We start from the raw sequence: 110,448 nt of genomic DNA on the forward strand, positions 1-110,448 counted from the left end.
TGCTCATATTCTCGTCTATCCTACTAGTGCCTCCACAGTATCACTCTATGATGTGTGTGCCAAGTATTTGTTCAACTGTCTGGTGATCAGACTGGGACCTTGCTAAATTTAGAGTGAATCTGAGACACTTGGCCTCAGGGAGTAAAATGTACAGAGAAACAGCTGAACATTCTCCAGCCTGGCCTCTGCGTTATCTCTTTCTGTGTTCTTAACAGTTCAAAAAATTTATCAGTTATAATGTGTTAAATCAGAAAGGTTAAATCCTCTTTCACTCTGTCACATATGACACTGGTAAAGTGTTTCTTTCATGATATTCTACAACATTATAGCAAATTATAAGCAAAAACATGTTAAAATATAACTGACTGGCACATTTAACATTTGTTCATTGTTAAATGAAATATGTCATCCATCAGAATAAATTTCTTTCTGTACCAAATCTGCAACATAAGTAATGGGGTTATACTTAACTCTTCATAACATTGTGTACCTAACATTTACTGCTTTGTTATTTGTTCTTGATTATACGTTATTTAAAAGTATTAACTTAACCTCAATTCCTGTCACCATTTTCCCATCCAAAAACATGGAAAATTTTATGTGCAAATTTTTTTAGCCACACAGATGCTAGAGTTATCACTATATAGTCAAAGTTAGGAAAAATATATGTGGTCGTATTGGTACTAAAGAAACTAATTTTAAAAAAGTATTGTAAAGTGGCATCTGGTGGCTTGATGTACAGACTCATTCAAATTAACCAGTTAAGAGCATAAGTGATTCAGCTGAAGTGCTAGCAGTCTTCTAAGCTGATTTTCTTTCCAAAAATCATAAGTTTGATTTAAACCACACAAACTAGGTAAGAATCTGAAAGCTTTGCACTTATATTTGCCCTGAGGTTCGTCATTTAATATAGTTACAGTTCATATGTGTGATAGTGTTTTAATGTACCATTAGTCCTGTTCTACATAAGATCAGTTTTATCAGTATTCTGACACTTCTTGAAGAGTCCTCCAAGAGTAACAATGTAAGTACACCTTTCTCCATAGCCATAAGAACTTCAAAATATCTCAGAATTAATTAAGACTGGATGTTATGACATCTCAGTTGCCCAACATTTATTATTGAATGGTTTGTATGGATTAATGTTTCTATCTTGTCAAATGGAATTATACTGTATAAATAAGCAGCTTAGAAAATGGGACATAATGTCGGCATGGTATACCTTTTGGACAAACTGTTCGTCATTGTATATGGGTTCAATTCATTATAAGTTTCAATGGTGCAAAGCATTAGTGGGGACAGTCAACAAATACTGTTCATGTTAATCTTCAGATGCAGTAAGAACATGAAAATTATTCAGATAATCCCTGTCTTATGGAAAATAATTGATGTTTAGAAACATCTCAGCAGTGGAGTAATATCTGTTGTTACTGCTGTATTTGGTTAATATACATTAAATTCTGCATATCATTTTTATTTGCAAATTTAACTTTGTTAAATTAAACTTGTTTGAACATGCCTTCAGCTTTTTTGATTGAATGCTAAAATATAGTTCCTTGGAATTGAGTTGCTAATTTCATTCTGCCACTTGCTACTGCATTCTTGAAATTTTAATTGGCACCATTCTGTTTATGTCTACTGTGTAAATATCCCTTAAAGATGATAAAATTTAAAACATTTACCTTTTTGAGTGCATTGACACATACATTTGCTATTGAAAGTGTATTTGTCAGTGTCTGTGGTTACTTAACCTCAATTAGCAGAAGCTCTACATTTAAATTTGCCTCTCAGAATGTTATTTATGTTATGTACATAACCTGTATCATTTATGGAAAACAAAACAGTGATTTCTAAAACACTGTTTTCTCCATGAACATCACTCCAGCGTTTATTGAGACTTGACCATGTGAGAGATACTCGGCCAATGTAGCAATTTATTAATTGATTTACATTCCTGAAGCTGCTGATAGTTGGATTAGAGGTAGATGGTAAAAGGGCTCTGACCAAGGAGAGGAAAATAATTTGCATTATAATTAAAAAATAAAATAAATGAAACATGGCCAGACAATTTATTTTTTTATTTATATTCACTGAATTTATAGTGCTAATAGTTTCTGTAAAAAGATTGCATATTTAACAAACAATTCTAAATTATAATGTAATAATAAAGAATATGGTGAATGCATTGTAATATACATAATATACAGAATAAACAATCACATTACATTAGCATTAGCATGGCTCCATATAATTGTTCACTTCTGTATGTTACCAAATGTCTTGGACAGTAGTTTTGGGTTATCTGGTATGTGCTCAACTAAATTTTGAATACATGGAAATAAAAATAAAACAGTATGAATATTACATAAACACGCTGCACATTTTATTATCGCACACTGAAGCAGTTACAAAATGGAATAGTTTAGTGATATTTATTTTGGCCAAACACAATCTGGGCTCTCAGAAGTTACCTTCTTCCAAAATATGAATCCCAAGCGATTGCATTTGTCCTCTGTGGTGTTTTAACATGACGTCACTAGTTTTATCCTGTAGAAAGCTAATGTGCACAAAATATTGCATTTCTCTAGAGTAGCATCAACATGAAAATACGCATAGTGCAAGAATTATATGCACACAATTTTCAGGGAAGATTTGACACTGCTGGCTACTGTGTGGTGTGTCCTAGTATTCAATCAGGCACTAGATTCATTTAAACAACATGTACGGCCATGTATCGACATAGTCATAACAGGAATATTGCATTTCAAGCAGGCGTCTTTTTTTTAAAAAAACTAATAGTAATTTTATTATCGAATTCCACAATAACTTAAAATTTTCAGCATTATATATTAATTCTCTGGCCCCTTCACTGTGTGCCAGTTCCATGTTGCAGGTGGTGTGATGTGTTTGAGCCACCAGCACATACCACAAACAAAATGGAAGGAGGCAGGACAGTCGCTAACTTGAGTCGAGTTCACCCCTGACCTCTTTCAGACAAATTCTTTTGAATGTTTTGTGGTCTAATTAAATTCAGTTATTTCAGAGAAGTAACTGTTTGAGTATTTATTAAAAACTCCAAATACAACAAGCGCAGTACTAAGTAGAAATGAAAAATTAGGCCTTTGTTTCTTTCAGAGATGACAGAAGCAGTACGTGACGGTGACTCCAGTGATGCAGCTGTGGTGCAGGATGGAAATCGGAGTTGTTCTCTATTGCTGCGTGATAGGGATGAGCTTCTCTCCCTCAATAGCTGGCAGAGGCGCTTCTACCGTGAGTACGCCATCCTTGCTGAGAGACGATTTGATGCTCTCAGGGTTTGTTCCTTTGGGCAGCATGAATTCTCGGTTGTACTCGCGGTACACGGACTTGCTTTCAGTTTTTTCCTCATGTTTAGCGTGAACCTAAGAGAAATCAAACGGAAGAAACTGTTACATAAATCATCCTTCCTAATTAATTTAATTGGTTTACAGGTTCAAAATTTTGTACACAGTAATTAGATTTAAAATATGAAATATCAAGCAAATTCTGTCTTTGCTGTATTTATATTTTGTACGTGTACAGGCAAGATGTCATTGTTTTAATCATTACTTTAAACTCGGCGCTGCAATAGCTTGCACGTAGGCCACAAACCTTCTTTCATATTCTTCCAACTCAAATTTAGGGAAATTTTTTGTTGGGAGGGGTCCTGATCTCTTGATGTAGGAATTATGAATCCACTATTTACTTTGCTGTCTCTCTGAACTTTGCTGCATGCCTCTACCAAGGCTTGAAGGGTGTTTAAATTTAGCACAGTGTCAGAGAAGAGCAGAGGAATTTCAAGGCAAAGATAGCCTGGCTGCATGCAGTCCAAACAGAATGAGACGCTGCAGTGAAACCGCCGTCCAGAAATTTCTAGACTTTTTCAGCCGCTTCACCTGAACACACTGTGGAAGCACAGACTAAAGAACAGTTTTGTTCTTGCTGAAGCTTCGAACTTTACGAAAATTGACTATTCCTGGCTGATGTATAGCAGAGGCTTTCTAGGAAAATTCTTTTTGGCAGAGAAGACAAGAAAAGTTGGACAAAAGCTGAACTTTTTTCGATTTTAAGTACAGACATTTCAGTGTGGCGAGTAGTGATGTTCACATATTGACACAGCTCCCCTATCAATTCTTACTTTCTCATTTGAATTACGTCCCCTCCCCCTTCCCATGCGTACTGCATGGCCCACCAATCTCATGCTCCTTGTTTTGATTACCCCAATGAGTGCATCATGCAATTTCTTCCCCGTAAGCACGAACTTTGTGCTGGCTACAGAGGCTGTGTCGCCCTTAATATTCACTACTGCGTGTCCTGTTCATTGCGGAAGTGCCACAAGCCAAGCGGGAACAGAGTTGCACTTCCGACGTTACGTTAGTGCTACGCGGTCCACAAACTGATTCCGGTTTCTGCTGCCACCTGTTGAGAAAATAGTGAGGTAGGAGGAACACGGTCGAAGCGACGGGGCCGGTGTGTCACTGGGGAACAGAACACAATATCACGACTGATTCATCCGAGCGCCCTCCTCCTGACTCAGCAACTGGTCATACGAATCTTTTTTGCGAAGTATCTGTTCTGTTTACCCCTTCGAAGAACGAATATCGCCCAAATCAAGTTTAAAAATTCACATCCTACCTCACACGAACCAAATATCAATCGGCAAACGTTGCTTGGTAACGATATGTAAGGATACTGCGCCGTGTTCCCTGGCAGATAACTGACCGACGTTTCAGAGGAGCTTACTGCCTCCATTATAAAGGCAATCTCATCGCCTCTGAAACGTTGGTCAGTCATCTGACAGGGAACACGGCGAAACATCCCAGACCCCAAAGTCTCATCTGAGGAGAGAATTGCTGAAGTTGAATAATGTATCTCAGCTTCTCAAAACGCGCTGTTTTTCAGTTCTGGGGCTCAAAGGGTGTGTTGTATTCACATGGAACTCGAAAGTGCGACCCACGACTCGCCCACTTGCAGCAGGTGACATTAAACAATAGGCATTCGGTCCTTCCTTCGTATGCGATTAGCACGGTCAGGAGCGCGCGAACATGGAGTATGAAGCAGGGCATTTAGGCATAGATGAGCGGATAATATTAAAATCGGTCATAAATAAACAGGATGCAGTAGCTTCAGTTCCGCGGCGAACCTAGTGCCATGAACCCTCGAGTGTCGTTAAGGCTGGCAATGTCTGTCATCCGGGGCCTTGCTTCTAATTTTAACAAGACAGACAGTGCTTAATGATCTGAAGCCCACCGTCAACGCTGCTCTGACAGAAATGTACTTCGTGGCAAGTTAAAAACTCCACTACGATAGGGCAATGAACGCCCCCCCCCCCCGGGGGGGGGGCGTGTGTGAGTTAAGTGACGAGCAGTGGAATTCAACGCGGCATTCGCTTGGAGCTTCTGCGAAAGACCACGGGGAAACTTCGGTGTCTCGGAATCCGATCATGCACACAGCAGGAGTTACAAATATCGGTTGAGAAACAGCTCTTTGGGGAAAACCAGCAACGGATGGGAGGATAAGGACGAAAGGTCTTTAAAAAATGAATTAGGGGCGAGGATGTTGACCGAGAACCTTCGGCACACAAGAGGGAGATCAATGGCGGGGACTTTCTTGACCAGCTGAACGACTATCACCTTCTAAAGTAGGACTCCACTTTTATCAGAGAGTTTCACTTCAAATTGGCAGAACTGTACCTCCAGCCGCACTCGGTGCAAGCGCGGGGGGGGGGGGGAGTGGTTATGAGAATTTTTCACACCTCTCATGGGACCCATCATCACCCTCCAGCTGCAATGTGTTGGTCCATCTGTCGTCTGTCTTCCCCATTGCACTTCAGACAATTCGAATACTTAATTTCGCTTCGCTGTTAATGTACTTTTCCAATTCGGGGCCCAGAAGAAGTCATGAAGCGAACATTTCCAAAGAAACTTTACTTCTTTTGCGTAGTTCATATTGCAATGTACAGCCGAATGGGATGATGTTCGTGTACGTTACAGTGGAAGTGGTCGTGGCATGTTTTAGAGTACCGTTCTAGTCTTTTGTCAGAGGGGGGAGAGAGTGAGGAAAGAACAAGACGTCTCAGGATAACAGGGAATCGAACCCGGAGGTTCCAAGTGCAGTGCCCCAACCGCCTTTTGTGTGTGGAAGAAACCCGGACCTGCACTGGCGACGAACAAAATATCTGTAACGAGCAGTTGTATTGTTTCTTGCAAGCCCCAGATCTGATAATAAAAGCCGGTCGGTCTTTGTGGCGACGCGAGGCTTCATTCCATATTTGGTGGCGATGCTGGTCGAAGGCGGACTCAGAACCGGCTCTCCCTCCAGAGGAACCGAGTCCAGGGTCTTTGTACTCCAGGCACCTGGATGCCGTTCTTCTACAGTTCGACAAACCGCCCTCAGTCGACTAGAATTTAACCAGTTGTGCGTTGTATTGCCATCTCTTGCAGACAGTTTAAAGTTTCGCAGGCCTAGAATGCTACATTACCCTTCAAGTAATAAGCTATGAAACACAATGACGAATGCCCACAGGCTAGAACACAGCGCTGGCAGTGTGGAACCTTATCAGGGTTATCGGCAAAGACGCCCTGAGCAAGTGTCAAAAACTCGGATCCGAAGACACTGGGTCATGTGACCACGGGACCTACCATCTGTCTCAGGGGCAAAGCCGGCCACTACGAATTCATAATCCTGAGTCTGCTACTTTCTTGCATCCACCAATGACAGACGAGTGCATTGTTTTGTCCTTGTTTCTGCCACGATCTGAATATAGAGCGCCCACGCGTGTCGGCCGACAGCCCACAGCAACTGGCAAGTCAGCTTTATAAAATACGTCACTGACGCCTCCACGCAGATACCTGCTCCTGTCCCAATATGGCGTGCTGCGTCCCTACTCGATCGACCGACCGACCGACCGAAGGTAGCAAGTACAATGGCAGTCTGTCTTGACTTATAAGCCAACTTTAAATAGAAATGAACATTTAGAAAATATCACAAGTGGTGTAACTGCCTGCCCTGGGACGACGCAGTCCAACTGAAGTAAGAAGTTAAATTGTAGCAGCGAACAGTACAAAGCTCTGTATTCACACTGCCACTAAAACAAAATTTAAAAAACAATCTCTCGTCGGGAGTGACGTCAGCGGTTACATTGCACTTCCACGGGGGGGGGGGGGGGGCTTATCAGATATTGTACGAATGAGCCCTCATTGAGAACCTAATAATCATTGAACTGGTCATAAGGGCCATCACGTGTCCCTACCCTGAGCCAGGTGAATCCAGTTCTGTAACAGCATCCGACATCTTGCTTCTCTGACTAAAATTTTGTCGGAACTGGTCATCTCCCCGATGCGGTCCGGGTAAGTATAACAAACTGACAGAAGGGTGCATCGACGTGTATATAAATGCCTTGAATGGACCGAAATACTGGACAGTAGTTTCGGCCATCAGAAGCCGCAGTCTTCAGGAATCAGAATGTGTATATTTTTCATGTCCAGTTTTGAAGACAAGAACAGAAGATTCATTGCCTCACGGGAAGTGACGAAACAAATAGATTCTGCCCTTGCTTTGAGCGTTTCAAGAACTGATAACTATTTGCATATGCTTATTGGCTACGTACGGGCATTGCTAACAATCTGGTGCTCGGCAGATTACATAACGCAGCCACGTGATGCAATTAGCATCGCTTCAACCTTGAAACTGCAACGCTGGACCACTCTTTGAAATCTCTAGAACGACGTATCAGTCAATTTTGCTGGCGCGTTACGAGTCTGGTGGCTGTGCTTAACAGGTAGCCTACTATCAGGTGAGAGTGAGGCTCTCGCTGGGAACGACTCCTTCCTGAAAACATGTCACCCGGACAGTCAAGCCTTTTATGAAACCCGAAAGTGCATTATCGTGTTCACAAGAACCCGCCACTGCTCCCAGTCCTGAGCCATTTTAATTCGTGTGCACCTTCACATGATCCATTTTAATATTATCCTCTCCCACATGGTCCTTCCTCTCAGGCTTTATGCATTTCTCATGCCCTCCCCCGCCCATCTCATACACCTTAATTTGGTCGCCCTAATAATATCCGGCGACGAGTAATTAACAAATTGTGAGGTTAGGTTCATCCTCTTGTCACCTCACTTTTTCTGGGGTCCCAGCGGCCTGCCCTCCTCAGCACTTCGTTCTCAAACACTTTTCTTTTGCATTTATTTCTGAGGACTGAAAACACTTGAAAGCCATGGAAAAGAAAACGAGGTGTAAGTAGCCAGGAGGACAGAACCCGGCTTCCCGACTCGATGGACTTGCATTGCCTGAAACTTTGGCTTTAAATTCGTTGGATTTTATAGCCTATTACGTCTGTTCGTGAAGAACACAGTAACAGCTAAGCCCACTAGTGCGAGAACGTGCTGTTTGTTTTTGTGAGTTCTTTTATGAACTTCCGTAGAGTTCCACCTCGTACGTCCCTCCCTTTCCTGGGATATTTCAGCCGAAAATGTGAACCAACACGAACTTGTCCAAGCGGGTGTTGACTTAAGTCTAATTTTACTGTCACGTCTCGGGGAACATTGCACGTAGTTAACGTGCTGTGCGCATCGTGAACATACATAGTGGACGTTGTGACTGCGGATGTAATGAAAGATGTTGAAATAGGGGTGCCCAACAAATCGGAAGAGCCCCCAAAATTTTCTTCAACTTTTTTGTGCACTGAGGGCGATACACTCTGGTGGGATCTGCAGAGCCCAAAATCCGCTGTTTCTTTCTCTGGCGTATGAAACCACATAAACGTGGCAAGATTAGGTTTTATGTAAATCATTACGTTCAGGACCGCAAGTCCTTGAAATTTCATAAACATTCAAGGTTGATTTGACAAGGTAAAAAATACGGGTGGGTACGTCACTGCTGATCGCTATCCTGGGCTGCTACAGGGTGATTCAAAAGTCCTTGCTCACCAGTAAGAACACAAATATATTTCTCATGATGAACAAGAGATTTCAAGTGTTAACCAGGTCATACGGTCACGTGCGTCACTTTCGAATCGCCCTGTAGTTTAACAGAGTCTGCTGAGACGACCCCCCCCCCGGATCAAAGAGACTTACCAGAAGCTTGTTGTCCACAGTTTTAACGACAATCTCCTCGGGCTGGTACTGGCTGACGTCGAATCGCAGCTTCAGGAGTTTGCTGTCGCCTTCATTCTGGATGAGCGGAGAGTTGAATCCATCCAGCCACGTCTTGACCTCGCCCTTCTGCGCACCCCCGTCGGTTGTCGCCGTGGAGGAAGTGCTGTAAGTGATCGGGGGACTGTGTCCTGTTAGTTCACTATAAGTGCTCTAGTGCCTACTTTACAGTGTGTACGCAGTGCTCGAGGGGGGAGCGCATGAAGACGAACAGGGATCATGATTAAACGCTCGCCGTAAGCGTGCGTATTCAGAAGCTGACCGGACGACTCCACCCCCGAGCAATGTTGCGTATTTTGCAATGACACGGTTGGCCCTTGAAATGATTGATTTTAGAGACACGGCCACAACTGTGACAAAGTATTCACAGATTAGACATGGAGTACATTCAGCGATATTTATTATTCTTGCACCAAGAACTCTGATAATTCCACGATCTCCCCCCCCCCCCTTCCAGTGAAGCAGTTAACTTCGTGTTACTGGCCGTGTCCTGTAAATCAAAATGTGTATTTCGCGTGCCGAAGAATCGATTCTGTGTTCACGTCAAAGTTTAAAAACACACGGCGTTTCGGAAGCCGGCTCTGCTTTTGTCATCAGATAAAGCCGCGCCAACTGACCTAACTGCCGAGGTTCCGAAACGACGTCTGTATCCAAGAACACGTGTCTGTTCAATAGCTCAGCTTAGTCAGAAATTTTAGACAGAATGAATTATGTTTTTTTTTACAGTGAACGCTCATAAAGCACGCAAGATACAATGTAAATAATCTGTATATGTTTGGTCGAGTTCTGTCTCGACGTTTCAGCCATTAGTGTTCGTCATGATCACCAGATCCACCGGCGGGCAAACTGCCGTCGGCTGCTGTTAAACTCTCGCGTAAAACGAAATTTTTCGGGGGTTTTAACGCGGAACAGACACCAAATCCTGTAAATGCGTGCACACATTTTCTTTTTCTAAGTTGAATTAAGATTTGTTCAGTAGTGATCGACGTATTCATGCACATTGTCAGTATCACGACTGAAAAAATCTACGGCTTCCAAAGACGACGCGCCAGAGTTCAGAGTCTAGACCGCCGATCACGTTATGTTGTTAGGTTATTCTTATTCACAAGCATGCCACCACACAGAGGAAAGTGTCAAGGAACCAGCACCTTGAGAAGGCTGTGAACCCGTCCTTTGGGGGGATTCCGCCGTCTCCTTTCCACGAGGACTTAGTCTCCTTGGTTTGGGAGTGCCGACTGCAATTGCCACACAAGAGACAGAGTTAGTTGCTTGTTACACTACTAAGACTCAGTGGCGGTGCTGTGCGGGGGGGGGGGGGGGGATGAGGAGTCCCCCATGTCGAGTGCCGTCCTGGCACTGCGAGGCGAAATTTTGTTATCTCTGACATGAACAGTTCACTGGCTGAACGACCAGGACACGATTCCCGGCGAGCGCAGGGAATGTTCTCGTTCCAAGTACCATGTCCGGTGGGGACAGGGGGGATTTCCCCGGAGTAAACCTGCTGCATCGGAATTTGCATCCACGCCAATTATAGTCCACATCGTTTCCAGTCTTCCTCGCGTCATTTGCCATCGAGAGTCCGTGTTTTTCCTCAGCACGAGCAAGAACAACAGAAATCACAGGAAACGAGTGTTGTGCGCCTGCGCCGCCACTGATTCAGAATTATAATCAAGATAGAAGGCAAAGTAGAATCATTAGTAGTGCATTAATGAAGGGGGAAATAACATTCTGAACAAGCAGAGCAAGATCTTTTTAATTTCTTTGAGTCTGAGAATTATTTGTGATTCTTCAGGAAGTGTTCATCTTTGTACGTCTGCTGGACAGCTTCCAAATAACTTTGTCGTTTGTTCCCTTACCAAAAGATCGTCGCAGTTCAGAATTTAATTTTCGTTGGTCAAAACAGTAAAAGCCCAGCGTCAGGGCGATTGATCGATCCTGAGGAACTTTCACGACGCTCTTTGTGCGTGGTGAGCGGATTAGAATTTGGAAGGTGGGCCTGCTGTCCCTCCTTCGCCAGGGTAAGTCAGGCAAGATGGTTTCTGGAAATTAGGCGGCCCGCGCTCCGAAGTGCGGGGTGTTTCGAGACCCCTTACGCTCCCCACTCGACAGTGGACACGGCGGACGGTGTTATTGAACTCGTGGGGGCCGACGCCCCAGTTTCGTGTTCACTTCCTGCCCCAGAACGGTGAGCACGCGCACAACTTAAGACTCCCCCCGGATATCGACAGCGAAGTCTCAAATTACTTTCGACAGACTGGAAGTCGTCATGCAACACGTAACAGCGCAACGCGTGGTTTTAAATGACCCAATTCTCTGCAGTTTCTTTCGGGCTCATAAAAGGAACGCAAAACATTCGATACGTGCGGGGCGCAAAATAAAACTGTCCGTCTGTCCGTCCGCCCTTACGTAACTAAGAATTTAACAACAACTCGAATGTCTTAAAATGCCGATCGCACAGTAACTGTTACGCCATGCGTATATTTCCTGACTTGTTTCATACTTTAAATGTAACTTCTTTGTAGTCTAAACATTATACTCTGTTCTACCGCCAAATTGGTAAAATTAGAGGGTTCGTGGATGAATACCACCTTTTATGAGAGACAAAAGTGTTGTTCAAAACTGCTGAATGTCGTAGGATCTGAGGTTTTCGTGGCGGTGAGTCTGAAGACGGCTGGCTTCTGGGTTCTTTACCGACGTTTCAGAGGTCCTTGCTGCCTCCATTATCGTCCTGATGATGGAGGCAGCCATCTTCTGCTGAATATTGCTCTAGGTCGCGAAGTGGCCTTTTCACACGCCGAGGCGAAACAAAATCAGTGGCGGATGACCGCCCTTCTGCAGCGATGTAATTATTCGCAAGGTCAGAGAGAGGACAGATCCGCTGTTTACTTAATAAATATCGAGTCCCCGTCACTTAAATGTCAACACCACGTTCGCCTTCTAATGTTCTCAGATGAGTTATTCAGCTAATGCAGTATCAGTATAGGGTGTGCAAATGTTGAGAGCGGTCTTCGTTCTGAGTCATAAAACTCAATCCATGCCTGTTTCCTTGAGATTCATTTTAATATTATCCCCTGTTCAAGTAATGATTAAATGTGTTTGAAGTGTTGCCCGTTTTTTACAACGTATTAACGATGGTTTCTGAAGTTAGTTCGAAAAAGGATACTTAATTCCGTTTTAAGTTTGTGGCTCTAAAGAAGATGTACAGAGAATTAATGCCAGTAAACATTTAATCTCTTGAAAGTGGAAATTCTAGGTGTTACATACGACATAAATAATGGAATTCGGAATCTGAAGGCAGTAAAAACTTTCGTAGGTGCAGGTGAAATTATTTTACGAAGTTTGAATACCATTTCGTAAGATTACACAAATAAAAAAATTGAAGAAAATTTATACGATGCATTTTACTCGATTATTCTGGCAAAAGTGGCCATAAAATGTTGGCGTCTTTCTTCATTTCATTATGCCAGACGAGTTACACAAGCGTCACGAAGCTAACTTGTTCTAAAAATAGCCGATTATTTCATCTCACGTCACCCGGGGAGTTTTCCTGATTGTAACTGGCTTCCTAAATACCACGGATTCGATCAGTGTCCTGAGGAACGTGTCGCCTCAATCTTGAGGGTGCTGCTAGTCACGACGGTTTAAAATACTGATCGCCGTCTTTCCTACCCCAGCATCCACAGTCAATTCGGCGTCACTGGCCGGACGACAGGAGTTCGACTCGAGTCCGGGGGCAGGGATTTTTCTCTTCGCCGACAGCAGACGGGCTCTGGGACCCTCGCAGTGCGTGTGGGCGGTTCTTTACCGCAAGGCAACAAAGCTATTTCCATAAGAACCTCAGAACGGTGGCAGGGGATGCTGGAAATACATTTAATCGCCAGCAGATTCAGCGTTCTGCGCAGTGCAGGTGACAAGGAACACCTTGCACAATGTCAAAATGGTCACCGAGTGCCAACTGGCACGAGGCAGTACGTGCCGGCGAAACAACGCAGGAAAGACAAACAGTTGGCTTTCGCGAGTCGTATTATTTCGGGGGTGGGGTTGACTGACTCACTCTGCCTCGATCGAGCGTTCGAGAATCCTCGAACTTTCTCAGCTAACCCTGTGAAGGACAGAACTCACCCAAATAACTCTCAACGAGTTAGGAAATGTTCGCATGGTACAAAAGGCTCCAGTGCGCTCCGTCTGACTGCCTACCTCCAAGCTCCCAGTGACAGACGAACTACGGCCCCGATATAAAATCCGATCAATTTCTCGGCTGTCGAGTTATGAGTTGAGTCTTTAATTACGTCGCAAAGAAGGCGCAAGACTTACGTAGAAAGTGAAATTGACACAAAAAATGTATTTCATCTGCTCCCAGAAACATTTATGGACGCAACGCCAGAGAGGCGCAGATGAAGTGAAGTCAAGTGTCCGTCTGTAACAAAAACTGGCCACTTGTCGGCAGTAGAAAGTGAAACGGCTCGTATTAAGTTTCATAAAAATCGATTCAGCTGTTCTGGAATTATACCCAGGTCGGCGAAGAGCTAAGTCTCGCTTGCACGTTCGTTGCAAGGCGATCGACCGCGAGCACCTCCGAAATGTCGGTCATGCCGCAACATCTCAAAAGACGGCCATCTTGACACCCCCATCACCATCGCAAAAGTGTTTTGGTGACGCTGTTTAACCTTCGAAGCAGAGAAAAACCCAGTGGGCGACCCAGCTGAGGTCTGAACTAACCCCCGGGGCCCATGGCGGCTCCCGTCGAAACGCAGGCCCAGCCCGGATCTTCCTGACTCACTGGCGACTTAAGCTGCTCGTATGTCAGTGGAGGATGTGCTGGACAGCACGACTGGATTGGAGCAGATCGCCGAGGAGAAAGCGAGAGAAATTCCACTCCTTTTACGGAAAGCGAACCCAGCCGGCAAAACGAGAAGATTCTGGATCAAACTTCGCCATGCCCAGTTTTATTGTCCTTGTATATCTGACATTTATTTAATTAAGAGCCGCATTTTAGAATCTGGTCTCGTCTTATTCTGCAAGTATGGATCAATACACCCCAAACCACAATGTAAATTATACCTGATCACGTCTCGCCTGCATCATTACGCCACTTTTAACACATTTGAAACTGGCACAGCCGCGTGTTTGTGTGTCGCGGGTGACGAACCGAAAGACAGCGAAACCCGTCCCGTTGACCAAATACGCGAAGCACTTGCTTCCACGTGACCGAACCCAGTGCAACCGATCAGGAGCTCGGATCGAAGCCATCTTTGGTAGAATCGGTGCCTTTCGACATGTGGCAAGAAATTGAGATCGCGCACAGAAAAAGAATCTGTTACGGGTCGCCACATTCACTATGCAACCGGACACACGGACATGAGAACCAATGGCAGAGAGATTCGGCGATTACAGTTTTCAGCCTGCACTCTGGATGGAGAGAGAACAGAATGCTGGTATGCGGAAGGAAAGTGAACTGCGGAGAAGAAATCTGTGGGTCTACAGAATTTTGAAATCGTAAATTAAGTACAAGAAACCGGACAAACTGGTGTACGCGGTGCCGAAATAACTTGGACGTCAGTCAGTTCGAGATTGTAAACAGGGGTCTATTCGGGTCCTGTGAAAGGCGGGGAATTTGGAGCAGCTGAGCAAGTATCAGCTGCTGCATAGTGCAGTTGCAACGTCGCCCAGAACACGAAGCCACCCACTCACCCTGTCGTGACCACTCTGGCTCCGAACGTCGTCCTCAATACAAACGTAATGAGCATTTTCCCAGCGCACGGACTGTCTGGGGTTTGTTAACCGCCAGATATTATCTCATCCTGTCTTTTGCTTTTGTTTGCAAGAATAATGAATTCAAACAGGGGGAAAAATGTCTTTCCAAGCTGTAGGAGGAATGCGTGGAAGTTGCTTGGTCGTTAAACCCTCAAAGGCACGAAATATTCTGTCGACTGAGTTGTAAGGACAACCCTTTTGCACTTGAGCTACTCAAAGTTGCCTAGCGCGTATTTCTGTCCTCTGGGTCTCCGCCAACGGGGTGGCGGGTGAGGAACACGAAGAGCTCAGCAGGTGCGACGCTTGCATCTCAGCTGATTGACTGTTATGAAGCTCTTGGTGAGATTTCAGGTTCTCGCGACGACGAATATGAAGACGCCCGTCTTCTGGGACGTTGACCACCGAGTAGTCGGCGTCTCTGATTCGATCAATCTCGCCGGGGGGCTTCTTCTTACGTCCACAGAACGCTGAAGTGCAAAACCGAAACACGTACGTCGTTCGGGGGAAGCTAAGTGTGTCACGTGACGTAACAGTCTTTGCGGCTTGCAGCCACGTGGGCACACGCTGACGCTGGAAGGTCGGTTCGCTGTGACGTAGAAAAATTGCGATGATGTCATGCACACATATACGTCGCGAGAAAGAGACTGTAGCTCAGGCGGTACGTCACGGGAGAGGAGCCCCTCTTTGGTCCAGATATTCCCCTCAGGACTTTGTTGTGAACCACCTCCAATGCAGTGTGCATAACATTTTGTTCTAGGCTGTACAAAGTGGCTTGCGATGAGCTTGAAACAGATGAGGTGACGAAAATGTGTCCCCAGGATGTTCAGTTCGATGTCGCCCCCCCTCCCCCGCCCAAAAAAAAAGACCCCCAACCAACGTCATGGAGGGGTTTCAGAAGTGTCAGGGGCGCTGATGAGTTGGGAGCTTCATTATCACACCTCGTGGTCCGTATTTTTAGACTTCTCAATTTGGTCCACGTGTCTGCGTCCTGTCCCTGGGACTGACAGCGAGGAAAGGGACGCCGTATTTGGGCTGCTTTTCTCGTCTCTCCAAGAGAGGAGACGCCGAAGTTACGTAACGCCACGCCCGGACGTGCCCAAACAAGGAATGGTCCGACTACAAATGAATTATGCATTCCAAGAGCTCGTACGTGCACGGCCGATCGCCTCAGAAGACTTCGTTGCATTCAGTCGCCGTTAAAGCTTCACATCTTATATAATTATTGGTATGTTCATTACATACAAGGGATTTTTAATTCTGTGGTTTGCGTTAAAAATAATATTTGCGAACATTTGACTGTGCAACTATTTTTTTTTTGCAACGTCAGTTTCGAAGTTACTTTCTGAACTGCGACTTTCTCGGTCAATTCGAGCTTCGTTGTAGAATTTCATATTTTTGGTTTGGTTACTTGGAAGCCGCTGTCACAGCGAGTTCGTAACTTCTGTGATGCGTTCGTCTGTGCAGGAGATAACGCCAGAAGATATCCAAGGAGTTGTTATTTATGTTAACGAAAAACATTATTGCACAGAACTCAAAAAGAAAAAGTGAGAAGTGTTAATAATATTAAAGCCACACAGTTACGCCCCTGAAAGACGTTCTCTGCAGACACGTCGGGGCTGCAGCTACTAGGAAGGCTTCGGTGCAAAGATGGCATGACCCAGATCAGGTTGTCGGCTGTAAAATTAAAATAGAAGAATCCTGTGCATGAGGCGGGAAAGTCCGTAGGCTTCTTCGAATACACGCGATACTGAATATTTATAGCAGCCTTTTCATCCTTTCCTGAGAAAAATATGAAATGTCGCTTGCTCTCATCTTGCACCGAAGTCTTAAATTTCAGTTTGTAATCAGCTGTGACGAGTGGTAAATAATTTCGGAGATCCTTACCTGGTTGTGCTCTTTGTGAAGAAGTTGGATTCCCGGGTCATCAGTTCGGACCGGAAGCGAGCCATTTCCTCCTCCATCTTCCTCATCTCGGCGTCGAAGCGTTCTCTGATGTTGCTGAACTCCGTGTCTATGACGCTGAAGTCTCCCAGCTTGATGGGAATATTTCTTCTTATCCCACTCTCGGCCATGTCGTCGAAAGAATTGGCTCACTACGCAGTTAAGCTACGTACGTGGGTCGGGTCACTTACTAATATGATCACAAACGTCTTCCTGTTTACCTCTGTCAGCGCACGCTTGTATCACCGGCTCAAACGCGATCTATGAACACCCGGACTACACCTCGACGTCGCGACTTCGCAAACCTCAATGACCTGCTTCGCTAGTCGCAGTGGAGTATTTAAACGACTGCGTGGAGGAGACGAGGGCGGGGGACGCCGTTCTGGTCGCCTCGTTGCTGTTCAGTGGCGGTACACAGACGGGCGGGCGGGCTATGACGTGGCAGTGCCCAGTAATCGATAATGCCAACCCCGCCATCTCCACAAATGGAAGGGTAAAACAACTTGCTACCTGACAAAGTTGTTTTAGGTATGATAATTCAAACAGCGCCCACTTTCAACCATCCCACTGCTAGGCCACCTCAATCCTGCCTCTTGGCGTCCGAATGCTCCTAATTGAGCAGCTGACGGCGCTCAGGTGGTCAGGAAATTCGACAGCCTCTAACCGAACCCGGTTTTAAGCCACTTTCTTTCGGTTACTGTATCTCATAGCCAATCAGAGTACACGTAGGCGCTTGGGGGGGGGGGGCGATATAGCTCGTACTCATTCTGGCCGTTTCGCTGAAGATAAACACGTTTACGTGCTCTGGCGTGGTCTCATGGTTGGGTCACCTGGTCAAAATTGTAGCGCATTTCAGTTCTGTCCCTTCGACTGAGGTAACTGTGCGTTAAGAGGGGCACGGGTGTGTTTGTAGAATAGTCTGTGTGTTGAATTCGGGTAAAACCAGTGTTTCGTCGTCTGTTCTCTGTGTGTGTAAAATTATCGGGTCTTTGATGAGTTTTCTTTTTTCCTATTGGCGACACTGCCCTCCGAATGGGGAGCAGAAGAAGAACGCTCGGTGACATTCACGTGGTTTTGTTTTCGAAAACCCCACACAATATTTTTACGTTTCAGCTGGGTCAGTAACAAATTCCTGTCGTGTTTCGGGTGGGTCGTAAACTCCTCTTTCAGTCTCACTGGACTGGTGGAATCTTTGAATCACTCCGCATCCTTTTTTTCCCCTCTCAAATAACTTTTAATATTGTCTCATCTCCCCCTGGGTCCGCCCCTTGCTGACCTCCTCCTCGCATCGCCTTCCTGGGACTTTTGGACCGGATCTTGTCTTACGTACGAGGACTACTGTTTCCTCGGGGGCGCTGCGGCTTTGACTAAGAGCCGTTCCTGGAAGGAAAGTGACTTGTGTGAGCACAAGCACCGAGGTTTCTTTCAGTTGTCGCCATTCGGTGTTCCGATTTAGCATCGCTGAACCACGTGACGTAGTCGCTGACTCATCGACGAGAATTAGTTTTGCTGGCGGCCATAATGTTACGTCACATCATCGACTGCAGCGGACAGCGAGCAATTCGCGAAATGCTGTTCAGATGGGCAGGGCACGACACGTAGCATGCAGTACCTACATACCTACGCCCAGATGCGAGGGTAATATTAAAACGAATCCTAATACATGTAAATGCAGTAATTAATTTTTGTGTTCCGGGGAGTTTTTGACCAGTTCAACTACTGTCAGCTTATCAAGAAAGGGAAGTTGTGTGGCTGAAAGACAGTTAAGTGTCTTGAAGCTACGCCCATACCAGAGTCAGGGAAACAAATGGCCGACCTGTGCCAGGCCAAACAAGGAGCTTACGAAGTGACCTATAAATACTGTAGGCCAGATATTGAGCGACTGATAATATTTCTGTCGATGTTCGGAGCCTTTTGATGTAGTGTCAAGGAGATTTCTGTTTGAGCTTTTCAAACTGAATGCACTTATTTTTAGGCATTTCATATGTTCGTTCACTTCCAAAGTTTACCTGAGATGAAACAATTTAAACGCGAGCTGTAAACCTCAGCGCCGTGGTCAACGTTTTAGACGCCTAAGGCTGTCCCAGATGCGGTGTTTTAGAAAACGTCTTGACCAGCTGAGCGACTACCAGATTTTCAATAATTTACCACTCCCGCTTCGCCACGAGCAGAGTTTCTTGTTTCGTGTTGGCTGCAGACACTGAACAGCTGTAAATCTGTACAGTAAAATTCGGTCTTCGGTGATTATTTTTAAAGTCCCCCCCCCCCCCCCAATCTGACTGACGTATTTCTTGGGTTTCTGCAGCAAATGTGAGGATAGTGACATGATTAAGCAAATGCCTCTTCCTTCCGTATCCTTTTCTCCAATTCGTTATTCACTTGACAGGTCCTATCAAGTGTGACATCGTAAGAAAACAGAATCTTTGTTGCTACGTTTCGCCTAATTACGGAATCACCAGTAGGTACCCTCTCTTTGCCCTGGAATAAAGACGCGGGGTACCGGGACGAAGAAGGGGGAGGTATAATTTTTTTTAAAAGAAGTAATGACGTGAAATGTAGCAACAACAATTTTGGACATTATCCATCATCTGTTGTTTGTCATGGCAAACAGACGATGGATACTGTCCAGAATTTTAACCAAAATTATTGCAATACGCCATCCTAAATATTCTTTAGAATGGTCTTAAAGAATTAAGTTTTAAAATATGTATTATTTTTTTGTATTTTATTACGTCACACTTGATATCGATTTATCCAGCAACGTGTCTACATTGCTAGGCAGTTCTCAGAAACCTCGACAGATGTCTCATGAAACCTTTCCAATAGTGCCATCTACTCGTGGTTGTGTGTTTTGCCTCCACAACGTGAAACGAACCAGCGGATTTTGAATTTTAAGACATTGAAGTTCGTCTCAAATCGCATAAAATGTACACACATTTGGGAAATTTTGAACTTGGAATGTCAGCAGTCTCTAGGCTTACCAAATTGACGACTAGATATCATGGTATGTTTTCTAAATATCGCGCCAGAATCTAGAAAATTCTGTATGAACTAGCCAATCAGAAACTGAGCTCCAACCATGCGCCTTAAAGAACCGGATCGATACTCCCATTGGTCGGTGAAACAGTGTAAGAAACATCTACGAAGTGTTAGAATGTTCTGGCAGGATCGGCTGATGTAATAGATGTTGTTTAAGAGGAAACGCGTATTTCGACGTATATAAGGCGAACCACGTATAAATACTGGGAGAGACACATGTAGTCAGGTATTACCGGAACACACAAGTGTTGATATTTATATAGAACAGACGTGTTGACATCGGACCTGTATTGTCAAGAAAACGTAACTGGTACAGTTTGTTAATAATCGCAGCAACCATGCTTCGTCACTGCAAGAGGTTAGTCCCAATGGTGCCGTTGCGGCGATTTGTACTTCATCAGCAGAATCCGTGTAATAGGCCTACAGTGCGCAGCTTGTGGAGCCCGCATCGCCGTTCGGATTTCGGATCCGTGTTTCGAGATTTGGACCGTACATTTGAGAGGCTGGAGCGGGATTTTATCGAGCACTTTCCGTTCCGTCGATTTTTTCCTCGATCGATCCCCATCCAAGGCGTCGTGCAGAGTGGTGACCTGTACCGTATCAACATAGATGTCGACGGCTTCAAACCTGAGGAAATCAGTATCTCCTTGAAAGAAAACATAATCACCATTCAGGCAAAAATGGAGAGGAAGGCCGAGGACGGCAACAAGTTGCAGCAGGAGTTCACACGTGAGATGTCCTTGCCGGATAATGTGGACCTCTCCTCCTTGAAAACATTCTTGGGAATTGACGGAGTCCTGAACATCGAGGCATCGTACAAGCCAGACGTCAAACCGAAAGAAATACCAGTGAGTCGGAGCTAGACGAAATTGCGAATTTCAAGGAAAGTGCATGTGCTGGAAATTTAGTGACTGTCGTATCATTTAATAATCCCTTTGTTAGAAAATGTGTGGAATTCTATATAACAGTTTTTCTAGACTTTATTGTGCATTTCTGTAATTACAGTGCGCGTTAATCTGGGGGTTAGTATATACTTCAGAAACAAGTCGTGGAACTCTTTCACAAGTTGCAATAGAAATGTGTAACTGAGCTGTTTGGAATTATTTGATTGATTTTCTAAGCTGCTGTTATTATCTAGATCATATAATCCGGTATACTGAAAAGAATGCGATGTTTTGGAAACAGAGACTGGCAAAGTTCACAGTTGAACAGGTGTAAAGTAGAGTAAATTAAGTGATTGGTACTGGAATAATGCAGCACTTTCTTCGGATGATTATTATGCTGTTACGCAGGGTTTCAGAATAGTAACCTGATGGTCATTCCACTGTGCATGATTTACTGTAACACGTGTTAGATGTAACAAATTACAGTAAAGTGAGTGATTGAGTCTGGGGTCTGCGTATGTTATGAAGTAGCACAGAATTACTTTGTACAAATTTAGTTTTCTTGTTTTGCAGTGGAAGTTCAGACTGAGAGACTGATATTGTTAATTGGTTTGTATTTTGTAATACGTAAAACATGAGTATTAATGGAAAGAGATTGAAGTAAAATAATACTTTTATGTCACATGGATTACTTCTGAGAAGTGTATACCTACCCTACCTTTCGTACAGATATTTTGATGAACTGACATCCACCCATCCATTTACCCCCTCCCCCCCAGAAGATAGTGGACCTCTAAAATGAGTGTTTCATCATGTCTGGTGTAAACTGACTGAAATTTATACCAGATTACAGGACGCGTCTCTGAATTAGGTTATGGCTGGTTGTCTGTTGGAACGTGTCTGTATGTCCATCCATTTTGTTATTGATTCCAATTTTGTATGATTGGAGACTTTCGCGGCTAGTACAATCAATAAAATCTTCTCGGGCAAACAGCCGCGTCAACTGGTTACCGTAGTAAACCAACGCTTCGTCACATCAGAACCTTGATGATGGGGACAGAGTTGGTTTCCGAAACGTTGGTTTACTACGCAGTTGACGCGGCTGATTGCCCGAGAAGATTTTGTTGGTTCCAATTTTTTTTATTTTGCCCTCCCGAAACACTTTGTTTGTGATAGGTCGATTTTCAGCGACATTAGGTTTTCCACGAAATAATCTATTATGTCAACGCGTGGAACGTAACTAGCGGTATCTTGAGGAACGTTTACGAAAATATCGCAGTCGTTCTGTGATGCGGCGGTACCTAGCGGAAAGTACGAGAATTAGGGTGCCTCTAATTTCATACGCGTTGCATTCGTCTGAATGCTGTCCTGACCCCGTTTTATCATGATCCAAGTGAATAATTAGAAATTTGTCTGGCTAGGCGGAAGGTCTGTGAAATATGATTATGTAGGTTACAAAATGAGGTCATTTTAGAACCTAAATTAAATGATGGTTGGACAATAAGTGTTCTAGACTTGTCTTGATTATTGCCTAAATGATGCAAGAAATCGTTCTTCTGATGAAACCTCCATATTTCCTTTATTGTCCCCACTGCAACAGTCGTTGGTTACCTCGGCTGTTCTGGGCGTCATACTGAATAAATTATCCAAACCAAGGATTGTGATATTGTATTTGCGTGTAAGCGTTACGTTTAAATATTTTTTGGTTTCGATGTTGGTCTTCTGGGTTGTAACGCCATGTGAACTTGTACGAAGATACCAACGTGTCAGAGGAGCTTACTGCTTACATCATCTGGTTTTCGACGGAGAAAATAAGCTCCTCTGAAACGTCGGTCGCTATCTACCGTTCAACTTTCAGAAGACAGCCATCTTCATATTCTTCGCCGTGGGAACCTTAAATCTCACCTAAATTACTCGGTGTTAAAATTCGGTGCTGTCTCAATCACGTATTTTTCACGGTGTAATTGTTACACTTGGACTTTGTTAGGAAGAGTTGCTCCTGCATTTAAGCTTCATGCCGTGGTGGGAAAATGCCACGCGCTCTTAACCTCAGCAAAACAGTGAGTGGGTCAGCTTCAAGCTCCAGCCTCTCTTCCCTGGTCAGGATGCTGGGTGAAATCTAGAGCCGGCCTGAAGAAGAATTCTTGGATCTGTCGGGAAGTGAATCGAAGCTCGTGACGTGTCGTAGCGTTAATTAATGAAAACGGAAATTGTAAAATCGTTGTGCTCAGCCGCTGTGCTTTCAAAAGTGAAAACAGAAGAGTAGGGCGCTAAGCTTTCTCTTTGCTGCAGACGTTGTTTTTGCGTTGCTACAGAGTGATCGAAGAATCAGCCTCAAAAGTCTGACTAAACAAACTTTTGTTACGTTGACTCGTGCGTTCTAGGCGTCCACCCACATCAAACAGCATTATACCACTCCAGTAATTAATGTTCTCGTCATATTTTACTGTGTAAATAATCCTAGTCGTGCTTGCATAGGTTTTCAAGGAGTCGCCATAAATTCCCTTCTTTTATCAGCAAGAAACCCCACAATGTCGTTAAGACTGCCGACCTGCCTTTCAAATTAGTCTACAGATGGGACACCCCAGAGCTTATTTATTCCCTCCCTTCAACTGTTATGATTGTAATGGTGTGTTTATAACGTCATAACAAATGCAGTTTAGGACTGGGATATTCATAGGATTCAGCCCTGAAACAGATGTTTTCTATTTGTTTTTTTGAAATTGTAAAAAAAAAAAAAAATGAAATGACGCTGTTGCAACAAACATTTTCTGTCTGGGAACACAGTATTACATCCAGTCTGATAGAGGAATGTCACTGTGGATTTCGTTAGAGGTGTGAATGTTTGCGTAAGCTTTACGGCCATCTGGTGTCATACATTATTTCAGGTAAATCATTTTAGTAACACTAGGTCGGTCCCAACTCTCAAGTTTGAGCTTCCACTATATTGTTATTATTGACTACAGAAAATAAAATGAAGTTGTGATGGTTTCTAATGGCATAACCTTCGTACCAAATTTCATAAAGGTCTGTTATTTACAAAATTTAGACGGGGATGCACAAAGATGCATACACCTACACGTGGTGGGCTCATATTTCTGCTTTAATTTCTCCAAGAAAGGAAACTAAGCTGATATAAATAAATAATACCCTGAATCATTTGTAACTAGAACTGGATCCACCGATTATGGCCGCTGACCTCTAGGGAGAGCCCAGTATGCGGACCACTCAATGAAGGAAGGAGTTTTTGTCGGTCAGTACAGTCTGTGTCAGTGCAGTGGTGTAGAAGCCTGATAATTGTTGTCTTGTGACTGCGATGTGTTGACAACATGCCACCTGTTCGCTGCAATCTCCTTTCTGGTCATTGACAACACCTCGCGTCACAACACTCAGACAGACAAACCACCGAGGTCTTCATCAAAAAGGACGAAATGAAAGCCTGGCTATTGGAAATAAACATCCCATTTTGTGGCAACGTGTTGAAGGCTCAACTGTACGTTTTAATCAAATTAAATAAGTCAAAGCACAAATATTATGTGATTGGGCACGATTGGTCACTGTCACGTTTCGGCACGCTTACGTTATGTTACGTACGGCTCGGTTAATTTTTGCTAATTAGCAATACGTTAGATGGTGTTACGACAGGTTAGGTTGGGATAGGTTGGGTTAGGTTAGGTTAAGTTAGGTTTGGTTGGGTTAGGCTAGGTTAAGATTGTTTATTGGTCTTTGTTAGGTTAGGTAACATTTTGAAAACATTTGTGACGTTTTGACACTTATGGCCACAATTCGTCACGCCGTTACAGTACGTCACGCTTAGACACACTTTTCAAATCTTCGTCATATCTTAATACTTATGGTGACCTCTCGTCACGCTTTTATAGCAAGTCACGCCTAGTCACGCCTGGTCACGCCTTGTAAATCTTCGTTACGTTTCGACATATATGGTGATTACTTGCCACGAGGTTAGGTTCCAATTCACAAATTTCAGCGGCCAAAAACGCTGGATCGCAGTATACTTTGTTATATTAAAACGCGGGAATGTAAATGTTGATATCAGTGTACATTTTCTGATCAGCCTTTTGTGGTATAAATATGGAACTAATAAACACAGCACCTTTTTTATTACGCAAATGTACGGAATACGCATTAAGGATTCATTACACCGTGTTTAATGCATCATCTGTCTAATTCACATTCCTCATACGATTTGTAAATGAAGAATTTATTTTCAGACACTGGTCAAGTTTCATTGCAAGTAAATTTGTTTTATGAAAGAATAGAGCTGTACATTCGGTGGTACTTATCTATAAAATTTAGAAATAATTTTATTTTATCATCTGCTATGTAGGAATGGGTGGAAGATGGCGTTCTAGTTGGAGTATCATGGAGTTTGTCGGAATCGAAATGTTATTAAAAATGTCAAAGTATTATCGTGGTACTCGTACGTAATTTTTGGGTTAAGCGAATTAAATTTTTAGTTCACATGAATCGTTTTAGCTAAATTGTTCTTTTTGTAGAGCCAAGTGTATCGCCAAGTACGTATAATTGAAATCCTGATTTCCGAGTATCCCTTCAACCCACAATATATCCCCTCTGTGGCCGATGTACGTAATAAACCGTATTGTATGTGTGTGAAAAGGCATGAAGTGAAAACGTCGGAAATACTGGGTAAATGTTTCGTTTACCCATACAAAACATATTTCGTGAAAGTGCGGAGTGCATGTATTTGTGTACATGGTTTGTGTGGAGTATATGAGGGTGAAGTTTTAGTGATATTTCCGGAGGACAGTATCACAAAACGCCCGTCACCATTTCAAAATGGCTGATATTTGAAGGACCTCTTTGTCCCGGATGTTGTCACTATGATAGAAGAGTCCTTCGTGGCGGTACAGGAGAGTGAGAGGTAAACACGTTTTTAGTAAATATTTAAGTTATAAGCAGCAAAGAATTGGTGTTCGTAATTGGTTATTTATATATATATATATAAATGTGTTAATTTTTCTTGATCGGACATCTTGAGAAAGTTGTTTTGTGTTTGACAATAATTCCATATTTGTCTTTGATTTTAGTTTCGAAGGTAATTATAATAAGCATTTAAGTAACAGGATTAAAATAATGCACACAAATTTAGCAAAGGGAAAGTGTTCCTTCCTTGACGACGTTGACTGCTGTAGATCAAGTATCCATAGTCTTAATGGTACTGTGCAGTTCGACAGTGGATATGTTGTCAAACGTACAACCTCGATTGCATTGTAAACTTGTGGTGATTCGTTTTCAGTGAATGCATGACATGTTCATCCAATCCCAGCATAGCAACAATAGCAGTAGCGGGGTGGCGTTACAACAAGGTCACAAGAAACGCAAGGTGGAACATCAACAGGTTGAATATTTAGGCGGTGATAACCTCTACTCTCTGAATGCTGGCACCGTGGTTAATAACGTGAATCAGTCGGTGGTGCAGCGCCACACGCATCGCACTCAGAACACTAACAATAATGTGCAACACAAGAGCCCTAGTGGGGGAATGCCACAACAATTCATACGCGCCTCCACCATAAAGCTCTTGGACACGTATCAGCGCTGCGGCCAAAAAGTAAGTTTCATTCGATTGGACCTCGTGTATCAGTAGTGATTGAGCGCTGTGGCTGGCCTGCAGGTTGAAATAGCGTACTGATGTAAGTTTGTTGTAAGAAATTATGCTTTATCCTTATCATAAACTGCAGAACAGATTTCAGGTAATACATGTTTTTCCCAAAATTGCTGTGAAATTTGTTTGTAAATGCCAAACTTTTATAAAGAAATAATTTGTTTCCTCTTGCTTGAATCAACATAAACTAACATGAATATTCATAACGTGACATGTTAAAGGATGTGTGGATGTAAGCGGAAGTATTTGGTTTTACTATTATAGTACAACTACAGATGTAAGATGTGTTTCATTTCACTAATTGAAAATATCTGTTATAGCATAAAACTGAAACTTAGTTGGTACTCCAGTTTAAGTAAATCTTCACTGAACCTTGAATATTATAACTCGTTGAACAATGCTTTGCATGCTTCAGCTGGGACTCCTTGCTCCACGGGATACTACAAAACCTGTGTTATATGTTCCTCATGCAAGAATAGAACATCTGCCTCTGTACTAAAATAATTTGTGTCTTGTTTCTTATTTGAACCTGTATCTGGCCTTATATCACATTTACGTTGCTATGGCTGTGGCTTGGTGGATAATTGATAAGTTTGTTCATTATAAACATATGGAATGATACCAAATAGATAAGACTTACAATCTGTCCCATTCCTCAGTCATCTGTCATTAGACATGGCACAGTACTATTTTATTGAAAAGTTCCATCTGTTTCCATTCTAACATTTTTACCCTAGAGATTGAGCAGACATGTTCCTCGTAAAACATTGGTAATAACGTACAGAACTACACAACCCATTCTACATTTTCACTGCTGTGAGAATGTTTGATATCTGCCCAAGTTTCCATACAACCCACCTCTACTCGTATGATATGAAGCTTTCACGATGACCGAGTATACAAATTATTCTTGGTCTACCAGCCATGTAAGGTATTTTAATGAAGAAAGCTCCAACATTTTGAGAACCGTCTTTGTCCTCGTACTCGGGCTACCGTACGTCAGCTTCAGTGCGTATGAAATATGTACATAATACAAAAAATTTAATACAGAGTTTCCTGTATTGAACATTGTCTGAATATTTGTTCTGTAGTACAGCTGTTTGCAATGTGCTAGTATATTGTGTGTGAGAGTTGTGAATGAATGGTTGTTTGCGTACAGAGGAAATCGTGCGAGCGTGAGGGTAATGGTGATAGTGGAGGTACAGATACTACTACTACAGGAGCACACGCCACAGCAGCCAACACGACGTCTCACAGCAAGGCAGCCGCCGGCCCGGCGCCCCAGGGCTCCTCGAGTGCCGACGGCGACTACCAGCTCGTTCAACACGAAGTTTTGTATTCCATGACCACGCAGTATGAAGTACTGGAGTTTTTGGGCAGGGGAACCTTTGGTCAGGTGAGTGTTGTGGCGTTAAGATGAATGTGAATTACAGTTATAGAAGATTTTCTGATACAACTATTGCTGATAAATATTTGTCAGGAATTACGGTGCATATGTTGTTTTGTGTAACTATAACGCTCTCTATTTACTCTTATTTACATAGATATATGGTGTTGATGTCATTATTTCACTGAAGAGATTGGGAAACATTGTTCCAATCCAAGAGATGGACTTAGTGTTGTTCCTTTATTCAGGCGTGCGTATGATTTTATTTTAGTAAACCATGTCATCTCATTTCTCCCAGTTCTGTTTGCAATACTGGCTTTTTTCTGTGGTTGATATTTGCAATATTAACTAAGTGACACAGTTGAAGTAAAATAACTTCAAATGCAGCAGCTGCTTGTTACGTTAGCTGTCATGATAGTACTGTTTGTTGTCTTAAAATGCAAGACGTGTGTGAAGGCAGTCACATTTGCTGACATTGTTTTCATGATTTACCTCATTTTCTTTAGGCAAAGGCTTGGGTAGTACCCTAGAATGTGCTGTTGCTGTTCTGCTTCCTTGCCATGTATTCTCCCTTTTGATGCCATAGCAGCAGTATCATTGACATCTCTGGAAATGTCAGTTCCTTTTCCTCTGCTTTCCCTTTACCCAGTCATAAAATTTAAGTATCGAATAGTATTTTCTGTTTTCGTAATCTCCTTTTGCCTTCTTTCTCCCTTGTCCTCTTGATTAAAGTGTAATAATTGGTTTAATTTCTGTTTAGGTTGTAAAGTGCTGGAAGAAAGGCACAAATGAGATCGTCGCAATCAAGATCCTCAAGAACCATCCCTCTTATGCTCGACAAGGACAGATTGAAGTGAGTTTTGAAATATAACTTTGTCACAGAGGAGTAGCGTTACAGTGTTGTTCTGGTGCGTGCCACCTTAATTTTCATTGATTCATTGTCAGTACTGTACTTATGTTGCTTGTGTGGATACTGCGAGTGATAACCAGTTTCAACATTTCCCATGTAGATGGCAGAAATTTTGAATACTTTTATTAGGGTTGAGTATATGAATTCATAGTCAGGGAAGCTTGCCTGGTTGCTGATACCCTGAGGTTATCTGAATATAGCTGTCCTAGTCCATTTTGATTACGTCTCCACTGGGGGGGGAGGGGGGTAGGTATATCAGAACCCCTGGCATTGGATAGTCTGAATTGATTTAATGGCAATTGTATGTTTTGGTAATGACGATATGATTCTGGTGTTTGTAAATAGTAGTAAATGTTGCCTCGATATTCCAGTACTCTCTGATGTTTAAATAATTTACTTAAATCTGTTACTTTTGGTATTACACTCTGTTTTGCAGAATGTTTCCTTAACTCCATTTTAACACACCGACTCCTCTGTGTTGGTCTGCTGAGTGGCAGCCTTGACTGTTGACTCGGTAGTGTAACTAGTCATGTAGCCATGTTCACGCGTAATTATGTTGCATTTATTTTTAGGTTAGCATCCTGTCACGTCTTAGCCAGGAAAATGCCGATGAATTCAATTTTGTCCGAGCGTACGAGTGCTTCCAGCATAAGAACCACACCTGTTTGGTGTTTGAGATGCTGGAACAGAACTTGTACGACTTTCTCAAACAGAACAAGTTTAGTCCACTGCCACTCAAATACATTAGGCCAATTCTTCAGCAGGTCTTGACTGCGCTTCTGAAACTTAAGGTAAATCTTGTCTGCACTTCTGAACCTTGAGGTGTGGAGGAAATATTTGTCCTGTGATATGTTGTAGTTGAATTGACTGATAGACGCAGCTGTTTAGAGAAATGTGGCATAATGTGATGTAATTAATATTGTGATTGGGCTTATTATTGCCTCCGCTTAAGAGTATGTTTAGAAAGATTATGGGACGCAGTTAAAAGTATCTGGGTATTCAGTCTTGGATTTCAGTCTGCTGATCCCATCAAATACAAACCGTTGGATCAGCCCGCTTGTTGCAGTCAGATGTTGTCCTTTTCTGTTTTCAGCAACTGGGCTTGATCCATGCTGACCTGAAACCAGAGAACATCATGTTGGTTGATCCAGTGAGGCAACCGTACCGAGTCAAAGTAATTGACTTCGGCAGTGCGTCCCACGTCAGTAAAGCTGTCTGCAACACTTACCTGCAGAGTCGCTACTACAGAGCTCCTGAGATTATTCTTGGTGCGTAAAGCATATGCTTAGTGCCCGTTTCTTTGAATTATTATTCTTCTTCTGTGGCTCTCCGGTCCGTGGCCTCCTCAATTCTCCTCTTCCATTCGGTCCTGGTCCGTCTGTCCGAGGCTTTGATTGAGGATTCAAAACATCTTCCTCTTTACGGTGCAAGGTTGTTAGCCTTGCGACCAACCTCCGACCTGGAGGACCAGGGTACCTGTCTTAGTCTGACCTCTCCCCCTCGACCAATCTGGCTAGGGAGGCCCTACCAGTAGCTCTTGGGGTCACTGAGGTACTCAAGCCCCACCACCACGACAAGGCGCAGGTACCATTTCCATTTCTTTGAATGATAATTGTAATTTGTGTGTTACATGAGATTTCAGGTTCATGCAGCCGTGAGTATGAATTGGCTATTTTTTGGGATGTTGCGCTTCGTAGTGTCATAGTCATTAACTGACGTTTCATTGGGAAACATCAGTCAGTTTCTGTAAGATTACGTGGCACAACATACCTGAAGACGATCATCTTCGGTTGTATTTCGTGTGAAATTTAAAACTAAAAAGAATCCATACACACTGCATACAGGATATACTAAGATATTTTTGTTGCTGAGTGTGAAGAGCTGTCAGCAACTGTGATACAGGCTTATCTCCCAGGCCGGACATTTTTAGCAGTGAACTAATTGTTTGCGTTAAAGAAGACGTGAAGTTTGTGCGTTATGTAACAATTGTAGCACATTCTCCAGTCATCTTCGTGAGGGCGACTTTGCTTTGATTGTTTTTTGTAATTTTTGTGTATTCAACATACTGATGTGGTTAAGTGTGATGTTGATCTTTCGCTAATGTGGATGAATAAAATAAACTTGACTGTTACGCCAGTGGTGACTTGTGTGTTTCAGGTCTCCCCTTTTGTGAAGCTATTGACATGTGGTCCTTGGGTTGTGTAGTGGCAGAACTGTTCCTTGGCTGGCCCCTCTATCCTGGTTCATCGGAGTATGACCAGATTCGTTACATCAGTCAGACGCAGGGTCTCCCCACGGAGCATATGCTTAATAATGCATCAAAAACAACAAAGTTCTTCTACAGAGATATGGACAGCACATACCCCTTCTGGAGATTAAAGGTCTGGTGCACTAGGGCCTGCCATTGCGACGGGCTTCTCGCGGTTTTCCGCCACAGCTCTCAAACAAAAAATTAAAGTACTTCCACGTCCAATGTGATATACTGTTTACAATTATTCTTGCATCTAATTTATGTGACGTGACCTAAATTGTTGATGAAGTGCCATGAAATGACTTAAAACTCACGACATTTTAAACATATGTTCTCGGTTTCCTGTTCCCTAATATCATAAATTTAGAATAGGAGACTTTATTGAGTTATTGCATGTTTCATTGATGAAATACTGAAAATTTGATGGTGAAATACTGTTTCTCAGGATATTTTGTTGGACATTGTCACATAGACATAATGGGATATCAGCATAATACTGCTGATTGGTGGTTTGTCTTTGGTGGGGGAGGAGTTGAATTCATGATGCACAATCCCATAGCAACCAAAAGAAATTATCTCTTTTTTCCACACAGAAGTTTGCCCAGCTTTGATTCAAAAACTGCCTGTACTTTGTACTTTCAGTAAAGTATTTTTTACTAAGTTTGATCACTGATGATGGACCCAGTGAGCTCTTCTGAAACGTCAGTTAATGTCTATCAGACTGCGTGGTGCTTTAACCCAGAAGATGGTCATCTTCATTTTGTTATGAAGTGCAAACACAGCAGAGACGAGACACCATCATCATAGTTGCCTTCTCATTTTGAGGGTTTCCTTCGACTTCATGTTTAAGAATTGTATTGCACATGTTACTTATTTAAAAGCTGCAGAAACGTTATGGGCTTTGTTAGTTAGTTAGTTAGTTAGTTGGTTGGTTAATTAATTCCTTTTATTCCTCTTGAGAACATAGGGCTGATATAATATGGGCTTTGTAGCCTTCCTTTATTTCTCACATAGTGCGGTGTTTATTTCTGACAAAAGTTGCAGGCAGAATCGTTTTAGATAACTTCGATTATGATTTTATTCTGTTTCGACGCTCGTCTTTAAGTCTTAGACTTACCCCATTTCTTTGGATGATCAGACTCCTGAAGAACATGAAGCTGAAACTGGTATCAAGTCCAAGGAGGCTCGGAAGTATATCTTCAACTGCCTGGATGACATTGGGCAGGTGAATGTGCCAACAGATCTCGAGGGAGGAGAACTGCTTGCAGAAAAGGCGGACAGGAGAGAGTTCATTGATCTTCTGAAAAGAATGCTCACCATGGACCAGGTAGCAATATTTATGTCACTGTATAGTTTTTAATCAAAGAAAATTGCATGATTCATTTTATTATATCAAAACTTGATGCTCTGTTATGGCTTTTCTGTATGAACTTCAGTACGTTCCGCAGTAAACACAGCTGCACTCGCGTAATTTTAGTCGGCCGTACTGTTGCGTTACTTTGTGCTGTTTTAGACACAGTTACAGTGAAAATACAAATGCTTATGTGTTTTTCCAGTTGCTAGGTCTTCGTATGCGTATGCATGACGGAGCCTTTATTTTGAATTCAAATCTTAAAATGTGCTGGTAACCCTCTGTTGATACACTCGCAGGCGTAAGTTGTAGCGTATGCGTGTGATGTGACACGTGTTGGTCCATTCCATTTGCAAAATGTTGAAATGATACATAACATTTACCACTGTGTATCTTCATATGCAGTTTCAGCAGAAGCAAGTAATTGTATGATTTGTTTCCATGAGAAATGTCCGAGATGGACAAGAATATTTGGTGGTCTAATTGCAAACACATTAGGTTGAATCTTGTTCGAGGAATTTCAGCACTGTATGATTTTGTGGTCTTAACCCTTTGATGAAGACTGTTCCAGAGTGACTTTCTTGATGTAACCATCAGATGCTTGTATTCTTTAGCATAACAAAAATTTTCTTTCTGTTTGTGGCATGGGGCACAGATACTGGAAAACTTTCAAGTGTTCTCAGACTGCATGTACCACTGTGGTACTGAGTGTACCATTTTGTTTGTACTTGTCAAAGGGTTCGCGATGCTTTTCATGTGAATATCACGTGCTACATGTCGTGTCGCGTCCAAGGACCGACCCATTTTATCGTATTGTTATCCCTTTAGGAAAGACGTATCACACCCGGTGAAGCGTTGAATCATGCCTTTGTGACTTTGGCTCACCTGGTGGATTATGCACACTGCAACAATGTGAAGGCAAGCGTTCAAATGATGGAGGTCTGTCGTCGGAATGGTTACAACAACTCGGGTTCCAGTTCACATCACCAGGCGGCACAGCAAGCGCCACCCCTTGTTGCCAACTTTGTCCCTAGTTCTAATGGAAATGTGACCCTAACATTCAACAATCAGCTCACGAATCAGGTACAACGCCTGGTCAGAGAGAGAGCCACAACCTATGACAACCTGGTTCGTTATTTTCAAGCTTTTTATACACTTTAGTTTGATTTGTTAATTGTAATTTTGTTTATTCATTACTTCAATTTTATTTGCCAGATCTTTTTGTTTGATAAATAACTTTCCATTGTTTCAGCCCCTGTTCTATGTAATGTTCTAATGTTTTTTAAGATGTATGAATTGGTTTAAAGAGCCTTGTAGAATACTTTGATTAATTTATTCCTGATTAATTTCAAGAAAAAATAGTACCGTGCTTTTCTCATAAAGCATTAAAATGTGTGCTAATTGGTACATTAATATTTTAGTATTATGTATGCCTATGAACGAGGTAGTTTATCTGCTCTGCACGTGAAACATTCAGCACTAGGCCTGTCTTGTCCTTCATGATACAGGAAGGTGGCTTCATGCGCCGCATTGTAATCACCATCAGTATTTCTATGTTCTTCTATGGGATAATGTGTTAACACCAATAAGTGGTGGAATATTGGTTATGAGACAAATATTTAATTGGGATGGATATCCTTAGTTTATGCTGTAAATGTAATTAGACTTTCATTAAGTACTTTGTGAAACTTTCCAGTAATTTATATGCTATTTGAAATTGTCCAGTATCAGCTTTACAATGGTCGATCTGTGGCCCGTCAGTATACAGGAGCTGCTCGGGCGGACCCGTTCCACCAGCATCAGCTGGTTTCTTCTATCCTCTGCCCACCAGGCTATCAAGGAATGGGTTCGCCTGCGAAACATGTTACAGTAGTAGCACAACAACCACCACCCCAGCTGCAGATTCAGCCTCCAATCATATCGCAGCAGGTAATGAACAGTCTTGTTTATTGATGGAAACATTTTATAGCCATGTCACAGTGATAATCGTTTGTACCGGCAGTTAACGAGAGCACAGGAACTGATGTCGTGTATTTTTCCCATTCACTGGTGGTATTGTGAATAACCAAGTGGAGTCAATTTTTTTTTCTCCAAAGCAGCAGTTATGGAAATACCTTGAGGAAAAGTTTTTTTTTCATACTGAAGGAATATTTTCTTCTATTCACAGCTTTGTGTGTGAGTAAGAAATTTGAATCATGCTCGTATTTAAGCGTCATGGTGGACATACGCTTTCGAGTTCATACGCAGACATTTTTGTGCACTGCCAATAGCTTTGCAGAAATTTCTAATGCATGTTGATCATTGAAAGCATGAATTTGTCACATGGTCTATCCAGGTCTTGAGTATTTTGATTTGCCTGAGGGTGAACCCGGCTCCTGCTTTTCAGCTTCACTCCCCACTGCGATGTAGGTGTAGTGACATCATGTGAGGACTACTGAACAGCGATTGAATCTACCAAATGGATTTAATTGAAAGATTCTTTGGACACTCTGGTGACAGCTACGTGAAATGCAAAGTTGATTTGTTTAGTTAACAGTATACAACATTTAGGTTCGTGCAGTATTGTTGGCAGATGTGTTTCTGTTTTGCCCAGGTTGCTGCGCAGCAACAGTATGTACCTGTGTCAATGGTCGAGCAGAGTGGTCGGCAGATGTTGCTCACCGTAAGTTTCGATGTTTATTGTACTCTTGTTAATACTGTATAGACCTAAATTTCTTGATCAGTGAGGAGGTAGTTGAAGTTAATTAAAGTGAGGAGTTGAAAATATTGTAGGTTTTTCTTTTAATGGTGGTGATGTGAAGGGTAAATATCTGTGGTTAGGTTTACTGATTTTATAACTCATTGCTAAATGTTTGGTGGAGGTTGGGATAGTAAATTGAGTATGTGCTTACAGATTTTTGTAAGGATTTTCCGTACCACAATACATATCACGGAGGTATTAATACAAACCTGTGCAGGTAGTAAATATCTGATGGATGATGATATGATGTGACTTCAACAGGATCCTAGTTTATTTCATGTACCAGAACAAGAGGAAACAAAACATGCAGTGTTATTCTCGATCACAATTCTGAAAGAACCTTGATAGGTGCTGGAAGTTGAGTTGGAAAATTGTAACAACTTATTTCAGTCTGTAATTGGTAATGCTGTGTTACCACAGAATGCAGTGCAGACGACGTGGCCAGGCAACAGACAGATGGTCGTGCCATCCTGGCAGCAGATCCCACCGCAGCATGCCGCCATCCAGCAGCCTCTGTTGTCAGACGCAGGAGATTGGGGCCGGCCCCTCATCGTTGACTCCGGTACCATACTTCAGGAGCACCGACCCGTTTTTCCTGTAGACGTTGCTGCTGAAGTGTATGACCCTTCACTTGTGGATCACCACTCTAATCACCACCCATCAGCCGCTGTAGTAAATGCGAGTGGGTCCTGGGCTAACAAGCGAGGAGTGTCAAAGAACTCGCACCATCAGCACGGTCTGACAGGTCTTCCTGAGCAGCAGCAAGCCTCTCAAGCAACGCATCACCATCACCACCATCACCATCACCATCTCACCGTCCCCAGTCACCGCTCTCAGCAGGATGCCAAGAAGGAGCCTACACAGCTCAGTCCAGTCAAGAAGAGAGTGAAGGAAGGCACTCCCCCGTCAGGTACGATGGCCACGTAATGAGACATTCTTCGTACATTTTTGGTTAGGCCTGGGAATTTGAGCTGAGGTCTTGTTCTGGGGTTTCCAGTGTTTTCTAGGCGTGAACTCATTGTCTTTACATGTGTACTGTACTTATTTTCAGACATTAATTCAGTCAGAAAGTGCCTTGGAGAAGCTAAGTGTAATGTGTGGGTAGTTTTCAATTATTATGTTTCAGTCGGAGATTATTTTTAAATATGAATTTTGCATACATGATAAATTCTTCTCGGGCTACCAGCTGTGTAACTTGGCTTAATGAAGAAAACACCATTTTGAGAAACATCTTCGTGCACGTCCTCAGGGTACTGTTGTCGTGAGGGATCCCGTCCGTGCTGTCGTACGAACGGGATATTTTAATTTACCGAAATTCCAAACCCAACAGGTCTGTTGGTTTTAATTTATTTTGCCCATAAAATTAGATTATGTTGAACGTGAGCAGGTGTTGAAGGTTGATCTGTCAGAATTAAGAGTTCCAGGAATAAACCCGTTACATGTTTTAGACATTCCCGTTAATGTATGCCATGTGAGCTATTTTTGATGATTTATTTTTATGTATTTTTTTCTAGATAGGTTTCTTTCTTGAAAATGATATACGTGCTTTACTTGTCCTCATTACTGACATTACTTTTGCCCGAGGAAGTAAATACTGTTCATCGTTGCAGATTCAGTCAGTGGCTATAATACAAACAGTAGCAGTAGCAGGCGGCGATATTCACCGGTCTCAAGCAACAACACTCACTGGCAGCAACAGCCACAGCCCCACCACCACCACCATCATCATCATCATCAGGGTCAGAGTTCAGTGGCTCCACAGACAGGCAAACATCATAGCCATGCCATTCAGCAGCAGCTGGAACAGCGTCCACAGACCCCGCAGGTGAGAGGCAGTAGGGAAACTCAGGAGTGGGTTTGAGGTGTCCTATGTTAAGAGGTATCTGTCTTGTTTGAAATTTTGCTCAACATTGCGCTTCGTAATAAACTTATTCTTTTGGCACTTGTTGAAATATTTAGAATGTGTGTTCTGGTTTCATGGCAGCTATCTCAGCAAGTGGTGCCTGGGCGGCAGCAGACCATTACGATACACGACACGCCGTCGCCCGCTGTTTCTGTCATAACTATATCTGATAGTGAAGATGAGACTCCAGGGAAATGGTAAGAAATGTTGCCCTGTCTGCCGACACACGCATAGTTTGTTTCGTGTTTGAGCACTTTGCACCATGGAGCTGGAATTCATTTTAAGGGAAATTAAGTTGACTCACATTATTATCTTTCAGTTCATGATGAACCCCGTCATGAATATAGATACAATCAACTTCTGATGAAAAGACGAGTCGAAAAGAAACAGTTTTTATTCTTCTCTAAGGAATGAGCAATTTGCATGGCCTTGGTTTCATTTTGTTGCAGTTTGTTTATTTTCCTATTCTTTTTCAAAACTTCAGTTACAGGAGTTACTTTCATTTTTGTTTCTTTCATTGTATGTTACATGATTGTGATGTTTACGCTCTCTGATGAACTTGTGATTCATTAACTTTTAGAAAATGTATTATTTATGGTCATTGTTAGAACACATTGTTATAGTAGTGGGGCTGATGCAGTTGTTAGGACATTATTGCAGCGGTCGTAACCAAATGGTCGGCTCAAAAGTGACTGCTCATCACGCCATTGCAACGATGGCCTTGGATACCTTTGTTGCATTGTTATTGGTTTTGAGTAAAAGTGGTCTAAGTCCACGGTTAACGAAGCAACCTGTTGGTGTCTCTGCCCATGTTATGGCGTGAAGAACACTTTGGAAGTTCAGTGAACTTCTAATCTCGTTAGGTACGTTTATGTCCCTGCAGAGTGTGTGGTAAAATATGAAATTTTACTAAAATTGACACATTCCTATTTCAATCAAAATTGGACAATGTCAGGCTGTGAAGTGATGGGGTGTTGATTTCCTGCAAGGGAAATCCCCAGTCTGGGATGTCCCAGCCATTTACAGAGGTCAGAGGTCAAATTCTGGCAGCCACGCTTTAATTGTTGGCTGCGGGTGTTTTCCGACTTGTTCGCTCTCTGCGCGTATTATTTCTGATGTACAAGTGGGATGTTTGTTTATTGAATTTTGATGCCAGGTGTAGAATGTGCAGCTTTTCTTGCGTGCCTTCTGAGGTAAGATACAGCGATAACCTTGACTTCACATATTGGATCTTGTGGTTACCTTGCAAGACATCTGCAGCAAATCTGTATGCAAGTGATACGTGCGTATTCATCTGAGAGTGAAACATTGGAGTCATGTATGTGAAGAAAGTGTGCTGTTCCTGCCATTTGGTCACCTGGACACTGAATGTGCTAGCATCATGCTGAATCAGTTCACATACACTGACGTGCCGGTGGCCTAAAATGTATCTACGTTACATACAAATTGTTTTATGTGAATTTGTTGAGCATCTCTGAATCTTACACTGGCTTGATGTAGTTTGTAAATTTTTGATTATGTGATTCCTTTTGGAACATTTTAGGGCAACTGCAGATGCTAATGCCCTTCGTTGGTCACTGCATCACGCTCGACCCTCGACCATGACGTCTTCTAAGCGGTTTCATATCAGTGACATTGTCTCTATTGCCCAAACAATTTTTTGAGACAGTTCAGCAACAAAATGAGCACAGTAATGTTTCACTTATGTGAACATACACCGTGTGCAAAAATTATTTGTAGGATTGTGAATTGTGTGCTCTTGTTTGGAGAGCAGTGATCATCCAGATTGCCTAAAAGGCTGGGAATTTCTTGATTAGAAAAGCGACTATTGGCGTTTCAAGGACTGAGCTGTTGTGTAGTTATGAATTTGTTACTGTTTATTTGGTATGCTTTGGGGTAATGCATTTTCCTCGCACAGACACGTGCAAATCATCGCTTTTTTCTTAAAATTTCAACTGTACGTTTGTGTCTTCAATTGATTGTTTTACAGAAGATACCTTAACAAGATTTAAGAACTTCTGCAAGCGGCAGACATTTAATTTTTAGAATTTCAGGTCATCAGCCAGTTACATTCCAGTTACAGTTGTGTGTATTCATTAATTGAAAATTACGGCGTCCGGTAACAGGTTTCAGGTCGCGCACGTGGATTGATAGCTGGATGATGCTGGTGCATGCAGTATGTAAACTCCCTTAGTTTTGTTTATTCTGACTCCCTGTTCCCCCCTCGTAGCTGTAAGGATAGGAACTGCAGTGCGTGTTACACCTCAGGCTTGGGTCTTGCCTGCCACATCAGCTCCAACTGCTCCTCCGTGTTGACAGTTGCCTCGCAAGATGAAGCGTATCACAGGTACAGAAATGCGCCCGCACCAACCTTTGTGCTGCTTCCAAATGGGCAACAATGAATTGATTGCTTTTGGGTGCTATATGTTGACTCTTTTAAGTTTTGGTCGGAGTTGGGAGGCGATAAAGCATGGCCTGGGTCAGTCCTTTTTACCGTCATTGTGACAGTTAAAAAATATGTGACTATGTGACTGACATCTCTCCTTGTGAAAGTGTTGTAGGTGTGTTCAGATATTCAGCCATGTTATTCCCGGTTGATGGATCATCATAATAAGTCATGAATTTTCCCAAATTTAAAAACACTGACTTTAAAATGAATTAGCGACAGTCTGAAGAGGATGTTAACGATGAAATTAATTTTAGGTTATGCATGTATTCTGCTGATACATAACTATTATTTGTACCACATACAGTCAGGAATTAATTTTCTTTGCTTTTTGTTAGATATTTATGATTTTAAGACGTGTCAAAGTTGTAGATCTAAATTAGGTCTCTGTACAGTAAAGTTGAGTTTCACATGAAACATGAAAAGGAACAATTTGGACAAAATTTAAATTAATGTAAGACTGACAGAATGTCATGACCTTCCTGTTTGTATTCGCTTTGTGTACATATTGCGCAGTAAATTAGGTCATTGCATGTCAGAGTATATGGTCACATAGCCAGATATTTTTATGATACTCCTTGAGTGAATATACTCGTAAATGCAGTTTACAGGTATTTGGGGACCAGTTATGATTTTGGGTGTGTGTAGCTGGTATTTGAGAATTCTCCGTTTGCACAACTAACAAGCGATAAGAGTTTTTTCATTTTGCAAACAGGTTAACGTTTTTTATGGTGTTTGTTTTGTGGCATGTTTTGAAAGTAACTCTGTCGGTGCATGTTGGAATGATAAGGATTGGATACTTTGGTGGTGAAATTTGTTTTAATTTTGCTTAATCATGTGCTTATATTTTTATTGATCCTGTGTCAACATCATTCAGATTATTATTTATTACAAGTGTTCTCAGTATGCCATTACAGATCTCATTCTTGGTTTGGTTTAGACTTGTCAGATATCAAGGAAAGAGGGCAAATTCCAAACTGCATTTACAGCCAGCTCTCTTCTAACATCCCTGAACATTTCATATTAGTATTATTAATTAGCAGTCCGATGAGATAAATGGTAGCTAACTTGAAATAATACCCATAATCTTTTATTTAAAGTAAGTACACATGCAAGAATATTATAGTTTGTAAGGTATTGAAGGTGAAAGTTGATTAGAACATAAAGACTGAGGTGGAGACACAGATTTTGGTTTATCAGACAAAAAGTACTGCTTCATTCAGATCTCTTATTTCCCACAGCTAGCAGTTAGTCGTGACTTAGCGGACATGACATTTTGCATATTGCAGGATCACAAATAGAGCTTGAATCAGACCAACAACCTTTTCAGAAGTTTTTTTATATATATGCATACTACCAAAACCTTCCAGTTCTATATTTTTCAGTAAGTTACTAATTTATCGACAGAACAAAAGGATTTAACATTTTCGTAATGTGTTACGAAGCACATTTGTTCTTTTAGCATAATTTACCATGCAGTCTGCATAAGATGCAGTTTGTCTGGAATTGACGTGTGTGTTGAGATGGTGATGAGAGAAGCAATATTGCTCTTTTGTTTTCGTTTGTCAGACTGGATAGTATGCCGTGGGTTATGTTGGTCTGTGTTACGAGAAGAATGTTGCAAGAACTAATTACCAGGTCAGAGAAGACTGAATTAAATGGAATAATTCATTTGTGTAATATTAATGTGTAGAAGCCCTGGTGCAAGCGAGCACTGGGGCTGGTTTGCCCCCGAATACAGCCTTCATTCCATTTTTTTTGTTTTGTTTTGCTTCTAGCAACAATATGTGATTCAATTTTTTATTGTTGCTGTTCATATCACTACAGTTGAAACCTTGCGTAGTGATGGTGAATGTTTTAATCCATTTTATTTATGACGTAGGTTCTTGCCGTTGTCGGGAATATGGTTGTTTTTGTATTCTGTGTTGCTGTCACTGATGGAAAATGTTTTATGAGCATGTCGTTATTTAACTGATTTTAACCACAAAATGCAGATTTGTATGTGTGACTGGTTTACAACTTTGTGCTATTTTTTGAAAAATTGTGGCCCCCAAATGTTTCATGAAGGACGCAGTTCTCGGTGTAAGACAGTTTTGCGTGTGCCTCTCTGAGAGCGGGACAAGATGAGCATGGTGCATGTGCACAGCTGTTGTGGGTGGTTCTTTGTTCCATCCTCTCACAGGGTTGCTGAGACATTTTCTGTTTATTGCTTCAGATTTCAAAGTAAAATTCACAATCCTAAATATCCAGAATCTGTATCAGAAGGGAGACACTTGCACATGGATTTTTGGATCTGAAAAATCTTGATGTACTTTAACTCTGGGTTTAGTTCTCTATTTTGAAAATATTTCCCTGCGGAATTGAAATGAAAAATATATGTTAAATATGTGATGTTTCTGAGACGTTATACTTTATTGTATGACTTGAACGTTTCATGTCCAGAGTTGATGGTAACTGCTTTTAATTACTCAGTGGTTTTAACTGCCAGGCACACTGATAGTGCACAGCATCTTCGTTCTTTCTGTTGCCTGTGTTTTGTTTTCTCTTGTTCATTCTCAGAGCAAAGGGAGGGTGCATTGTGTATTTAGGTTTCTGGTTTCTATCAGGCCTGTCCAAACCACCTTCCTTCTTCCTTGGCTCTACAACCCAGTGTGGGTCTTTGCTGCCTCCTTAAGGAGGTTTCCTAGTCTTTGAAGTGTGCATTTGTGAGTAGTGAGTGACCAGCCCACTGCCTCTGCACAATTTCTACTCAATCCTAATTTTTGTCTGCTAGAACCATCTAGCAGAGAATCAGGAGAGACTTGGGTGAGAAATGGCTGTTGAATTTTTGCTTGCGAAATATCTCGTTCATGCTCATAAGGTTCTTTTACATGCTGTGAGTCTATGACATGGCACTGCTGGCTTTATTTTCCCTCCGAAGGAAGTTGTGCTATGATTTTTATCACCTTTAAAAATCCATCGACCTTGGCCGGTTCTGAACCCGTGAACCTTGGATCCAGTGGCGAGCATGCTAACTGTTAGTCCATGGAGGGTGACACCTTTCCAAACTGCCCACAATAATTTATATTATTTTCAGTTGAAAATTTTCACAAGACATATTACTCACAATGCTGTCCTGCTATATGTCATGGGAGGAGAGAAGGTATAGCTCCTACTCCTCCTCCTCAACTTCTGTGCTAGATAGGGATGAGTGGTCAGCGTCACGCCTGGGCCGCACTTTACCCTCAGGAAAGGACCCTGGTACCCATTGGATGGGAGGCCGGGTGGGCCGCAGAGCCAGTCTGGATGCAGAGGCTAGAGGAAAAATCTTCTGCCCCTGCTGGGGATTGAACCCTGGACTTCGAGTCCATAGTCAAGTTACTGTACTGACTGAGCTACCCTGGCTCCTGTGCCATTTTAAATTCATGAATGTGTGAACAAAGATTGAACATCAGATTTTGCTTTAAGCTTGGTTAAAGTTCTGTTGAGTCATGCGGGTGTGTAATGGTACAGTCCTAAAAGAAACATTGTATTACTTAGGCTCTGGTAAAGGAACTTCATGCAAGACAGACTAGCAAAATGAGTTTCTTTCTGAGGCTGTGCTGAAGTTTTGAAAGCTAAATGTGGAACTGGAGATGAAACCTAGTGCATGCAAATAGATGCTCAAACAAAAGTTTGAGAATCGAATCCACACTCTTTCAGAAAAGGCTTTTTCTGAGCCAGAAAGTGAGAGAGACAGTTTTAAGTTTTGATTGTTGTCTTCTGGTTGTGTGCAAGTGTTCTGGAGAAACGTGCACTGCTCACCCTGTGAAGTTTGTTTGCATCGTGGAAATGATGTAGGAGTACAAGTGAACAGCACATATGAAGGAATCTGCATTCTGACGTGTAAAAAGTTGTTGTGTTGTTTATTAAATGTCGTTCATAGTTCCAGTCAGATTAATGTTCTACAAAAGCTAAGTTTTACAAACTAACTGACTAGTAGTTATATTCACTTACACCATTTTGCATTTTGTGTATTACATGGATTCTTATGTTGCTGTTGTTTTTAAATGTAAGAATAAATGTGTGTATGTGTCATTTCTGATTAATAATGTTTTGTTTTGTAAAACATAGTAAGACTACAAAAATCTTAATTTTTTAAAATATATTTCAATCCAGCAAGTTACTTTTGCTGTACTGTAGTGCTCAGTCAACACCGTCCAGGGGGGTGCCTGCAAGACAGAGGAAGAACGTCATATCGTGTGTGACAGTTGCGGACAGCGATGGAGAGGACCATAGGAGTCCGGCTAAACCTCAACAGTTGTATCACCACCAACAGCAGCAGCAGCAGCAGCAGCCACCCCAGCAGCAACAGCTACCACAAGTATCTGCGTCTGTTCATACACCAGCACACATCGTCAGGGAGATAAAGCATGAGCCACAACACAGGTATGTAACAGTAGTCATTTGTTTCCACCGTGTGATCTCATAGTGCACGTCACTAAAGTGACTGGCTACGGAGTCCCAGCAGTGGTACTAGGACTTTTTCTTGTCTTGCCCGGAGTGCATAGTGGATGCTGACACATGTCCTTGTGTGCCTTCATGGCATATTTCTTAAGTATGTGTAACTTTACCTTTACCATGAAGGAGTGTTGTTGTTATTATGATGTGCACTATAATTTGTTCTGTTTATTCCATGTATAGCTATTCAAGTGGGGCGTCACAGTCGCAGAAGAAGCGCTTGCTCGCTAAAGCCCAGTCTGAATGCATGCTTGGCGTGGCAACGAAGCGGGAACCAGGGCTTACTGACTACCACCATAATGACTATGTGCACCACTCAGCTTGCAGCAAGGAGCCAGCATTAGTTGCTAGCAGTTCAGCCAATGCTGTGGCAGCAGGGTACCATTATGTAACCACTTCTTCAGCAGGTGGTCACGTCACTGCCACTGGCCAGGAGCAGCACATTGTATATACTGGGTAAGGTTTGTCTTGTCGCTGCCCTAAACATTTTGATGTTGGGGGAACATTTAATATACAATTTTTCATTCCCAAGTGTCTTATCACAATTTATGTTCTTATATAGAACATCCTGCATTAGAAAGTATCCATCCATCCATCCATCCAATGGCGCTGCAGCCCATATCGGGCCTTGGCCTCCTGCCATGTGGGAGGTTTCTTGGTCCTTTAAGTGTGCATTTGTGAGTAGTGGGTGACCAGCCCACGGACTCTGCACAATTTCTACTCAGTCTTGATTTAATTGGCAGAGCCATCTAGCAGTCAATCAGGAAACGATTTGGGTGAGAAATGGCCGCTGAATTTTGCTTACGAAACATCTCATGTCATGCTCTTAAGGTTCTTTTACATGCCGTAAATCTACGACATGGGACCGCCGGTCTTACTTCCCCTCCGAAGGAAGTTGTGCTACTGATTTTTATCACCCTTAAGAATCAATCGACCTCGGCCGGGATTGAACCCGCGAACCTTGGGTCCAGTGGCGAGCACGCTAACCACTAGTCCAATGAAGGCGACAGAAAGAAAGTATTTTAATAGTAATCAGGGGTTACGCTTTTTATGAAGGATGTAATTTTATGTATTTTGTAATAAGTCTTTTTCATTTGTTGGTAAAAAATTAATGCTTGAGTTTGGATGTGTGTTGGACCGGCTGTTTAATTTTTTGAGTATCCTGTAAAATTAAGTCTGAACAGTTGATTTTGTTGATCAGTTGTAGCGGAGACAAGCGTGGATCATGGGCTCCCCCTGCGGCACACACAGGACGAGAAATGCTTGCTCCTCCATCGGCTCATAATAAACGAGAGTCTGTGGCTCGTGACCACTTGATGGTACCTGTCGGCTCTCATCGAGAGTATCACATCCCTCAGCAAGGTGGGTTTGCTAGCTTGTACAAGGGCATTTAGTCATTACTTGAACTTTGTTTTTAGGTCATGATTTGTTGGCACAGTACAGAATGTTATGTGATCGGGTGCACTTTGTAAGTGAAAGGTTGTGAAATTGGGAACCAGTAACTGTCATCTACATGTGCTTTTTTTCTGTTGCATTTGTTACACATTTCAAAAAACTGATGAAAGTTCGTGTTTCCTATAAGCTATTGTTTTTGACAGAAGTACCTGCTGATGTCACTGACCATGATGTGGCGTGAAAAACATCTTTGGAATTTTATTGTAATCCAGTCTTGTTCTTCCCATTAATTATAAGCGTAGTACATTTTTCAGAGTCTGTCTGATTGCTTTGTTTCTTTTGATGTGTCACTGAAGTGCCAGGCTTGTCGTTCTGCTTCAGAATGATTCCCACTTAATGGTTTGTGGAAATATAAGTGTGACTGTTGTATTTGTGGACTAATAAATAGCCTTTGCTATTGTCCATGATGAAATTAAGAGTAGAATACTTTCAGGAAGTGCTTGTTTTTATTTAACTCCAAAACTGTTGACATCTCATTTGCTGTACAAAACACTTAAGATCAGGATATATAAAAAATAATTTTGCCTGTTGTATTGTATGGTTGTCAAACCTGTTTTCTTACCTTGAACGAAGAACATAGGTTACAAGTGTTGGAAATGATGCTCAGGAAGGTATTTGAACCTGGGAAGAATGAAGTAAGTGGGGGAGTTTGGAATATTGCGTAACAAGGAGCTACGTGAATTGTACAGGTCACCTAGCATAGTGAGGGTAGTGAAATCTAGGAGGCTCGAATGGGGGGTGGGGCCAGGGGTGCATAGAGAATTTTGGTTTAGAATCCGGGAAAATGACCTCTGGGCAAACCAAGGAGGAGATGGGAAGATAATATGAAGATGGATCTTTGGGAGATGTGCTGTGAGGATGGTAAATAGATGGATTTGGCTCAGGATTGGATGGTCATCAGATCATATGCATTAGGTCAGAAAATAGCTTTCGAATGTTACTGTGTATAATATGAAAGCTGAGATCACAGAATCCACATGCTTGCTGTTGTGTGGGATGTATGCTGATAATTTGGAATTTGCTGTTTCTGTGCATAGTCCGCACTGAGTTGTTTCATTGAGAATTTAGTTGCTCTGCAGTTCAGAACAAGAAACAGCCAATACTGTACGATTCCTTCACAGCAACAAGTGTGCACAAGGAATACATCCAGCCTCCCGCAGCGCACACGACGCGTGAGGCAGTGGCAGTGTCGACACGGGAACATCATTTGCTGGCGGCAGCAGCACAGGCCAAGACATGGAGCACAGCAGCTGCATCAGCTTCCCACCCTGTCCTGCATCAGGGATATCGGCATAGCAGCGCACACTTGTCTCCTCAGCCTCTTGCACATGCGGCTGCTGCCAGTCGCCTCTCCCCTCAGCATCCCCTAGCAGCGGCCGGACAACCCCTGTATCATCAACCGGAACTTTACCGCCGACCTGCTGTGTACGTGACCACCACACAGCCTGCCTACTTGCCAGCCAGCCACCAGGTTGCTCCTTTTACTGCGGGGTGAGTAAATAGTGTGTCTGATGCAAACTGGTTTTGAGAAATTTGAGCTTCTGACCTGATTTTTAAGCAAATAGTGTGTAATCTTGTTTAACATGTCATCGGCTTATAATTATGTTGTCCTGATTCTTGAGTAACGGGAGATGGACACAAATATACGTTTAAAAATGCATTCTTTGTGATTATGCATTTTTTATTGTCCTGCAGGTAATTTATTTCTATTTTCTCACGCAGTTGGTGGCCTTGGTAGTTCAGGTGAATTAGGTATTGGTGTATGTGGCCAGGGTCAGACGTCAACTATTCAGGTTATTCTTGAACCTGAAGTTAGTGATTATTTACACTTAAAACAAAATTAATGTTTTAATCCAGTTCAGGTTTTAACAGTGATCCTATGACATTCTTGTAGACCTGTTCACTTTGCATGGAACTGTAAATTATTTCTCCCTGGTTTCTTGCAGTACTGAAAAATGTTTCAAGTTGTAGTTGGTTTTTTATTATTGTGTTTCATGTCATATGCAAATTTTTTGTGCGATACATTTTTCAGAAAATTGGCTTGAAGTTCCATTTGCACTTGCGGAATTGGATTTAACCGCTGTGAGCCAGCATTCACTGTCAGTCCCCAGTACCAGACCAGTCTGTAGTTTGAGGGGTGAAATGTACAGAGAGAGTGCAAAGAATTTATAAAATTTGTTCGTTTTAAATGAGACCTTTTAGAAAACATTTTGTTTGAAGGGGTTTCCCACTGTCTGTGCATTGTCTTTAATGCTCTACTAAATTGTCTTTGATTCAATATGAATCTTCAAGCTGTGATGATTAAATCCATTTGATACGCGTATTAATGGAAGGTGGATATTTTGCTAATCTATTCAAGTTTGTAACATGATAGTTTTGCTATGATAAATGTTTGAGATCTGCACTGCTCTAGCAGGTTTCGTTGCGTGTGTTTCAGTAGGGCGTTGCCCCCTCCAGCGCATCATGCCAGTGCAAGACCAGTACTGGCAACACACCCCTCCCACCCTCTCCCTGCACACATGCAACCAGCAGCTGTGTTCCCAGCACATCCCCAAGTGGCAGCATCATACGGATTTGCTCCACTCAGCCCAGCCAAGTCACATCAATACCAGCCTAGTCTGTGGTTCACGGAATGAGAAGGTAACATCGCTCAAATAGTTTGCCTGCTTAGTCATGATCCTGCAAAGAAAATAGATGTATTTGTGAGGCTGCTGCCGTCACATTACCGTGGATTGGCAGTGGCAGTCAATTTCTTCATGACTGTCAGAAGTTCAGTTCCTGGTCAAGAGAGGAGCAGAAGATGCACGTTTCCTTTGCGCGTTCCTCTTCCGTATGTATGATGTTTGTGTAATTGAGATATAAGAGAGAAGGAATATGCTATGAGATTGCCCAGACGACAATTTTTGGCCAAGTACGACACTTTTGAGAGGAGAACAATGTTTTGGATGACAAGTTGATTCTGTAATGCGTGAACCTACTCTTTTTTTTTCTTTTCTTTGACAAGAACTCAGTTAATAAAGAGAAATGAGAAGAAAATATAAAATAATCAAATTTAATTGGATACGTCCATTATTTGAGTCGCTCACTTACTAAGTGTTGTATTTCCATCATTCATTGTTTCTTCTGGAATATGCTTGTAAGTGTGTGTATGCATGTATGTGTGTTAAGTCTGGATTTTTGTTCTCCGTTCGTGTATTATATTTATCGTTTGTTGATGTTGAATTAAATGTACTTGGCGTACATTACACAATTTTGCATTTTTAAAACTGTCTGTATCAGATTGAAAGTAATTTTTGTGTCAAGTATCCATCAGGGTGATTAAGCTGGTTACGATTTGGTTCTTTGTATTTTGTTGCGTTGTGTGACTATTTATCAATCATTCCTGCCTGCAAGTTACCACTGTGAATTAAATATTGGTAACGAGAAATGTCCATTCAATTCAACACTGAAAACTGTACATATGTGTGAGACAACTGTCAGGAAGTTTAATGAAATTCTTTTGTGGTGAACAACTTGTACATAGTAGCAATGAGATGCTATTTGCCTTGTTTTAAAGTGTGATGCTCGTTAGATATTTATATTTTATCCATTGTGACAAGTGCATTTTAAGGAGAGCTCCACGGTAAATACCGACCAAATGGGAAGTGAAGTTCTCGAGGAGAGTTTTAGGAAGATAAACTTTTACATGTGATGTAGTAGAAGCATTTTTATGAAAAATCCCAAGTCAATGTGCCTATTTAAATATCATCGTGTTATTTTAATTTGAGGTTTGTAAATAATGTTTCCTGCCCATTTTCATGTACCAAGCTACCATTATTATATCATAAGGAAATGAAATAACTTTTAACTTGATGTAATCATTCATTTGTTAGATTCATCATCTTAACCACTCCATTACTTTAACTGCTTTTACCAATCTGCACTGCCTTATATCAGCTGCTGGGGTCACCTGATACGCCTGTAGGCTTTAGCCTTGACTGGCAACACAAACCCAAAATTATTTGAATAAATTAATAAAAGCAGATTATACAACTTGTCTGGTAAGAGTACAAAGTAATATTCAAGTGCATTTGTTATTTCAAGTGTGACAATGTATACCTAGATACCAAATGTAAGACTGAATAATTTCATCCTTTGGCAAAACCCCCCCCCCCCCCCCCCCCCCAAACTAGCAGAATTTTTTGATTACAGTTGAGGCTGTCTCCACAGAATAGTTGAGCGGGTTATTCAGTCTTCTGACTTAGTCAACTTATGCTGGGTTATTTTTGGTCAGTGCCTTGACTCTTCCATCTTAAATGACCCAATGCGTTTGATTCTCCCATCTTACTGATATTACTAAGCAAATTAATGCAAATTCTTGTGATCTGTTCTGAGTGTAGGCATTTTATTACTCCAAACAATTTACACGCTTTAAAGTCACAAAATGTAGAATATTTACATCTTCTGTTCATGTAAATGATCTACAAAATCTGTTGGCTCTTCTGTGTGACTCCTCCCACTGGTATTGAGAGCTTATTAGAAGTTGTTTGAGCAAAGTGTATTCTGTATGCAATGACTTGGTCAACTGAAATGATCGTGTGACTTCATTTTTATTTTCTGGAGCACATTGCAAAGTAATAACAGAATGCTGTATAATAAGTATTAGCCCTCACAGTTGATAGTAAGGCTGCCATCCTTAGTATTGACTTGCATAAATGGCGAGGATCAATTAATTTCTAATGTCCTCGATACAGGCTTAATAACGGTAATAAAAGATTGGACCTGCTGTTTGTTAATGGTAGGCATTGATCAGCACGTGCTCTGCCACATGTTTTAAATGAAATGTTTCATGTGTATATAGGTTGCAGAATTTAATAACTCAATAAATATGTTCCTAATAGAAGGTTAAGACAGAAGTGCATCAGTTTTGCAGTCCTTTTTATCTTATTTTTTTTATTTGTATTAACTTGTATGCTTGGTGCTCATAGACATTGTGCAAATATTGAGTTTAGAATTAAATTTAAGATAGGCACAAGCATTAAGTGATTGGTATTAATCAGCAGATTTTTTTTTAGATAAAATTTAATTAATTTTGATATTTTATAATAAAGGGGAATCATTTCACATATTTCTGTAAGACCAGGTGCTTGAAGGGAAAATGTGCTGTTGTCTTTTAGTACAATTATATCAGTAACTGGCCCAAACTGTAATTTTTCTTTGGTGACTTAAAATTCATGCTGCTGCATCACTCATTTACAGCAGTTGATGTGTCATATCATTAAAATCAGCAACTTCTAAAGTACTGGCAGTGGTGATGAGCACTTTTCTTAAAATATTATGCAGCGATTCCCATTGCCTCTCACTATTAGTTTTCAGGATTTTTGAACCTGGCTAAATTCCATCCTCCTTGCTAGAGATCATGTGTTATTGTATCCGTTAGTCATCGGTTCAGTGTAAAAGTCTGCCACCAGTTTACAGTAACAAACCATATATTAATTAATACATGTCTGTAATGTTTTACGATGCTGTTAATGGGTAAATTGGGGGTAGTTGTGATATATAAATCTGTGAAAGCGCAGAGCTGTGTAGATAGTATAACTAATCTTCTTATGGGTCTGTTGAGCACACCTAATCATCATTGTGGATTATTCCAAGTATTCTGTGTGTTTTAAAAGTGTGTTGCCCTACGGTTAGCAATCCTAGGACACTCAGTGATAACATTAATGTTGTAGTGAATCGAATTTAATCTTGGAAAATTAACCATATTTTTGGAGTTAAAACAGAGATATTGATGACGAAATGTTTGGGGAGGGGGGATAAACTTACCTCAACCTGTAGTATAGTAGTTTTTTTGCTGGTGTGTTTTAATCATTCGAGGTGGATCCAACAGGTTCTGACTGTTGTTTAATTGTTTTACAGTATCACAGTAGCCTTGTAATTTTTTATGTTTGAATTAAAAATTTGTTAATGTAACTCCCCCTTTTGTCTTAGATTTTAAATTGTAGTAACGTACTGATGGTTGTTTAATTCGTTTTCAGTTGTATAAAAGAATTTGTATTGAGAGTGGATAGATTTTTGCCACCTTTTCATGTAATTGATTTGTGAATGTATCAGTTTTATTTTTTCTAGTGTCAGGAAATAGTGTAATAGATTTCCTGTGTATGGGAAAGCCTTAAATGTATTACAAGTTCAGAAATATTGCGCACTATTTTTTTTAAGTAGTTGCAGGGATTGTAGAAACACATTATTGTATTATAAGTGCACAGTTTAGTTGTAACTGTAATTAATCTGTGTAACATGAATTGCCTTATTAATATGCAGTGTAATGTATTTGTGGGTTTTTGGGTCTCCAGCACTGAAATTACTGTGAAGTGTACGCGTGATTCTCGTTTATTATCAGTGTTTATAGATCGGTGATCGAAGACGTATGTACGATGCTCTCCACTGGATTCTTTATGTTCTAGAACAGATTTTGTAGTTTGTACCAAAGACACAAAATAATGTTCCTTCCTGCTGACAGTTTAGTTTAGCTCTGTGGTGGACTGCGTAAGACTCGGCATTGGTAATGTCTTATACTCTGGATCACAGTTCCATATATATATATATATATATATATTTTTTTCTCTCTCTCTCTCTTTCTTATTTTCCACCCAAAGTTTCTGGTTGTTTGGTCCTTGAATTACTTACTGCAGAGTATTCTGATTAAAGTATTTTTTCGTGTGTACAACTCACAATGAACGTGGCCTGAAACGCAATGCTGAGTGTTGAAATTTGCAATTGATACTGTGTGTAACTATTCCCTGAGTTCATTCATTAATCTCATATATTTATTCCATGCATGTGAACTATATCAGTTATTATAGCTGTATTTTTCTTCTCGATGTTCTTATCGTCTGAACGATGGGTGTTGTATTAACAAACAATCGAATTTCCGCAGTCCAAAGGTGTTCTCCGTTTTATATGATAGTGTTACATGTGGTTTTACTGTGTTCTTTATTAGAACAGGCTTGTTTCATCTGCTTTGAACAAGAATAATAGCATGACAAGTAACGTAACAGGCTATAAGCATATGCTCATGATTTATATATGAATAATTTATAATTTGAAGTAAGAACACGCCCGTCAGTTTGTGTATTTATAGGTAAGAGATTTGCGAGTGTTGCGTCCAGTAATATGTGTAACGTTAGCTTCGTGGCCACACCCTTCACTTGTACATAATAGATGGCGCAGATTGAGAGCTGGTAAGGCTTGTTCTTTCTTCAAACTAAACGTAACATTTTATCCGCAGAGAGGACCTCTACATATGAGCATGTTCTTTATGCTTTACAGTTGGTAACACCTTTAGGTCAGTAATGTTGGTGTACATAGTCTAGTTGTGTTTGCAGTACCTCATAACTTTGTGAATTAAGATTTTCTTAAGTATGGGGTGTTGATGGGCCTCGTCCCACAGAAATTGAGAGCGTAAGTCCTTATGTGGTGTCTGAATACCTGGTTTTTATGTTAATTTCTTTATATATATAATGGGTATTTACTTGTATCAGGTAACAAACTAGTGTTGTTATGGGACTTGATTATTCTTTAAATATTTACTGCCTAGGGTTGAGTATTATTTTTATTTTTAAAATATTATTGTGGTATAATATGAAACATATTTTTCAGTTACCAGCATGATAAGTGTTCTCTGTGGTTTGCAAGCTCTTGAATTTGTATTGTAATTTGTCAGTTGATCCGCATCTTTGCAACCCACTTGAACCAGGGGTGTCTGCCCATAAAGTCTGTCTGGCTCCAGCTGACATTTGTATTGTTTCGTCTTATTCTTTTTCATGATTTATCTTGTTGCAGAACTGTCCCTACACCATTTTTGTCTTTCGTACTTTGAAGCGGGCGTTTTCATTGCAGAATTTGCAAATTAAAATTAGTATTGTCAGCTAAATTTTCCTCTGTGTCTGGAACAGTTCTACTGATGCCATCTAGTTGCGGATAAAGTCGGCCTAAAATTAATGAGGGCGATGTTGAATGTGCATTCTGCATGTTTGGACACCCCTGGAGTATAAATTTTACTGGTGTTTGGATGTTATTTAAATGAGCCCTCATACTTCATTGTTGCAGTTCAAACAAAACACGTAACGCTAACCTGTGAAGTCAAATTAAGAAACTGTTTGATATATAAAATGTGTATGTATATATTGGAGTGAATGTGTGGTTTGTATCTTAAAATTTATTACAGCTGAGTAGTGAAATTGTTTGGTTCGTCGTCATTTCTGTTGCATTTGTAGTTTGTGTCTTGGCATCACCTTCTATGTCCGCGTCTTGAACGGAACATCGGGTTGAAGTTGACAAACTGCTGATGCATATCTGAGTTAAATAAGACGTAGATTTTGGCTCTTGTGATCGAAGCTGTAATTTGAGTGAATGGCCACAAATTTATACATAGATAAATGGTATGCAAGGAATGTTTTCTGTGCCAATTTTAAGGTGTAAGTATCTAGTTTTCTACCGACAATGTAACAATATTTAGCGGACAATCTTTGAATTTGTCACCGCAAATTTTCTCAGAACTTAAGAAAGAGAACTTTGAAAATTTTGTGAAATAAAAAATCACGTATTAATATTCAAATCTGTAATCTAAATGTTTGTGTAATGAGAAACATATCAATTTTAATGAACTGAAATGTGCATTTGAGGCAGTCGCTGTTTGTGGGCGAACATAATGTTCGTTGCTCTGACCTAAAGCATAAATATTGCATCCAACATTGTTTATTGTGTTTGATGGAATACTTATTAGCTTTTTGTGGAGGTAACTGCTCCCATTTGTCTCTAAGTGGATTTGCTGTTTGATTAAGGTGCTTTGTTGCTCTTTGTGGACATTGGATGTTAACCTTGGTGAATCTCTTAATCTGCTTTACCTTTTTTTATATCGTAAACACAGATATATTTTGCACCAAATTAACTTTCTTCTTCTGAGGATGCGAATATGGCTTAAAGAAGATAATTTAGGTTTCGTGTTTTATGAATAATCAGATCTGATTGTTTAGAATTAATGGGGTGACACCATTGTGCACAATTTTCAGGCTGGCCGCAGAGCTTAATGTGAAATGCCGGTACATAAAATTATGTAAGTTCGTATGTCGGACGTGAAGGCGAGTTACGTGACAGTGGACATTGCTAAATACATATGATTTTACCACGCATTGTGTTGCATAGCTCACCCCAAGTTTATATACAGATAACTTTTGGTTTAAGCGCGGGACCTCGTTTTTGTCTGAACTGTACGCGTGAGATTTCAGGTTCCTCAGCAGTGAGGATGAACATGACTGTCTCTGGGGTTGTTGTACCACGTAGTCTGGTTGACTACGTGGTGCTACAGCAGAAGATGGCCGTCTTTATACTCACCACCGCGAAAACCTCAAGTTCTACGTGTGTTTACAAGACCGATTTTTAACACAAATATTGATACTGCGTAGTTCGAGCTACTGACTGCATTGTTAAACAGACACTTCCAGTGTAGAACCATCGGCACTAGCTGATCCTTCATTGTTTCTGATAACGCACTGCTGACTAATGGCAGTGTATGCAAACATGTTCTGTTTGAGGAACTCTCGGTTATTTTTGGACATTGAACATTGAACATTGAACACTGGTGTGCTAAAAATCTGACAAAATCAAAAACAGTTGTTTATCTGATTATATGCACAAATGTTCAGATCAGTGCTCCCCCCCCCCCCCCCCCAGTTTAAAAAAGTAGTGAACAGCTTCAGACATAAAGAATATGCACAACATAGTCAACTGTGTAAAATATTTTGTAGCAACAACTTTTAAGATGGTGTGTATTTGCGCTAATAACGTGAAAATCTAGTGCCGTAATGTTGGTGCTGCCATGTTTTTAGTCCATTTGTGCATGCAGTAGTGTTAAGGTGGCTGTGCTGTAAGTGTCCATGTCCTGTGGTTAAGATTGGTTATGCAGTTCAGACGCGGTACATTTGCGACATGCCCTTTTAACTATCTTTTCCCCTGTCACTCATATTATCTGTATCTGCAGCGTTTCAAGTGTTGTAAGCAACTGGACCAAGGTTCAACAGCAAAGCATAATTTAAAACAAATACGTATGGCCAACTTGAGTTCTGATTTTCATATGGCTGCAAAATGATCGTATAATTCGGCTTCTCTCCAGTGTGCCTGTCCGCTCCTATTCTTTAATATGCGTATATACAGAAGAACCTTTGTGAAATATGTAGCACCAGTCGGATTGAACACAGTACATGCTTGCAGCATTGGACGGGGCATCTCGTCGTCGTGCTGCAGGCTTGTGCTGACAGTGGTTTTTCCTCATATTTAAGATCCGTCTTATTCAAAATTAGTATTTGCAAAAAGTATATAATTACCCCTTTGCCTTTGACACATAGTGTGCTTCTAAAGTGTACAGTGATTAGTTGGGCCAGTCTGCTTTTACTCAAATATTTTGTAATTTTGGGTCTTGATGGTGATAATACCTTTAAAAATGTATCATTATAGGAAAATGTGTATTTAAGAAGCTTGCATATGTTTTACAGGTATTTTATGGTATCTAGGTCCTGTTGTTACATAATATTAATTGAATGTTGCCTTTTTGTCATAAAATGGTAATGGTCATATGTAAAGGAAATTTAAAATGAATCGGTGTTATACAATTTTTTTAAGAGGGTGAAAGAATGCTTTCTGTCTGCTAGTCAGTAGAAGGGAAAAGGTTGTACATTTGGCATAATTAAATTTAATTAGCTGAAATTTGAGTTGTGATTTTGTTCATGGAATAGGGACCCATTTGAAATGTAAATATAGTGAATTGTTCTTGCAAGGTATAAATAATGAATTGATATTTTCTATTGACGGCCGTCTTCTGGGTTGTTGCGCCATGTGGTCTGGTTAACCTCTACCAGACTACATGGCGCAACAACCCAGAAGACCGCCGTCTTCAGAGTCACTGCCATGAAAACCTCAAATCCTACATGATTTTCTATTGTCTCTTATAAATGAAAGTTGTCCTCTGTGGAGTAGTGGTCAGTGTGCTCGTCACTGGTCCCAAAGCTTTGCGGGTTCAAACCGTAGCACAACTTCCTTCGGAGGGGAAGTAAGGCCGGCGGTCCCATGTCGTAGATTTACGGCATGTAAAAGAACCTTAAGAGCATGACATGAGATGTTTCGTAAGCAAAATTCAGTGGCCATTTCTCACCCAAAAAGTCTCCTGATTGACTGCCAGATGGCTCTGGCAGTCAAATCAGGATTGAGTAGAAATTTTGCAGAGTCCGTGGGCTGGTCACCCACTACTCACAAATGGCACACTTAAAGGACCAAGAAACCTCCGAAAAGGAGGCGGCAAAAACCCACACTGGGTTGTAGAGCCAAGAAACAACTTTTAAATGAAAATGTTCCATGTATGTTTGTCGGTGATGAATAAGACTGCTGCAGTTTGTTGTACCGAGGCACAAGGCGCATTTCATTGTGGAAAGAGTGTTCTTGTGCCATACGAGCTGTCCTTGTCATTTGTTGGCTCTCCCCTTCATATTCAAGGAGCTGGCAAATTACAGCTGTTCAGGTTGGTTTTGTGCAGTATCTTATCTTTCTTTGATACGTAAGTGGGCAGTTGTTTCTTTTATCTTTGTTAACGGCAGAGTCTCTGGACGAAATGCAAGGTTTTGTGTTAAAATTTACTGTGGTCACTTCTTCCTCGTTGAGTTCATGTTAAAGTCGGTATCTTTTGAGATTTCCAGTAATAATTTGATGTGTTGGAAATGTTTGTGGAAACTTTTGAAAAACAACATTTCTGGTATTGGTTAACGTCTTTACCAGAATATTTGTCTTGCTTTTTCTGCAGTTCCACTGCCCCTTTGCAAGGCTTTCAATTAAGTACTAAAACAAATTAACGATGGGGGATATTGTAGGAAGCTGATTATTTTGCTGATTTTGATTGAGTAAGGTTGTCAGTGTTGGTATAATTCTGTATTCTTTTGTAGGGGAAAACAGAAGGGCATTAAAACTGATAACTTGGATCTTAGTCCAAATGAAGCATTTCATGCATTGCTTAGGAACAGCTCCGGTCACTCGCTGATCACTAATCCGAGCACTTGAAAGCTGACTTTGAGACTGTAAGTATAACAAAACCTCTTACATTGTTTGCAGTAAAACTAGTTTTGTTGCAATGTGTGTTACAAGAAGCTACTTGTAACAGAAAATCCAGACAGCGCAGTGCACACACAGAATTATTTGTGACCTATTCTGTAAGTTTAAATTCCTGGTCTTTATGAAACTTTATTATAAGTGAACTTGGTAGTTGGAGGAAGATTGTTGAATGCTGTATCGTCTAACAAATTTTATGTAATTGGATTTTTTAACGGTTTAGATTTATAGTTGACTATATGCAGGTTTACAATTTAAAACAGTAACAAGCTGTATGATTACAAACTTGTGGTGGATGCTTGTCTTTGATCAGGTGGGCATTTTCAGCATTCACATTTCTTTTATTCCGCAAGCTGTACGTAACAAAGCCAAAAGAATAACTTATATTAATTCCACCAAAGCTGAAAAACTTGTAATGAGGGCTGCGTTTCAATTTATAGACGAATGCAGATGCGTGAGAATTCAATTTGCTGTGCATTCTATTTTGGACGACCCTTGGTGTATACTCAAGTAAACGAACACTTGAGACCCCGAGATTCTAAATCATGCATACGCCAAAGAAAACTTGTTAAAGTTAACGTATATATGAACTGATCATACGCCACGTTTTCTTTATTATTGTTGCCTCTTGACCTAAACCCAAAGGAATGGGACTTTTCATTCCGAAACAGTATTGGCATATTGTTTTGTAACTTAATGGCGAGGTGATCAGAAATAATCTATAAATTCTCTTTCAGTGAAGTGGCGACGCTATACATACGTATAGCCCCCCAAAATGAGACGAACACAAAATTCTATTATTCACAATTCAAATGCTTTGAGGGTAGCTTTGTTTGGTTTACAATGTAACCTTACTCGTGGGTGCTTGCAATACACATGGCCTCTACAATGTTTCTTGTACGTGACGTACATCAGACTGCCAACATACGTAACTAATAACAGGTCTGCGCTTCGTAATACTATCCAGACTACAGAAGTTGAGATTGTCATCACAACGCTCTTAAAAGAATTTCGTATAAAATTGTAGTTTTATACTTTTAACTGCAAACATGTGAAGAGATTTTTCACCCTTGGGGCACTCCAAACATTGATAAGGGGATGCAATAGAGGACGCCTGATACTTTATACAGACAATCTAATGGAGGAGTTCGGATATGGTAAAGTACGTATATTTGGTAATTTTTATATAAATGCATTATTGTTGCCATTATGGCATAAATTTCTAGCCCATATTAACAACAGTTCTATTATCACGATTAGCCAACAAAGCATCGACCACCTTGGCGCGTCGCTAGCTCGCCAGGGAGTGGTAGTTTGGTAGTCAACAGCACCAATGTACTGCTCGGCCTTCCGTTGTATGGTTGGTGATTCGCCGACCATTGGTGTACAATTTGCCGACCAATCATTGGGAAAGTGCTGTCGAAAATATCCAATGTAAGTCCACAAATTGTCTAAGAACTTCTGTGATCATGTATTCGTCTGCAGGCCGGCAAAATTTGATTGTTTTCATTAGAAATCCACGTGAGAAGTCTAGATTGATTTCCGCATCATGAGAAACATAACAAGGAAGCCATGTTTGTTACAACGATTCATCTCTTCGGTTACTTGGTGGCATATTTTACAGTTTTCAAGTAGGTCATATATTTAGTACTTTTCACATGTAGTAAAAGTAAAATGTGTCTAAAATTTATTTGGGCTGGAATAATGTTGCGTGTTAATAAATCGTGATGTATCGTTTCATGCATGAATGCTAGTCAAGTTGTTAAAAGTCCTTTGTGTCCCAGAGTATAGGACACAGATTAAATTACCAGTCTAGCCGTATTAAAAGTAAGAAAACAATAGATAGTGCGTGTACACATACTGCTTCCACTACTTTAAAACAGTTTTTAATTTTGTGACTTTTTTGTTTGGCTGATTTTTTTGGCTAGCGGTACTTGATCAGTGATTAATAATAATTATTATAATAATGCTGGAACAAAGAAACTTTATTGTTTGTTCTTCAACAATTAATTAATATTCTAATGCTTTTGTGCACTAGTGGATTTTCACATTCCGTTATCAGCAATGATGAATAAGCTGTTCAATGGTGTTGCTGTAAGTTGAGAAGTGAGGTTAAATCAGAAGCATGTTTCTTATCTTTACTCAAATTATTATTTCATACTATGTTGCTGCTTTAAATCAAGTAGTGAAGTTATATACGGCACATGTATAATGTTTTACATAAGAAATCATGGCTTGAATTCATGAATTTAGAATGATTGCTGATTGCTGCTGTGACCTCATATTTCCTTACTGTGGAATAATTTTCCCTAATTATAAATTTGAAGGAAACATTTTTTCAATGTAGAATTTAGATTTAAATACTACTTAATGTATAATGTGCAGTGATTGTTGCCTCTTTGTTTTCTTGATGCAAAATGGCATTAAAATTGGATGGCTATGTAGGTTAGATTATCATCTCGTTGATCCTTGTAAACAGGATATGGAACAAGGTAAAGTATAACATATCACATCAGAATGTACCTTGAAATACAGTACAGTTATAGAAACATATCCACAGAACAAACAATATTAGATTATATTAATCATGTAATTTTGTTGTTGACAAGCTTAGGAAGTGAAATACAATGCCTGAATATACACAGTAACCTAACGTGTAATAAAATAACCTAAACGAAATTCACCTAACCAGCAGCAGTGACCTTGCATGCCTTTGTAATTCCGTTGGTCACCCTGCTGACATCAGTGCCTGTGATAAAGAAGACCTTTAAAATTTTAATGTACAGTAAAGGGTACACCTTTCAAATCATTGTATTGATTAATAAAGGCATATATACATGCACAACTTCATGGCATGACGCTTAATTGAACACCATGGATCTCACAGACATCGTGTTGATACGTTACTTTAATGTTTCCATAACAGTGTGTGAACGTGCACCATGGAGCAGCAACTGGCTGGCGATGGCCAGGTGACAGTGATGCAGGCTGTTCCAGCTGGGGCGGGCGGCCAGCAAGTTCAGGTGAACATGCAGGACTCTGTGCTGATCCAATTCAGTATAACCTCCTTGCCCAACAACCATTTTAATATCATCTTCCCACTTCCATCTCAGTATTCAGTGACCTCTTCAATGAGGTGTGTGAACTGAACTCCATTCATATTCCTTGTTTTCCTCATCTACAGGATTGCCACTGCATTTTTAAAAGATGTAATTTTCTGTAGTAATCTGAAGTCTTTGTTTCTTGAGCCATCACAACTCAGTTAATAAAGTGTCTGGAATTTGATTCCCATTAGGGCCAGGATATGGGCGGGGGCATGTTGCACGTATGGATGGGGCAATAGGTGTGCACCAGTTAGATTAGGTTGAGAAGCCTGAGGGGAAGGGACCACTGAGGAGACGTAGATGGGAGGATAATCTCATGCGAAGGAGACCAGATTTTTTGGCCCAGGACAGGGTTCGGTGGAGGGCATTGGTGAGTTCGGTGATGAACCATTGGGTTCTGTAAGCCATCTAGTTAGTTAGTTAGTTAGGGCCAGGATTGCTGTCTGTACCATGATGTTCAGACCAGCAGAGGGGTCAGTCCCTCAGCATCCTATCTAGTGGATACCGGTATTTCTTTTCCTTGTTGTAGATCAACTTTCACATAAAGCTGACTTTCACCTTTGTCTGGCCTTTATGTTTACAACATTATGTTTATGTGTGGGTCACTTTAGCTTGTACCGAGTACAGTCATTTGTAATTTGTGCACGGATCCCATAAATACGCGCATATGCAGGCTGCAGTCACATCTGAGAAATATCATGGTAGAAGGAACTTTAGTGCATGTCGTTAGTACGGGTTACGGCTTAGGTTATAAAGTCCCAATTGTGCTGAGCTGCCTGCTTTTGCTGCAGTAAACTAAAGTAATTCTTATCATGTGCGTTCCAGTTTCACGGTGCACATTACTCTGGAATCCTCAGACTTTATTTATATCGAGGAACTTCGTATACCAGCCTAGTTAAAGAGTATTCAGATAGGTTTTCATGTTTTCTTTCAGTTTTTCCAAGTGAATGCCACGTTACTACTTTCAAATAGCCATCCCCTCCTTCTTCAGAATCCTTGTATCATTACACGACATCTCTCCATTTCATTTTATGCCATAACATTCCTGCTGTTGAAACTGTGTGATTAAATAATTCCAAAATGTAATGATTCATCACGTTCTTACTGCATCCCGCGTTGTTAAGGTGTTACAAGTCAATCAAGCTGGCCAGTTGATCCATAACAGTGGACAACAGATAATGGTTCATGCAGTTCCACAAGGGGCGCAGGCGATACAAGTTGCAACGCAGAGCGGCCAGGCTCTTCAGCAGATTCAGGTGGTGCCAGTCTCCAGTTTGCAGGTTAGTGCAGTCCTTGTTAGTCGTGGTTCCTGCTTTCGTCAGAGTCAGATTTTCTGACGTTCGTTGCTCATCAGGAACAGAATATACTCTGGATTCCAGACAGTTCTTTTTGCCATAAAACTTACAAAATAATTTCTAGAAGTGTACTTTATGTAAATAAGTGAACCCTAATCATTTTCCTATGCCTGATACAGGCAGTTTCATTTTTGAACGGGCTCAGCAGAATATCTTTGTCTTTAGTTTTTCCTAGTTAAAAGGGCCTGTTCTTTGCACAAAATTTTATCCCTCAAGACGGCAGTGGAGCAGGGCAGGTTGAGAAAGTCTGACAAGAATAAGCATGTAAGTTCTTCAGATATTTCTGAATAACTTGAACATTTTGGCAATATAAATATAAATTTCAGTGTTTCAGTGGAAACATAACGTGTACATTACAGCACAGTGAATCTGAGATCTGGGTCAGGGTGAAAATTGCCTTCCGTCACTCACAAAGAAACTGAGGTTGATTGAGATGCGGTTTAAAAAAATTAAGCCCGAGCTTTTGGGTGAATTTCGTACTGAGAGTGCAAGTGGTTGAATGTGTAGAATGTAATTCATAGCACATTACATTTTTACTTACACGGTGCACAATAATTAAAAATGCAGTGAATGGATTTAAATTTATGAAAATACAAAAATGCTACAGCAGATATATTAACAGGAAACTGAAGAATGCAGTGATTAAAATGTCTCATTACTCCTATTACAAATTAAATTGTTGCAGCCAGTTGAATCGAGAAGTCCCACAGGAGACTAATAATTTTAGACCAAATGCACTCTAACATTCTCTTGAATTCCTTTGAATTTTGAAGATATGACCCCTTTTTTAACACACTCGAGAAACTCGACGAAGGATCTTTTTCTTCCTTTTATGCTGCAGGGCCCCAGTGGCTATGGAGAGGTTAAAGATGAACCTACGCTTGACAATTGGCTCTTAAATTTAGTTGAGTCAAGGTCAGAGTTCAATGGAAATTTATATTTGGGTAAGGGATTGAAGAGGAATAGCAGTTTGTGACCAGTAATCCAGATAAAACAGCAACAGTGGTAGAAGAGGAAGTAGTTTACGAGTACAAACGTTTAAGACATCTTTTAAAGTGTGAGGTTGAGAATCCACCAAATGGTCGTCAGAAAGCCATTCATCACACAGAGCCCTGTTAGTATTTTGTGGCCACAGAAAGTACTTGATTGTGTAGTAAAGAGTCACAACTTCCGCTTTTAGGGTAGTGGCGCACAGCAGATAGTGATCCAGCAGCCACAGCAAGCACAAATTATCCAGACGTCTGATGGACAGACATTCATATACCAGCCCATGCAGCTAGATGGAGGAGTTCAACAAGCACAGCCCACAGGTATCTCCGATCACTGGCTTTGATACAGTTGCATTTTTCTGGTGTCAATTGTGTATTTGTTAAAACACTAACTTCTTGAAGCCAATAGTCATGGAGCTAGTCAAGATGTTCCCTCACATTTTAAGGAACAGGGATGTATTCACAAGAAACTGTCACTGGCCCCCATCCTGACAGATTTTTGTGGTTTTCCTCAGTTGTCCTAGAATAGCATCTTAAATTATATAATTTATCTTAAATGTGTCTCTGCTTCTAAAAGTTGAAAAATATTGGCTTCGAATAGTCATGATAGCAACAACAACAGCAGTAACATTGAATGCTGAATCGAAGGCAGCCCGAGTAGGACGCTAAACCTTCAAAGCCGTGAAATAACGTCTGCCCTGTAATCTGTAACTTTTATTTCAGTTATCAATTTGAATGGAAATCTGGTTCAGTTGGCCGGGGCAAATCCGACCGCAGCCACGAATACCGGAGCGCCCACAGGTACCCCTCAGGCTGCCGTCGCCGGTCCCACTGCAACCAGCGCATTGCCGCAAGCAATGGGCGTCAGTGGTGGAAACATTGTCATGGTGAGTCAAGACAAGCGTCTTGCATTATTTTGGAATTTTCGGTCTGTTACTGAGTGAGACTCAAACTCTTCTTTGCTAACAGATGGTTCCTGGTACCGGCGGTATCCCACAATTCCAAAGAATTCCCCTTCCTGGAACAGAATTTCTTGAAGAGGAACCGCTGTATGTGAATGCAAAACAGTACAGACGGATACTGAAGAGAAGACAGGCCCGTGCTAAACTAGAAGCAGAGGGAAGGATACCAAAAGAAAGACCGGTAAGTATATTTGTCATTATTCTTCATAAATAAGTCTGGAGAAATCTGAGACAATGAGGAATCAGGGGACAAGTGTTTGTGCATGCGCACGTGTGAATTTATTTGGTTTTAAAGCAAACATACAATTTCCTGCAATTAAACTATCCCTTTTCAGAAATATCTTCATGAATCTCGACATCGTCATGCGATGAATCGTATCAGAGGGGAAGGTGGAAGATTTCACTCTGGATCGGTTAAGAAACGAAAATCGTGAGTAAACTCGCCGTTCAGTTGTTTTGATTGGCTTTAAGGAACGTTCTCTATAGAGATAGAATTGAATTCTGGGGCTTCTTCTGTAAAGAAGTGCCGGCTCTAATTGACAGCTGCGTACGCAACCTCCGGTAAACTATAATGTGAAGGCAATTTTGAATTTCTTTCCAATATAGAAAATCATCTAAAATTATTTTTGGGTTTGAAACAGTGAAAATATTAATTGTGTTCACTGATAGTATGCCTTCGCACTTCTGTTTGTTATTTCCTAACAAAGGTTTGACAGTAGAAAATTTAGACTGGGTGTTCCTATTTTGTGGGTGAAGAGAGAGAAAAAATATGTGTCTTCAATTGTTTTTAGCATTCTTAATACCTTCTGTTTCTAAAAATATCACCATATTAAATGATAAAATTTGGAAGAACTTGGCAAGGCAATAAATATTATTTATTGTAGCTGAGGCACCATCAAGGGCTTTCAGGGACACGGGAATAAAATATAAACTGGGATGGATAGGAATCGGATTCTAACCAGAAAGGTGCAGCTGGCAATCAGCATTTTTATTGCTTATTTATTTCAAGAAATGTTTTTTTTAAAAGACTTCAATTTCTACTAGATCCCATTTGTGAACGCTGTTATCTCTAATATTAATTTTTCTGTCTAGGCATTGTCGTGAACTTGATAATAGTTTGTAGGCAAGAAGCGTCACTTGTAAGAAACACCGTTCTGTCTCTATGATGTGACATGCAGTTTATTGATGGCATTTCAAAGAACACATTAAATGAATTGTGAATTGAAGCAGTGGAAAGGACATTTATGTATGTAATATTAGTAAGTTGTAGGAATACTTTTAAAAATCATTGCTCGTGTAATGTTTATATTAGTCTCCACCATCACAACAGTCTCAATGTAAGAAGCGGACTAAATATTCCTGTTACGTCTACCAGCTCGCAGGTTGACACGGACAACATCGGCTCTGCGCTCGTTATCGAGGTGAGATATTCAGCAATGTTTTCTGTCCTACGGTACTTGTGTCACATTCAGGCATGTGATGCAGTAGCCACTTTCCCATTTATTTTACGCACTTTTTAAAATACATGTTTAGGAGGTTGGAGGCTCGAAGGTGTCGACGTCGGTCGTCAGGGTCGTGACGCCACGTGGACTTAAGATAAATGCACACATTCTGGAGGAACATTCTGCCTCCATCTTTATTACTGCAGAAAAATACGTTTCATTACGAGCATCCTGACAGATCTGAAACAACTCAGGAAGATCATTTTAAATCACTATATTTCAACATCACTGACTAACGTCACGGTGCACACTTGTTCTTGAGAAGCTGCTAGTGCAGAATACTGAAAAATGTTTCAAATAATGTTGATTTTAAGGGGGTCCGTGTTTTATGTGTTGGGTTGTTTTAATAAAACGTGATAAAAGTTAGATTGCGGGTAAATGTAAATTAGAGGTTATGTTGAACTGGTATGGAGCAGACTGAAATTTACTTTGCAAGTTCTGTATTTAATTTCATAAAAACACAGAAAGTAGATTTTGAAGTGCGTTCATTCATTGTCTTCATCCTATGCACTTTGTACGAGGAACACATTCATTGCCAGTTTTTTTAATGCTTGTCTTTAAAGTTGTAATCAACATGATCTTGAGGTGCATTTCCGTTGTTATTCCTGGTGACTTCATGAATTTAAGTGAAGAGACGTGCATGTCCAATACAGTGAACTACTTTTTTCCCCCCACCAAGAAAAGATTTTCTGTTTCAGAGTGGAGGCACAGCCTTGCCAGATATGATCTGCGACCCTTTATCTGTGGTGGCGTCAGAAGCTCAGTAGGATTTTACCTCCAGGAAAACAGTGTTGAATCTTTTTTATATGAGTGTGGAGTCACATAAATGCTGTTATTTAGTGTTGTGTTTGTAAAGACACTGATGGTCTGTAGCATTTTTTTTTTGGTGATTAGTGAAGTACGGCGCACTTGAAGTGCTGTGTTGTGTGCGTGCAGTTCTTAATTTCTGCGTAAGAGACCAGCCGTGAGGAGTGAAAGGATGACTGTAACTGATACTAAAAAGGTGTGAGTGTTTGCTTCGTAAACATTGATGTATAAATAATGCTTTTAAATTGAATAAGAAGCAGACGTCGATGCTGACATGTAGCCGCATGCATATCTTTGATGCTCGAGTGAAGAAAGTCTGTGCTGTGGGTGGTTCTCCTGATGTGTTTGTGAAGTTCCTTTTCTTAGATTTTGCTGTAAATATGTTCACAGTTCTGCATCAGCATTTTTTTAAGATTCTTACTGTTTCAAGTACAAGAAAATTTCTACAAATGGACTGAAGGCATTTTACATGTCCGTCTGATTTCATTTTGACCATTCATTACTTCAAATTTGAATGTTTATTTGTCCTGACTTGCTGGTGTGAAGGATACAGGTCAGTATTATTTTTGTGTCACTTGCTTATTTGAATATTGAACGTCATTACGACGCTCATTTCAGTTCTGATCCTGTATGCATATTCAGATTCATACGAAACATATCCCATCACATGCACGGTAGTCCTATATAATGTGATGGACGTACTTGAGGGTCGAAAGAAAATATTGGCGCTGCATGTGGCGTGTGAGCAGTTGGTGCCTAAGAGAACTTCTGTCTAATCCTTTAATGTGTTCCCATGCTTGCGGAAGGTGACAGACGCCAGCAATTGACTGGATTTCTTGATATCCGATAAAAGATTTTGCTGCCATGCCAGTGGGTCCGTGGTCCCGATCGCCACGTAGGTTTACGCGTCGTCTAATATTTGTGGAGTGTGCAAAATTACATTTGCATTGTGTTCAGTCGATGATCGAGGATGTTGCGGTAGTGCTGTACATTGACATTCCTTGGTTCCTGGGAGACTGCGACTAGCACCATTGGAATTTTAGTTCATTACACTGCCCATGTTTCATCCCTGCTGTGATGCGTCTCCTACCATTAAGACGTGCAAAACACTGCCACTTCTCTTCCTTCAAGAGGTGGTGGGGGATGAACCTCGATGTGATGTTGCACGTCCAAAGGACGTATTTCAGAATGTGTAATGTTACATGGCATATACCACCTCAGCTGTCCTCTGTTCATATGCAACAGTGACTGATTCAGGATGTCAGGGTATTTTACGACAGCCTCGGTTTTCTGACGCGCGTGTTCATGTTCCGCATTCTGTGCGCATATGGTGATGTCACTGTTTTTCTTCCAACCCTTGTACAATCGCTTTCATTAGACACTCGACACGGCTTATTTTATGGATGAATGGGTGTGACGTAAAGAAATTGTGTTCATACTTCAAAAGAAAACAGCTTATTAATTAATTTATTGAATTCTTGATTCCTTGCAGGAAGGAGTAGGCTAAAATTCAAACACATTATTCAGAATAATGGAATGAGAATGATTCAGCATACATTGTACCACAGTAATTCAGAATTATCATTTATTTGATCAAGAAACATATTTTGACCTGAACGCAACGAACGTGAGTAATAATTGCATGAATTTAATATTATTCTGCTGCACAAAAATGTCCCATATTATTGACTGAAATTATATAGCAATAAAGGTAATGATGATCATCTTACTGATGTGAAAATCTGTCTGCAGATGCGGTGCTAGAAGGCCGCTGCTTCTTCTCAGTCAGAATTGTACGCAAAGTTCGTAAAGCAGAATGCCTCGGTGAATGAATTCTGGCCGTGTTAATTTTAAACAAATTTATTTTTGCACAAACCTTCCACCTTCTGCTACAAGTACTGTTCGACCATTCAAAATATCTTCTGTTCAAATAAAAGGTAATTGTTTTATATTTGAATTTTATTAGTGTTGGCACACTTCTATGTTATGTTACACTGTTTTTGATGAAAAGAAATTGATTTTTAAGATGTTTGTATAATAAAGTATAATTAAAGTGCGTAAGTTATTTTTTCCATAGTAGTTGTGGTTTGTATATTTAAGTACAATATCACTGCTTGTTTTTTAAAATGTTGCATCTGAAATCTTTGCATTTAATAACTAATGGAATTTGAACAATTGCAGTGTCAGTACGTCCAAATATTATTAATGTATTTATGCTTCTAGCATAATCATGTCAAGTTGTGTGTGCTTTACAATTTGGTAACGAAAACTTATTAACTGTTGTGACTAGCATATTAAGAGAGAAGTGTATATATCACTGTTCACCTCAAGATCAGAACATTGTTTCCCTTCCAGCATTGGCTGATTTCCGAATCATATGAGAGGCCACCTTAAAATGTTACGTGGGTCGCAGGTGCTACAACATCAGAATATTATGTTCGTTATGCGAATCATAATTGACTCAAAAAATCACTATGACCCGTAAGGCTGAAGCACTTAAAATAGCAATTGTACTGTCGTAGAAGTGCTCAAAGAGTGGTTGTCTAGGAGGGAGATAGAATCCAACCAGTTTGTTTGGTGTATGTTTTGAACGATGGTGAAACGAAATTGGCATTTCAGAGGGGATATTCTACGATGTGAATGGTGAATTTCATTACGGAGGCACTGGAGCATTGAACCGGAAATAAGGCAGGCAACATCAAGTGTTCGTATTGCGTACAGCGCAGTAGTGCGTGTGTGGGAACCTTCAAGTTCCTTGTATTCGAACAAAATAGCAACGTGGGGGTGATAAACGTCATATTCGTGTTAATTCTTTGCGTTACCATAGCAACTATCGATGAAGAAAGAACACCGCAGTTTTCTTTGCAAGTTTGCCCGTAGGGGTTGGCGACTTCAGTCAAGTAATCGATGAGAAATTATTTGGGAACATTGCCGCTAGATGGATTGTCATATCAGTGAATGGGTTGATAGCGCGCGGGCATCAGTAATATGGCTACTGCATCGTTTGCAGCTGTTATTATAGGTCTGCTGTTTTCGTACTGTTATCGTGTTCCTTCCATTGTCGCCATTCCAGACAAGAAAGGTGAGCTGTTCACATTTTTAAAACCTGTTCTATTTTCATGTAATTGCGCTGGTTTGTAGTTAAAGTTGTTTGCAGTACGGCCTGAAGCTGGAGTGGTTTAAATTGTGATTCTGTCTCATTCGATGTTCAAATAGGGACTACTATGGTGTTTTATGAAAAAGTATTTACAAATGGACATGTTTGAGCAATGGCGGAAGAAAAGCAGGGAACCTAATATGAGGTAGTGAGTGGCTTTGACAGAATATTTGACCTTTGCTAGTGCACGTGTCTTCCTAGTGTGGCAGCGTGGTAAGGTTATTTTGTGTTAACTGTCACTTTCACACACACTGCTTGCAACTTTTAGAGTGTTTATAGAACTACATGTTTCGGCCGCTTGCAGCCATCTTCAGGTGCTATGAGTAAGTGGTCATTGTCCTCGTATTAAAAACCAAGAGTTGCTTCCATTTATAGTTTAGTTTGAAATTTTTTTTTTAATTTTTTCAACAGTATAGTTTATTTTAAGCAATAAAACTTCTGAAATGTTTAAAACTTTTGGGGCCCAGTTAGATGGGGCGGCATGATGGTGTTTTATCAGTATCGAGTATTGATGAGCACGTAGACACATCGAACCTGAAGATGGCAACATGCGACCAAAACGTGTAGTTCGATAAACATCTAGAAAGTGGTAACAGTGTGTGAATGATAATTAATAAATATCAAGTATCTGAAGGGTGACGTGTCGGTATGCTACGTTGTAGAATCGAAGATTCTTTATATTGTATGCTATTAGTGGCTTTGCTTTCCAGCAACAGAACGTGCAACGTGTGGAGTTACAACAACCATTTAATCGATGTTTTTTATGAGTAAACTTCTATCTCTCATTAGTTTATGTTTATAAATAATGTTAACTCTGTTGATCAATTGGCCGCCCTGCTTCGTGGTATGGATCTAATCAAACTGGTCACTCGCGAGGTTCCGGTGTATGACGACAGACAACAGGACCCAGCGTGAGTCATCTCAGATGTGCAGCAGTACCAACATTGGAGCAGTACTGTTCTTTGAACAGCGCGTACTCCGTTTGTTTTGTCTGTACAGAGAAACTTGATGGTTGGTTCTCAGTTCACCAGTGGTACGTGGGGTCGGAACCCCGTACTTCTGAGTAATTTTCAGGTGGGGAATTCCACTCGATTCGAAACTACGGAAATGTTCATCAATTGGTGAGTCTGTCTGTCAGTGTCTCAGTTTCGAACCGAAAGTTTAGGCCCTGTTCCTGTTTTACATTGTCTTTTAATCAACGGCGTATGCATTTCGTACTCGGTTCGACTCGATCCATCTGTACCCCCACACACGAAAAAGAGGATGGCCATCCATTCGAACCCACGTTACCGATTGAAACTACGAAACGAATTAACTTTGAATTAGTAATGAACCCAGAGTCCTGCCGCGATTTCTCGGAGACGTACTGCTGTGATTTGGGTACCAGTCGCGGACCGACACGACGTGCGTGGAGTTAGATCGACGGACACAGTCGTCGCCACCACGCACAGACCTCTTCCCCCCCCCCCCCCCATATGCCTAGTCTGGCCCAAATGAGTTTAGAACAGCTTCAGATGACATCGACGGGAATGCTTGATGGTTGGCATTAGTTGTCTTTCCGTCTGTCTCCTGCATAAACACCGGGTCATTGAGAAATTAGCATAATGGGGAATTTCATAATTAGCTACTCTTTACTGAGTCTAGGGAAGCGAGACGTGTAGCACGCATGGGGGAGGGGATCAGTCGGGGACCTAGGTTTAGATGGGAGGATAATATTAAGAAGGACGTTAAGAAAATTAGGTGTGAATTTTAGTGTCCCCTGAAACGGTCCGATGGTGGGTTATTTTGAACATGGCAGTGAACCACGGGTTCTGTAGTAGAAGACGGTGGATTTATTGACCAGTTCCGTCAGGTTGCCAAGAGCGACTAGATTTAGTAAAGTCTGTTGAATTCGATGGTGTAGGTGGAAGATGACATTTAATGGATAGTCTTAACTTTTTTAGGATTGTATTTGACGGTAGGCCTACTGAAATCACTCCAGAGGCGCTGTGTGTGTGAGATAACACAGACACGAAGTTAAACTTCATTCGTTGCTCAGATATTTTCAGGGCACAGTTCATCCGGAGCCTGCGTGTTGAATTTGACATGATAAACATGTCAGATATGTTTGCTAGAAAGTCATACTGTTTGTTGTAAGATCGCAGGCAGTTTGTGTCTGTGTTAATAGAATCTTGATATTTATAACACGACCTGCCCATTAAATATGTTCCATTTTCTGAGACTGCAGCCCCGTTCAAGGGATTATGTCTTTAGCTGACTGCAAAACTGCGTCACAAAAAGCATAAAATTAAATTCGGTTGTTTGTTGACAGATCGCTCCCTCCCGGAAGTGACCTCACGACGTGCCAGGCTGTGACGTCACGAGTTATCACGTGATTCGCAGAGGTTCATTGATCTGTTCTGACAGAATTGGGAAGGCGTGTGTCCTCTCTCACGTTTGACAATTTTACTTTCGGGGATGTTCATGTCAAAGTGGAATCATGTGTTTGCACTGACGTGTTAACGAAATTGTGGGCAATGGATTTCCGTCAACTCGTTCCTGACTACAGTTGATTGTGTTCCAGTTTTCTGGGGTCATTGACCCTGGCCACTTTCGGCTTGACGTGATGCGTTCTTTTTGACAAATTTTGTCTCGAAGCGTAGCCTATGGCGTTCCTTTCTTTCAACGAAGAAGGGTGAGGTGATGTGATATCAGTTTCAAGACGACTGTCTTCAGGGAGGTGCGTCGTTAGTTTGTGATGTAGGCAGCAAGCTCATCTGAAAATTCATTTTCTAGCAGACAGCAAGGCACAACATGCCAGAAAGTCTGACTTGACTTGCGCAGACTTGTCGAGCTGCCAGAAAAGGCAAATCGTTTCTCGCTCTGCTTGCAAAACACTGCACTCATGAGGGCATGCCTCTTGCTGCATGAAGAATAATGTCTGTGCTCCTTGAAGGCCTTCTCGCTGGTAAACGATCGATGCACCCCTTTGAAAGGGGGGGGGGGAGCTATAAAACGATGGCGTTTTTCACACAACCAACATAATCAGAATAAACTACCCGTCCTTTGACTGGGTGTGCAAAATTTTGCTTGTGCAGCAAAGTGTGGTTATGTATTCCTCTGTGTTGACCTTTGGAACTGCTTTTGTTGAGGCTGTCGCGGTCAACGAAGTTAATTAGGTCTATGAAACTATCCAAGAGTTTGTTAAAAGAGGTTAAATCACTCTGAGAAACTGTATCAGCCAAGTTGCTTTATTTAATTATACGTTGGACAGGGTAGTGCGCATGACACTTTTTCATGTTTTATTCAGTGCTGTAACTGTGTGGCATGAAATAAGGTATGAAAATGTGTCAAGAACGATTCATTCAGAGAGTAGGGGCTGAGAAAACTCATATCAGCATAAGATATCTTATCCTGTAGGGCTCTTTATAAAAGCAGTTGTAAAATTACAGACCTTGGATGAAGTCTTAATTACAATCTGTGAGCAGTTTTTATTGCTACACTTTTTCTATAACATTTGGAATTTGTAATGATTCTTTGTGTCTTTTCCTCAGATATTTACGTGGAGGATGATTGGCCACTGAGACGGTCCTACAGCGTTGAGGATTTTCTGTGGTCAGGTTCTGGAGATGGTCAACAGGATGGAGGTTCTGGAAGTGCAGGAGATGGTCACGCTACTTGGCAAACCATAACTATTGTCCACACTACAGTTATCCTTACCACAGTATACCCAACCCCTATTTATACAACATTTATAAAAGAATACTCTCCTCAGGCCCCATCATGTTCAGCAGGATTATGTACCCCCCACGTGAGTCCGTCTGGTTCAATTCAGCCAACGCCAACCTTCATTACGCCAACACCGACAGTAATACCGCCCGGACCAAACAGGAATGCCAGCGTTGTGGCACCAGATCAACGATTCTGGCTCTTAACTGTGCTCAGGCTGGACCGTTCTGTCCCAGAGCCTCGTACGTCCAGGCTGGAAACCGTGCTGGCTCAGCTGTATAAGCTTGCGTTTAACAGGTTGGCTTCTTCGCTGCGTAATTATGTCATCAGCTTTTCCAAATTTATTTACAGCAAGGCTGGGACAACGCTCATGTTCTTCTGCTTGTGAGGACCTCTTAGTCCGACAGATGGCAAATATGAATTCCAATATTTTACATGTGTTTGAAAATTACCAATTTACCAGTAACAATTTTGCAAACTTGTGTTTTCTTTATTCAAATTTCATATTTTCTATTTGAAATAATTCCCCTCAGGGACCCCCATCAGTGTGTATGGGGACTGGCACCCCTGAGCTACCCAGTGCCTGGGGGTATATCTGGGGCACCCTACCTCCGGGGGCTGTAAATATGTAGGTCTGGTCCTCCAGGTTGGGGTTGGGCGTGGAGCTAGAAAGCAACTGCCGGATACCCTCATTCACCTCGGACTGGCAAACAGATTGTCTGTGAATGGGGAAGAATGGAAGAAGCTTTTGAAGAAGCCCAGGGCCCACACGGCTGTAGAGCCAATGACGATGATGATGATTTGAAATAATTGCTCTGTCATCCGCAAATAATAGGCAGTTTTTCTTTGTAATGGTTTGTTAAATAGATCTTTTTATTACACACCCCCAGAGAAATCCTGATTCCTGTTCTTGTAATGTTACAGGCAACAGGAACATCATTTGGGGATCAATAATGCCACGGCTGCAGCTCAGTTTAGAACGCGCCGGGCACATGATCGCCGGATCCCCGAACGCGTGACCGTGTGTGTCCACAACAAGACATCGAAAAATACGGATGAACTGGAGTTGCTGTACACGGTGCATGTCGCAGGAAAGCCCGTTCTAGCGGTCGCTGCGGCAGAAGACATGAAACTGGTGTCCAACACGGAGGTCACTGCAGAACTTGGGTATCCAGTTGTCACGAAGGCAGAACGTGAGTGTCGCGTATTTCGTTATAGCTGTTTGTAAGTTTGTCAAGGATATGATTGTAGCAAGACCAATGAACATTTGACAGAAATTTTGTTTTTACTACTCATCAGCTTACAGATGCTGAAATACAAAATATTGGCATAAATCTGCGAACAAACTTATCAAGTTCATTGATAAGAAATTTGGTGGATAATAGTTGCATAAGATGTAAGGAAATTAATTTCTGGTCATTTATGTAAAGTTTACATTTGTCCACATCTCCGAGAGTTTGTTGTGCTGCATAAGCAGGACCCAGTTGCTGTGTCTGAAACTTCAGCTTGGATTTTGTTGAGCGTCAGCGATTCGTACTCCGCTGCAGTCCTCTTCCTCTCCCGTGCTGACCGCACCAGATAATACAGAGTGGAATGTTGACTTTGGTGCATGTCATTTGTTTCCCTTTGTAACTAAGCCGGACTTTGTCATTAAACATGGTAGAATAATACGCTACAAGTACACGTTTGTTTAATGGGAGGAGAATCCGACGTACTCGGCTCTCTTTCTCCCGTCCCTTAATTGGAACGTGAAGTACAATTAAGGAAAACAGGATGTTGAAGATGCGGTGCCCACCCAGTGGTTGTGTGTTGACGTCATTTGGAACCTCCAGTGACAATGCTAGGGCGTGTCACCGATTTGTCCAACGAGGAACTACGCTTATCAGTAATTGTTAGTTCCTCTATTCATCTACAGTTGTTTCAGTCAGTGAAGAGATGAGTCTCGTACACTAACTTGTAACAGCGTTTCACCTGGTGTCTGCGTGTAGAAATGTCAACAAAACTTTGCTGAATTAAGCCGAAACTCTGGTCTTACAGTGGTCCAATTTATGCCTAGAGAATATGGCATTTAAATTGGGGATTTGCGTCAAATGACCGAGCGGTGACGCGTATAAGCCTCAGACTTTTTGAAGAGGAGATCCTCCTGGATGGATTGTGGGGGAGCTCGGTCCTCTGCGTCGCATTACAACTGTGCCGTTTGAAGGAGAAACTGGACACAGACAAATTAAACAAAATTGTACAGATTAGTGAGTGAGAAGTCTGGGTAATACATGAAGATTTTATGTTTACTGTTTTTAAGAATTTGTAAAAAAGTTTTAATGTTTTGGAAAATTATTTTTGAGCTTATACTTGTTTTGATTACTGTGGACTGTTAACTGGGTGTTTGACAGGTTTCTCATTTGTTATAAAACATTTTAAGACGTCAAGAGGAAATGTTGCTGTTTCAGGGTGCATGTGCAGTGGGCTTACACTACAGTACAATTTACTACAGCGAGAATATGTGGAGCTATTCCCCATTTTTTATTCATTTTAATTCTTTGACTTGGTTTTAGTAACTGAGATTTGAAGCTATCTCAGCTGTGATGTTGATTATGGTCTTCTGAGTTGTTGTGCAGGTGTTTACCAATTTTTTGTACGAACATGCTGCCTCCATCTTCAGGCTGAAGTGACTTGGTTCTAATAGTTGTGTTCATATGCAGCATACTTGAAGAGTCCATTCCCACTGGACAGAGGCTGGAAGCAGGGTCGTTCCAGAGACACGTGGCTTCTGGTCGGGGCAGCCATTGCGGCCGTCTGCTTGCTGCTTCTTCTGATAGCGCTGCTTGCCCTTGGTCTCGGCAAGAGGAAACGCGGCAAGAGACGAGTCCTGGCGGGTGGCAGGCAGAGCGGTGGCACTCGGCGTGAGGGAGGAACAACTAACCTTGGTTATGAGGATGACGTTGATTTCAAGGTAGTGCGATTTTCTGCGCGAGAAGAGAAAATTCTGTAATATGAGACTTTTGTGTTTTACATGGATAGGATAAGGGGTTTTCTGTCAAAATATTCTCATGTCTTTTTATTACAGAGGATTAAAACTAAAGTTTACGTGATGTCTAACTTTGTGTTTGTATGGAGGCGGTGCTTGTTGTCTAGAACCATTCTCATCAAGCAGAGTACTTTACAGCAGTCCGTGTAACAGAGATCAAAGTTCAGAAAACATCTTGAATGCGACTGCAACCATTAGAAATTTTTGGAGGCCTGAAATAGAGAGCACTAGTCAGAGAAGCCGAGAGAGGGTAATAAATATACCAAGAACATATTTACGGCGCGTACCTTAAGACGTGTATGTCCGTGTTAAAGGGTCAGAGTACATCTGGTTCCCGTGGTTCCAAGACATCACCGAGCTTTGTGCCTGTAGCCTCATCGGCCACCGTCACATTCAGAGATGCCGACATCATAACAGATCAGAAATTCAAGGGATCGCATACGAGTCTCAGTAGCGGAGAGTCTTCGGAGACGTCCTTAGTGAGGCGAAGGCAAGGGAATGGCTGTAACGAAGAGAAGGAAGTGAGTGCAGTCCAAGAATATCCACGGAAGAGACGCTGGTTGTGATTATTGGCGTATGCTGCTCTGTGTTCCTTCCATTTTTCACATGTGATGTAGTTTGTAAAGATTCTCTGTTCTTTCACCAAAGTTGCTGACATATGTTAAATTTTTATGTACTGTTTAACGCTGAAGTATGCTGCAGAGATGAGTACGAGGCATGTTTCGTGAAATATTTTGCAACCCTGAATTATGATGGCGTTACTTCAGACTGCACCGTATGAGAAGCGAAATAAATACTACGTGCAAAACATTTACATTAAAATCTTAGAAAAAGTAACAAGTAGGGGTTGAGTTGGACTGATGTGTCCGCAGAATGAAAGCCGCAACTTCCTCTTTTGGATTGCGTAAGATCCGTGTACAAGAGATGCATGCAGTGTGGATTTCACGCGCGACACTATTTAAACACGTGCTAGTGACGTGTGTTTTATTGTACTCATTAATGAATGTATTTGTTATGATTTAGTTCCTGTTAGTTGGCATTACTGTTTGCTTTGCAGTATCCTTCACATGCGTCCACGCAGAGAAAGGAATGTGACAGAAGAGAGCTGAAGCCAGATGACGAATTGCCCGTCAGGGACTCGCCTCCTGTCAAGCCTAAGGTCGGGACGACGGTCAGTCCGAACTCGTTCCTCTCCATGCCTTCAATCAAAGCTTTTCCAAGGTAGAATATTGCGTCATATTTTCTTGAAGTTGGTAACATTTTCAGTGCACATTTGACTGTTTATTAGATAAGATTTCCTATTGCGTGCTTCGTGTATCCTCACTTAAACGCATGTCACGGCAGATATTCTGTGTGCGTGGTGTCGCTGTTTTTGCCGGTACGAGTGTTTTGCTCGCTGAGGAGACTCTGAGTTTGAACTTTGTCCTTTGAAGAGGTGCCAACATACCAGAACCTCTTGCAAGGGTTCTGGAACCTGTAAATGTGAGACACCTGGACTTGGAGGGAGGGGGCATAATCGCGGAGCCTGCGCGGCGGCTCACGAGACACGGCAGCGTGGAAGGAGAAGATCCTGGAGTGATTGGTCCTGTAGTGTGGGACTTGCACTGTCACAGGGTCCAGTGCTACCAACAGCATCATGGTAAGTAAATTCAACTCCAAAGCCTAGCTCATGATCGTAGTTCAATGCAGTTCTGGTCTTAACTTCAAATTTCCCTTGAGTTTTATGGCCTCAGCGTTGCGTTTGTACCAAGAGAGTGGATCATTTGTTTCTGTAACTTTAGAACGTCTCTTGAAAATGGTGAATTACGTAAAAAGCACTGACTTTTATGCTGCAGGCGGAGTTACATTAAAATGTGGGGAATATGATTCTCGTGGCTCATCTGTTCACCAAACATATTCTCATTGAATTGAGTGTGCTCTTAATTCAATCATGATTTGTTGCTATCGTTCCCAGCGACTTGCACTTCGTCACATTTTGAAAGTCGGCTTCTTCGGTCCTGCTCATTTTGTATGTGACGGACACTGTGATTAGGTATTCTGGATGAAACTGTGGAAGACCTGGTTCTGGAAACCACGCGGGATGACACAACGGGAAGCAATGTTGGGCGGATGAGGCGACGTTTTCACGAGTTACTGGATGACACATTCAGCTTGTTTGGAAGTCAGAGCGGGAGTCCCGGGGCCGAAGAGGACGGCGGCAGTCCGCCAACTCTGCACAGAGTCCATTCTGCGATTGTCAGGTGCGTGCACTCATGTAGTGTCGTGGATAACCGTTAACTGAGTTACGGAATCTGAAGATATTAAGGGATAATTTATTTCTCGCTGTGTCTAGTGGGGATTTGAATCGAGCTCGGTGTCACAGATACCGGACGCTTGGAACTCCTTCCTCATGTATCGTTTGTGCTGAAAACATGCGACTCCTTCCTTCAGTCTCTCGATTATGTTTCGGCTCGGGGATATCGTCATTGAAGTCGAATATGGATAACTATTTTTGGACTGTACAGTTTGATCTAGGAATTGAACTGTGCTCATTTGTGTCTTTCTATCTCATTGTAATAGAATGGGAATAACGAGGGCTATTAGCACAGTGTTGTGAAGTGCTCTGTGTATGTTGGTGGTAGGCCCATGAATTTGTGTCTTATTTGTTTATGTACGTTGGCACTCGAGGATAATATTGCTCACGTGGCTTTGTATTTGCCTTGCCCTTGTCCCCGCAGGCCAGTGTGCGAGCCTCCGTTGGGTCCTTCTGAAGCCATTCCTCGGCCAAGGACGACGGGCCCCCGTCGTCCGGCCACCGCGGCGGCCGGCGAGTCCAGACCCCGTGGGGCTTGGGGAACCTGCGCTCCTTCTCCACATTCGGGGACTTCGGGAACTCTGCCCAGACCCCTCAGTGCTGGCCCCTTTCACCGTCCACAGCTGCCAGGTCCCGTAGAAATAACCGTCGACAGAACGCTCGTACTCTCTGATGGCCAGCTTCCTCCGTCGGATCCAGCGATACCGCTTATAGCAGCCATCAAAGAAGAGCTCAGGAAATTCCAAGGGACAAATGTGTATCCCGCAATCTCCTTGCCAGGGAGCGCGTCGTTGAAGCCTTAGGTTCGTCGCAGTTTGCAGCAGAACTTTTGACTGTGCCTGCCGTCTTATGGGGGCCGAGCCAAGAGTAACAGCTGGATGTGGCAATTGATTCTCACAGGTAGGAAACTGAGAAAGAGTTTTGCTGATGGGGACGTCAGAGCAAGGAGTAACTTTTTCTTGAGGGAAAGCCTTACTGAACATTTTGATGCCGCATTTGCGATGAAAATTGAAATTTAATGTTTTCAGATAGTAACGAGCGTCCTTCAAGCTTTTCCTTTTCCTGTTGAGAATTGTGAAATTATTGTTTACTGGAATGTGCGCAGTTTCAGATTCTTTTGCAGATGGGTTGTTCAAGGCGCACGGCGTCTCCTGAGGCGCGTTCCGCACCCGGACAAACACGTAAGCAGCTGTTACGAAGCTTAATTAATTTGCTTTTAATTGCAAACAAAAATATGGAATTGCAGCCGCGTGCGAATTCTTCTAACATTTGGTGACTTGCTCTTGCAGATTCTCGTAGTCGGCGATCAACGGAAGAGCTGGAGCGCGATGGATGATGGAAACGACTTTCAAATATTATATATTATGATATAATGTATTAATTATAAACAAATTTGCCTTTATTTGTCGACGCACAATTAAATTAGTGACGGACTAACATTTATACTGCCCCTACATGGTCGTGGAGCTGTTCTCTTGAGGTTACGTACCATTTTGGAGTTTTCAGTGCTTCTGTGAGTGGAACCCCAAAAAAAGGTGCGCTGAGGTAGTGAATTTCTTCTGAATTGCGGAGTGTCACGTGCGTCCATCCTAATATGGACATTAAGACGCTGGCATTCTGAGCTTTTCTGCGTGGTTAACAGAGTTTTAGGAAACAGATGAGCCCCACTGTATTTGTCTGTAAATAGAATTTGAACTTAGAGTGTGTTTTAAATGTTACATTTTTGTATTATCCATAAATATCAGTAGTGAAAAAGTAAACTTTAATGAATTATACAGCAGTACTCCATATTGGAGTGCACACAACAGCAGAAGCATAATTTATTATTTTCTGTTTGCTCTGTTTGGTGGACCTTTACCTGAACTGTTTTGAAATGCGTCGTGAGTTGAAGGACGCGCTCATTTGTTGTCTGTGCTCGCGGGCGTCGAGGAGCTTGCTAGAATGTGAAATTATAATTTATTGGGTAGTTGCTGATGGTCTCAAGGCATTAGTTATTTTTGCTTTGTGCTCTGAATCGCTGCCCAGTACGAAGGAGTTATAAATGTTTGTAGATTGTGATGAGATGTCACATTCATTTAGGCATGTGGATTTGAATAATGGTTACATTTTCGAAGAAAATGGATTGTTTCCTGCTCTTCAGGCAGCAATTTATGTGATGGAGTGTGCCAAAACCGTGCTTTCATAAAATGTCTTAATATGAGAACACAAGGAACAAATTATTCGTAATCTAATTATTTTCATTCACATATTTTGGTAGATTGATACTGTGCATGTTTTGAAATATTAAGTTTCTCCTGGTTCTCCGTTACAGGAAGAGGGTAGTAACCCATGGCGTGTACCATGAGAATGTTTTTTGCAATGACTTTATTACAGAAAAGTATTTTTACTCCAGAAAATCTAGGCTCGCATAAATAATGAGATGATAATTAGGTAGTTCTGTATGAATATTACATGTGGTCTCCTCTTCTGAGTAGTGGAGACGACACACGAGTGCTTTTGACGAATATATCCGTGGAATAGCTTTAAGTTTCGCGCCGTTAAGTTGGTCATGTTGGTACTCGGGTGCAGTAAAATATGGCGTGTTGTAAGAGCGCGGTTTTCAAGGTTAGTGTGTCGAAGTATGTTTTCTGTTGATTCTCCTACGATTTCACAGTAGCAGTTTTATCAACATCATCAATGTAAGATTTGTGATCAGTTTATTGAAACAGTTGTCTACCGAAGACTCTGGAAGTAAGTATTAATTATTTCCATCAGTGTGCCCTTTTGTTGTTGGGTTATGGTTCGGAAAACAAATGCAGCCAACTTCGGTATAATTGACATGCCGGGTTTGTGGGTAAATTACGCAGCTCATAGTATACGAGATTACATTCGTCAGTCGATTCGTCCTAATTCTCGATTTAGTGCAACAAAGTTTATTGTGTGAAGTTACCATTTACTTAGTTTTGAACTTCATTTTTTGAATTTTGCTTTATTGCTGACATGAAGATGCTGTTTTTACTGTGTTGTATTGATTTATGTTTAGTTCCTCGGTGCCTAATATGTTGTTCATCGTGTTAAATGTTTCGTAATCTTTATTGGTAGTTCGTTACAAGACTGTAAGTAGGGTTATGTAATTTTTATCCAGAGCCTTGGTCTAAAATGACAGCTGTAAATATGTTTATGCTATTTTTAAATGCCTATAGGAAGATTAGTTGTAAATGTATGCAACGTGTTCATACTCAAAACATTACAAAAAGAATGCGGTAATACCTACAGTGGTAATTGCCAATGTTTTAAAATTGTTTGTGTTTATAGTATGTCATTTTAGGCCAGCCTCGACTAGGATTGTAACTCGCAAGTGTTAAAAAACCTTGGAAGTCTGACATTGGGCCTGTCCGTTACGTAATGAATAACTAGGTGATATGTCCACATGCAGGTCTCGTGGTGTAATATTACGATGAGGTGCACATGTAGAACGGGTGAGGGAGAATTTCGGTTGGAAACTGGCCACCTAGAAGACCGAGAAAGAGACGGAACAGATGTTTATTTGTCTTGAGATTAGAGTAGAGAAGTGCCAGTGGCTTCAGAATAGGGACTTTATGTAAGCGGTGTTGAGAAGTAAATGTTTCGTCGCTGTGCTGGCTTCGTGCCACGAATCTCAGCTCATGCAAATTGCAAACTGATGATTCTTTTCTGTTAATGCACAAAAATGATTTTTGAGTTTTGCCGTCTTTACACGTTGCATCAACTGTTCATACGCTAATTTGTTAAATATTTCGGTTATTAATTGGCCACTTTCTGGGGGGCGGGGCGCAGTGCATTCCGAGTGAACTGAGGATGGTTACGAGTTTGTTGGAGGAACGTACGGTTTTCACATTCAGAGTTGAAGATTCACTTACAAGGTTACAGGGCGTCTCAACCCAACGTTCATTATTAATACAGCCTCGCGTTGCAACACTCAGACAGACAAACCACCGACGTCTTCATCAAAGAAGGACGACGACGTGTTGAAGGCTCAACTGCACGATTTAATCAAATGAAATAATTCAAAGCACGAATATTATGTGACTGGTCAGATTTTAGAAGACAAAGAACGTACTGTACTGTGCTTGGGCACGGTTACGTTAAGTTACGTGAGGCTGGTGATGAATCGAGTGGTGTTTCAGAAAGCGATGGTCTATGAGGATTGGAAGATGAAATTATCAAATATTCTCTGCAGTGTTAATTTTCTAGTGATGTGTAGTTTAGTGAAATCGACGTTCCTGTGTTACATGCCGTGGTGATATTTTATTTGGAGTGTACTGTACGCGGCCTGCTGTCATCCTTTCCAGCAGACTTCTGGTAAGTGACTCGCTCTGAGGTTCCAGTTCACAAAGTTCAGCGGCCATGTTCTGCTTTTCGAAGTCTTGGTATGCATGATTTTACTTAACATGAAACAAATTATTCTTTTCCGATGACTTTATTTAGCGTCTGAATATAATCCATGCTGTTGTGTTTTGAAAGGTTCAGTTTTCAACGAAGGCACGAAGTGGCAACGCTGTGCGCACTTTGGTCTCTTAATCGGACCAGCGGCAGAATTGTGAAGAAAGGGATTAAGAAGGGGGCGGGGGAGGAAGGATGCTGCGTGACTTCCGCTTTCAGGCGAGAGCCGCCGCGTGTTAAAAGACGTTTCGGTAAACATCGCAGTTGCCATTTTTAAGGAGGATGTGAGGTGGGGGTTGTTCTTTTCAGATTGAGCGATCTGTTGTGTGGGCCCAGAGAATGACGAACATTTCGGTCACTGGCCTTAGCTGCTAGGATTCTGCAGATGACAATCAATTACAAAGGCCACATCGCGTACTGATGCAACTTTGTGTTCTAACACTAATCTGCAACTAGGTTTGTGAATTCAGGGGTATCCATGCCTGGTAACAATCATAGCTTAAAGCCCTCAGAGGAGCTTCAGCGAAGCAGGTGTTCTGGGGAAATACCGGGAGTTACGTAATCACGTAGCAGGCGTCGTGGGCATAACCTGGGGGTAACCCGAAGGGGCAGAGTCCCCGAAAGCGGCGTAGGTCCGTGGGGGCAGAACCCCTCCGGGACAGTTCATGTTCTCCCAAGGCCTAAATGATCTAACCTGCTTAACCCGAGCTAGGCCTGTGCGTATTAAAACGCGTAAGCTATCCGTTGTTTTGTACGGTTGGGAAACTTGGTCTCTTACCGAAGGGAAAGGACACAATCCGAAGACATTTCTTGAGGAGAGAGACAGAGGAAGTTTCATAACCAAAGAGTAGCTTAGCTGAGAGCAACTTCTCCAGTCTGATGTCAGTGCCGTTACCTGGACTCGAAGCGAGGTTAGGTTAGGGTAGTTCACTTCGTGCGCGAACTGCACCTGGCGTGTTTCGGAGTCTCAGAGATTTTCAGACAAAACAACTTGTTTTTCTGTTTGACGCCCTGGCTTTATATAGACTCATAGTTTAGGTACTCGTACCCTTGTAGCCGGAAATATTCCTTACGGTCAATATTCTTCCGGAGTCATAACAAAGCTTCAGACACTGAAAATGTAGTGTAGTTCTTTAGGCCTATAGACTAATGGAGTTTATTTGAAAACCATTCAGCTGATTAGGAGATAAGCTTCGCCCTGTCACCTTACATGGAGGGAGGTTCATTTCCGTTTACACAAAATTACGCGCTGTTTTCATTTAGCAACTGCCGTTGACGATTGAACTATTTTACTGCAACAAAATTGAATAAATTCCGAAGTGTCGACTGTCCACGCGTAACGTACTCTATGCATTCTTTGATTGGCCGACTGCCGTGCAGCCATTTTGGATAATCCTTGCGTGGATTGGTTATCGCTGACCACGCCCCTCCGCTGTTATTGGCGCCAGCGCGAGTGCGGCAGGAAGGTCCCGGGGTTGGATCGGCCCGCACATTGCGCGTCGGGTGCCCGGACGAGCCAAGAGCAGTGTTTGCTCCGTGCTGGATACGAACCCACGCGCGTGTGAGGACATCGGTGTGTTGGAACCACAAATGACAAGAGGAGTGCTCCGAGTGATCTATGTGCCGAATTTTGCCCGGACTCCTCGTGTGTGTGATTTTAGATCGTAAAGACAATGGTTTCGTATTACAATCCGCTGGCAATGTACAGACCACAACAGCAGGCGCCTGCCCCCGGTGGGGCCGCCCCACAGTTTCACCCTCCGACTGCCTCGTGGTACCAGCCGTCGCACCACCAGGGGCCCCCACAACCCCAGTACCCCAACTGTGTGCACGAGGACCAGCTGCAGCAGCCCCCCGCCCCCTGGCACCACCACCACCACCACCACCACGTGTTCCAGCCGGAGTGGGCCCCCGACTTTGGAAGCCACCCGGGGGTGCAGCCGGCGGCCGACCCCCAGTTACCGTCACCGCCGATAACAGTGTCTAGTAGTGAACTGTCGAGCCCCGGGGCTGTGGGGGGCTCAGTGACACCCCCGCAACACGCGGGCCGCCCAATCCCCGTTCGAAGCCCGTACGAGTGGATGAAGAAACCTTCGTACCAGAACCAGCCGAACCCAGGTCAGAGGCGTCAAGCTTAGGGGATTACGGGCTCCTTTTTAATATTGTTTCTCTGTGGTCGCGTTTCGACCTCGAGGCCAGGCCGATGGACCACACCTCACCCCCTGAATTTCGCAGATGCAACACGAGAACGCGTTTCGTTTTCCTTCTCAAAGCGTTGCATTGCCTTTTCTTGCCCGTTAGTTTTCACGTTGGATTCGAACGCCCGTCTAAATCGGCTCGAGTTTTCTTACGCGTTTCCTGTTTGCCAATTTATTTATACAGAGCTCTGAGTACTTTCCTAGCTTCCGTTCAGGAAAAAGCCCTCCGTCCCGTCCCAATTTCTCCGGCTTCGCCGTACAAAGCTTCTGTCTGATAACACCGCCGTGTGTCGGATGTAAGGAACGAGTAGGCCTGCAACCGAATGCCGATTCTCGTGAATTACATTTCATAATTTTAAACAGGGCTGCACAATTTCTAAAACTCACAACGAACCATCCAATTTCATGGATTAGACTTCTCGAAAACTCACAGCACTCAGTCTATTAATTCTCTACTATTTGTGGATCCCGAATCCACATTACTGCATCCACAAGAGCCCGCAACCGGCCCCTGTCCGTTGTCACATTAATTCAGTCCACATCCACTCATCTTGTTTCTCTAAAATCCATTTTAATATTATCCTCCCATTTAAGCTTGCGTCTTCCGTTTAGGCTTTTCAATTAATACTCTGCACGCATTTATCGTCTTCTACGTGTCCCGCAAATAAAATTTGGTATTTTCCTCGGAACTCTGTTCTCAACTGCCGCGGACTTTCGCTCAATGCGAGGGGCCAGATTAACCCCTATCTGAAAGGGGGTAAAATTTTAGCTGTCTTTAATTTTAATATTTTGGTGAGTGCTGGCAGCCGTTCGCGTAATTTCGTCGGCTATTAATTTTGGTTTGTAACTGTCACTCCCAAATGTTTTAACTTTGCCTCATTTTGGGAGTTTTCATTGGCTTCCTTGATGTAAGGATTTTGTCTGGTGGCACGGAGCGGTCCAAGGGCTTTCGATAACTAAATATCCAGACGGAATTAAGTCAACGGGCGTTGACGAACGCGCTAATTATTTAGTCCCAAGTTCGCGTTGCATAAAGATCACACTCCAGTCAGATTCAAAGCCGGAAATTAATATTACGAATGGGCGAGTGACAAAAGTTTTTGAAAAGGGTTCTCTCACTTGGCAATTCCAGTTCTTATTCCGTAATAGCTGACTCATAGGCTGTAAATTGTGAAGACGCAGGTCGTAACATCGCCTACTGATATTAACCTCAGGGCAGAGACGAGCTTATAACTTTCGTCTTGCTTTTAAATTTCTCATGGCTTAGAAATACCGCAATTGAAATAAACCCTGGGTCATTAAGCGGCCACTTACTAAATCGTGTCTCGAAAGTTCACGGATCATCTGACTTTAGGTTTTCGACTCCTGTGACTTAACTTTTTGCTGTGGGGCCTGCGAATTGCGAGCTGCACGAACTTGAAATGTCGAAGTGAGTCGCATTTCTTCTCCTCACACATCGACTTCCCCCCTCAATAAAGTCGCGCCTTGCCAAACATTTCTACAATTAAGGAGATTTGTCTGTCTCTCATCAAGGAAGAATAATTTTACTGATTCTTTATTATTAATGTGTGCATCAAAACAGCTAGAGAGCCGCCGTGATTATGAGAATAAAACGCTTGAAGGTCCTTTGACACTTATTTGGAAAGACCAGCGACAATCGAAATAACATGGATGTGGCTACTGATTAAATTCAGACCTCACGTAACTAAAATTGTAAATATTAAAATACACGGTGTGGGCTACAACTTAATTTTTCATTCGACCGGGGTAGCCTAATCTGTCTCGAAGAGGAGAATAACATGGGCCCAAAATGAGAAGTGTTTGACTTGAACCACCCTTCGCTGTGGTGGCGGAACAGCCTTTCCCGGGGTTAAGCCGGCCGGGGCGTGATGCTTTTAGGTAATTGTCATGCGATGCTCGTGTTTTTCTGTTTGCCGTGCAAAAGTTTCAGCTGTGTTTAGGTTCGTCTTGTGAATTACTTTTTCCCTTACAAACGCGGTCCAGTGTTTGTGCTCGCGCGCGTCTCCTGCCGCTGGTCCAGTAATGCGTTTGTTTTGTTATAAAATGTAACCTATTTTTAAGTTCTGTGTAAGCACAATCGCGTTTCGAAGCGATGAATGTAAGTGCATTATCGTAGATCGCTGACATTTTCGATATAAGCTTCTAATTTATTTTATTTCATAATAAGGTAGTATATTTGCGTCATATTGTGAATTAGTTTAATATTTCAATATTTTTCCGTCAAATCACAATTTTAATAAGATAATAAAATATAAAATATTTAAAATATCATTTCACGTTCCGCATCGAATGATCGATTTACAAATTGGAACGTCTCTTACGACATGTTTCGGTTATATTTAACCGTCCTCAGGTATAAATTAGATTGGTAAATTTAAAACTCGAATTACAATCATTTACAATGTTATGCAGTTTATTGAAATGTTCTTATCAGATTACTCTTATATATTAGAACGAAGGTATTGTTTTTTATATGGCGTGGTTCATCTGATGTTCAATATTAGTCAGTGATGAGTTGATAGAGACATGACGTGTCTAGCGGAAGACACCTAGAAGTATTACTGTCTCGGGTCGAGGTTTAATACTGAATTCAGAGACGTTCCAATTTGTAAATCGATCATTCGATGCGGAACGTGAAATGATATTTTAAATATTTTATATTTTATTATCCTATTAAAATTGTGATTTGACGGAAAATATTAAAATATTTGTTTCATTACTTAAAACGGACTTTTGAGCCGAGTTAAAATTGAATTGTCACTTTTAAATTCATAAACTGCCAACTTTTCTAGCAATGACTTAGAATATGCTGCCACTGAATCGTCAGCCCAACGTTGAATAATTTTTATAATTTTAAGCTCCTCCGCTGTCGAGTTCCTGTGGCTTCATCAGCGTCTGTTTTTCTAACCATCGCTCATTCGAGGTAGCAACGTCAGTTTCTTCCACTGATGGTGAATAAATATTACAGTAAGCACTTCTAGTGTAGCCTAAAGCTGCTCATTGATTGTCAGCTGTTTATCTCTAAATCTAGGCCAACACTTGTGAGCTGAAGGTACGACATAGCCTCGATACGTGGCCCCTGTGTCCGACCGGGGTCCTCGCAAAGTTTCGCTGAGTGGGCTTACCATTTTGGCCTAGGCTCAACGTTTTCCCATCGCACGAGTCAAAACTTTGCCCTGGGAAAGTCAAAGTGTGAAGATTGCTGGCCTTATTAATTCCATGGACCACGGGGTTCCCTTTTAAAGCTAATACTGAGTGGCTAATTACCGCCTTTACAAGGTTAATCTTAATGGGCTGATTTGTCGTCCTTTCATGTAAGTTGACGTCTCAGCCGACTACGAAATGCGTCTTCGCTGTGGGCCATCTACGATCGTGTTCTATCCCTACAGTCGGGTGTTGAGGAGACACAGTTCGCTTCAACGAATATCCCCACGTCCGAGTTTCTCTCGAGTTACTTTTCTTACGGACCGAAACTTGACGTTTAAGGTCGGGTTGAAACTTTAGCGGCTATGCCGAGTTTTGTTACCGGGGTTTGCCGTTCGTTTTATTCATTTGTCTCGTGTCATAGAATAACTACGTGTCCAGCCTACAGATCTCCGTCAGTGCACTCACTGGCAATGTGGACCACCGGTTCTGTCCGATGCCTGCACGTGAATTAGGTTTGAAAGTTATTGTTACTAACGGCATCATTTGCCGATCAGGTGACGACTCAGAACGTCAGAACAATTTTTGTAATGAAATAAGGCGAGGGACGCGTTTCGTAAGACGTGTTCAGTTGGCCTTGCGTTCTGCTGTTCAGCGTCGCCAGTCCGTCCGTAACGCGACGGACCGATTTTAATTCCGGGGTTCACTTGGCTGAAGGCAACGCAAATGAGAAACAAATTTAGTCAACTCAACATAAGTCCAGATGATTCGTAATTTTATTTTGAAGCGCTGAGTGTCGTCTGGGACTGCAAATTTCGAACAAGAATTTCTAATTGTTCCAGTAGATCATTGCGGTGGCAAGAACACAAAATCGACTATCATTTCTGCGATTGTAGCACTGGAAGTGTTCGCTTTGCTTTAAAGCGACCGGCGCTGGGTGCGCTCTCGAGGAAGTTCTCTGCGTTCGCTAAGGGGCCGTCGTGGCGGCTGTGTGCGTATTGCTGCAGAGGAACCATCAATCACTCTCGATCGCCCGGTGTTGACTCAGGTCGAGGGGGGGGGGGGGGGGGGGGGGGGCTACGCACACATGACTCGAAATAAAATAAGCTAAATTGTGTATTTTTCTTTTCTAGTCATTTTTAAAACACACATAACTTACGTATAAAACTTTGAGTTCAACAAATTTTCATGTGTTTACTACGTAATGACCGTCACTAAATCATGCAATAAACGTTTCTTTAGAGAGCGCCCTCTGCACACACGGACCCCGGGTCATCATTCTCAGTTTGTGTAAGCTTACACGGGCTTAAAATAACGCGTGTTATTATTAACTAATTGCCAGGTTCAAAGTTCATATGCGTAGCTGTAAAACGATGGTTACGTAGGCCTGTAAATGTTTCCAAATTAATTTATGGACGAGGTGCTTTGAAAACAGGGCAGGGCTCGACGTGCCTGAGGCCTGTAAAACATTCACAAAACTATGCAGGTTTCTTATACCAAGTTTGATCGAAATCGGTCACTTAGTTGGGCGCTGTGTCTTACGGACGGACAGTCGTCTGGCTTTATCATTTCTCTCTCTTCTTATCTGCTTTATATCAGCAGCTGTAATTTTATATAGGCCAAGTGTCTGTAAAGTCGGGGCCTTATAAATCTGTATTCTCGTGTGTTTATGGACTTAAGAGATGGGGTTTTTCAATTGTGTTGCTTAAGCCTGTAGACTTAACTTAAAATTCGAGGTGGTTCACAGTCACGGCTTGTGATTGTTTACTTCACTTCTCTCGCGTTCTTGCCCACAAATTGCGAATTTCATTTAATTTGTCTGTTTAAATTTTCATCACATGTTTGAAAATGAATGATGTTCGAGGCGAACCTTTAAAAGTTCTCTTTCTTTCACTGTAGAGCTTTGTGCTATCAGAGCCTTGAAAGGATGGATTCGGAAGAATGTGGAACATAGTTATTTATTTCTGGAGCTGATAGTCGCGTAGGTAGTAAAGAATTCCTGCCATTGAAATGTTTACTGCAGTTCCTCGTTATGCAGTTTTCTGTTTCCTCCGTAACCGGAAAATCAGTTTACAAAAAGAAATTTTTTTCTTACTGTAGGATTAAACAAACATTTATGGTATGTTTAGATAATGTTTTGTGGTTTAGAACGAGGTCTATCGATGAGAGTCACTTCCATTTCGAAATCGTAGAAGGCATTTTTATAACCTAGTGCGGAGAGGACAACTGACAATGCTACTGAGTCTGCATTGTTCCTCTGTGAAGCAAGGAATTGCAGTCTGTGGGACTGCGTGGCTGAATGCGGGGGAACTTGGACTGAAATGTCCGTGGCAGGGAAATTTGATAACAGTGAGGCAGATGAGCACAGATGGGGGAGGAGATTTTGCAGTCTTAAGGTAGCCTAAAGTCGCGGCCTGCTTTTGGGTTTTATAAAGTTGCTGTTGTTGTTGTCTGTTCTAGTTGGCCCCACCCCCCCGCTCCTAGACGAATCGTGGGCTGAGATGCAGGGACTGTTGAGTATGAATCTCACTCGTTCTAGGCATGCATCGCATAATAGCCCGTCCATGCGAGGAAACGTCGACCCCGAAGACGTCGGTCGCCCCAGGCAGGCGACCGACACGTTTTCTCCATGGACAGGCTATTGTGCGACTTAGGTATTAGACGAGGCACGTAGCCACAGAAAGTGGGGATTGTTTTAGTTGTAAGCGTGGCATCACTGTGTTTGTGGCCCGTTTCGCATTGCTACAGCCTTCTAGGCATTCAAATTGAGGCGCAGTGATTTCACACTCAAGAAACTACGAATAGGCCATAATTGACCGCACATCTGACGAGAGAAACGCAAAATGGGAATCAGTTCACTGCACTCGTCGCGACAAAATGAATTTGCTGCATTTCCTATGCAATGTCTTCTTTTTAAAAACGGAGATTCGGGGTGTAAGAGTTTTCATGGGAATGAAAGAAAACGCGTAGAACCTGTGAGGAAGGTTCATAATAAAGCGAGCTCATGCACTGAGTACTTATGCACGGAAGGCCCCACTTCTGTCATTACGAGCTCGCTTAGCTAAACTGCTTGCTAAAGTATTCACTGAACTGAGGGCAGAAATTTGCAGCTTCTCTGAGGCATTTTGGACGAACAGTGCCCGGTGAAACCTTTTGCCGGAAGTTGAGGTAGAGACCATTACCGAATGAATAGTGATAGTTCGAGATCCCAGAGACGCCTTGGTGTTCAGAGAACTTTCCCAACGCTAAGAGCCCTCTTTAGCATGGTAATTTCTGATAACTGCTGGTCCAGAAGGAGGCTGCGTTCGAAGCGACGCTTGGCGCTAATAGGCGCAAGTGCGTCTTTGACGGCTAATTGGGTTGTTCTGTGTGAAGCTCCTATCGATTGCCAGAAGCCAAGAAGAGACGACTCGTGGCGCTGTTTGACTGTCAGCAAGATACAAAAAAGTATTATTGATGTTGATATTAAGTGGGGGACGTAGCCCCCTTCCTGTCCGACGGACCTAAGAGGGAGGAGGCAGGTCTAGAAGGTTGTGGTTTGTGTCCTTTGTAAAGCGATCGGACCAAGGAGAATGAGGTGGGTGGGACGTGAATTCTTGACAAATGCCCGCAAGATAGTCTCGAAAAGATCGTGGCGGGGGATGCTGGATTCATTTGACCTCGGGTAAGGCCCAGTGAACACGTTAACGCGTAAAGGCGATTTATTGACTACGAGCTTTTACGAGGAGTTGGCAAGAAGGCCTAGGCGGTTTATATGTTCTTGAAACAATTCGCGGAACGCTGTGCCTACGTAATACTTATTAAAGAGAGCGTTACTTTTGAGTTGCTCGTTCTCGCGGATTTGTATCAGAATTGGTAGGGAGTGAAGCTGGACGCAGCGACCGGCCCTCTGTTCCGATGACGACAGGGGCACCTTTTGAGGGAAGCAAGGCGATGGGCCTGCTGTCTCGAGGAAGGCCCAGGCCTGTGACATTGCATGCCTGCAGGTTTACGACGAACGTCCGCCTCAGAATGCATCAGAAGCGACCTGAGGCTGCCGTGTTCGAGCCCCGACCGAGAATGCGCACGGAGCGTTTCCTGCCCGATCGCGTGCCTCTCCCGCAATAAAGCCAGCGGCGGTGAGCGCGCCCCATAAAAGAGAAACTCCGGTCGGCTGAGCGGGCAAGTCACGCGATCGCAACTGCGGGCACAGGAAACACGCAACTCGGCTCCAGCTTCTTTCCTCGTGTTGTTCTTCTTCGGGAGAATTAACTAAGCATCGCGTTTCAACACGCACGAGGCAGCCAAGCAATTTTATGGCCGCGCCGGGCTCAGTCGTTCCCACATTCTGAAGAGCGGCGGAGTCTTGGTTTATTGTTCCGTCTGCGTTGCGGGCGAGAACGTGGGAGGAAGCCGTCGCGTTGTCCACTGCACAGCCTCGCAATTAACTGAAGGGAAATTTCAAAGTGAATGAGCGACTGTAAGCGTCTGCGTACTGTTCGTCCGGCGGCGAAGCGCACCTCGACAAAAGGAGACGCTTTTCGTTAGGAAAGACGAACGTCCATGCAAAATGGAACTAAGAACGACTGCAAATTTCACGTTTCGGGCCTGATTTATCCACGTTCCCTGCTACTAAATGGTGAGGGCATTTGCCCCACTTGTCAGGGCGGACCTGCACATTGCGTAGGCGAGTGGTTAGGATACTTTCACAGTGCAGTGACTCATCATTAGACGCAGCTTCCCATTCCACGGATTCCATGCCGACTTCGTTTGGGCTCCTGTCAGTTTCAAAAGCCCTGAACTAAAAAGCGATTGATATCGATTAGGGATGCTAATAGATAGGCGAATACTGGAGCATGAGATAGCCTAATTTGTTCTCGTAGCTCCACCCACAGTATAGTAACAGCCAATGAGAGCGAACGGGCGGAGCATAATAGTTTTAGCTCACGATAATGCCGCCATGACATGCAACCTAACCCCTGGATACAGCGCGAGGTAAACAAAATGACCCCAGGATAGAGACAAGAGTGTTCTGACGTCTACCCACGCGTCGAATATCTTGAAATCCCGAGAGCCACCAGTTAGCTCTAAGCCCCCTCAGCCGTTTTGCACCAAAATTCTCGTCCCTCTGAACCAAATTTGGTTACGATCGCAAAATGCATTCTGGCCCTTTTACGTGGGGATTGAAACGACGTCTGAATAATTTGTAGCCGCCTTTAAACAGCCAAACGGCCTGAGGAGTTGCGTTGGTTCTTTCTCCGAAAAATACTTCGCACGAAATCGGCATCTCCCTGATGCGTGCTGTATGCCCCACCCATCTCGTGCTCCATTTAACTCCTCGTCATAGTAGTGCGTTTCGACTTTCTCGCTGTCTTCTCCGCGCACTCTCCTCTCAAACAGCCTCAATCTGTGCCCCTCCCCTACAGCAAATTAGGGTAGGTCTCATTTTAAAAATGTGAATACAATTATAAATCAAATGCCAGCTCATTTCGATTAAAGTTGCGATAAACATTTAGCCGCCGTAACTACTTATTTTATGATCGATCTGCAAAATCTTGAAACTCGGATGACCGATCGAGATGGAAACAGAATCGACCCGTCCAGGAAGGAAGGAAGGAAGGAATTGCAAGAGACGGGGACCACCGAGAGGGCCTACGAAACCCGGTGATGGCGTGGACTGCAGTCCTCGGGAATCACGACACGGAATTACATGCATCCATGTTCTGGCTTTGAACAAAAATTTGTACGCATTTCTCAGCTCCAGATGCGCGCTACGTAACATACCCCCTCCCCCCGTGTTTTCCCCTTGTTATTATTAACAGTTACATTTGATGAGAAGTGGAGTGCAAATTATGGAGCTCCCCATTGCGCAGTTTTCTCCAGTCTCCCGCCACTTCATCCCCCTTCGTCCTCGGGCTCATTTTATTACTCGCGTTGTTGGTCTGAATTTCGTAGTCGGTGACCTCTAGTCACATCGCAGGCTAACAAGACGCATCTTCTGTCAGAGCAGATCTTTGTGCTTTCGCTGCATTCAGTAATTAAAGTCGGTTTCCGTGTGGCTTACACCGCGAAGCCTTCTAAGTTATTCCGGCCAAATGCATTGTCTCTGTTAGCCCCGTGGACCAGAACCTTCCTTGAGAAGATGATCCAACAGAATTCGAGACTTTGTAATAGCAATTCCAAAAAATTCTGGCTATCGACGGCGAAATTCGTGGTACAAATGTACGAAATTTTCCGAAAGAATGGGCGTATATTTTCTTGCTAATATTACTTCATAAAACTCGGGCCTAACTGTTAGCGATACTAAAAGATTAGGAAATGTACGCACCGCGTAACAATTCTGGTGCCTTTCCTGTGTCATTGCGCCCAGGTCTTAATTAAATTCGTGGGTACTGAAGCAAGTCCGACGGTTTTCAGTTGTGAAATGACTCAGAATGGAAATTCCTCTTGTTCAATTGTTTCGGTAACCACAAAACCTGCGAAAAACGTGTTATTCGGCACGGAATGTGTATTTTAGCTTTCTCTGAAACGTCAGGAAACTTCGTGGAATTATCGATACATTTTAGTAGAACTCCCCAGTGTGAAATTTCCCGAAAAGCCTGGTGACGCTGACAGTGGCTTAGTCAGAACTCCATTGCGACCGCGCCTTGTCGTACACGAATAAGCTCATTCTTCTCCGCAGGACGATTTGAAAATCGGTGACAAACCTCAATTCTGAGGGGCTTCGCCGTCCGCCAGGCGTCGCTGTCGCCTGAAATATTTCACCGCGTGCGTGGCCGAGTAGCATACCGACGTTTCAGTCACCGTCCAGACGGGAGCAGTAAGCATATCTGAAACGTCGGTAAGCTGTGTACACGGGGCAAGGATTTGAGAACCTGACACCTCCGACTGTTCATTCTCCGCCCTTGGGCCCTGCTGACGTCACTTCACCCGAATAACTTAATCACTTTTGCACGTGCACAGTTAAAATCCTTTCAAGCAGTTGCGCCCACGGAATTCTTTTGTTCTGCTTACCTGCGGGTTGTATGAAGGTACTGCAGGGGTAACTCAGGGATTCCCGAAGAATTCTCTCCACGCCTTTTGTTTCGGAATTTTTCTCATGCCGCTTTGTTAATCTTCTCTTTCTGCGTTTGGGGTGGAAGGTTGAAACCCTTTGATTCCAGATAAGGTACATATTTAAGAGTTCTGGCTGGAGTGGGCAGGAGTCCACTTGCTTGTACTATTAGGTACTTTCGTCTTTAAGAGGGTTTGCTGTAAAAAGCAACTCACATGTTAGCTTTGTTATGTCTGTCTGTCTGCCTTTCCGTTTGTTTGGGTATAGCAGATGAACGGATGATCATGAACTTTCATGTTAGATGTCAAGAATAACGCAAGTCGGATTTGAAGTTCTGACTGCGGTGATTACGAAGTGTAATGTGGTGGAAATATATCGACGTTTCAGATGCACTTGCTGCCTCCATCATTAGGACAAGTGCTTTTGAAACGTCCGCACAATTATGCCTTCCGTCGGTCGCTGTCTGACGCGTCTGTTAGGTACGTGTGGCGTGGAGGTAAGATCCGCTCATTCTCCGCCCAGATTTGAGGTTGAGGTGAGTTTCGCGCTGCGGCTGAATTACCTTCGGTACCGACGTAACACGAGACTGCGTGGGCTTGGTCGTGGTGGCAATGAAAGATCTCCAGGTCATTGATTCGAATCGCGCTGATAATTTTCTAGCTGATCTGTCTTTTGTCATTGAAAACGTAGGACTGAGTTGTACGAGCAACGCCGTAAATCGTGTTTAATTGCAATGCGTGTGATTTCCTGAACTCGGCGCGATCAAATCCGAGCGCACAATCGAGAGAGCAAGCCCCAGACTTTTAATGATTGATTCTTTGCATTCCGTCGCTTTGGGACGGGCGTGAGGAGGTGTAGGCCGCCATCTTGTAATCTGCGTAACGTTATCAACGCATCCCACGCCGCGTGACTCAGCAAGGACTTAGGCTTAGTGAACTTCATGGAGCACAGTTGTTGAAAAGCTGATAGTCGCCCAAGCAGTCTATACACCGCCATCTTGTATGGAACACGTTTCATGACGGATCCGAAATTCATCGTTACTTGCACTTTTGAGTCGTGGTTTGTAACGGCTACACGTTGATCCATTTCAGTTGGAGCAGCATCGTTACACAGGAACGTGTTCCTCAAGGTCATAATTTATAGGGTGTCAGGTTTTTCCCCGCTAATCGCCTTTTCGCCGTCGCGCGGTGTGCGACGACAGCCCGCCGATGATCTACAGGCGAGAGGATAATATTAAAATGGAGAGACGAAAAATCGCCTTTGTGCGCGCTCGCCTCTTGAAGTAAGTTACAGTAAGTAAGTGCAGCCTTTCCAATCCCTGTGATAATTGCAGCACATCAATTGTCCGTGTGTCTGCGGTCGATTTCGATTTGAAGCGCGCCGAAGCCGCGTGTCCCCTTGTTCGCTTTATGTGTCCCCGGGGATCCATTGTCGCTATTACTCCATTTGCCAGCCCCAACCACTTTTCACCCCCATCCCCGGCTTCTAAAGGCTGTCGTATGGAGAGAAAAAGTGGACAGAATGTGTACATAAAACAACGAATAAAAAATGAATCTGGAGACAAAGCTCAAGGAATTTCGTGCTGAAACTTTACGTAACGTCGCGTTACGAGTTGCGAATCGGGACACGAAAATTCGTCTTCTTAGCCTACTATTACGTTTGGCACAACGGGTCTATAGCCAGCCTATGACTGCCATTCGTAGGCCCAAGACGAACTCAGACAGGCCTGAATAAGCTTCTGACGTACGTGCGTCACGAATTCTAATCACCAGAGATAAGCGATCGAATGTACGACTTCAGATAAAATTTCGCTGCACAGACGTTTCGGAACACTGCCGTATGGTAATGCGCTTGTCAATTCATGATTGTCGCAATGAATAAGTAGTGAAATTGTTCCAGTGCAGTTTATTTCAACAACTTGGGCGAACAGCGAGATGTTTGCTTTTATCCTGTTTAATGAAGAATGTAATCGCGGTTTTACTCAGCGCTGTGCCCCTTCACTGCGTCTCAGGGGATGGTTTCTCTAACAGGCTGCTTGCTTGTTTCATGATGATGGTGGGCTTAATCTCTGCACAGCCCCGTCTTTCGGCAGGCGAGAAGTGTTCGATACATTCCCCTCCCCAATACGAAGTAAACGGGTCTGATGACGATGATTCCCAAGGCCCGCGTGTGGTCTGGCGCCTGGTAGCTCGATCTTCGTACCAATTCTCTTTCAGACGCTCTCGTGCAGTTGCTATGGATACGGAACCAGCCCGCAGCCTCTGCATTCAAACTCACAATCGGGGTGCTTAAGGGTCCACGTAACAAATTAGCCACTCGTAGAGCAGAATGCTTGCTTCTTCAGGGCGTGGAAATTCTCCCGCGCCTAAATATTCTTGGAGTTCAGATGCCCTTGCTGCCTCGATCGTCTGGGCGCTGAAGTTCGATGCCGAAACGGCGGTAATCTTGTGCCAGACTACGCGGCGCTACACCCCAGAAGATAGCCATCTTCGGACTCCCCGCTGTGAGAGCCTCTCTCTTACATTGCAAGTCGTGTTTCTTCCGCAAATCCGACCGGACAAGAGATTAACAAGTTGTGGCTCTTAAAACCCCGCCCCGAGGTGTCTGTTTTGACGTTTTCTCAGGGGGAGGCCTCCTCCGGACAAACACGAAAGACAGTTTGAAAGCTTCCACGTTGTAACTTACCTTCCAAGCATCTTGCTGACAGCTGACGGCGCAGCGGGCAGACCATACGACAAGCGCCGGCGAGGAAGGCGCTGTCGACCGCCAGCGGGTACTTACCGGTCGCCCTGCTTAGCAGCCAACAAAAGTCAATCCGCTTGTTCTTGGAAATTGGTATCCACGGCCGTTCGACGAGGCTTCTTGATGGACAGAAGCGAATTTTCTCTGTGCTGGCCTGGATTTGAACGTGGGTATACGTGACATGGGGTGGCTGGTTTTAAGCGTAGGCTATTTCGATATTTTCCAGGTTGCTTATTTACATGTTCGTAATTGTTATCCAGTCTTTACCACTCTTTTGTTTCGTGTGGAGGAGTTGTTTCCGGAGAAGTGGGACTTTGTCCTGCTGCCCAACATTTTGAAACCTGTCTCTGACACGAGGCACGCAGTCGACGACGCCTTGGCGACGTTGCAGCAGCCTGAAAAACTGACCTTCCGCTCGACGCCGATAATGAACGCTGAAGGGGCCGCATTCTCGCCGTCTGAGCCGATTTCAATTGACAGGCGAACGTAATGGAGGTGCGGGCTTCACGCCCCGTTTTAAGCTCCCGGCCCGACTCAAAAACGTTCTGACTGGATCGTGCGTGAAACCGATGTTCGCATCCCTGAAAGGCGCTGTCTGTTGTCTTGGCGCAGGACGAATACCGAAGCGATCTGCATAAATAAAGGTCGTATCGTGGACATAGTCGCCTCTTGTCTGTGGCTCGTGCCGACCAACTAAGTGGAGTGATTTCATGGATTCCGTATCTTTCGTTAAATAATGTTGATTTGTGCTCGGATTTTCAAGTTAGGTGGCGGTTCTCAGCACATGTCGAGTTTAACATTTGCACACAGTCTTTGTGTTCTAATTTTGTGTGACTAGAATCGCTGGCAAAGGAACCCTTCATCGTGTTGCAATAAACTGGCAAGTTTCACTGAATAACGTTTGTTGGATTGCATCAAAACAGTACGTGGAGCGATGGAAATAACTCAAGACTTCGTGACCACAGGTGACATTTCGTAACCTTGTCTTGGTGCCTTATCTCAGAATTTTAAAACAGTTTTGTTCATTTAGACTTCAGCCAGATAAAAGAACTTATCAGACAAACGTGTCGCCGCTGTTAGCCATGAAGACTTCGGGGCAGGTGATTTTCTGAAAATGTTCTGTTTCTGACAAAGAAAATTCGTCTGTCATCACGCAAATAATCTTCACGTTGTTTCGAATTTCGATTTGAAATCGCGGCCAACTTTAATCTGTAGATTCGAGTGTTACAGTAGACACAGATAAAGTAAATTGGAATGTTTTCAGAAAGTTTTTTCAGTTATGTACTACAACCCAACTAGCACTCGTGACGTCACATTCCTGGCCCAGGGTCCGATGTTCAACTCCGTATCAGTTTAAGTAGGCCCTAGAAAGAAGGGGCATGACGCAAATGTGATAAGGCCTAGGCAGTTCTTGTGTCGATCCTTTATCCGCAGTTAAAATGGCAAATTGCCGCTCGAAGTCCGAGCAGGAAGGTTCACATAATTTTGCACTCTGAAGAAGGCACTCGGGGCGGTTTGCTTGCGTCCTGTGGCCTGTAAGCACGTCTCTCCACGCTTTACGACGCACTAGTTCCCAGGTGCAGCTGCACCCCGTGGACGTTGCCGGACGCCATTGTGTGGAGTGTTCTAATTGGCCATTAGGCGAGCAGTTATCATCACCGTGGTCCCGGCATCTGGATGTGCCCCCTCATAATGTGAGCCACTCGGACTTACCCCCTAGCCTCGCCTCGCCTCATTTGTGTGGACCGTCGCTGCTCTGTCTTTGTGGATTTCGAACTCAAATGCCGTCCCTTCTGCTGAGAACACCTTCCATACCCGCGTCTATGAGTTCTCATAGGACTGTGTGCATAATTCGAAGGTTCTCTTCTCAACTACGCATGCTAAATGATCCACCAATCTCGGTCCTGATTTCATCCCCTGTAACAGGCGTGCCAATTCTCACCACGGAATGGCGCTCTGAGGGTAGCTTTGTGTGTGTGCTGTATCAGTGACGGGGCCGATTTCTGGCTTCCATTTGTCATGAGAGAGCAGCGGATATTTAGGAATTATGACGTCGTTTCCCTTTGTGCATGTTCGAAACACTGCAAGAGTGGTTACTGTCTCATTTCATCTCATTTCCTCTCAGACTGTACATTTGGGCGGCAGATAAGAGAGCGCGCTTTCTTATCGAGGCTGGGGATTAGGGCCGCGGCGAGATGACAGAGACCGGACGGGATGGCGGTCCTTTTGTGATAACGATACAGCGGTGTTCAGTGGCGGATCAGTACGCAGGTGAAACATGTGGCAGCAGATTCTCACGCACAAAACACAACGCGTCTTTTCCTCTGCGCGTCAGTCGAAACGTCGCGAAGAAAAGTAACTTTAATTATTGGCATTTGTGTCTGGCGGCAATCGGGAAGGACTCGAGGAGTTGTTTGACGACGATGAGCGATCAGGGGTCACCCCGTTTACGCAACGCAGCCGATATCAGCCTGAGGCGGCGCGGGTGCGAGAGACATGATTCCAAAACCCTGGAGGCGAAGCTGACAGTCGCTCAGATGGTCACGAAATTCCCTGTCCTCTTTTTGAATCCCGAAGGTACACTAGTTTGTACTCAGCAGTCTGCCACTGAATGTTATCCTGGAAAGAAAATTCTGTGGGCAGAACCCCCGTCCCAGGATAAACACAGGTTAAAACGCGGACTGTGTGTGAAGTGCCCTTTGTTCTTTAGAGCCGGCTAAGTCGCTTTTCGCTCTGTAGGGCCTTCGAGCGTCACTACAGAAGTGAACTTCCAACCATTTCCAGTATTAGCGCTTTAAGAACTTTATCTCACAACGGTTAAGCTGTGTCCGGTTCAATGCACATTCGTCGTCTTCTGGTGGACACCAGGACTTCGCATCCAACAGTCCACACCACCATCAGCTCGTCCAACCCCTGCAAACTAACATATAAATGCCCTGTATGCAAGAGACAACCAACGCAATCGACCATACTTAAAAACACTAAAGGGAACCATGTTTATAAAACCAAAAAAATTAAATTTGCTGCTCGGGGATACATAATCTGTCACCTTGTTCTCCCATGGACGATTTCAGCTATCGGATTCTTTGTCGACGTGCAAGTATAACGCGTGCCCAGCAAACAGTGGAATAGTTTCTAATTACCTTCGATGTGAGCCTGAGGTCATGTGTGGCTAAAACGTGTTACCATTCCGCTCCTGTGAGCCGTGCAGATGTCAGGATTAATCAGGCCACGACCTCTGCCTTACACATCCGCTTCGATTCATCGTTCACCGGCCATTCCATTGCCTGACGCCGTGAACTGAAGCCATGAGACGCGTTCGTCACATTCGTGGCTGACTTGTACTGACTGCGTTGATGCGTCTGTTGCAGGCAAGACAAGAACGAAAGACAAATACCGCGTGGTGTACAGCGACCATCAGCGTCTGGAGCTGGAGAAGGAGTTCCACTACAGCCGATACATCACGATCAGGCGGAAAGCCGAGCTGGCGGCGAACTTGGGGCTGTCCGAAAGGCAGGTGAGCTGTCGGCCTGCTTCATAATTCCTTAACGTGTCTTTGCAGACGCGTGTCAGACGGAGATTAGCTCAGCGAATGCCACGGACTCCTTTGTGCCGAATCTTTGTTTGTTTAACAGGATTTCCTCCTGTGCACTCGCTGTTACTGGCGTTGTTACTTTGTTAGTGGTTAATTTAACGCCAAATAATGCAACTGAATAATCCGGTTTGTAGTTATATCTTTGATTATCTTTTAAAATATGTGAGTGAATTTTCCAGTCTTTTTACGAAATGTACTCGCCCACAGCTTTGTAGTAAATTTATACAAAAATATCCATTGATACCAGAATCCAAATGCTGTAGCCACGTGATTTCGATTTGCACGTGTCGCGCTGTTCAGAAGCTACTGACAGGGATCCAGTCACATGTCAGTAAGTAGAGTACTACTGTACTGACATGTGACGATATATTTTGTTTACGGAACTTTACCAAACACTGTGCAACTGACAGCCCCGTAGATAAATGCAGTTGATCGCACAGCCGGTGCCACAGAGCCCGCGAACTGACTTTCGCGGCTGCATCTTTGACGTCGTGAGGTTTGCCGACAAAAACGCTCAGTTTGTTTTGAGAGATTTTAGGGCCTCAGACTTCCGCTCCGTAAGATGACCGGGCTATTGGGCAAAAACTCCAAGCTTCATCGCCGCCACCACAGAAATTTGCTTTTAACTTCTGCCACGTGGTACACGTGCCAGCGCCACAAAGATCTGGTGGTTGTTGGCTCTTCTCGTCTTGACTGAGCAATCGTCACTTAATTTGCTGTGGACAGGATGGCGATCAGAGGTCGCGCCGAAACGTAGCATTAGACCGTAAAGAGATGCGAAAGCCGTGAAAAGTTTATAAATATTCATTCACGAAAAACGCGCAATGAACACGCGAACTTCATCCGCTCGCGGAATTTTGCTCGGATGGGCTCGTCTCTCGCTTCGTCCAGTCTTCAGCGCAGGGGTGCCAAGTATTTCGTTGTGAGTATGTGCAATGCAATTGAATCGAACAAGTTAGGAAGTGTTCGCGGCGCGGTCCTTCCTCCAGATTATCATTTCGTCAGAATATTCGTGGATCTTCGTATAAAGTTTCCGGTTTTTACCAAATTGTAATGTGTGGACATTATTTGTTAAATGGACGGGAAATCCTTTCAGCTGTTCTTAGGTCCAAATACGGACAGACACACAGATGAAGAAACTATTAACGCGCCAATCCTGCAATAAAAAAGAAAACACTTCGGTGCAGTTAATTTAACTTCGCTGTTCGCGAGCGGCAGGTGGCCCGCGGGATCATCAGACCGTGCCTGGAGAAGTTCTGCGGTCATCGTATCATAAAGAGGCGTCGATCTTTCAAGGTTTGCGTTCCCGACTGCAAATAAGATATTATGTTCGTTGATATTCGAGTGTGACGAAATCATTTCGGGCAGGTTTTAACGTCTTGTAAGTGCATTCCTTGACCGGCTTTGCTTATTGTGCCTGACGTATTTGTTTTTTTGTTTGTTTGTTTGTTTGTCTGTCTGTCTTTCGGTGTCCCTGTGTCTGGTAGAGGTCGGAATAATTTACAGCCAGCTAACAATTTTTCGCTTGAAGCTGGTCGGCCCTTGGTCACTTACAAATAGCACCCACCCCCGCCCCTGTGGTGGGGAGTTTGGTTCTGTGTCAAACAAAAGATGAGATAGGCTTTTTGCATGTACGGGGATGAACAAATACGAGCTCCTGACCACCCGGAAGAAACGCGAGATGTGAAACAAAAGAAGGCTCAAATTATCCTCACGACATCAACAAAAAACTCGTTCCGTAAGCAAAGAGCTAGAAAAATTCGTCACAGGTCGCAGGTGAATTGTCGTCATAATGACTCGGTGCTGGGCTGGACGAGAATCGAACTCCGGGCTTTGTCGTGTCCAAGCGTCACTGTGGCAGGCTTCGTCCTTTGTCTTGCAGGTGAAGATTTGGTTCCAGAACAGACGCGCGAAGGAGCGCAAGCAGGTGAAGAAACGGGAGGAGATGATGCAGAAGGAGAAGGCGGATGCTGCGTGCGCGGCCCACCATCAGCTCCAGCAGATGGCAGCAGTGGGCGGGGTCGCCATATGACCAGAAGATCCCTCGGAGCCATGGTTCGTATCTCAGCACCAGTCCGCTGGGGATCAACTTCTGTGAAGTCACGAGCAGAGACGCTTCTGGGACAATAACTCCGGGTTGGTTCTGCGCGATCCCCCCCACGCCACGCCACTGCACTGGCGTCTCTGAAGACTCTTAAGAATTAGGGCTTTCCGCAGGTGTGTGTGAAAATTGCCTTTGTTTGATTGGTTTTCTCATATGACATCAGACACTGACGGCCCGGACCGGACCGGATCGGACCGGAAACACTAACCGCAAAATGCTTTTCGTGTGGCAGTTCATAATAGCGGCAGCTAAAAGTGTCGTGGCTTGCAAAACGTCGGCAGAGGACGTAAAATTGCGTAAGTCGTTGCCACTCGCCGTCGCCTCAAAGTGTTTCGACTCGCCGCCTACGAGAATGAACTGCCTCGCGCTCCTGAGTTACAGAATTTCGTGGAACGTGACAAATTCACTGTGCGCTGTTTATTTGAAATGCAGAGATTCAATTAGCGACGAATTCTAGACTTCGATAAGTGCAAAGTGGATCGAAATTGACAGAAGTAACACGAGACTTAAGAAATAAGTTTTCTCAAGACTTATACAAATATTAATAATGATAATGATAATGATAATGATAATAATAGAATCTAATGATAAGGATAGCGTAAGTTTGATGAGTTATTGCGTTCTAGTTTTTAAATTGATTTAGAAAATCGCGGGAGACAAATCTCAGACCTTTTCGTAGCACAGCTTCGTTCTGCTGGACCACGAGCAGAGAGCGACTTGTGTTGGGGTGCCTTGCTGCAGTGGATAAACACGTGTATTGCTTGTAGTGACACAGACAGACTGCAACTTGCCACAATCTTGTGCCTAGTGGACGATATTTCCGTCGTTTAAGCCGAGCACGCTCCATATTTGTTCTTAAACTAAGTCTGACGTAAAAGATTTATTTCAGGGGTTGGCTCTCCAGACTTGTCATCACATTCAGACCCGAGAGGCGCTGAACTACAAAGGACTACAGTTAACGTGTAATTAGGCAGTTCTCTTGATCAAAATCAGTGATTAGTGAGATATTTGACTGTGCTTTGTTTGGGTAGATTTTCAGTATCAGACGATGGTTTCCTTTTATGGAGGCAGCAACTGACGCAACCCGATGTCTCCTCTGACGTAAATCCGAAGTTCTAAACTGGTCCCAATTGTAGAGCAGGTCTCTGGATGAGGTCTTAATTCGTTTGGATGTTTAACTTCGACGCCGTAAGGCAGCGTCCGTTTCCATTTGGCTTACAGAAAATGGTAAAGGACTGTCCGGCCTTTATAAACGTTCCCACAGCAGGGAAATGTAGGGCCTCCAGTTTATTATGAGTCCTGCGGGTTTGAAATCCGACGTCGGCAAGCTGTCTCTCTCTTCCCGGTGAAAGTAACCACTTTACTTCTTCGATGGCTCAAGTTTGTTTTGGATTAAGTGCGTACGTACGCAGCGAAAACATTTGATGCTGATTCATTAAGTTATGTACGCGGTGCGGTGCTATTTTACGACACAAATTCCAACTGGACCGACTGACTGCAGTCGAAAAAAAATCTCATGCGGGAAAGAATGCTAAAAGTTTGGATGTACCAGAGCCGTGAACGAGTAGGGAGGTTGTACGTACTCGTACGTCACAGTGAAACGAGATCAAGCTCCGTTGCATTTCGTGAGGGTTGATATGCGACTACTTGCACGCACGCACGAGTGTGTTTCGGAAAATATATTTTGTTTGTACAATGCTAGTCCTAGGACATGAAGGGAAGGGACCACTGAGAAGACCTAGACGTAGATGGGAGGACAATCTCAGGGGGGATATACGGGAGATAGGAGTTGAAGGCGATTGGATTTTGTTGGCCCAGGACAGGGACCGGTGGAGAGGGCTTTGGTTAATTCGGTGATGAGCAGCCAGCTAGTTAGTTAGTCCTAGGACCACATCCCTTCACGAACGGATTCTGAGAGGCTGGTACGTTTAGATACGGAAGGAAACCCGCGGTAGTACGACGAATCGACAGAAGATCATCACAGCACAGAACTTTCCCGGAAGTGCAGAGGAATTAAAAGAATCAACGTGTTTAGTTTTAACCTTAAAATGCGTGCTCATTGTTTATTTTATTTACAAATTTATTTGATTCATCCTGTGCTGTTGCCTGTCTTCAGTGTCGACTATTTCCTTGTCAATAATCGTGTTGTTCAAAAAGAGAAACGGGCCTCACAGTTTTATCTGTTTTGGTGGGCGATCTCTAACAACAACCTCCATTTTGAGGTTAAAATTCCAAAATCACACTCCACTACTTTTTGCTTTCGAAAGTCGGCGCTTGAAATTGCAAACTGAGAGCCCCTTAAAAGTATTCCATTTGCTCAACATTCCCGTTCGTGCTTTAGTAACGTAAGCGGATCCATTTCTCAGTTGAGCTGAGATTCAATCGCGAGTCGCAGTTTCCGACACTCACTTCGTATGCGCCAGCCCTCGACTGGACAGTTTTAGTTATGGGTCGCACTAGAAGAAACGGATGAGAATTAAATTAAAATATTCGGTAGGAAACGCCCGTTATTCCGAGACGGGCATTTCGTCGTGTGTCTATAAATTACGTGAGAGGCGCGCCTAGAAGCAGAAGGTCGGTGCTTCGATACTCGACGTCATACCGCAGGAAAAGAGGGGGCACCGAACAATCGGATTCTACTGCGCTATGGGAGAAGCTTGCCCGACCCGGACTCATAATAAACTGGACATTCGACGACATCAGAGGTCCAGTGGGAAGAATTAGTTTCAGCTTCGGGGTCTGAGGTCACGAAATACACTGTAAAATGACAGCTTGTTTGTTCAAAGCGCTAAAATGTTTTTATGTTTTTGGTGCATTGATTTAAAATGCGCATTGAGCGTTAGTGCATTATGAATAAATTCAAAATTTGAATATCATTTAACACTTGCAAGTGTGAAGTTCGTTAAAATGTCCAGGTAGTGCCTCAGAGAAAACCGCGTCTCCATTGCAAAGATCAATTGTTAACTGCTGTTTCATGGCAGAAGAACCAAAGGAAAGACGCCATCTTTTAACACGATAAATTTTAATTAATTAATATTGTACAGGGATTCCTTCCAGTTAGATGTTTCTATAATGTGGTTCCTTTTTACCGGACAGAGAATAAAAATTATTCTGGGATGTCCATTTCTGTATCACGCTGGGTCTCTGTGGCTGTGAACTATGCACCGGGTATTTCACAAAGGCAGTCTGCGGACCGCGTACCATCAGCAAGAACGAAGAGCCGAGTGGAACAATTTCAGACGACAGAAAGACGCAGGAAGACGGGCATTGATTCTATCCCACGTAGATTTGCTGTGCGCATTGTTCTGAAAACTTGTCTGCTTTGTTGGAGCCTGATGACTCCCTGTAAAATGTGCAAACTGTTTTACAATATATTCTAGTTATGCTTTTAGAAGTTAAGTTTTGTGGTTTCCTGTGCCAATAATTCAAGATCCCGCTGACCCACCACGTTCCAGCTCCGTTTTCCTTCGCCAGTGCAACAGAAAAGGGGTTTACGCCCAAAAATTATAATCGCTGCTTTACTTACGTGTAATTTAGCCCTAAGTTGGTGTCGCCTATCGCATTCGGAATGCCCCTTTTCCCTAGCGACGGCATTAGTGGAGGGCTCACACGTGTCACCCAAGAGGAAAATTGTGTGTGCCTTTTTGATGGTGAAATTCTCTCCTGCGTTTGAGGGCTGAAGCGATGTGGACATTCTTTCTTTTTTTTGGTTCATGTGAAGGTACGTACTTCATGAAGTCGGCTGTCTTCTGGGTTGTTGCGCCGTGTAGTCTGGTAGAAGTTTGCCGACGTTTCAGAGGAGTCATCACCCTGATGACGGAAACAGCAAGGACCTCTGAAACTTCGGCAAACTTCTACCAGACTACAAGGCGCAACAACCCAGAAGACAGCCAACTTCGTAGGCGCCGCCATGAAAACCTCAAATCCTACCTTTTTCATGTTTTTGTGGTTGTTTGGCTGACGTGTAATTGGTCGGAGTACTAAGTCGAATGGACACGAACCACGGCCATTGAGTGTTCATTTTCTTTGCTGCTGATACACAGCGTCAATAGTGTGATCGTCGGAACATGAACGTACACAGCGCGGCGTTGGTTCTGGAAGCCACGTTTTAAAATTGTAAAAATTTTAAAAAGTCACTTAGTCACCACCAGCATCGATTTCCATGACACCGGCGCGCGAAGACCAGAAACCGCGGTGCGTAATAAGGACGCCTCGACGCGGTGGCCCACAGTGACGTAAGTATGCGCGGGGAGCCATTTATCTTGTGAATCAGACTCGGTGCCGTCGGTCCCCGGGCAGTTAGCGACACGACGCCCCCGGGACGCCGAGCGCCTCGTTCTTTCTATTTGTCTTGCGAAACTCCGGACCGAGCCGATACGGGTGGGTGGATGGCTTGTTATTGTTTCATTTCAGAAGCCGCGGTCGGAAACACGAGCAAGTGTTGAGCGCGGCAATTAGGTCCGTCGCCCCTGGGGCTGATCCTTTGCCTGTATCTAAGTTGCAATTACGCGATTTTATTCGTAGCCTAAAAAGCGCTTCTTTCCCATTCTCAGTTAAATGCGATATTTGCGTCAGCTTAATAATTTTGGGCCAAGGTAAAGCGAGCGCAGTTACTTGCGATTCAAACATTTCGTCGTATGAATGCTGATAAGGCACAGATACTAAGGAGTACGTCAGCGGCTGAGGGATAAACGGACGAAGTTACAGCCATCTCGAAGTCGTTCCGTCTGTCCGGGCGTATGAGAACGACTGACCTGATTTCCACTAAATTTCATAAAGACTGTTCTGAAATTTGTCGACACATTTAAATTTCAGTTGAAATCCGGGATCAATAACGCGTTCTTGCGCGCATCTCGACTCGCGGGCGGTTCTGACGTTCAAGCCGAATCTTTACGAAATGCGCACGTTTCCTCGCTTGTTCATTTTTCTAATCTTGGCAGATTAAGATCAATGCGGCAAGTATTGTGCGTAGTTCCATAAATGTCGGTGTTAGTACGCGTCACGTGATGCTGTTCTGCGCGTGGCTGTGCGTGTAGAAAGAACAGTGACCAGTTGCGAACATAACGCACCAAATTGTAGATCAGAAGAAGTCACAATGAGGAGAGTGCGGGTGAAATTGCAGGCACCGATTACTCATTTCAAGTCAGATGAGTTCTGTACGCCCTTGTCTCCGGAGGAACTCTTTCGCAAGTACAGCTCAGTGTTGACATCTCTGTTTGTCGCAGTGTAGACTGCAGGCTTACCCGCTGATAGCCCATTGTTTGCCCGTCAGCATCATTGTCCCCGCCGCCTACGGGTGCAACCTCTAGTTCCTGCTTTGTTCTCACCAGGGCTCAGGTGAGACAGCGCTAAGATTGCGTCGTGGAGATCTGGCCCGTGTTTAATCCTTAACGCAGATAAGATGGTTGACACGATGTGAGGCAAATGATATTAATATCCTCGTTATCTGTTATTGCTACGTGCGTTGTGTGCAGCTGATGGCGTAAGACAGGAAACAAAGTGGTGACAGGCGTGAACAGTAATTAGCAGATATTAAGCTGGCTTCTTCTGGGTTACACCAAACGCACCCTGATGATGGATGCAGCAATCATTTGTGAAACGTCGGTCACTTTCTGTCAGAGTACGCGGCGCAACTTCCCAGAAGACAGTCAGCCATCTTCTCCTGAAGTTGCCCCTTAATCGTGTCAACGAAACGCGGTCTACGGTCGACCGCGGACCTACACAATTTCGTGAAAATCGGTGGAGTCGGTTTCGGGCAGGACGTGCTGATTGTGGTCGGAAACCGGCTTAGTCCCTCTCGGCAACCACTTTACGGGACTCTGGAAGGGGATTAGCGTCCTTCGTTCTCAGCGGGAACCCTGTCGGTTCTGCCCACACGAATAATTTCCTTCCTCGCCCATTGCACTTTGCAGGAAATACTGAACATCTCCGTCGCTTAACTGTACTTAGGGAGATGTCACGTGAAGGAAGTACGATTTGATGTCCGAAGATGGCTGTCCTCTGGGTTGTAGCGCCGTGTAGTCTGCCTCCATCATCAGGGCGATGAGTCTTTCTGACAATGGAGGCAGTAAGGGCCTCTGAAACGTCGGTGAACTTCCATCAGACTACACGGCGCTACAACCCAGAGGACAGCCATCTTCGATCAAGGAAGTAATCGAAATTTTATGAATGAGTCGGAGTCCAGGAGCGTCTGCTGTGGAGGCCCGTTTGGTCTTGAAGTGTTCTGCAGGCAAACGGGGTAACTCGAAACTGTCCCGGAATGTGACAAATTTTACAGCTAATCTCTTTTTAAGTTGTTTGAAGACTCCTGCAACAGATACAACAGTGAGTTTGATCTGCGCCCTCATAGGAAACCTTCGTCATGTTTTGAGCCAGCTTAATCCTTCCCATATGCATAGTACATGATTGGCTTAAGGACTTGTTTAAATCAAACTGTGTGAAGGGCTGAGCACTTAATGTCTGATCACGTGCACTGACCTACCGTAGTTTTTGAAGGTTTTGAGGGGTTTGCCTTCCGAGAGCCCAAGTCGTCCCGACAATAACTTTTATTGCGGGGGTTAGGTAGCCTTCATGGCGGACATCACAAGAAGCTGTCTGCGTCTTCCTGTCCCAAAACTTTCTCTTTAAGCCTGCCCCTCTATTTCTAAACGTGCCAGACGCTTTTTGATAAATATGTTATGTTAAAAACAACTTATGCTTTTCAGGAGTATAGGAAGTTACGAAAATTGTGTTCTCATAAGGATGTTTCAAAACTCCCTGTGCTGTTATAACATATTCGCGATGAAAGTGCTCTGTTATTCAAGTGTCGTTAAACAGCAG

General features: G+C 42.8%; 6 protein-coding genes across 27 annotated transcripts; 5 read left to right on the plus strand and 1 right to left on the minus strand.

The window, feature by feature from the left end:
• Positions 1-2,063: 2,063 nt before the first annotated feature.
• LOC110826461 (heat shock protein beta-1) lies at positions 2,064-17,239 on the minus strand. Of its 4 annotated transcripts, none has more exons than XM_087346608.1 (4): positions 16,812-17,239; positions 10,340-10,408; positions 9,096-9,315; positions 2,064-3,401 (listed from the first exon to the last, which is right to left on the minus strand). In XM_087346608.1, exons 1-4 carry the CDS (start codon positions 16,997-16,999, stop codon positions 3,210-3,212), a joined length of 669 nt encoding a protein of 222 aa, XP_087202734.1. In that variant the 5' UTR covers positions 17,000-17,239; the 3' UTR covers positions 2,064-3,209. The 4 variants fall into 4 exon arrangements, with proteins under 4 accessions (XP_087202734.1, XP_021912813.1, XP_021912815.1 ...); XM_022057121.2 differs by having other exon boundaries at positions 9,096-9,279; positions 10,322-10,408; positions 16,812-17,238; XM_022057123.2 differs by lacking the exon at positions 10,340-10,408 and having other exon boundaries at positions 9,096-9,279; positions 16,812-17,219.
• A 2,452-nt stretch (positions 17,240-19,691) lies between these two features.
• On the plus strand, positions 19,692-21,473 carry LOC110826464 (heat shock protein Hsp-16.1/Hsp-16.11). Its single transcript, XM_022057127.2, has one exon. It carries the CDS (start codon positions 20,246-20,248, stop codon positions 20,768-20,770), a length of 525 nt encoding a protein of 174 aa, XP_021912819.1. The 5' UTR covers positions 19,692-20,245; the 3' UTR covers positions 20,771-21,473.
• A 3,893-nt stretch (positions 21,474-25,366) lies between these two features.
• On the plus strand, positions 25,367-56,100 carry Hipk (Homeodomain interacting protein kinase). 9 transcript variants are annotated; one of them, XM_022087258.2, is made up of 21 exons: positions 25,367-25,694; positions 26,070-26,384; positions 27,598-27,834; positions 27,983-28,075; positions 28,586-28,678; positions 29,308-29,526; positions 29,829-30,003; positions 30,893-31,116; positions 32,125-32,316; positions 33,166-33,465; positions 34,063-34,266; positions 34,931-34,999; positions 35,498-35,987; positions 36,688-36,902; positions 37,062-37,177; positions 39,211-39,327; positions 43,588-43,833; positions 44,089-44,361; positions 45,107-45,267; positions 46,482-46,851; positions 47,801-56,100. In XM_022087258.2, exons 2-21 carry the CDS (start codon positions 26,073-26,075, stop codon positions 47,994-47,996), a joined length of 4,302 nt encoding a protein of 1,433 aa, XP_021942950.1. In that variant the 5' UTR covers positions 25,367-25,694; positions 26,070-26,072; the 3' UTR covers positions 47,997-56,100. The 9 variants fall into 9 exon arrangements, with proteins under 9 accessions (XP_021942950.1, XP_021942951.1, XP_021942952.1 ...); XM_022087259.2 differs by having other exon boundaries at positions 34,099-34,266; positions 47,798-56,100; XM_022087260.2 differs by having other exon boundaries at positions 33,166-33,420; positions 47,798-56,100.
• Positions 56,101-56,890: 790 nt separating this feature from the next.
• On the plus strand, positions 56,891-68,280 carry Nf-YA (nuclear factor Y-box A). Of its 4 annotated transcripts, none has more exons than XM_022087269.2 (9): positions 56,891-58,923; positions 60,416-60,512; positions 61,718-61,873; positions 63,129-63,258; positions 63,661-63,824; positions 63,907-64,080; positions 64,235-64,329; positions 65,212-65,320; positions 66,100-68,280. In XM_022087269.2, exons 2-9 carry the CDS (start codon positions 60,432-60,434, stop codon positions 66,166-66,168), a joined length of 978 nt encoding a protein of 325 aa, XP_021942961.1. In that variant the 5' UTR covers positions 56,891-58,923; positions 60,416-60,431; the 3' UTR covers positions 66,169-68,280. The 4 variants fall into 4 exon arrangements, with proteins under 4 accessions (XP_021942961.1, XP_021942960.1, XP_021942963.1 ...); XM_022087268.1 differs by lacking the exon at positions 56,891-58,923 and adding an exon at positions 58,930-59,120; XM_022087271.2 differs by lacking the exon at positions 56,891-58,923 and adding an exon at positions 59,171-59,316.
• Positions 68,019-101,403, plus strand: LOC110826468 (uncharacterized). Of its 7 annotated transcripts, none has more exons than XM_087346503.1 (12): positions 68,019-68,145; positions 68,564-69,290; positions 72,899-73,370; positions 73,998-74,266; positions 75,773-76,023; positions 76,413-76,619; positions 77,156-77,319; positions 77,532-77,737; positions 78,131-78,338; positions 78,816-79,291; positions 79,420-79,572; positions 79,681-80,198. In XM_087346503.1, the coding sequence occupies exons 2-10, from the start codon at positions 69,197-69,199 to the stop codon at positions 79,192-79,194; spliced, it is 2,250 nt and encodes a 749-aa protein (XP_087202629.1). In that variant the 5' UTR covers positions 68,019-68,145; positions 68,564-69,196; the 3' UTR covers positions 79,195-79,291; positions 79,420-79,572; positions 79,681-80,198. The 7 variants fall into 7 exon arrangements, with proteins under 7 accessions (XP_087202629.1, XP_087202636.1, XP_087202634.1 ...); XM_087346510.1 differs by having other exon boundaries at positions 79,497-79,572; XM_087346508.1 differs by having other exon boundaries at positions 79,503-79,572.
• On the plus strand, positions 84,214-107,023 carry LOC110838660 (caudal type homeobox). 2 transcript variants are annotated; one of them, XM_022082059.2, is made up of 4 exons: positions 84,214-84,910; positions 90,616-90,672; positions 101,302-101,447; positions 103,408-107,023. In XM_022082059.2, the coding sequence occupies exons 1-4, from the start codon at positions 84,466-84,468 to the stop codon at positions 103,555-103,557; spliced, it is 798 nt and encodes a 265-aa protein (XP_021937751.2). In that variant the 5' UTR covers positions 84,214-84,465; the 3' UTR covers positions 103,558-107,023. The 2 variants fall into 2 exon arrangements, with proteins under 2 accessions (XP_021937751.2, XP_087202721.1); XM_087346595.1 differs by lacking the exon at positions 90,616-90,672 and having other exon boundaries at positions 84,222-84,910.
• The last annotated feature ends 3,425 nt before the right edge of the window (positions 107,024-110,448 follow it).

Source organism: Zootermopsis nevadensis, unplaced genomic scaffold, assembly GCF_977971745.1.
Source record: "Zootermopsis nevadensis isolate Lab colony 2312 unplaced genomic scaffold, Znev_1.0 Znev_ptg000001l, whole genome shotgun sequence".
In the NCBI taxonomy this organism is placed as follows: Eukaryota; Metazoa; Arthropoda; class Insecta; order Blattodea; family Termopsidae; genus Zootermopsis; species Zootermopsis nevadensis.

Excerpts from the sequence above, each read along its gene's own strand:
- LOC110826461 (XM_087346608.1), bottom strand. The coding sequence starts at position 16,999 with ATGGCCGAGAGTGGGATAAGAAGAAATATTCCCATCAAGCTGGGAGAC. Across the intron at positions 9,316-10,339 it reads GGAATCCCCCCAAAGGACGG|TGAACTAACAGGACACAGTC; the intron begins GTTCACAGCCTT and ends GAGCACTTATAG. Across the intron at positions 3,402-9,095 it reads CTGTGGACAACAAGCTTCTG|GTTCACGCTAAACATGAGGA; the intron begins GTAAGTCTCTTT and ends GATTTCTCTTAG.
- LOC110838660 (XM_022082059.2), top strand. The coding sequence starts at position 84,466 with ATGGTTTCGTATTACAATCCGCTGGCAATGTACAGACCACAACAGCAG. Across the intron at positions 84,911-90,615 it reads CCAGAACCAGCCGAACCCAG|TTGGCCCCACCCCCCCGCTC; the intron begins GTCAGAGGCGTC and ends TGTCTGTTCTAG. Across the intron at positions 90,673-101,301 it reads TGAGATGCAGGGACTGTTGA|GCAAGACAAGAACGAAAGAC; the intron begins GTATGAATCTCA and ends CGTCTGTTGCAG.
- Nf-YA (XM_022087269.2), top strand. The coding sequence starts at position 60,432 with ATGGAGCAGCAACTGGCTGGCGATGGCCAGGTGACAGTGATGCAGGCT. Across the intron at positions 61,874-63,128 it reads TGCCAGTCTCCAGTTTGCAG|GGTAGTGGCGCACAGCAGAT; the intron begins GTTAGTGCAGTC and ends TTCCGCTTTTAG. Across the intron at positions 63,825-63,906 it reads GTGGTGGAAACATTGTCATG|ATGGTTCCTGGTACCGGCGG; the intron begins GTGAGTCAAGAC and ends CTTTGCTAACAG.
- LOC110826468 (XM_087346520.1), top strand. The coding sequence starts at position 69,197 with ATGGCTACTGCATCGTTTGCAGCTGTTATTATAGGTCTGCTGTTTTCG. Across the intron at positions 69,291-72,898 it reads CGCCATTCCAGACAAGAAAG|ATATTTACGTGGAGGATGAT; the intron begins GTGAGCTGTTCA and ends TCTTTTCCTCAG. Across the intron at positions 77,738-78,130 it reads GTGCTACCAACAGCATCATG|GTATTCTGGATGAAACTGTG; the intron begins GTAAGTAAATTC and ends CACTGTGATTAG.
- Hipk (XM_022087256.2), top strand. The coding sequence starts at position 26,073 with ATGCATGACATGTTCATCCAATCCCAGCATAGCAACAATAGCAGTAGC. Across the intron at positions 36,903-37,061 it reads AGCGTCCACAGACCCCGCAG|CTATCTCAGCAAGTGGTGCC; the intron begins GTGAGAGGCAGT and ends GTTTCATGGCAG. Across the intron at positions 37,178-39,210 it reads GATGAGACTCCAGGGAAATG|CTGTAAGGATAGGAACTGCA; the intron begins GTAAGAAATGTT and ends CCCCCCTCGTAG.
- LOC110826464 (XM_022057127.2), top strand. The coding sequence starts at position 20,246 with ATGCTTCGTCACTGCAAGAGGTTAGTCCCAATGGTGCCGTTGCGGCGA.